Source organism: Oryza sativa, chromosome 8, assembly GCF_034140825.1.
Source record: "Oryza sativa Japonica Group chromosome 8, ASM3414082v1".
Lineage (NCBI taxonomy): Eukaryota > Viridiplantae > Streptophyta > Magnoliopsida > Poales > Poaceae > Oryza > Oryza sativa.
In genome coordinates, this window is record NC_089042.1 from 2,938,191 (window position 1) to 3,077,262 (window position 139,072).

Below are 139,072 nucleotides of genomic sequence, written 5' to 3' on the forward strand. Positions count from 1 at the left end.
CTCTCCTGCCTCTTGAATCGATCTACTTTCCCTAGGTTTCGAGATAACTGAGGTCGGGTTAAGTAGATTGTACAAGGACATAGAATTTCCTTGTTGGCTAGAACTCGATTAATCATGGAGGACATTAGAAACGTCACACTACTTTTTTTTTAATTTTTTTTGCTCCCAAAGTTTCTGAGTGCAATCTCCTGAAATTTGAAGGGATGTGCTCTTTTCTACCTGGTAGGGTACTAGCATTATTAGCAAATCATGCTAATATGTGATTTAAGTTATGTGTTGCGTCGATGTTAATTTAGTAATCGCATGGACATTCAAGATGGATCACCATGATTTTACCTAGCAGGGTAGTGGGGATTCGCACTAATATGCTCACTTCACTTTAAGCTGTCGATGTAAATAAATTTGGGTTGGATATAGATATAAGGTTTGTTTTATCCATTGACCTTTATGAACCACATGGGTGAAATGAAGTGTGGTGTCTATGTTAATCTGGTATGTGTTAAATGGTGGTGTGTGCTGGTTTGGATAGTAACCAGCCATGATGATGATAGTTTTCTCTAGAACTATGAAACATATAATCTAGTTCATTATTCCTATGTTTCGAGGTTTATTCTTGTTCTAGAAAATGAAAACAAACTAGCATAATCATTCCTTTGGTGTTACCATTACCTGATCTTTGGTTACAATATTCACTAGTATATCTTTTTTTATTGTGTGCTTCCTCTTCTGTCATGACTCGTTGCGGGCAGTGACGCGTGAAGTTTACACGTGCAAAAGTTTTGGACTGTAGGATTTGAACAGATGAATTGGTCTTGATCGATCTTTCTGTCTATTGTCAGGGCATTGTGAAGACAATCAATGTTAACAAGATGGTCAGAGCTGGATGCAAAGTGAAAATTTGGATAGCAGACTGGTTTGCTCAGCTAAACAACAAGATGGGGGGTGATATAAAAAAAATACAGACTGTGGGACGCTACATGATTGAGATTTGGAGAGCGGCTGGTATGAATCTTGATGGTGTGGAATTCTTGTGGTCCTCAGAGGAAATCAATAAGCGTGCAAATGAATATTGGCCACTTGTAATGGACATTGCTCGTAAAAATAATGTCAAAAGAATAATGAGGTAACCATCTTTTGTTTGCTTATATACATCTATGGCTTCTTCGTTCCCAAAGCTTGAAAGTGTTATTGCCATTCCTAACATGCAAGTGAGTATATTTTTCTTTGGTTTGCAGATGTTGTCAGATTATGGGTCGGAATGATTCGGATGAGTTGACTGCTGCCCAGATCTTCTATCCTTGCATGCAGTGTGCTGATATATTTTTCTTAAAGGTTAGTACATTTACACTATTGCACAAGTGCTTTGTGAAAAGGAAGTATACTGAGTTACAATGTAAAGACAGCTGTGTGCATGAACCTGTGGCATGAGTTTGCTCTAATTATCCCTTTCCCTTTGTAGGCAGACATTTGCCAGTTGGGCATGGACCAAAGGAAGGTCAATATGCTAGCCAGGGAGTACTGTGATGACATCAAAAGGAGAAACAAACCAATTATTCTGTCACATCGTATCCTTATCTGCCCTTCCAAGTTGGTTAAACCTTTATATGCAGTAAATAAACATGGGACACTGTTCAAGCTGAGTCATAATTGGGGGTTCTTAACCAGTTTTTAGAACACTGTATTACTTCCTTAACCTGAATTACAGATATGCTCCCTGGTTTTAAGGAGGGCCAAGAAAAGATGTCAAAGAGTGATCCATCCTCAGCCATTTTTATGGAAGATGACGAGGTTTTCCCCATTACTACCAGTTATCCATCTTTATATACTTCTGAACCCAATATTGCAATATAAAATAATTGCTTTTGTCATGCACTATGCCTCTCATAACTATGCTCATGCACCAACAGTTATTGAAGAGTGGCATGACCTTCTAGTTTGCACTGGTGAATAGAGATAGTGGAATATGTTTTAAGGATATTTGCCTAGGATGTTTAGGATTTGGTCATCATCTACCATAAAAGATAAAGGAATGTTTAAGCGCTATACTTTCATGTTTTACTTGGCGATTTTAATTTTGTTATAGTTCCTAGTTTTGAGTTGACAGATATATTATTTTGAATGGCTACTGTGTAGCCTTTTATGCTGATTTGCAGTTTATTCATTTTGCATAATCCAGTGGATAAATGGAATCATTTATGTTTGTACCATTTGCTTGGAGCATTGTCTTCTATAGTGACTTCTGCTTTGTCCCTATTGTGCCTGGCTACCTATTTTCTGTTAAGTTGGCTTCTCGCAGCTCATCATTGCTCTACCTGGGTTTCTAAGTTTATTTGCTTCATAACTTCATTGCAGGCTCAGGTAAATTTGAAGATAAAACAAGCATTTTGCCCTCCCAACATTGTTGATGGCAATCCATGCTTGGAGTACATCAAGTACATTGTTTTCCCTTGGTTTGAAACGTTTGAGGTGGTTCGGAAGGAAGAAAATGGCGGTAACAAGTAATATTTTATTCTGAGCTACCAAACTTTGAATTATCCTATTTACTATCAATCATGTTAAAGGATAATCATACGATAATAACTGTACCACCAGTTTATCTGCAAACTGAGCACAACCATTTATGTTTTCAGTTGTAACAACTGTTTGCCATTTGCTGTTAAACAGGACATTTGCCAACATGAATGAACTCATCGCTGATTATGAGAGTGGTGCTTTGCATCCTGCTGATGTTAAACCAGCTCTTGCAAAAGCGATAAACCAAATATTGCAGGTATGAATCCTGGCAAAACGAATTGATGGATTCTTTTAATTGTTGCGGGATCAATCTTGCATCAGTACATTTTTGTATTGACCTGTTTTTTCATTGGATACGATGTAGTATGATCAATAGTCCATTGCTCTTAGATTATCGTCTTAATAATGTTATCCTTTCCCATTTTCAGCCTATCCGTGACCACTTCAAAAACAACAGTGAAGCAAAAGTTCTGCTCAACACTGTTAAGGTATATTTTTTTTTGAGCAATGCTACACGTACTAAATTTTTCTTACTAAACTTTTACTAACAATCATCTCAACCGTTTGATTTAAGTAGATGCAAGTTACAAAAATTCTAGGTGCACTCATAGCATGACACATCAGTGTTAGTAAGAATTTAGTAAGAAAAAGTTAGTACGTATAGCCTTTTCCTTTTTTTTTATCCATCTGTTAACTGTACGGTTACCTTTCTATGTTCTTTCTACGTTCTATCTTCGAACTGTAACTGCAACTCTGCAAGATAGTAACCACTTTGATGCCTTTTAACTGCACCTGTGCACTATCTCAGATTGAGTTTTGTAGAAGTGATTTATGATCCGGTTCATTGTCAATAGCTTGAATCATGCCTTTTTCTTGATATATCTGCTTGATTGGGATTTTTTGTCGGTGGCATTTGAGACCTGACTCAGCCGGCATAACCATGCAAAACCTCATTTACCAGGAAATAATGGAAAAAAATAATTGTTTACTTTAATTTGCAGTTTTATTTTAGGGCTCTTAATAATCTGGCTGAACTTTGAGTTACTCTATTGACAGCGATTAGTGCCAATACGGGTCAATTACTAGGAAGTTAATTTGAACTTTTCTGATTTGCAGAATTACAAAGTAAAAACGGAGGATACTAGTTCAAGCCCTCAAGCATCTTAAGAGTTCATGATGGTCTACATGGATATCTTTTAACTTTGTTTACATTATGCAGTTGTGTGATACACATTCTCTTTTGGTTAGTGTTATGTACTTTAAATGTTCATGATCACCTTATACCGTTATAGTATGAGAAAAAAGGCAAAAGTTTTGAGTGCAGACAGTGGAAATGCCTTGTTGATACCAAACATTTGTTCTGCTCTGCATCTGCACAACCACTAAGGTCTTACCTTTGTGGAAAGAAATATTAACTGGTGAAGCCCTGTTTGGAATCATTTTCATTTTCTCAACTCCTGTGGCCCTGTGGGAGTAGGAATATGGCCCTGTTTAGTTCCAACGCATAAACTTTTCACCTTCTTACATCGAATATTTGGACACATGCATGGAGTACTAAATATAAAAAAAACTAATTACACAGATTGCGTGTAAATTGTGAGACGAATCTTTTAAGCCTAATTGCCTCCATGTTTTGATAATGTGGTGCTACAATTAACATTTGCTAATGATGGATTAATTAGGCTTAATAAATTCGTCTCGCAGTTTACAGGCGGAATCTGTAATCATTTGCTAATGATGGATTAATTAGGCTTAATAAATTCGTCTCGCAGTTTACAGGCGGAATCTGTAATTTGTTTTGTTATTAGTATACGTTTAATACTTCAAATGTGTGTCCGTATATCCGATGTGACATGTTAAAACTTTTCACCCCTGGAACTTTGTTGCGAGCTTCACTTTTGAGGGATTATCTTTTCTCAGACTTTCGTGTTTCTCCTATGATGTATCTAAGTTTATGCGCTTTTCCTATCTTTTGTGATCATTTGCGTTACACTTGTAATTCAGTCAAAATCATAAAATCATATGAGTTTTTTATCCTTGTGTTTTACAAGTCGTATGTTTCAGGGAGAAATGGGTCTTTGGATATGTTTATGATTATGACCATGTTGAAAAGGTTTGTCAATCGTGTGTGCTTGTAGTTGACTCATGATAAGAAAGGATTCATCTACCCCGCCCCTACAAGCTTGGCCTGAAATGTCACTGTACAAACGTGTACGCAAGCCAGCAAAAGCATGAAGTAAACGAATCCGATATCCAAAATACAAACGACAGTGATGGGTGGCAGGTACCAACTACCAAAAATTCCTTTCTACAGTACGCTACTACGCTAAAACAGAGGCTTTACATGAAAATAGATAATTAAGGATGTAATTAGTGAGGTTAGCGATGTGTTTTGCCACACCTTCAGTTTAGTGTAAGATTTGTTAGGAAGACAAATAATTGAAACCAAGGGAAGTTTAGTGTAAGATTTGTTAGGAAGACAAATAATTGAAACCAAGGGAGTATATAGTTTGGCGTAGTTTGTCAGCAGCTATAACATGCGTATGAGCAAGAACTAATTACATGATCTAGGAAATTAATTGGTGGCACCATAGTGCCATCATTGTTAAATCGTGGTTAAGTTTAAAATGAAATGGCACGAAAATACAAACCTCAGTCGCGTGGTTGGCAACATGTATGCAAAATTGCAAATGGAATATCGCGGAGAGATGACGTTGGTCATCATCTACGAGGTTTATGGTAAAATGATGTGATCCATTAGATCAAGTCATCAAGATAAGAAAACAAACCACATTAATACGAGGTAGTACTATAACAAAAGCCCTTCATTCTTAAGGAAATTCTTGTACTACTAGAAAAATAAATACGGTGGCGTTTTCAATAAAGTGCTTTACATACCATGCCACCTTTTTTTTTTGCATAAAGGTGCCAAATAAGACTTCATTTATTTGGCAAAGACATTCAAGAAGTCATTCAAGGTTCCAAAACGTGCTAGGTGGTATTTGGATACATCATGTTACATCGGATGTTTAGACGTTAATTCGGAGTATTAAACATTGATTAATTATAAAACAAATTGCATAAATGAGAGCTAATTCGCGAGACAAATTTTTTAAGTCTAATTAATCCATAATTAGCACATGTCTACTGTAGCATCACATGGGCTAATCATGAATTAATTAGGTTCAGTAGATTCATCTCGCGAATTAGTCTAAGGTTATGGAATGGTTTTTATCATTAGTCTATGTTTAATATTTCTAATTAGTGTCAAACATCCGATGTGGCATCCAAACAGGGTGTAAATAGGAGCACCAGCTTGATATAAAACACTGTGTTTTTAAGGGCATCCAGCAAAAATGGTGATGTCGACATGTTTAAAGTGGGGAATGTGCATTTTAATATTTATACTCGAATGATATCTATTATCAGCAATGTGAACCAACTTCAGTTTAATGCATCATCTAAAAAAACTACTACCTCCTTTGGTTAGTTTTGAGCTAACCAACCTCAAACATAAAAGGATAGATGGAGTATAAGTTAATATAACTTTTTAGCAACTATGGACATATATATTGTGGTAAGTTGGCGATAAGAAAATATTACCATTTTCATCGTAATAGTTGTTATTTGCATTCAGAAGCATTTGGAGCCTTGACATAAAAAATGCAAACATGTTGACATTTATACATGAAATATGACTAAGATTATCTGTAAAATAACCTGATTATTAAATAGAATATTATGGTACTATATGAAAATAAAATAAATCTAAAGTAATGCTGCCAAAAAGGAAAAATGGAGGAAAAATAGGCATCCTGCTAGAAAATTATTTGACAGGTAAACAAAAATATACAACTCGCAAGTCTCGCCAAAATCAACGGTTCGTCCACAGTTGTAAAGATACATAGGACAACTTCATAAAATAAATGTGCTATGAAACAGGTGATGGAAGGATATGCCACTACAATGAATGAAAATGATGAACATATTTTTAGATAATGGAAATGGATTACATCTCCGGCTTCTGTCATAAAACACACAGCTATAAGTTTAATAGTAATAAAAAGGTAAGATAAAAGTAAATCAAAATGAGAAATAAGGTGATGGGACAAATCCCCAACTCCCCTTTATTATTGACTAGCGTTAAACCACATAAAATATTTTAGCTAGCAATTCTTATGGAACTACGCCACCCATAGTGGAATAAGAGACCCTTGGCTACCGATTCCAAGAGTGTAGCACCATTGCGCATAGTATCCTGCTCCTCCTGTGGTAGCATTGTAGACCAAAAGTGGAGCCAGTAGGAAGACATGAAGATAACCTGCATAGGGTTAGATAATTGTTTACCATTAAAAACTTTATCATTGCGACAACGCCAATTTAACCAACATACAACACTAGCTCCAATTAGAATCATCTTCTTAATGGACCTAGATACCCCTCTAAGCCAATTACTGAAAATATTTTTGGCGTTACGGGGTGGGGGGATATTAAAGGCAAAAAACACACATCTCCAAACAAATTGAGCGACATGACACTCAAAGAAAAGATGTTGGATTGTCTCTTGTGCATAGCAGAAAGAACAATGTTTGTCTCCCCCCCATTTTCTTTTAGCCAGGTTATCTTTCGTTAGAATTACTTTCTTGTGAAGAAACCACATAAAGACCTTGATCTTTAGTGGAATTTCCAAGTCCCACAGAATTCTCTTTTTGATCCGAACATTACAGTTCATGATCGCGGCATACATATATTTGACGGAAAATTGACCATTCTTATGGAGCGACCATACAAAGTCGTCCTTTTCATTTGACAGAGTTATATTAGCTAGCCTGAGGATCAAATCGTTCCACTCGATTAGCTTTTGGCCAACAATAGCTCTTCTAAAAGAGATATTTAGCGGTGTTGTGCTCATGACCTCTGCCATAGTAGACTGCTTCTTTCGAGCCACATTATATAATATAGGGTATTGATCTTTGAAAGCACGCGATCCCAACCACGTGTCTTCCCAAAATCTTATGTTTGTCCCATTGCCACATCTAAAAGAACCAAACCTAAGAAATTGGTCTTTGACTTTCATTAAACCGGCCCAGAACTGAGAAATACCTATCTTGCTGGACATACCAGAAAGAGGTTTACCCTTTAAGTATTTATTTTGCAAAAGGTCTTGCCATAGGTCTTCACCATTAAACAACTGGAAAAGCCATTTGCTTAATAAGCAGCTATTTTTTATATCAAGGTTATGGACACCTAGTCCACCTTGATCTTTTAGTCGACATATGTTTTCTCACTTAGTTAGTCTATATTTTCTTTTTCGGTCATCATTACTCAAAAAAAAACGTGACCTAAAGTAATCCAGTCTTTGAAGCACACCTCGTGGAATTTCGAAGAAGGATAACATAAACAACGGAAGGCTTGAAAGAACTGAGTTTAGAAGGGCCAATCTCCCACCATATGACATGTTTTTGCCTTTCCATGTGCTGAGTTTCCTCTCAAATCTATCTTCAACTCCTTTCCAATCAACATTCCGGAGTTTCCGATAATGAATAGGAATACCAAGATATCTAAACGGGAAAGATCCATAATTACAACCAAATAGTTGTCTATATTGATCCTCCACTTCCTTGGCTTTCCCAAAGCAAAAAAATCTCACTTTTATGAAAGTTTATTTTCAGCCTTGAGAGCTATTCGAACACACATAGGATGGCTTTCATATTTTTGGCCTGTTCAAGGTCATGATCTAAAAAAATTACTGTATCATCAGCATATTGTAGAATGGACAAACCATCGTCCACTAAATGTGGAATGACTCCTCTAATTTGACCATCGCCTTTAGCTCTCTCAATGAGAACCGCTAACATATCAACCACAATATTGAAAAGTATAGGCGACATTGGATCCCCTTGTCGCAGGCCTTTGTGCGTTTGAAAATTATTACCCAAGTCATCATTGACTTTTATACGGACACTTCCTCCTTCAACCATTTTAGAAATCCAATGACACCACTGCTGAGAAAAAAAATGATGAACATATATTTAGATATTCATTGCTCAGTAAGTTTGAAGCAGTGTTGCTAAAAGGAATAATGGGCATCCTATTATAATTTTATACGCAAAATAACCTGGCTGTTAATCACTAACATAATAATGGTAGTGATGTGAAAACTAGAACATCATTTTTAGTACTTCAACTTGCGATTTTGGTGAAATCAACTGTCTTTCTACAGACGTAAAGATCTTAAGCACATCTTTCGTATAATTAATATACTACGGAATATGTGATATGAGGATGCCACTACAATGAATAACAATGATTAACAAAGATGTAGACATTCATTGATCAATAAATTTGAAGTAGTGTTGTTACTATAGATTTATATGCAAAATAATTTGGCTATCAAATACTAATATTATGGTACTGATATGAACAATAGAACATGCCAATTTTTCTTAGCTGATAGGAAAAAAATCGCTGGTCTATCTACAAATGTAAAGATGTCGAGTACAACTTTGTAAAATGAATATACTAAGAAGCATGTTATGCCAGGATGACACTATAATGAATAACAATGACCAAGAAAGATTTACATATTCATTGTTCAACAAATTTGAAACAGTGTTGATAAAAAAAATGGAAGAAAAATATGCATCCTATTATAAAATCATACACAAAATAATATTGTTAAATACTAGCATTATGTGGTAATGATATGAAATTAAAAATAGAATACGACAACATTTTCTTAGCTAGTACTCCCTCCGGGCTGATAATACTTGTCGTTTTGGACAAGGGTGAGGTCAAACTTTAGAATCTTTGATTATGAATCATTTTTAAAATATTTGTCTTTCAAATATAATGATTACATGTATAGATTAGTCTTGAAAAGTACTTTAATAAGATCATATATCTGTTAACACTTTTATACATATTATAATGAAAAATAATGGTCAAAGTTGTTTTTTGGAGACCGTGTCCTTGTCCAAGACGATAAGTATTATTAATCCGGAGGGAGTAGTTCATCAACCCGCAATCTCGATAAAATCAACAGCCTGTTTACACCGTAAAGATTTTGAGCATAACTTCGTAAAATAAATGTACTACAAAACACATAAAGCGAGGTTGCCACTACAATGAATAACAGTAATCGAGAAAGATTTAGATATTAATTGTTCAATAAATTTCGAAGCAGTGTTGGTAAGAGGAACAATAGAGAGAAGAAAAAGTCTATACCTAGTAAAATTTTCTTACAAAATGCTTACAAACTTTGATGTGGTAAGTTGTAACTAAATCTAGAATTCTTGTAACTTTCATCTAGTTAAATCAAACGGTCGAGAAATTTGTTAGTGAGAGTTTTGTAAGAAAATTTTAGTACATACTCCCTCCGTGCCCAAAAAAATCAAGTCCTAACATCCCAAGGTAGAATTTATGGAGGGTGAGAATGACTAAAATGCCTTTAATCATTAAAAAAAATAATAAGAGTGATAGATAGGTAAAGAGTATTGTAGGAATAAAACTTCTCATTTTACGTGCTAATGGTAGGTAGGATGGTAGGAGTTGATTTTTTTTTATAAAATTCAACTCTAGAATTTGATTTTTTTTAAACAAAGGAGTATAGCAATACTCAGAAAAAAAAAGCAGCAGCATATGATGGTAGAAAAAAAAATGGTGTGATGACAGATAAATAGGAGGGGTGTCCAATGGTTGGTCCCCTCCGACACCCCGCCTTCTCCCCAATAAAAACGCCACCGCCCAACCCCGTCGGAGCGGCGGCCGTCGGGATATGCCTCAAGATTCGCGCCCCGCCGCGATGCGCCTCTTCGGCGTCACCATCTCGCCGCCGCCGCCGCCGCCGGAGCCGGAGCCGGAGCCGGATCCGTCCGACCCCCGGGATCCGAGCCCGCGGCCGGCGAGGGAGGACGCGATGCGCAAGTGCAAGAGCATGGGCAACCTCGCCGCCGCCGCCGCCGCCTCCTCCGCCGCAGCCGGCGGCGGCGGCGCCGGGGACGCCGGGGGATCGGGCGACGGGTACCTCTCCGACGGTGGGCTGCTGCTGTCCTCCGGCAAGCGGCGGCGCGCGCAGGAGAGGAAGAAAGGTGTGCCTCTTTTTTTTCTTTTTTTTTTAATCTCCATTTCGTTTAGCTTAAATTTTTTCTCCTTTGGTTAATAGAAATGTAGAAATAAGGAAAGATCTGGTGATGAATGGTCTCTTTGCTCGCTACAAAAAAAAATGCTTGGATTGGAGAGGACAAAGCCATGGCCTTTTTAGCTATTTTTTTTAGTTTTACCTGAGTTGTCTGGACGCAGAAATGTTGTTACTTTAATATGGAGGGTTATTAAAGATTGCATTCGTCTGTAGCAGAATCCAATGATTTAGGTAATGAGATGATTAGGTTTCTGATGCCACGAATGCGTTGCACATCGAATGAGGAAAGTCTAATATCCTTTTGTTTGTGCTTGTGCTGTAGCTTAGCTTGTATGTAAATGTTTGCATTCATTTCACTGTTATTTGCACATTAGTTCATTGGATATGTAATGCTTGAACCTTCTTTGCTATGTGCAAGAGTTTTACAAGCTATTAGTTTAGGTCGATTGAGGTTGTAGAGTTGTGGTACAAATGTACGATAGATGCGTTTGTTCGTTGAATGTATCAGGCTTTCTTGCTTTGTTTTGTGCTAGTGCTGGCATATAGCCTACAAGTGCTTTTCTTTGCATGTTAGTTGATTGAAGATCCTATTTTTGCTACAGTTGTACTTATAGATTGGTAAATAGTATCCACTAGTCAGTTGTTTGAACTTTGAATAGTGATTCTTTTGGACTTGATCCATGATGCATGCTGGTGGGTTTGTTTTCTTCCATATCAGATTTTGCGTTGGCAGTATAGTCTGATGGGTGACTGGGAAATATATAACTGACCGGATAATCCCTGGTTGGAATTTGTGTTTGTATTGGTGTTGCCTGGTTTACATTAATTTACTCATAAGGATCAGGTGAGTTTACTCTTTAGTCATGCAAGGAGGAGCTTGATTAAGACAGTTATCACTTATTACACTGTGTTTGATATACATCAGGGTGCATTAAGGCAGTTGAAGGCCTCCTAGTATTTGCATTGTCACATCCCTAACGAAGGACAAGCTGTTGATATGTTGGACTTTGTTCTGAATATTGTAAAAGTATAGGATGGATTCTATTCATATTGTGCTTGGAAAAGACAAGCTCTTTGTCTTTTTTAGGGAAAGCAAATGATGTGTAATGCGTTCCTGCTGAAGTGTAAGTGCCTTTCAGTGCCTGGTGGCTGGTTGGTTCATATACAGCTAGCCAGACAAATTAATCAAATTTCCATGGATGCTGTTCCATTTGTCTTCATGCACATAACTGTTCTGTTAGTTGGATCCTGTGTTCTTATATCGCACACACAAGCAGCCCTATTTCGTTCCATCCTGAGTAATGCTGCTTTCTAACTTTATCATAATGCATCCTAGGTTTAGGTTACAGGAATTCTTTTAGGACTTTATTTTTCTCATAATTGCACCCGCTGGTGAAAATTATTGACTTCCTGCAGTTGTTACATTTGATCAATTATATTAATCTGTTAGTCTGATTCATCATAGATGTTTGTTTTGGAGTAATGATGCTATATGCATTCCAATGGCTTCTGGCTTCCACTAAATATGGTGCCTAATGTTTGTTAAAATGGGGAAAAAAATAGCCTACCCGTTCTTTGTTTATGATATGTGAACATGATTTTTATTTTAGTTGGTTATCATTTTAGAGTATTGCTCCATGCTTCAGAGTTTTTTTTTGGGTTGGGGGGGGGGGGAGTTGGGCCTTTGCTCAGTAAACTTAAACAAATGACAAAGTAACTCATGCGACCTATATTAACTGTATAAAAATTTTATTAAGTCAAAGGTAACTTCTATGTAGATGCTACAGTTTGTCAAAAAATGGTCTAGAGTTGTTTGACCACCTTTTGTATTCTAATAAAAGTTACATAGTAGATGATTTCAGATATAGTTTAAACAAACTTGCAATGATGCTTTGGAAGTGTTGGTTGTTCTAAGTAGTTAGGTAGTACTAGTCAGTGCCTTGTCGATTACCCAGGCAGTCACTGCATAGGGGGCTATAAAGTGATCAGGCACTAGGCTGGACACACCCTAGCCTATATACACTTAGACATATCCCTGCACTGAAACCGGTTTAATTGTAGAACTGTGGAAGTACTTAAAGACCTGGATGATGAGAAATTGCTCTCTGCAAGTACTACTTTACATATTGATACATTTGGATTTGGTAAGGCTATAAGCACACGGAGAGGATGTCCCAGTTCCCACTATGGCTTGGTTACTGAAATTTATTTGTAGAAGCATTGATATCTCCCTTACTGCATTGGTTTCTCTTGATATTTTCACTGGCTATTATGCTAACTTCCACCTTATAAGTTTTTTTTTTTGGAAAAAGTCCACATTTGATCCTTCATTCCTCAACTACAAAACCATTTATTGTTGGTTCTTCAATTTTCAAAACTGTGCAGATATCATCCCTGGGCCCAAATTTTCCATGAAATCCCTCTCATCTTATATTTAAAGCATGTCAACCTGATAATGTCTTACACTTCTTTTTGGACAATACTAGCATTACTTTCTAAAGCATTTGCAAAGCTACCTCAAGAAAGTTTTTATGATAGTAAGATGAAAAGAAATAGGATGTGCATCCATTTTCTTGCTACAGTTATTAAGCGCATATCACCTTTCTGTATCTATTGCAATTCAGTCGGTGAGTTAATAGATTTATTTCCACTGTGCAGCTGTCCCTTGGACTGAAGAAGAGCACCGAACATTTCTTGCTGGTCTTGAAAAGCTAGGAAAGGGGGACTGGAGGGGTATATCTAAGAACTTTGTTACTACCAGGACTCCAACTCAAGTGGCTAGTCATGCTCAGAAATATTTTCTTAGACAAACTAATCCAAACAAGAAGAAGCGCAGATCAAGCCTTTTTGATATGATGGCAACTGATATGGTATTGTACCTTCTGCTAACATACAGTACTCTGCATTGGCATCTGAACATTATTATGTTTCTAATCAATCCTTGGTACACCTGTGAACTGCAGTCACCAGCACCAAACTGCCCTGTCTTGCCACCATCAATGGGAAAATTACATGATATGGTAGCTATGACTAAACAACTCCAGAACAGCAGTTTGGTAAGTTCATTTGATATCCATTTTAACGTGCTAGTTTCAGTGCTGAGATATATGGCAACCTATTTTCAGGAAGGAGTCTCATCTTCAAGCACAGTTAATCTAGCACCACAAGTTGCAAGAGATCTTCCTCCCCCAATTCCATCTTTTAAAGCAACAAATGTAGATTCAAGTCTCAGCAAAATGAACCACATGGTAATGCTACTGGTTTTCATTTTTGACATATTAGATATCAGATATCTCATACTTTAAGAGGTGGTGATTTCTCATAAAGAGTTTGGATGTTTTTCATTTGAACCATTTTCTATTGGTCTAGGCATTGCTCCGCATTGATGATCGCCAACTTTTAAATACCATATTGCAACTATAATGTGGGCATATTTACCAACCAAAAGCCACACACATCAGGGAAATGAAAATAGGCACAGCTATTTCATAGCTGGTAAAATGATGAGTTGTGGGAAATTGAAATTGCATGGGCATATTTGCTTTCAGTGCTTCCAATCTCCTTCCTATGAAGGACCATCCAGATCATCAAAGATAGTTCAAAGACTGATAATATTGGGTTCAAAATTGTTAATCAACATACTGAATTTCAGTCCAAACTGGAATTTGTCATGAGGGAAAAAATATTCTTTTGAAAAATAATACTCGGTGAAGGTAAATAAAGAAGTAAAAGCGATTGTTGAGTGAACTTCTCTGTTCTGCTATGTGTAGTAAAACCTGCAATTTTATGGGCACTAGATCACTCTGATCCTTACCTTCTTAATTTTGTTTTTGTAGAATCTTTTGCGATAATTTGGATGGTTCCTTATCAGAGTGTCGGAGCATCTAATAGGTAGGCTGCACTGGATAAACACACCTTTCTGCACTTTTAATGTAAACCCAACAAGTAACAACTGCATATCCAAAATTATGTTCTTAAACTGTTTCTATGCACTATTGGTACTGTTCCAAAAACGACGGTACAATTGTTTCCATAATAGTGGTCCCAAGCACCAACACAAATATTCTGTGGATTTGGGAGTTGGTACTTGGTAGTTACTATTCATGTTGAAGCATATGTGCAAAAATGAAAATTATGAAAAGACACCGTAACTTGTAATGTCAAAGTTATTTGGTGCCCTGAGTTCCAGCAATATTAGGGAATTAGTTTTGATCAGAACAACTATCTTGTTGGTAACCGCCTGAGAACATCATGTTATATTAGATTATTAGTTGATGTACTTTACTTGGTAGTTGCCTAGTTGGTAGTGGTACTGTATTGATTACAAGTACTGTTGTTTAGGGTGCCAACGATCAGTATGAGAGCCTGAGCATTTGTTCCTTGAACTCATTATGAAACACACAGATTTGTTCATTTTCTACATTTTAGGAGCTACATTTGTAATACAATGAGCCATTACTATCTATACTTATGGATTAATTAACCTTCATTCCTTTCCAGGACGGTTTCTTGAGGGCGCCCATGCTGTTCAGACCAATTCCAAGAATCGCTGAAGGGGCATCTTCATCGACTCCTGCAACTGCAAGCATAGCTGATCTGGAATTTCAAGCTAACCTGACTGCATGTTCTAATGCATTATTCGCGAGTCCGAGAAGAAAGCCAAAGAAGGCAGATCCTCCAGCAGAGAAGGATCTGGATCTGACAGTTGCCCCACCCTCCCAACAAACCAGGGCCAGTATTTCTTCCCAGAACGCAGTAGGCGTAATTCAAGTCGTATAGACTGATAATTTTTTTTGGGGAGTTTTAACTATGTTGTTGAATGTTTACAAAAATAAACATTAACATTATATTAGCGATACACCAATAAAAGAAGGAATTAAAGATTATGTGCTCCGAATCGTTGTATGCTCCCTTCATTTCATTTCTGCCTCCTTTTTTCTGGCCACACAATCAAGTTCATGTGGAGCCTATATATTTTTGCAGCTTTCATGTCCCTTCTATATATGTTTTAGGCAATGGCATGTGCCTAGCTGATCATTCATGTGTTGGTGTATACCGGCCTGAATTGAGTGCAGTTCTGGTGCATGTACATTTGATTCTCTTCATTTGGTCCAGGCAGAGGGTAGAGCATATTATCAATGGAGAAAGTGACTGAAAAAAGGTGGTGATAAAACAGAATGTTGTGGGTGGTGTAGCATAATTGACTCTGCACCTGATCAGTGATCATCCCCTCAATTCCATGGTTTGGTAAGCACTGGTACTTCCAGCCAGTACTTGGTACCATGGCAGGAGAACAGCTTGCCATCTGATTGGTGTACAACCTTTTGTGAATGATGATAGGTGTAACTGGATTTGTATACTGGAGGCAAAATGCTGTGTCCAACAGTCCAAGTAAAAAGATTAAGCACTTGTCTTGATCTACAATTCCTTTGGACAATCTTGGATCATCCTTTGGATGAAAAAGCCGGTTGGATGGATAATTTTACCAGTCTAAAAGAGATCGGGAGTGCTCTCAGTACGATATAATTGGCTAAGTCTAATAAAGTTTTCATTATATCTAAAAAGAAGCAATTTCAACTACTCCCTCCGTCCCGTAATATAGCAAACTAGAACCGACGAGACATTTCACAGGATGTCCAGATTCATTGTCCTATGAAATGTCTCGTTCGGTCCTATATTGCTATATTATGGGACGGATTGAGTATTGAATATTGCATCCTAAAGCCTTTTTTTCTTTCTTTCTTTGGAGTTGAATTCCAAATGTTTGGGAATCCATCATAAGCACCCTTTAAACTGTGCAGTTTATTTTCCTTCTGCAAATTTAGGAAGTTATTTTGAAAATCATTTGGATGGTCCATTGCAAAACAAGAAATCCTATATCCTCTTTTGGAATGCATGAATTTTCTCCGAATAATACGGGGATTGAACTATCATATTAAAATTCTATAAATTCCTGTATTTGAAGGAGACCCAAAAGCTCATGCAATCTCTCATTGTCGCAGTCGAATCACCCCCTTTCCACCTCCATAGACCGACTACTCATCCGAAAACAAACACAAAAAGGAAAAATAAAGAAAAAGGGGAAAATTTTTTCAAAGAGTGAGTGCCATTGACTCTACTCTTCTCCATCCATGGTCTTATCATCAAACTGTCGGTTCTCAAACCTCAAATATTATTTTTTCTTGAAAACAAAAAAAACCCTAGTACAGTTCATTGTCGGCTTGCATTGCCATGGCCACTACATTTCAAAGCCTAACAAACTCTTGATGTTGGAAGGAAGAGAGAAAGAAGCTAAGAAAAGCAAGTGATATTTATAATACAGCCATGCATGTCACATATATATGAACTCAACTTTGCTAGCAGCTGATAATATTCCCCATATCCAATTCATGCCTGCATTCTGAAGGAATCCTCTACAAAAATCATGACAACACTAGCCACTAGATTAGAAAAGACAAGAGCTCCAAGGTGAAAAAAGAGGAATCAAATTAATGAAAAACAAAATCAATTAATTACTCTCTGCACAAACACACACTTTCCATGGAAGCAAGCATTGAACGAAATTAATTAAATTAAGTTGAATCAAATTAAAGATAGATACAAAGATATGCATACTTTAAAATCGTCGGTTCATAGCGACCCGGGCGAGATGGATGGATCGATCGAGCTGCATGTGACACTCGAACTAATCCTTTGCTAAAGTCCAACCCCACCTAATTAATCCATCACATACAAGCTAGACTGCAAGTTAAGTTAATTTCATGATAACAATGTTTATAGACGATTAATTAATTAATTAGAGAGCATGAAGGCGTAACGTACATTTGCTTGCATCATGTATACATGGAGTCAAACTTGCATGCAAGTTATTGTCATCAATTAGTGGTTAATTTATTGGTGCAGGGTGTCACTTGGTTAATTTCGTCCTTATTAATTACGGATAGTACGTGCTGTGGTGTTTCATGCTGTCACGTGTAACAACATTGTCGTTTGGTTTCTGAGTCATAAATATTACAGCTTAAATTATGGTAAGTACTCCCTCTGTTCTCAATTAATTATCATATTACAGGATCAAATAAAGCCAATAAATATCATATACTACCTCTATTTCACAATAATTGTAATTCTAGATTGTTTAGCATATAGTATATATTAAGGTTTGAGAAGAAAGACTAAATGATATATAGGTAAGAGTGAGATGGTGATTGAGGGTAGAATAGGAAGATATTTGAATCATAAGTGATTAATGTGACAACTATAATACTCTATTGTGATAACTATTTTGGAATAAATTTGAATCCTGGAAATATAATATTATGGGACGAATGGAGTTCTCTGTGTTTACTCTGGTGATAAACTCAATACATGCACCATTCTTACTATTTTCTAGCAATAACAAATCAAAATATTGCATATTGATTGTAAAGAGTCATGTGTATGGATGTATCCATTAATGTCCATCTACTTTCATGCATAACGAATATACTTAGAAAGTATAGTAATATAATGATCGTTTGGGAGTAACTCAAACAATAATAAGATGATCAATTGAAAATAAAGGGAGTGGTTAGTAAGGTTAAGCTATCTTTACGATTAAACAAGAAAATTAAGCAAAAGAGAGCATACTAATAAAAAACATAAAATTAATCAGGTTATATGCTTCTGATCAATGATCTGTTTGACGATATACTCCATATATATAATATGGATAACATTAATTCTGGTGATACTATATTATCTGTGACAATCTAATAAATTGAGGTTAATTGATACCGAAAATCTGATGACACAAGATACTGATAGCTATGCTGAATATTTAGTGAATACATATGTTCTTGTGCCAATCAGCTATAATTAATCTTAATTTCCCTGCCTGTTCTTGATACTGAAAGGTCGATTAATATGCACACAAAATATAATCAATCACTTAAATTTGCATGTATCTTTCGATCGTGTGCCTTTTGAACAAAAGGGCAGACGACGTCGTTCATGCAAACAGAGAATCAGCTGGTATGTAGACACATATATAGGACCACTTCAGGCATATATTTTATCCTAAAAATGCATTTCTTTTGATGCAGTTTTGTACATATTTTATTGAAAAGTGATGCATTTCTTCCATGTCGTTTTCCCTCTTGGACGAACATTGTTTTCAACGTGGACCTATATCTACATTCATGAACAAGTATGTCTCCAATTTAAAATAATTAACTTTAACCTAGCTTTGTTAATTATTGTCAATGCATGGCCACAGCCAGCCTTATGAACCTTAATTATGTATGAACTAATTAATCAAAACTTGTTAATTATGTCATTGTGCCCAGATGGCTATAACGTAGCACCTAACATTCATTCGAGAAAGTCACAACACACATGCATCGATCCTCTTGTGTGTGTACGTACTACCTGTGTGTGTGCACTGTATAGGTGATGTGACAATATATGGAGTTGTAGGGACGAACATTCTTGGATGGCGATTACACGATGCAACAAGTCACCAATTAATCCATCAACATTTGACAAATTTCATGCTTGGTTTCTAAGTAACCTAGCTAGCTATAGCCTATATAGTTAGCACACATACATGTGTGTGTATCAGTGTATGGTACTCACATTCTTAGTTTGATTTATTGTGTCATTCATATGTTGTACCATGCATATAACATTAATTTGAACATGTAAAAGTGAGTAGTAATGTAGTGTAGTTTGTGGTTTTTGGAGTTGGAGGTGTCAATAGTTAATTAAGGGTACGTATTGATTAGTAGCAGAGTAGTACTATCTAGCTTGATTAATTGACACGGCAATCCATTAATTAACAAAGAGTTTTATTGACACTAGCTATGTTTGATGCTTTGTTGCCTTTTTGTTAAGCCATCTCTTTCCAGTAATATTAATGTAACATACCCAAAACTAACCATTTTCTAATCCTGCATCATGCCGCTTTTTATGTTTATAATAACTTCCTAAACCTAGGAAAATACAATTAGAGGGACCTTCTAAAACTAACTTGCATAAAATCTCTTTCTGGTATTTAACTTCTTTTGTGTTTTTCATTTAAAAATATAGTTGGTTAAATTAAGGTGTTTCTTGATTTGGTTTTAATTTAAAACCTTCCTTTGACTAAAATTCTTTTATTCAAATTTAGTTTGAAACCCTTTTTACTTTTATGAATTATGATCCAAGAAACCTTCCCATACTGTCCTAGAACCTAAAACAAAGCAATTCCAATTTTATTAGAATTAATTTTTAACCCATCTTTTGATCTTAAACCTATTATTTGATTCTTGATCCAAATTCTTCCTTTTGATCTAGCCACTGATTTAATTCATGTGGCTTGATTTCCTCTTCGGCACGAGAATAGTATTATTGCAAATATTGTGAATAATTGCTCTTGTGCTAAGAAAATACCAATTTATATTCTTCACTCAACTTTCCCTATTAGCCACAAATAATTCTTCAAATACTTCTACTATCAAATTTAGGATTCAAATCCTATTTATTTTACCTCCAACCATTCTCCTCCAAACATATATATACATTGAGGAATTATATTGTTAATTCCCCTCTCATTTGAGTGCATTAAATTCCACCATATTCCACTTCCAAAAATATTGCACTCAAATTAGAAAATATCTCTTTTGGAAATTAGATCCAAATATAATTTCCTTTCAACCTTCCCTATTCAAGTTATCTCCAAATATATTTTCCTTTCAAAATCTTCTATTCAAATTCCTTCCAAATACAAATTCTCCTCTAAATCAAATTATTCAGCCCAGGAAAAATTAGACTTTCTTCCTTCTATGTTTGGGCCAAATTCTCCTTTTCCTCCTTTTCCTTTCCTTAGTACAAGTCGGCCCAATTAGCCCAGCCGGCCCCACCGCACAGAAGCAGCCGCTCCATCCTTCTCTGTGGACGCCGCCGCCATGCGCCATCGGTGCGCCGTCGCCCACAATCCTACCGCCACCGCCGCTAGCTTGCCGTCGACACTAAGAAATCGTTGCCGACGTCATCCGCCACCTCATACCGTCGACGTCAGTCCCTGGAACGAATCACCGTCGTCCACCAATCCAGAGACGAAGCGGCGCCGTCTTTTCTTCCTTCACGACAGCGTCACCGTGGCCGAGTCGACGACCGCCTCTACAACCGCCTCCGGAAACCGCCTCTCCACGACCTATAAATAGCCAGCAACCCCTCCCTTTTTCTCCACACAAGCCGAGCTCCTCGAGCTCTCTCTCTCTTAGCCATGTCCGACCATTGCCGCCCCCACCCGATCTCCCTTTCCATAGCTCCACAACCCAAACCCTCGCACCATCGGCCTTGCCTCGGCGAGGTGAATCCATTTTTCCCCTTTCCTCTCTCCTTTAGCCACCGCCACCACCCATCACCGCCACCCACCATTGCCGGCCGAAGAGAGCTCTTGTTGTCGCCGTTCCGGCATCCTCCCTCTCCCTCTCTGCCAGCTACCGCCTTCCCTGGATACGCGGTACTCGGGAACATCACCCGACACCGGCGTCGCCGTCTTCCAACTATCGAAGAGCCGGCGCCCCTCCTCCCTCTCTCCCCTCGGTTACCCGGATGGAAGGAGGAGAAAGAAAGAAACAGGAGGAAGAAGAAGGAAAAGAAAAAGAAAAAGAAAGGCTGACAGTAGAGTCTATTTTATTTTGGATGGCAACCTGTGGTATCTCAAGGATCGGATAATCAGGTTGCCTATCTCGGATTTATTTGCGTTGGAGCAAGGCAAGTTATTATTCCTCCCCTTGTGCATAATTACCCTATATTCTATATTTCTATTCTATGCATTAGCCATTCATGATTTTGAATGCATAACCTGAACATATAGCAAACCAGATATGCTAGCTTTTGCTTAGCCCTGCCTAGTTAGACTGCATAAAAATATAATGAACTTAGATTGGGACAGTACGTAAGATTTGGTTGATTTCCGGGTGGCTAGTACTGTCCCGGTCGATATAATTGCCACCAAATACTTATGTCAAACGAACGAGTATGACCGCAGCTTCTAGAATGGGGACAGACCTAGATATTATGTTAATTAACAATGTGGTACCTCTGTACAGTGGTTCCTTTTGTAAGTCCTCGCGCAGGAGGCAATCTTATGCCGAGCAGGGCATCTTATGATATTTACCGAGGTGCAGGTAAATATACTGATTTTCACTCATGAGCTGTGTGTGTGATTTTATGGAAACCTGGTTGAGATGACGTGGGGTCTCTCATCCAGTTCTCTCTAAAAACCCCAGGAACGCCAGAACTCCTCTCGCTGCTGATAACGTTACGTTCAGAGCGCATGGGGACTAGAGTTCATGGAATAGGTGCCACTATTGTTAATAACCTAATACTGGGCCATGACTAAGCTAATGAATATTGGCAAGTCGTGGAATGCGGGTAAAGCGTACATCTACTGCAGTAGAATATTCATGAAACTATTCGAATAGCCGTGCTCATGGAATTGAGTATCGAGACTCATATGGTATTTGGTTAGAAACTTAATTCTAGATTTTATTAAATACTGTTGCATCAAACACATTGCAGGATTTCTCCTTCTATATTCTCTGCTTTCTGCAAGTAATCATAGCCCTACTCAAATACTACTAATTCATACATTAATATTGAATATAATAGCTTGCTGAGTACGTTGTACTCACCCTTGCTTCAATCCCCACCTTTTTCAGAGTCCATTTGGAGTTCTTATCGAAGCCGGAAGTTCAATCACATAAGTTAGTTCCCTTTAAACCTAGTCTTGAAGTCTAGTATTGTTATATGGTTTAATTCTATAGCAAAACGGCAGAGTTGAGTCATCATATAGCTTCTGTTGTATTAGTTAGCCACAAGTTTGTAAATACCCATATATTTTGTAATAACATCTCCTCTGGAGTCTTGATCAAACGTATGCAATGAAGATCCAGATTGTTGAACCTGTATCAATCTACTGATCCAGGGCTTGATACAGTCTATACATGTCGGTTACCGAATCATTAGTTTTGGGACCTGACAATTAATTGGTCTGATCAAAACATATGTGATATCCAAATTAAGTGCCTCATGCAAAAGTGCACTAAGATTTTTTGCAATTCAAGTTGTTAATTTACTAGGAGTGTGCACATCTTCGACAAACATGGTTGGAGGTTTAGCAATAGGATAACTTATTAATGTTGTTAACTCTGTCTTTATGTTGATGATCTTTTAATTTTCTTGCCATCCTATGTTGATGATCTTTTAATTTTCTTGCCATCCTATGGATTGTGAATGTAGTTTTTAACTGTGAACATTGTAATAAATTAGCTATAGCTTTTTAAAGCAAATAAAAGGCTGGGATGTTTTAAATTCCATTACCTAAATAAAAAATGAGTGTGCATATGTAATATATGGTCAAAGCAAAAAAAGTTTAATGTTGTTCCTGTGTGGGAAGTTTATGAAAAACATATATATGAAATTAAGCATGGGGGATTTTTGAAAATATATGAAATTTCAGGTGCACAACAATCGATTTTGTTGATTAATTATCACCATAATCGAGAGGTTATTGGTGAAAACCAATGAATTTTCAACAATATTTACCAAAAGTTCAAACTATAGGTTGATTTTTTTAACTAGGTCAAATTATAGAGTGGTTTCTAAATATGATGCAGCTCAAGATGATAGGTTAATTTATCATAATAACCAAGTGATTTGTCTCTATTGTAAAACCTCTTACAAGTTACAATCTAGGAAATATTAAGTGTTATACTATAATTGTTTTTGAGTTGTTGCCTTTTTTTAACTTAGCTTTTTTTTGTTATTGTTTAAGATTTAATTTGGTTTAAAACCTTCCAACATTTGACTCTCTATGAATCATGCACACACATTTTCTCATATGCACATGTGTGCACATAAACACACACTTCTCATATATATGTTCCTTTCAGTATAATTTCTACGTGCCTTACGCATCTAGTTAAGACTTTTACGTGCATGAAATGGATGACGTAATTAGCTACCATCACAAGTGAGAAAGGAGCTTAATTCCCCAAGTGTATCATATTAAAATTAAATGCGCCCATATATGCATGATGACAGCATCCCACATTGACGTCTATATACACATGCGCACACAGGCGCATCGTGTTCTTATGAAATAAAACAACGACATATTTTTTTAGATAGCGATGATTATATAAACAAAGAATTGAAGTAGTTGCTAACTACAGAGATTGTCCATTATTCATGCATGCATGTATCCAACTATACAAACAAACACAATACACAATACAAACAAACAAATAGAAGAATCCAAAAGAGCAAAGAGAGGGGAAGACAATTCTGGCCTTTTTTCTCATTTTGTTGTCATCCTCCTGTGTTTATTATAAATTCACTTAGATACATCAATCAAATTACACACTCCAAAGTGCCATGCCATGCACTCATACAAGGTGGTCTCTTTACAAAAAACCCAATTGACACACACTATTCAGTCTTCACACTCCAATCCAAAAAAAAAAGTAAAAAAACCAAAATAAAAGCTCTTGGAGAGAGATAGAAAAAAAATCCAAAACACAATAAATTACGCGCGCCTTTAATTTGCAAAACCTCATTATTTCATGTATAGACAGATCAGATGGGGTAGTAGTGAGAGCTAGATTGATCAAAGGGAGATCAAGATCAGATCAGAGATGGGATCAGATGTTGTGAGATGCAAAATATGCACATGCAAGTTTTTTTTTCCCAAAAAGAAAAAAAATTGGGGGGGGGGTAGACATAGGTTATTATTACCAACTTAATCATGGTCATTTGGTCCCATAAAAAGGAGGGAATGAGCACCACTTTGCATGGCCTCCAAGTTGGATGATGTTAGTACTTCTTGATCCCACATCAGCAGATGCTGTGCTTCTTCTTCATCCCACTGATGATTTTCATGCTCATGCTCATGGTGATGCTGATGATGATGATGCCCTAGCTGCCTCTGCTCCTCCTCCTCCAGCTCAATCTCCAGCTGCTGATGCTTCTGATGATGCTGGTAGTAGCCATTGGTGGCGGCCATGGCGGCGGCTGTTTGGCCATCTTCTAAGCTGCAATCCATGGCCGCTCCCATGGCTGCCATGCCGTCGACCAGCGGGGGCAGGTAGCTCGGCGTGTCGGCGGCCATCGCCGCCGTGAAGCTGGCGATGAACGGGTGGTGGTGGTGGTGGAGGTGGGTTGGGATCAGTGATGACGGCGGCGGCGGGCTGATGGCGCCGCCGGCGCCGGTGGTGGTGGTGTCGAACATGAAGAGCGGGCAGTGGTGCGGCAGCCCGGGCACCGCCGGCGGCGAGTCGTCGCCGGTGGCGAGCTTCGGCGGCAGGGATGATATCAGGTTCTGGTTGATGATGGCGTCGAGCTGCAGGTGGTGATCAGCGCCGCCGAACGCCGGCGGCGGCAGGTGGTGGTGGTCCGACGTCGCCGTGCTGCACGGCGGCGGGTTGTTCGGGCTCGTCGTGGTCGCCGCGGCGGCGGCCGCCGCCGGCTTGCGAATCTTCTTCTTGATCCATGAATTCCAGTAGTTCTTGATCTCGTTGTCGGTCCGGCCAGGCAGGTGGCTGGCAATGTGGGCCCACCTGTCAGAGAGACAACAACATTAATTATAATTAGTTAATTATTCTCTCTATGGTTTATATACTGATACTACACACCATCATATCTTGGTCAAATTAATCATGCGACTAATGATCAATCAAGTTGGTACTATAGATATATATACTATGTATATATATTGAATTCAAGAATATAATATAGTTGTGTGATGCTGTATGTACACTTAATTTGGAACCCTTTGTTTAGAAGTAATGCTACTCTCATGTACGGCTTGATTTGTTATAATCGTCGTGTTCAAGCTAAACAAGTAGAAAACGACGGCTAATACGATTTGTCATGCTTGACGTCAACATGATGACTTGCTCCTTTCAACTTAATTTTAACGGAGAAAAATCGAAAAATCTTGGGAAAATTAGCATAATCAAGCTCTGAGGGCCATATATAAGTACCATACTAGGACACTTCAGAATCACCTTTAATTATCTTTTGAGGAAATTTCATATCACTTTTGTCATGTGATGTGTCACTGACGGGATTATCGATTGTTAAATCGATATTACAGTGAACTGAAAATGAAGCAAAAGGAGGAAAAAAATTCAGAAGAATAGGAGCATCGACAGCAATTGTTGATGACAGGGCAGCAATGGAGATAGATAGTCGTCATTGCCGAAGAACAGTAACACATCATTCAAACAGATTTTTCTAGATAATATCAGTCAATTAGCTGAGCCTAGGATGTAATGCAATCATCAAATTGCAAGAAAAACAGCAAAATTTGATCAAATGCCATGCATATCTCTACTTTGGGGGAATTGGGGAATCTTCGAAATTAATCAAGAATTTAGAGAAGAATAATTATAGCTCGATTAGGTAGTACTTGGTAGGTACTAATAATAAGGTCACCATGAACTAACTGATCATCGTGTTGCTGCTGCTGCATGCAAGAACCTACCTGTTGCCAACAATGGCGTGCAGGCTGATGATGAGCTTCTCCTCCTCCGCCGTGAACCGCCCTCGCCGGATGTCCGGTCTCAGGTAGTTGATCCACCGGAGCCGGCAGCTCTTCCCACATCGCTGCAAACCTTCACAAACCACCACATTGCACACAATTCAGCAATTGACAGATCAGTTCCTCAAGAAAATGTTCATCAATCAAGCAATGATAGTTCATCCATCTCATTGAATGTTCATCAATCAATCAAGATATTGGGGGATTAATCGATCGATCGACGATATGCGGCGTACCGGCTTTCTCCGGGACCTCGCTCCAGCAGCCATAGCCATGGGTGGTGATGTATCTGATGAGCTTCTCATCTTCCTCAGGAGACCAGAGGCCCCTCTTCACCTTCTGCTGGTTGCAGCAAGAGTGATGCCCCATGCATGCACTCTAGATATCACTGGAATCCAAGATATGAACAGCTAGTGTAACAACAATATAGCTGCAAGTTCTGCAACTTGCAAAACCTATATGCAGCAATTAACTATCTTGAATATATTCTTGATCTAGCTGCTAGCAACATGACATTGTTGTCATGGAGGAGCAAAGGGTTTGGTTGGTGTTTAGCCCTTTTAATATGCATGAGCTACCTTCTCTTAGCTATAGCCTCTTGGGGGGTGTCCCTTCCTCTCTTCTACCTCCAGCTTCTGTCTCCTTCACTCCTCCTCCTCCTCCTCCTCCTCAAGATTAATTAATTAATTAATTAATTGTCGGCTATGTATAATTACAATTTTATTTAATTAATTTGCTTCTTGAGGGTCCCTCTCCCAAGCAAAACTAGCATGCAAAGGCATGAGCATTACACTTCCATTGCATTTTTCCCTGGTGAGGGGCCTACTCCCTGTTCCACTTTAATTGGTGCTTTCTATCTAACACTACAGCGACATGGCATCAAACACAGAGAATTAATCAATGGTTGCTTCACTATTAGTATTTCTAACTTTGGCTAGCTATTATATACATAATCTTGAGCATAGGCACACATGACATGGTAATTAATTAAATTAATGTCTTGATCAATGTAGAACCGTTAGTGGCAGACGCAGGGAATTTTCCATAGCCTAGACAGTGGAAACTCACTACACAAACCACAATTCTCTTAACTCGTTGATACCCCGCACGTTATTACAATGTTAGTAGGTAAGAATTAAAAGGAATCGTACTAGGCTCATATATATATCTTGACGATAGGGCCTCACGCATGTGCTCCTTTATAGAAGTAATTACCGTTAGTGGGTTGTAACTATACAGAAAGAGATTATCCTTTTTATATATATTATACATGTGTGTATATATAAGCTATTTAATCATACATGGGAGAAGTATGCATGTTGTGATAGCACCATTTATATAACTAACACGTAGAAATGTACAGGATACTGATGTCAAGCATGCATATATATACTTCAACCTGATGCATACACATGCATATGTGATGTATATATATATGGACGAACGATGATGTTGTTGTCAAGAGGAAAAGCGTATAAATGGCTGTGTGGCTTTGGGCTGTGTTGGTAGTTAGCAAGCAAATGTGAAGTTTGGTAGTCTGGAGACGACGATATGCGTGTGATTTTGATGTTTGGATTCGAATCTGTCGTCTGTCGAAACCTAACCTTTTGCTCTCTGAAATGAACATTGATGTACGCACTACTGACTGGGAAAATTTGGCTGGGTTTTCAGAGTTTTGTATGTCACTCATGCAGTGTCACAATCGTATAGTGCTTTCAGAGTTTCAGAGTATTTGTATATATACATTATAAATACATGCAACATCAGAATCACACTAGTACGTAGCATCAAATACGTATCAGAGCCTCGCAGGAGTGAATAAGAAGTTTCAGAGTAGAGTAATTTTATCATTCCTGAGAAAGTATAGGAATGTTCCAAATTTTCTAGTGTGACATTTGATCAGATACTAGGTGATATGTTTGCATACCTGAATTTCACAGGAACTAGTAACTAGTAAAAAATACACTTTGAAAACTGAAATTCAAATGAGATCCATCCAATGCCAAATTAGTGCCATAGTTGGACTATATATGAATTAATCTCCAAGGTTTTCTTAACCACAAAAATGGTTTGTCAGTATCCATATAGTTGTACTGATGGTTTAATATAAGGACTAATGTGGTCCTTTTCTAGCAATAACATGAAAAATACTCTAAATAAATGCACACTGCAGATTTTTTCTCTCTAGCTAGCTTGTTTTTCCCTAAAGGCATTTTTTGCTTTTTGACCTTTTTTACCATAAAAGAAAGGGAGAAAGAAACAAAACAAGTGTGTACAGTTCCCTTCAATACACTTCCAGTCTTTCTGATAGATATGTAATTATTGTAAAGCTAAATAGAATCGTCTCACTCACATACAAAGATTAAGTGATCTAGGGCTTGTTTGGTTTGAAACCCTACCAAAATATTGGTAGCACCAAGCCTTAGACAAATTTTGGCACTACCAAATTTTGGATAGTATAGATTTGGCTCCACTCTATTGATTTGGCAAAAATTGGCTCCAATCCAAAATGCTAATATGCACTATTTAAAACTACCAAAGAATTGTTATGGCAAGAATTGGTAACAAACCAAAATACCCCCTTATCACATGTGTGAAAGCGGGCCCCACATGTCATCGACAGAAGGTTTCGATGCCGAATACACTGTACACCAGGGCGGCCCGCATCACACCGGAGGGCCCACGCTGGGCCCATTGGCAGCTGCGGCGAAAACGGCGTGTCGACGAGATGGACCACCGGAGGAGAAGAGAGGGGGAGAGCTTGATGGAGAGTGAACTCTCTACAGTTGCAGTGGACACTGGACAGCAAGGAGTACTGCTGTAGCAGACGTCCCCTTCAAATCTTGGCAACCATAAACATCTCATCGCCCTCTGTACGATCGACTGATCAATCGAATCGAATCGATCTGGCTCATTTTTTGAGCATGATCAACAAGCTGATCAGCTGGGGGGAGGGGGGGGGGGGGTTGGGTTGCAGCCAAAAGCAAGATTCTCTTTGATGATCTCATTAATTGTCACAGCGATCTTACAGGGGCTCATCCAATCAGTGATCACCTCTGTCGTCTATTATCAGTTGCTGCTGAATTATTTATTTTGTTTCCTGCTCTTGAGTTTTCTTGAGCTGTAGTAGTAGTTGGCACTGTGTTCACAATAGTTCATTAAGATTGTTTCATGTATTTGTCGATGATGTCTCTGTATTCAATAAATGAAGCAGAGGGGTTCAGATTTTATTTTCTTTATTTCCTTTTTTGCAATGCTAGATACTACAGTAATAAATACCTGAATGAATCTTGTACTGTCTATTACTGATACATCACTCTCTGATGGACTTGATGACCTAACGTACAGTTTGATTTTATAGAGAAATTTTGTTCTTTTGGCATTCTGTGAATTTTGGGTTTCTCTGAATATTGGCCTGTATACAGAATGGAACTGAATTTACATTCAGATTATGGTATTAACATTCTTTACCCAAAAAGAAGAAAACATAATAGATCACCAATTTCTGAGACTTGACATCAGGGAAAGAGGTGTGAAATTAATTGCAAGGCTTCAACTAGAATTCGGTGAAAACAACTTTGTTCAAATCGGAAATCTCTATTTGAGCTAACTGAAAGAATATAAAAACTTCACTCGATTCTAAGCAACTCCCAAGAACTTAATCTATCTCTGTCTGATAAGAAACATAAGACGTCCCCAAAGTCCTAATTGCCATTGTGCAAAGCAAAACAAGTTTCTCTGGCAAACTAACTAATTAAGCCAGCCATCATGTACATCACAAATCACTCATCAAACTCAAATATTTAATGCACCATACTGCCCAATATGTAGTTATCTGTTCTTTGAAAAGTATGTAGTTATGTACTGCTCTGAAACCTGAATCTATTCAAGTCAGAGCTAGATGTTCAGAAATTCAGACCAGTTCCATTCATCAAACAAACTGTTATACTGGTGTTTATAAACCTGCAGTTTTATGACAAAATTGGCCCTAAATATTTTTTGTGATACTCCACATTAAATTCGTAGTATCAGATAATTTCGTTGCTAAATCATAGTTTAATTTGTTATTTTGTTAGAACTTGTTGAAGTTGAATTTGACACTGAATGGTGCTGCGAAGTGACGTATCATGTACCAATTTATCTTGTTAAACTTATTCACATTATTCTATAACTATTTGAGTAACATGCAAGAAGCGAGTGTATGGCTCTTCGAGGGACACAAATCCATCTCCCGACAATTCGATCAAAATATAGTTTGCGAAGTAAGCATAGCTCAACTGATTAAGATTCTTGTTGTGGTGGAACCAACCCAGTAACTTGATACGGGTATTCACATTTACGGCCAATAATTATTCTTTCAGTGGTAGGTGATGTACCCGTCGACAGTCAGATGCTCATGGCGACTTCGTCAATCTCAAAATATATCGGCTCAATCTTTCGAAGATGCTCACAAGAATAAGGCATGTGTGCTCCTTCATAGGAATGAATATGCGTACTTTGTATGCGCCTACGTTAATTTGTACCACGTTTATAAAAAATATATCGTAGTTTTGAGAAATTTACTCCGGTTTCACTAACCATACGCGCAAGAGAACATATTCAGGCACATGTTTTGATTAGCATCGTCACCGAAATGCAACTAACAAGCCAAAGGGATGATCTGCCGGGGCCAAAAAAAGCAACTCGATCCCAATCATGCATGCCCCCCGTCGTCGTCGTCGCCGTCGCCGCCGTGGCGCCACCGGACGCCGCCGGCCGTGTCGCCGTCGCCGTCAACCGATATCGATCCATCCATCCATCCATCCATCGTTGGAGATCATTGCACACCAAGCTTCCTCCTCTCTGATCATCCTCTCGATTGATCCACCGATCGATCGATTCCTTGGCCTTCACTGTATTCGTTAGCTCCGCGGTGACGCTGATCGCATTCAATCGAAAATCGTACTACTGAATTTGCTGCATTTGAGTACTGAAATTTCATCCTCTCAACTTGCAGACGACAATATAATTCCTGCATGATGACAGTAGTACCAAGAACGTAGGTCGATGATGTAGATATCCATAACTAATCAGCAGGAACCAATCAGGGTCTCTGAGAGAGAGAGAGACTAAATGTACTCTCCTTGGGGAATTAATTGGGATGGAGAAAATTTTTGCAGGTAGATACATCACCACTAACTGAACAGCAATTAGCAATTAAGTACAGTCATTTCAGGTAATTAATGTATACCGAATGTGTGTCTCTGAATCCATGTTGGTTTTGTAGTACTGTATTGATTAATTTCTTGGTAACTGATTCAGTTGTATGGTTCAGTACATGTTCCTGAAATACTAGTAATGAAGTGATGAACAGTTAACAAATACTCTCTTTGTCAAATAAGTGTAGTTTAGAGTTTAGCCTCAGTAAATTTAGTTTTGGAGTGGTCCAATAGATCTCTTTAGTAGTACTCTTTCTGTTTCATATTATAAGTCGTCTGGCGTTTTTCCTAGAAAAATTTCTTTAAGTTTGACCAAGTTTATAGGAAATTATAGTAGTGTTTTTAACACAAAACAAACATATTATCAATATATATTCAATGTTAGATTTAATAAAACTAATTTGGCATTTTAGATGTTGCTAAATTTTTCTATAAACTTGATCAATCTTAATAAATTTTGACTAGAAAAAAAAGTCAAACGATTTATAATATGAAATGGAGAGATTACTTCATCTTTTTTCTTCTCATTTTTAGCCATTGAATTAATCCTAATCTCTCCTCCACCTCGTCTTCTCCCTTAACTTGTTTTATTAATGAGGGGCATAGTAGTATTTTAATCTCTTGCTTAATACCATTATTTTTTTTCGATGTTTCATAATTTAAGACGTGATGTGTTGTTAACTAGCAAATCCCTCTCCTCTTTAATTCGTTTTTTAAATTTATAATCTCATTAGGTGCATGCATTGCATTTATTGGAGCGATTCAAACTAGAATGTGCTAATAATTCTTTATGTGTATTAATGGTAGTTTGCGTCTTATATTCAATTTAGGCTGGAGGGATTATACCATTAACTAGCTAAAACTAAAACTATACTTATGGAAGGAGTATTGACAAGTATTTATGAAGACATGGAAATAGAGATGTGCATGTAACCATATATGCTGCTAATTTTTAGAATTTGGCTAGCTAAAATTGCTGGTGCATATGGTGAATGTTAATTAATGGTCAGCTAGAATGTTGTTTTAAATTAAAAGTTGAGGGAAACAAAACGTTGTTTTCTTGATCGTTGTTTGCGCAATTAGTTACCCCGGATGGATTTGCCCCATCCTCTTCAAATTTGTCCAATATGTGACAAAACTTCTATCTCTGACCAGTTGGGTGAAGCATCATTGCCAAGAACGGTTTTAGTTTAACTAGGTTGTTCTTTAACAATAAAATTGTAAAATAATATCATCTTTGAAGTAGAAACAAAGCGATTTTGTTGTCCAATCTAATGGTTATGTAGGCAAATAATTATAATGAGAAGGGCCCTTGAACAGCTGCAAGCTAAGGCTGAAAGTTAGGCAATGGCAGCATGTGGTCAGAAAATCGTTTTAAATTTGTGGTTTCCACACGTGACAGATAAGCTATACGTTATCATGTTGCTCAATATGTGCATGGATTTTTAGGGAAAAAAGCAGCTGGCAAACATGTGCATGTAGTCACATTATATTTTGATTTCAATAATTGTAGGATGATCAATATTATTTGCTTTTAAATGCTTCATACTACATATTGTTCTTGTTTTGCAATTAGCCCAACCACAAAAATTGATAATATAATATATCGTATATTCATGTAATTAAAAGAAATATCCTTAGTATACGCTGATATAATTAAAAATCACTCGCGAAAAAAGAGAAGAGAAATATACAGACATTTTACTAAAGCTGCAGGATGGCAACTTGGCATGCCCAGTGGCTAGTGGTTCAATCTTCTATAAAGAAAAGAAAATATCAATGGTATGGGGAGCTAATATAATATAATGTTCATGGATATGTGGGTTAATAGGTCATTGTCACAGAGTACTAGCGTGTAATTATTATTGCTTATGTTAGTTATGGTTGTGTAAATAACGTTTTTATACTACACTGGACTATAGGATCGATGAGAGATTGATTGAAGAAAATTACTCACCATTTGTGATGTGAGTTACTCAAGCTTTCAATTCTTAGTTTCTTCTGTTGCTAAATAAACTTCTTGCTTGTTTGGAGTAGCTGTCTGAAGAAGAGAGGTTCTGAAATCAACCCTTTTTGCTTATTTTCTTTCGATTTTGATGTGCATCGCTTTGTGTAAACAAGCTCATCATGATCATATATAATACTTATAAAAAAATATAGAAATTAGTGTCTCCATCATAATTTCCATTGTACTTCATGAGCTCTAGCCAGAGACAGCTAGCCATGCAATCAGTGAAGTACACCATGTTGTTCAACTTCAGGTTGAAGGTTGTGGATAGCTAGCTTTCAAAAGGGAAGGTTGAACTTCATTAAAAATTGAAACCTAGCTTGGAATTAACAAGAATCTTGCTTGATCAAGTTGCCTAGTTTCAAAACATGCCAAATTCAAGCAATGGTTGCTCAGGCCCATCATATCAGATTGTTTGAAATTAGGGGAGGTCACTGTAGCAGCCAAGGGACCTTCTTGTAAAAAGCAAGATTTGTGAGACTAATGATTAGCACATAGCTTGAGTAAGGAGCAACACCAACAGGAAGAGAGCTATATATGCATGTAATGTAAAAGCATTGCAAATTAAACTAATTCTGTGCCCTTGATGAGTGCAATATACTACTAAGCTAAGTGTGATCTCTCTCACTCAGTCCCTCGAGTTAGTTAGGCTAAGGCAGTCCGAGATGGTTAAGACGTCACCCTTTCTTGCAATGCAGTCCTCTTCCCGCTACCTCGTTTGATTCTCTCCTCCTCTTCTCTGTGCTGTCTCTTTTCCCCAATTTGAGGCTTGTTTGGATTGCCAGGGATTCATTCATTTTCAGCACAAGAATTAATACAGATACACAACACACTATAATTAGTTCCGAGATTTGGTTTTGTCGGTGCTCTTCTTTTACATCTCCGGCCTCTGCCGTCAGGCACACAACCAGTGAGATCTGATGTTGAAATAAGGTTTTGTCGTTACTTGTTTACATAACTAGATGAATACCCTGCCGTATTGCTGCGGAAAATTAAGTTGTATAATATGTAAAAATAAGATGCAATATGATTATTAGAACTAAAACAAATTGATATTTATGAATTTTGAGACCTAAATAATTGAAATTACATGGTGTTATGAGAGAAGAAAGAGGAGACACAATTTGAACCATAAATCTATCGTCCAAAGGCTAAAAATAATTGGAGTGATGTGGCTTAATGAGAGAAAAGAGAAATAGCATTAACTACACTTAATTAGTGGGGATGAACTATATAAATATAAAGGATTACATTTATTTTGATATTGTAATTTTATCCAGTCTCCACATCACGCATGTATCAGACCAGCTGCTTGTTTACATAACTAAAACATGTGTTATAATTAAGCCACTTGCATTTGCTTTGAGTACACACCTTAACTCAGGGTCAGGGACCTCCCCTGTAGCATAGCTAGGGCACTGCCAATCAATCAACTGTTCAATTATTTGATCAATCAATTAAACGGATGGTCCTGATTTCATCTCACCACCTCATGGCCGTCATCCAATGGTCCTGCAGGTGTGCTTGCATGCTATCCCTGTGCAATGCTTTTGTATGCATGTGTGTGTCCTCTTTCCAGATGGCTCCATGCATTATGTAAATTAACAAAATTATTTAATTGCAAAAACACACACACACACACAAACACATGCATATATAATTTGCAATGTACATCACCACTGTTTATTGACAGCAGATAGTTGCAAGTGCAGGGGCCAATGTGGTACTGCAGAGCACTGTAGAAGAACAGCTAATAGCCTGATGCATTGATTCCCTAATCTGCAAGCAAGGATTTTGTTAAGTGGGGCTTCACATCACTCACACTGCAAGATTAAGCTATATATAGATATAGATATATATATATATATATATATAGAGATATATATATATATATATATAGCTACATCTATAAGGTAATATATGCTGTCCATGTTGATTATATTGCTGGATGCTGCTTAATTTTGACCATGACACAAGCTTGCCCTACTGACCTTTTCAATTGTACTTTTAAGGTAAGGGTCAAGCTAGCGACAATATCGTTAAATAGTTGAGCTTACTGTGATGAACCAAATATTTGGGCCAAAAAATAGACAAGAGTAATTACCACAAAATTCTAGGTTTTGGGGCACATGTAATTCAAAATCCCAAAACGCTAGTTGTCAGTTTTCTTTTAAAGGAAACCCCTGTTTCTATAGTAAATTTATGCAATATACCCGGTCCGGTCAAAATATTGGTTATGTAGGATAATTAGGAAGGAAGCCCGCGCTGATGCGCGGGCATTTTGCTTATTGATGATAAAAAGAATGCTAGCATATATAACGTAAAAGTTGCAGTTTTGTGATAATTTCCCACGCTATTGTTGCAGCAAACTGAAACATGTCGCTAATGTTGCAGCAAACTGATAGTTTTGTCACTAAAATTGTAGTTTTCTTAAATTTACTCCTTTTTTTCTTTTTTTTTTGCAAATAAAAGGTAATATACTATTTGTTCTCCATTATATTGAATATGGTGACATAGTAGATATAAACGATAAGAATCTCTCTCAAATTAAAACAAAAACCACTTAGTCCCGCTTAGATGTAAACTCGTCTATCACCACTATAGATTATCATTGTCTTGAAAGGAATTGTATTTGTACCATCAAAATAAGCCTAACATATCATTAATACAATAAAAAAATCATGCACACTTCACACATAAGTGTTCATGTCTTACTTATGTTTAAATTTATGTATAAATACACTAAAAATACCGTTTCTAGCAATTAAAAGAATAACACCATTAAAATTATATATGAATGCCCCGCTAACGGAGAAACTGACTATATCAGCTTGGGATTTCTTCTCTGATGTCTTTAAATATGCATCCCACATTGATGTTGTGCCCCTCATGACCGACATGGAACGCGAATACTTTATGCCTACTTTAGAATTAACATGTACACTCATAGAGGATTGCATAGATAAGTAGGCCAGATGAGCCATATTGCCAACGGTTGACTTCCACTTGGGCCACCTCAACTCAGTCATATGCATATCCCTGTACACTTATGGCAGCATAGCAATTTTTATTTGTTCACTCTTGGTGTCCTCGAGGGAAGGAAAGAAAGAAGATGGAGATGATGAAAATATTTTTTTTAGTTTTGAGTCCATTTGTGATATAGAGTAGACAAAATTTTGTTTATACTAAATTTTAGTGGTATAGCTCGAATATTTTCTTTTGAAAATGAGCATGGTTGGAGTGCGTTTATACTCGCGTCAGTGGAGTGTATGATATAGATCAATCACTTATATCCGACATACTGAAATTTCTATCAACTATAATAAAATATGAGATAAGTAGTTTATGCGGTTATCGCCAGATTGTTCAATCGTTGAATAAATATTTGGCAAAGAAAAAACTTACATGTACGACCATAATTCTCCCGATGTAAATATTATTTTTGAACGTTTTCACATCTATGTACCATGTATGCTTATTGCTCCTCAAATACCATCCAAATACTTTTGAATCATCCAAACAAACTTTAAGAATATACATGAAATTAAAATTAAAATTTGATAAGCATGAAAAACATAGCTAAATTTTGTTGTTTTCATTTTTGCATATATATAGATTCAAATTAGCGTTGAACATTTGTCTACTGATATTTGAAACCATACAAATATACTAATATGACATGAAATTATTTAAAAATATCATAACACCAATTACTACATATCGATGCATATGTCATGATGTATTTAGCCCTATATTATAGCCATTATGAGTCATTGATGATTTGCTTAATTAAAGGAATACAACATGATGGTAAATTGCATGTATAATTTAAAAGTTATGGACGTTTAAAGACCGGTGATATATGATGGTATATTGGTATAATATGTTGTTAAGTTTTCTACTTTTCCTAGACTATTTGCATAACATATAAAATGTTACAACATAGTTTCATGTGCATTTTTTTTAATAAAAACATAGTGCTTAACATATTTTCTTAAGAAAAAGCTGGCACTCTATTCAATCATATTGAACAAATTAAGTACAATATGCCTAAAAAAATAATAAACTCAGTGGTAGCGAGAAACACATGGAAAAAAAATATTCGATCGAGTAATAATCTCACTAACTTGAGTTAGCGGGTTTTGATATTATTATAGATCTAATATTTCTTTATACTTTTCTATGTTTTCCTTAATACTTATATCATAACCCCGCACTATATTGAAGAATGTGTAAAGATAAGCTATATCTAAGAATACTCGTGTGTTACGCAGTTATTATAGATCTAAGTTAGCTATGCATGTTGGTGAGCTAATGGTTGTCAAATTTATTTGTATTAATTGTTACAACTATTTGGATGAGAAGGACGTGCAAAGGGAAAAAATGTCAATATATTTATCAGAAAATGTTAGGGTCAAAATTCGTAAATGAATATAGTGTGCACTATTAGTTATTCAACTATAGACTATTGTCGATAAGAAAGGCTATAATAAAATATTTCGACAATGAATATTATGCATATGCAGGTGGGCTTTCAATAGGATTAGTGAGATCAAATATATGATGCTGTGTTCCGTCTATATAAACATGTGTTAGAAGGCGCATTCACATGATGTGAGTGTGGAGTTGCGCATGTAGTGGTGTGTATGCGTGTTCGTCTACTGTCTAAAATAAATAAATAAAATATTCCATGTGTGAACAATTTTTTAATTAACTTTTAGTTCAGATAAAAATTTAGTTTATATTGTAGATAGATCCTATTTTAAATAATGAACTATGGTTTAAATAGTCAACTATGGTAAAAAAAGAGAGTAAAAGGAACCGTATAGTAAGGTGCGGACCATAAACGGCCATGTATACAAACATAACAACTTCCAATCTGAGAATTAACAATCCGAGAATTAAGAGGGAATGATGGATTTTCTTTTTCTTGATTATATCTACGTGTTTTATTTTCTACTTTTTTCAGCGAATAGCGAGTACCATATGTACTTATATTTGGGTGGACGGATAGTAGATACATATACAAAAATAACAACTTTTGGCTGCGTTCACAAGTCTAGGTTCCCATCCTCGTTTCGCACACATACACTTCCCGCTACTACTAAACGGTGTATTTTTTTGCAAAAAATATTTTATAGAAAAGTAGCTGTAAAAAATTATTTGAATCCATTTTTATGTTTTTAAACTAATACTTAATTAATTAATCATGTGCTCGTTTTCTTATTAGGATGGAAAGACGATTATTGTTTTCCCAATCTTACATACGTGCGTAGGTAGTATATGTATATATGTTTATGAACTGCGTACGTATTTTTCTTGACGTACGTACATGGATACATATTGCCTTTGATCTACTGATAAAATCTTTGACAGGCACGTTAGTACAGTTTTGTGCTGTGATTATAGATGAATGATTTTTGATAGGTGCACAAATTATTGTGCAGATTATGTATCGTGCTGAGTTGTTGTATATAAGATATATATTCAAATGATGGCAATATGTCAGATTTGTTCTTCCTCTTCCTGAGAGCTACGTTTCTCGTGCACAAACATTATTAGAAAAAAAGGAAAAGTCCCAACACACAGAAGTTGTCTCGTAATTACATATACTGTAGATTAGGAAGGAGGGTTTCTATCGTGTCGTTTAGAAGGGTGGATTACTTTTTTTTAACATCTAATCTAATGGTCCAAAATAACGGGTCCACCAATTTAAATGAAAATTAAGGGTTAGATGTGTTTCTGCCATGTGGCGGTTTAGGAGCGTTTTTAGAGTGCCACGTGGCGGTTTAGGAGCGTTTGTATGAAGTTTAATGAACTTTTAGTATATAATAGAAGATAGATATTTGTCGAGCTTTTAAAATTCTCACTTTTTTTTGTGAAATACGGTGCAAAATTAGGCACTTATAAACATGTGAATGACATACTTTGAGATTGGTGAAGTCATCGTAAACGTCTCGTCAAGCCATAAGACTTTAGCATAGATGGGCATGTTCTTGAATACATGTTGGTTCCCTCCGACAATCAATTTTGTATAAAGTAAATGATCTATATATCTCAATTCCTTTTTTTTAAAACTAAGCATCTAAAGAAATGGATCATATCCTAAACATCAAATATTTATTGGAGGGAATATTTGTAAAAGGAAAAACAAAATGGTATTTTTAGGTATGTGCAACATCTTGAGGAGCTCAGGTTCAATTGATAGAACCGTCGATCAATCGCATTAATTGTAGTCTTATAGTTACCTGAGATCATCACCACATGGAGGAGAAGAGGGGTGGCTGTGTTTACAACCCCATGTTCCCAACCCCTCTCCCTCGTTTTCCACGCGCACACTTTTTAAACTACTAAATGATGTTTTTTTTTCAAAAAGTTTATATACGAAAGTCGCTTAAAAAAATCAAATTAATCTATTTTTTTTAAAAAATAGCTAATACTTAATTAATCACACGCTAATGGACCGTTCCGTTTTCCGTGTGGAGGCACTATCTTCCGAGCCTGAACATGCGAACACAGCCTAAAGAAGAGAAGGGAGAAGCCGGGAGAGAGAGCTCAACCTAATGCAAGGGGTAAATGAATAAATAAACAATTATTTTATGTTGGGGCTATTGTATTAGAGATAGCTATTGCATATGTTAACTTTTAATTGATGAGTTGACAGTGTGGAAAAAATTGAGTTGATAATGTGGAAAAAGTTAAAGGTAGCAATTAGCTTTGCTATAAAACTTATCCTTCAAATGGCATTAATTACAAAGGGAACGTAACTCATCTGGTTAGGTTTCTTCTGATGAAACCAACTTACTGTTGACAGAGATGATTGTATTTACGACTAATTATTTTTTCGGTGTAGGCGATGTATTCGTCGATAGCGAGGCGTCCGTGGTGACTCGTCAACTCAACATATGCCGTTCCAGTCGTTTGAAGTTTCTCTTTTGAAGTTGCTTATAGAGTAAGACGTGCATGTGTACGTTCAATAGAGTGAGGATGTGTACGCTGTGAACACCTGCGATGCATTGTACTGTGTTTCTTAAAAAAAATGTTATTACTTGGACGACAGGTAATGTAAAAACGAAGCCAGGCCTACTGATACTAACGATCACGGCCCATCAACGCACGTCGATGCCCATTCGAGGCCATCAACACGGCCCACCCAGAAACGGCCGCATCAATCCGGGCACGAATCTCGAGGCAGAGCCCCACCGCCTTCCGCTTCGCTTCGAGAGCCGCGTAGCGAGAGACAAAAACCCCTCTCGTCCTCCTCCCGCCGCCGCCGTCTCGACCTCGCAGCCTAGGGTTTGCCCCCCTCTCCTCCTTCCAGAAGCTTCTAGACGCTCGTGGGGGGAGCATCCGCCGCCGCAGCAGCCATGGCGTCCACCAAGGTCCAGCGTATCATGACCCAGCCCATCGTACGCTCCTCTCTTTCTCCCCTCTTCCTCTTCTTCCCCCTTTGGTCTCAGAAGCCATGGATTGTTTCAGCTGTATTTTTCCTAATATGTTTGCTAATCTTTTTTTTGGTGTTTTTCTCCTTGTGATTTTGGCGGGCGTCGTCGGTGGCGGCAGAACCTCATCTTCCGGTTCCTCCAGAGCGTAAGTGAATTGGGAAATTTCGGTGTTTTTTTTCTTCTTTTTTTTGACTGTCGACGTGTGGTTGGTTTGAAATTAACCAAATTTGATTTGGTGGTGCAGAAAGCGCGCATCCAGATCTGGCTGTTCGAGCAGAAGGATCTCCGGATTGAGGGCCGGATCATTGTGAGTTCCTAAGCTGATCTCTTATTCAGAATTTTAGATTTTAGTGCTATTCCTCTAGTTGAACACACAATAAGCAATGGAAGTGCGTGTAGTATGAAGATTATGAATGGGGAATTCTTGTAGGGGATGAGTTACATAGATATATATATTTTTGAGGTTAATGTTGGCAACTTAAATCCTAAAGAGCCTAACCAGTAGAGAACAAATAAGAGAACCCTATAGTAAGTGCGGAGCACATCTTTTGGTCTGTTTTGTTGAAACCAAACATGCAAATGCATCTCCGCAAATTGTGATTCCTTGGGAATCCATATGAGCATTATCGAATCTTCTGCTGATGTTATCAGTCGGAGGCTACTAGTAAGCTCTTAATTTGATCGCTAACTGATGGCATGAGCTCAGTACACTAGAAGGGTCTCAACTTAAGCTAGATAGATGTTATTAGACAGGCCAATTTCAAAAGCTGAAACATATCGAGATTCAGATTTTGAAAATTAACAAACAACTATGCTTATATGAGTTATTGTCCTTCCACTTGAACCCCGGAAAAACACACCTTTTTCCATATAAAAGCTAACTTTTGTCTCATCAGATAATGATTGAATTTCCGCAAGATGTCATCAGATAATGATTGAATTTCCGCAAGATGTTTTCTATAATGTGTCCATGTAGGGTCATAGGCATTATCTGAGTTTGGAAGAGCTAGGTTTATATTTACTTTGATTGCCATTCAGACTAGAAGGAAAGGTTTTACAGTGAATGCCAATCATATTGTTTATACTTATTTGGTGTTTCAGTGTTTGCAATAGAATTAGAAATGCAGTAATGACCAGTAGCTGTATTATGTCATTGCTGAATTTTCTATTGTCCTAGATGAAATAGTCCTATGGGCAAACGGTTATCCCAAATCTGGCGCCACTTGCAGGACCTACTTTGTAGCTTCTAGTGTTGGCTAAATATTTGTTCTTCAGTGCAGTACTCGCTGATTAATCTATCATTTGACGCTTAAGCTCATGAGTAACTTGGATCAACCTGAACCATTGGGCCACTATTACATAGGATTATCTAACAATACTATGTACAGCTCCAGGAACCTTAAAAAGCTCATTTGTTTTACTACTTGTTACATTCTTACCCTTCACCTTTTTATATAACCATTTTAGATGACAGTATAATGCTTATGCTATGTGCTTGGTTGCCTTCCTGTTGTTTCATGGTTTGCTGATGTGGCGTATACATATTTTTTCAATTTCTTTCGTGGTTTGCTGATCATTTCTTTCCATGTCTGAATTGCATTGAAATACCATTCTGCGAATAAATTTAAATTTAGAATTCGAGCTAAAGATGTGGCTTGTTCTTTGTGAGTGTTACTGTACGTTCAAGAGCCATATTCAGTTTGAATGCTTTCTCAGTATGTGCTGTGCTGGTTTGCATGCATATATGGAGTATTTACGCTAGCTGTATATGTTTGGCAGGGCTTTGATGAGTACATGAATTTGGTCCTTGATGATGCTGAGGAAATCAACGTTAAGAAGGATACTAGGAAATCATTGGGTCAGTTAATTTGCAACAATATTTGTTACTATTTTTAATTAATTAGATGGAACATTCTGACTATAATATTGTTGGAAATGATTTGCAGGTAGGATACTATTGAAAGGCGATAACATAACTCTGATGATGAACACGTAAGGATTATCATTAAACTCAATATCTGAACTCCTGTAATTGCATGTGACGTGTTCTCTAACATCTGCAATTTCAACTTCTGCAGTGGGAAGTGAATTTTCTCCCCAAGGTTGGCGTTTGTGACTTTGTGTCGATTAGTCCCGTGATACTTTGTACTCCATCTAGATAATCAGAGAATGAAATGCATGTAGCATGTCATCGTCATCGTCCTCAATTGAGGATATGTAACGGCTGTTAGCAACCTATGAACTCTGTGAACTCTAGGCAAGGTTGTTGAGATAATGAGTTGCTCACTTGTGTGTTTAAGATTCCTGATCCCGTGAATCAATCCTGCTCACTTATAACACGGACAATTGGAGCAATTCTTGTTGTACCTCGTCTTCTTCCCGTATCTATGTTATAGATAGTCTTGAGCATGAATGCATGATCGTGAATTACTAAAATGCAGGATGAACACATGATAAACATATGTTATGCACAGTTCTATTAGGGACATGGCATTACTGCCATATTGCTTGAAAAGGAAATCTCATGGAGATCTTGTTGATGTCTTCTGTTTATATACTGTGTTGCTAGAGATATGGTGAGTTGTTAAGGGAATAATCCATATCGTTTACCCCCTAAAGCTCAATAAAAACCAATAAAAACCTTATGGTGTGGGTTGATATTTCGGATCTGTGAAATAATCAAAGTTTTTCTCTCACACTCTCTACATGACTACACAAATTAGTGAATTACCGTGGATCTACCATTGTGAACTTGAACTGTGTTAGATAAACATCACGATCATCATCTATTATTGAATATAAATCTAAATTCGCACGAATTTTGAAATCAGAGCTCAAAAACGTACCCTAAACATGTGTACAAAATCACAATTGTATATCACATGGTAAAAAACATTCAGAACGCCAGAGTACAAACAAGCTAGGATCAAAAGAGGGAGAACCACTTGGTTTTAGACTTGTTCTTGCTCATCATCTCCTTCCTCTTCCTCTCCCTCTCCTTCTCAAGTTTTTCTTCTTCTTCCTCCTCCTCGTCCTCGCTACTGACGCTGCTGCTCGTCTGATCCTTCTCTTCCTCCTCCTCGTCGTCATCCTTCTTGGTGGATTTCGCCTTGCCGGCGCCGGCCGTGGCGACGTCGAGCCGCGCGGCGTCCATCGCCCACCGCATCACCTTGTCCACCTCGTCGTCCTCGTCCTCGTCCGACTCCCCGCCCAGATCCTCCAGCCTCACCCTCGTCTCCTTCTCCGGCCCCGCCGCCCCCTTCAGCGCTGCGAAACGCGCCTCCAGCTCGTCCATCCCGCCGGCGGCTGCGGCGGAGGGAGCATCGGGTTGCTTCGGCTTCGGATCCGGCGGGCGGTGAGACCTGAGCGCGTCGAAGCGGCGGGCGAGGTCGGCGTCGAGGGGATCTGCGGCGGCGGCGGCGGCGGGGTGGTCGAGCGAGGGAGGAAGATTCGGAGCGGTGGCCGAGGACGACGAGGAGACGAGGTGGGAGTTCGCCTGCAGCTTGAGCATCACCGCGTCCTGCGCCGCGCGGAGGAGCGCTTCCACCTCCGCCTCTTCGCCGCCGGTGACGGCCGCCTTCCGGCCGCCGCCGCCGCCGCTCATCGTGGTGGACTCGTGGGTGGGGGACTTTTTTCTAATTTTTCTCCACTTTGTTTGCTGCTTTAATGACAGTATGGTGGGCCCAAAAATTGTACTAGGCCAACATGAGTAGAGCCCAATTTAGTGATCAATGGGCCGGGCCGATTTTACGGCCCACGATGCCAAGCTATTATTAATCCCAGCCTAATTCTAATCCCTACCTTAATTAAACCATTTTTCCCCACAGAAAAAAAATATTATTAACTAAACAAAAACCATCCTGCTCCACTGTGCCTTTCAATCCACGCGTCCGTCGCCGTCGCCGCCTCGCGCGCATGGACCACCACCCGCCGCCGCCGTCGCCGCCGCGGGACTCCGGCGGCAGCCTCGAGGTGCGCCTCTTCTACGTCCGCCTCTCGCCGCGGGGGCCCACCCCACCGCCCCGCCTCGCGCTCGCGCTGCGCAGCAGCCGCGGCGGCGACGAGGAGGAGGCCCCGACGCCCCTTTCCCTCCCGCTCCGCCTCGATCGCCGGGACCCGGCCTCCGGCGAGGCCACCTACGTGTCCACCGCGTCCGCCCGCCTCCCCCCACCCTCCGCGGCCTTCGAGGTCGCCGACCACCGCGGCGCCGCGCTGCTCCGCGGCTCTCTTCGGCGGTGCCCTGATGCCAAGCCCGATTCCTCCCCCGCCTGGGCAATCGACTGCATCCCCGCCGCGGGGGCGGAGGCGGAGACCTCCGCGTTCGAGGTCTACGTCGCCGGATGCTGCGCCGGCGAGCCCGCCGTCCTCACGTGCGCTCTTCGGCTAGCCACCCCCGAAGAACAGAAAGCTGCCGGCGGGTTGGTCCGCCGCCGATCGCCGACTTCGAACGTGAGTATATTTTAATTAAGGTTATGATGCTTGATTTTATCCATTAGTATGACTTGTTAACGAAATATCTGTGATGGACAAACAATTATAGCAACAGAATTGGGTTTCTAATATGTTTATAATTGTGTAGACTTCAGAATGTGGCTGTGTGGCGTGAGGTCACAAGCAAAGCTTATCATAACACAAATTGGTGGACTTTTGTCCTAATTCTTGGCTGTGTGAAAATGTTTGTTTCAATCCTGCTTATGTATTTTGCTTGTAGGTTCAAAGTTACTCTTAATTAGCAGGGGAACCTTGTTGTTATCTATACTGTTGCTGTCAGCAGAGGAGTTAGGAAATTTTTCAAGCCCGGGCAAACTCAAATATACCTAATATTTGCTACAATATTTCTAACTTTAATCCTTTGAAAAAAAAATAAAAATTCAATGGTGTATTTGACGGCGAGCCTGGGCGGCTGCCTGTGCAGGCCGGGTGGTGGCTCCGCCACTGGTTGCTGTGTATAGTATGGTGGTTATGGTTGGTAATAGTAGAGCTATCTAATGTTAACATGCTTTTCCATATTATTAAAAGAATTATCTTGACTATTTGTGTACTACAACTATAGCTTTCTTGTGTTAAAGACTTAAAATACATAATCGAACTGTTGAACAAGACCTGATTCATACTTCTAAGTTTGACATTCATACTGTAGAATATACAATGCTTACAACAAGCTTCAACTCAGCCTTTGGTTGTCTGTGCTGATTTTTAAATTGTGTTAAAAAGGTTGTGAAAAAACTATCATTCTATTTGGTAAATCAGCGTAAGATAGATAATTGTTTTTCCTAGAAAAGTATAACAAGTGGCATATATTATGTATGAACGGTATAATTGTGGTTTTGAAGTGCTTGTCTGGAAGTTGAAATAGGTATTGTTATACGAGGTTTCGACATTTCACATTTGCTGATAACACACCAGTTACAGTTAGTACCTTAGGTTTGTAAAATCAGTCTCTTAGTTCAAATGCCACAATAGGTAATGCTGGTTTTGGTTGATCCTTGTTGGTTCTTCATGAATTATATGTGGATTGTGGAGTTTTCTTTTGACAATGCTTGCCAAGTTATGGTCAAGCTAGACAGAGGTCATTATCATAGCCTCATATGCATGCTAATGTCAGGGATGTTTGGTTTTATCTTCTATGACTGGATGCTCAGTGACATTTGAAATGACAAGACATTGGAAAGTTAGGGTGTAATTAGACTTTCTTATAGCAAATGCGATAATGTTTGCTTTGATCCTTTGCTTGTTGGATGACCGAAACAAGATGGTTTACGAATAAACATGTGCTGTTTAGAGCTTATAATTCAGAACGTTATGCTCAAATTCCTATTAATTAGTATAAACTGCTTTGGCAGGCTGCTGGTGATGAAGATGTCAATGGAAGTATACAGCATCCAGAAGGTTGGTACTCCGACGATGATGACGGGCAACTCACATGGTTCAATGCTGGTGTTAGAGTTGGTGTTGGGATTGGCCTGGGAGTTTGTGTGGGTGTTGGTATAGGTGTTGGCCTCCTCATGAGCTCATACCAAGCAACAGCCAGAAGCCTGAAGAGGCGATTCTTCTAACGCCGTTGCGTTGAATACACAAACTTTTGATGGCCGGTAGCAGTATAGAGTTGGTTTGGTTCTGTTTCAAAGGGCAGAAATATCATTGTATAGTTGGTGGATGTGTTGTTTATGTGTGAGGTGTTGTGTTGCTTTTGCTTGTGCAGTTTTTGAGCCCCTGTGCATCCCTCTCAGTTCTATGTGAACTGTGAATGTCCTCTGACATGTGAAAATGTTCTCAACTTTCAACAAGGAGAAACTGATGAATGGGAATGATGGATTGCCAATTCAGTCATCTACGTTTGCATAAGGCTGGAAACTACTGGAGGTATTATTTCTCTCTCTCTTTGTAATATAATGATCAGATATTGTGAACGAAATGGAAGTACTTTAGTGAACAACTTTCTACTAGTACTTACTAGTATTTGCCAGCACCATATAATTATTAACACTTCTTTTTTTTTTTGCGCATTTCTTGTGTTTTTTTAATCTGTGCAGTTAAACACTGTTTAGCAATGGCAGAATGTCAGGATTATATATATATATATATATATATATATATATATATATATATATATATATATATATATATATATATATATATATATATATATATATATATATATATATTATATAAACTGAAACAACCACTCACTGAATATTTTGGTTTTCCGTAGGAAATTTTGTGGCAATCGTGTATCACGCTGAAATATAATAGAAAATGGAACAACAAACTTTCAAACTTCGAGTGTGTTTAGTTCACGTTAAAATTGAAAGTTTGATTGAAATTGGAACGAAAGTTTGTGTGAGTAGAAAAGTTTTGATGTGATGAAAAGTTGGAAGTTTGAAGAAAAAGTTAGAAACTAAACCGGGCCTTCATGGACGTTGTAATCTCAATTTTTTTTTTCATACGGAGCCATAGCTTTTAAATTTATAGAAGTTTTTAACATTCGAAAACCATTGGGAGAGAATCGGAAATCCTCGCCAAAAAAAACATAAAAAACACGGGGGATTTTCCTTCACATAGTAAAAGTATTCTGATTGAATTTGGAAAGTAATTACGCTAATTTCTAAACCATAATAAACAACACCAGTAAACGAAAAATAATCGTCGTCCCGCCACGAAAAATTTTGAAACTCGCGAACTCGCGGGAAACCAAACGCGCTCAGCCGCTCAGGCGCGAGCGGCTTCTTTTCCCCTCCTCTCCCAAATCCAACCACAAGAAGAGGAGGAGGAGGCCACCGTTCGCATCCGCCGGATGCCACCGCCGCCGACGACGACGACGCCGCCATGACCGGCGCCGCCGCATGGCCGGTCTGCACCATCTGCTACGAGGACCTCCGCCCGCTCTCCGACCAGCACCTCCACTGCCTCCCCGCCTGCGGCCACGTCTTCCACGCCCTCTGGTTCGTCCTCCACCTCGCTCCTCCTCCTCTTCGAATCGATCCGGCAATGGCGGTCTGGATGATTCTTCTTGAATCTTGAGCAGTTTGGAGCAATGGCTGGAGTACTGCCCGGGCGGGAAGAAGAAGCTCACCTGCCCCATCTGCAAGCAGCCATGCGGCGCCGCCCACCCACCGACCCGCCTCTTCTTCCAATCCACCGGCGCGTGCCCCACGCAGACCGCCTCCTCCTCCCCCTCGCGGCACGAGCCCACCGATGGCGGCGCCGACCGGGATGAGCTCGCCGCCGAGGTCGCGCGGCTGGAGCAGAAGGCCGCCTCCCTCGGCAGGGTGCTCGACGAGCAGCGCGACGGGATCCAGAAGCTCAACGCCGAGGCGAGCGCTGCTGCTGGCCCCCCGAATTTGGGTGGATCTTGTGTTGGGTTTGCGTCTCGCTTTGGATTTCTAATGGTTTCTTGGTGATTTTTGGTTCAGGTTGCTATGTGGAGGGAGAAGGCGGCCGAGGCGGAGGTGATGAAGGAATCGGTCAGGAGGGAGAAAGAATGTGTTCAGCATCTGCTCAATGCGAAAACAGAGGTAAAATCGATCGATTCAGCACCTGATGTTTGATGGATTAGTGGATTGATGAAATTGCATTTGTACTTCATGACAGGAATTGTCAAGGAAGTCATCAGAATGTGGCAGGTTGCAGGAGAAGGGCCTCTCATTGGCGAAGGAACTTGCAGCATTGAAGCTGTATGTTTGTTCATTTCCACCTGAAAGATGCAAATGTTTGTGTTTGATAAGTGGAATGTATTTAGTTTTTAGAGTATAATTTGTTTTGTCCATTAGGTCGACAGATATGAACCTTCAGGAGGAAGAGATCCTTAAGTTGGCATCACTTGGTAACCATGGAAATGCTGCGAATGCGGTTGATGTTTTGACGAGATCTCTTGCTCTTCGGAACAAGTAAAATTTCCTCTTTATTATACTTATCTTGAAGCGGTGTGTTTATGGTTAATTGCATGCCTTTAAGCATAATTAACTGATGATAGGGTTTATTAACCACTTATGTACTTGTTATGCTGGTAATAGTTGACCAATAACTGAAAGCATGCTATCTGCTTTAGCTTTCTGTGTCGAATAGTATATGCAAATGGATGCAGAGCTTTGTACTTTATCGAAGTGTGAGGTTATCAAACATAAATTGTAGTGAGTGCTTGTGTTACAAGATTTATGGGGGTTTTATGGTCAATTTTGAGAATGAAATAAACATTCTTGATAAGCGAAATAGTTTGGATTGTATATTGATTAGTGATGGTAATAGGCTAATAGCACTTACAGAATGTACTGAGGGATGCAGATGATTTTTTTCCTAGTACAATTAGATGCACATACTCAACACACAATACAATGCGCACACATAGGCATGCAGGTTATATACAGGCCAAAGAACATACTTAACTTCATTGATTGTTCAACCAAGCTGTTCTCTATGCCAATTGGATGTGTTTAACACTAGTGAAAATTTTACTGAACATGATGAAGCTTAATAAGGCTACTGCTCCATGATTGGAATGCTTCAGTAACACGTTATTTTCCCTCTAAAAAAAGTAACACGGTCTTTTTAGGAGCTACAAAGAATTGATGATCCAATGCAATGTTCTGGGAAGATCAGAATCTCGTTCCCAGCAGAGGTTTGAGAAGGCAAAAGAACTCATTAAGAAGTTAAAGGTAAGTCCATACGGGGGGTATCTTTTTGCTGGATGTGTATTTTCAGTGCAGATAACCCTTTTTAACTACAGGCAAGAGTACAAGACCTTGAGAAGGAACAAGAAGAAAAAGAAAATGGTGTGATTAGGGACCTGAGGTCTGCAAAGAAATTTAAAGCTGACCAGACAAATTCAGGAAATACCACAGTTAATAATGGTTTCTCGGGTCTTGCTGCTGGATGTGGAGATTATCCGATGAAGCTCGATGAAGTGGTGCAGGATCCATGCGACAAGCCTGGGCCATCACCTGAAGCTAAAAATGACCTGAATATAAAAGACAAAATGGACGACAAGCATGCGGATGTGATTGACTTAGATGCTGATGATTCTGTCTTCCAACATGAACACAAGAAAGGACTTTCTGCCAAACCATTTGGGAACGATGGTAACGATTTGGATTTCAAAAGTCGGTCTAGTCTTCAAGAACATTATAGGAAGGAATCCATAACATGCAAGACATATGTAGCAGAGGAAAATTCCTTTCTAAAACCTTCCATGGTAACTGAAAGATCAGCACTTCAGGAGAGCTTTACCACAAACAAACTTCAAAGCTTTCAAGAAACTCCTGTTCTAAGAAGTATGAAAGCTACAACTTCGACATGGGAGAAAGAAACACTGACGATTGATGGCATCTCTAAACAAGCTACTAGAATGGCTCCTGGCACTGGACCCCAGCAGGTTCACAATTTCAATTCTCTTTCAGGTAAGTTATTGTATGGTCCATCAAGCAGAGATAACTTCTGAATTTAAGTTGCATAATAATATGCATATTCAAGTTCACAGGGCTATTTTTCTTTTCAACATTCTAATTTTCAGGGGGAAGAGGCATAGAACATAAATTTGACCAATATTTCTAATGAATGAGTACTTGATTCTGAAAAAATGCTTAACAAACTTTCTGTTTAATGACCTCCTTTTCTTATTACCAATTCTTTGAATATACTGATGTTCCTTTTTCAGCACATGTACTTAACAACATTGTTTGAAGCAAATTGTGTTTTGTTTACAACCAGATGACTTCCAAATACCAATTAGAAATCTTGGTGGAGAGGGAACAGGAAAAAGCGTCGGCAAATGGTGCAAGGGCGTAGCTACCCCTGGATCTCTCAACACAAATGCAAATAAAAGGAATCTGATCGCCGTAGGGCCAGACGGACGTGGGGGAAAGGTCAAAATTTTGAGAGATCTTGGCAAATTCCAAGTCAGTTTGATAAGTTTTCCTCATCTCCTTCCTTGTCAGACAGTAAAGTAGTTTTGTCTCATAACTAACCACCTGCATCAATCTCTGCAATGTTTGCTGCAGGATAGCAAGACTCAAGCACTATGGCCTAAGGCACAGAAGGTTGGAAGCAGAGGTGGGCAATCTCAGATAGATCATTTCTTTGGGAAGAGATGATCCTGCTGCGCAAGCTATGCTAATATATACCACTTTCAAACTCTTGCCTCTGTTGCTGCGGTCAAATTCTGTTTGGAGAACTATTTGATGTCCTGCATCTGTACTTGTGTAGAATCCATTGCACTTAAGGTGAAAGCTGAATCCAAATTTCGCAGTGTCATCACTATTGGGCCTGAGGGGATAGATAGAGCTTGTAAACAATGAGCTGTGTAGGAAACCTGAATTCCTCTGTTCCTCAGAGGCTCAGGTGGTCATGTGTACCACATTGCTAAACATTGTGTATTGATAGAGCTGAGGAGATAACAGGTGGCTTAGCTCACTTGATCCACATGCAAATACATTGCAAGCTGCCCTTTGGCTAAGTCTGAAACCTATTTGGGTTTCATTGTACTGCCAACTACTCCAGCAAAGCAAAGCTGGGAATCACAAGAAAGTTGGACACTGGGTTGAAGAAAATGACTGCAAGTTTTCCATCTGCCAAATGCCAAATGTTCTTTCATGGTAGGCACTAGAGTAGTATATATGTTCTGGTGTTATCTGGAGTCTGGAGACTGCAGAGGCTACACAACAGCTGAGCAAAATCCAATCATGGTGAGACACCAAACATGATACCTCAGTCCCTCTATTTAATTTGTGTTTGCTACTGCTAGTGTTCAACCTCTAGATTCATTGGAAATGATGTTTAGTGGTCAGTGGATAGATGGACTACTAGCTGCTTTGTCTCTCTCCCCCCTCTCAAAAGTACAAGCCAATTTTTCTTTCTCAAATTCAAAATAGCATGAAACTGTTACTCACTCACCATACAAATATATATCAGCAAACAAGTGACGAATCTTCGAATGCTGATCTTACCCTCATATGAAACATAGAAAACTTTTCCAAATCTTAAAGAAAAGAAATCTCTCTTTTCGAATATAGGCATCTCACCAAAAACTCCTCTGTTCCAAAGATCAATTTTTTTTAAAAAAAAATCATAACTACATTCAAACCATTTACACTCTTCTCTGTAAGAAAAAGTTAAGAGTAGCACGCTTCCTAAACTTCTAAATAGTATGATTTATTATATAAGAGTTTAGACATAAAAGATCACCTTAGAGAGGTGCCACAGGAAGAAAACCAAATGAATTACAGCATTTTGAGGCCGGCGTACAATCATTAAACAGTTTGGGCATCTTCATACGCTTTGCACATGTTAATAATGGAATCGATCACCTGCAATGCAACACCGTGCCATAATCACCATTGAAGATTCTAGCATTTCTTTGAAGCAATACCGTATGATTTTCTTTTAAAAAATATTTTTTATATATCAATTATTTATCACAAAATCATCCATCCATTCTTTAGTTCGGCATGAAGCAAAATACAATTTCCTAGTAGAGCATATATATGCAAAAGATCCAAAGAGGAGAGAAAAAAAAAACAATTCAATTCTCTTCTCAACTCGACGGCCATCTTCTTCTTTCTCTCTCCACTCCGTCGCCGCCCCTTGGCCTCCCTCAACGGCCACCGCGCCCCTCCTCCGCCGCCAAATCGCACCCAACCCCTTCCCCTTTAAACTATTCCACCTATAAGGCCGCGCCGCCGCCGCCGACGAGAGAGACGGCCATGACCTCAGGTTCTCCCTCCTCTCTCCGCCCCCCCGCAACTTCCTGAAATTGCATCTAGGTCCCCCTGACGCAGCGATTGTTCCCTCCCTTGGAGAGGTGGCCGTAGCTCTCCGGCGGAAGGCGGCGGAGATGGCTTCCACGGCCGCGGCGGCGTCGTCGCAGGGGTGCATCTCGTGGGCGCTGCGGCAGCGTGGGCTTGGTGGTGGTGGTGCGCGGGCTGTCCCGGTGCTTCCCCGCCGGAGATTCTGCGTCTCCGCGGCGGCGGGTGCGGGGTTCGACAACGAGAATCGCGAGTGGGTGTTTTGCTCTCTGGTTCTTTGATCCGAGCCTGATTTAGTGTTTTTTTTTCTCTGGTTCTTTGGAGTGGGTGGGTGGGTGGGTGGTGTGTCCAAGCCCAAGAAGAAATGGGATGCTCATCAGGTGTTTGATGAATTGCCGAACCCGAGTCGCAGGTATGTGATCGTGGGTGGAGGCAACGCGGCCGGTTACGCGGCGAGGACGTTCGTCGAGCACGGCATGGCTGATGGCCGCCTTTGCATCGTCTCCAAGGAGGTTAGTGCCCAATCTGGTTCAGAGTTTCGGAACACGAATTTTTGCTACTATGTTGATTAGAGAACCGGGTTAAAAGGTTTCTGTGTTCATGATATGAAAATGAATGCGTTGTTTGGTCATTGTTCTCATGTAACTGCAATGTATTGATTGGCTGATTTTTTTTTTTGAGATTTATGATGGGGTTTGCTTACTGTAATGCAGGCGTATCCGCCATATGAGCGACCAGCACTGACAAAGGGCTATCTTTTCCCTCCAGACAAGAAGCCTGCTCGTCTACCTGTAAGTAATCAGGACAACTTAATGATGATAAGTAGCATTTGTTCATGCTATGCTAGTAGGTGATGGTGTGGGTGTGCGCTACCTAAGGCCTTGCCTACTGTAAATTTCTGTATGATGGCTTATTTGGACTTCAGTGAAGTCTGCTCCAGTTTGTTGGCATTACACTTTCTGTAGTGTTCTTTTAGCTGATATGAGAGATTTGTACGCTTCACACTGAACCATTAAGGGTACAGCCCAAAGCCACCCATTTAGGCATATAGACTCAAATTCTTGAGATTCGTCTTGTTGCAGGGCTTTCATACCTGTGTTGGATCAGGTGGGCAGAGGCAGACTGCTGAATGGTACAAGGAGAACGGCATAGAGGTAGTCTTGACACTATTGTTAAACATTATTCAATGTGTTTGAAAATACAGTATGACCTCTATCTGAAGCCATTGAACTCTTATTAAGGTATTGTATGAGGATCCAGTTGTAGCGTTTGATGGCAAAACACATACCTTAAAAACTTCATCAGGGAAAATTCTGAAGTATGGGTCACTTATTATTTCTACTGGCTGTGAAGCTTCAAGGTAACCTTCAAACAGTTGAAAATTTATCTTTTGCAAGGCCCTTATATGAATTCATGATTAGAGGTTTCATGATTTTTTTCACTCAGAATTCTTAAGATAAACTTGTATGCTATAGTAATCAAATGAAAATTTCTTCACTGAGATTGTATGCATGGAATGGATACAGGCTTTATATTAAACCCAGAAGTTGTTTGTTGCCATCTGTAATGTTGATGCTTCCTTTCAGGTTACCTGCTAAGATTGGAGGAAATTTGCCTGGAGTTCACTATATACGTGATGTTGCTGATGCGGATTCTCTAGTATCTTCATTGGTATGTCCTGTCAACAAATAGTGCTAGATGTTTCATGTACACCAGAACTGGATTCTCTCATTTGACTTTGAAGAAATAATCTCAATTTTTTCCCTGCATATTCTCACCTTTTAACATTTATTGCTGAAATCATAGTTTGTTTTATCTTTATAGGGAAAAGCAAAGAAAATTGTTGTTATTGGTGGGGGCTATATTGGCATGGAGGTAGCAGCAGCAGCTTGTGGCTGGAATCTCGACACAACTGTAAGCCACAGTGTTTCCTTGTTCAGTTTTTTATGAAGACTCTTATTTGTACAAGCAATTTTCTAATTAAAGCTGCTTATAGATTATATTCCCAGAGGACCACATTATGCCAAGACTCTTTACACCTTCCCTTGCTAAGAAGTATGAGGAACTGTATCAGCAAAATGGTGTCAAATTCATTAAGGTAATAGCTTCGTCAAGTTCATTTGTTTAATTTATTTTGTCAACATATTTGAGCTCATGTATATTTTGTTCCAACCAGGGAGCTCTTATTGATAAACTTGAAGCTGGCTCTGATGGTAGGGTGTCATCTGCAGTACTTGAAGATGGATCTGTAGTTGAAGCTGATACAGTTACGACCTTCTTCTTCTTCTTCTTCTTCTTCTTTTGTGCAAATATCTTGTTTCATCATCTTAATTATTTGTTGCTCAGGATGAAAGTATGTTATCAAAAATTGCCTTGAATATTTGCATATGCTGTGGATTATCAAATATTGCCTTAATCATGAGTCACATATGTTGAGGAGTGGTCAAATACTTGGCGAGCTGATGTAAACTAAGTGAAGATCAGCTCATTCCAAGCAGCATCACTGAGACATTTAAACTAGTTTTTTTTTTGTTATATTTGATCATCCGTGCAGTCACTGACACTTCTAAAATTATTTTAACAAGAACATTTGTCAATTCAGGTTATTGTTGGTATAGGAGCAAGACCAGTTATTGGCCCATTTGAAGCTGTTGGGGTCAACACTAAAGTTGGTGGAATAGAGGTTTGTTTTCAATTATTGATGATAAAGTTAATGAATCTTGTTTTATTCTCATATTAGTCTGTAGTTGTTTTACTTTTGTACTAGTAGTCTGCATTCTGCAATGTGATCTATGGCAGTTATTCCTGGAACAAAAAATAAAAAACCACTACATTCCCCATGAAATTTCCGAGCATCTGTGCTTGTTTTGATCTTCATGTGCGAAACTTGAGTAGGATCGATTTTACAGCGCACCAACTGACTCATATTAGATGATTTTTTCAGTTAAAGCCTTGGTATTGTATTCTTTTTTTGCTTTGGACATGTTAATATGTTATCCTACACGTGTTTCATAGATGTTTGGCATCCTGATAATCAATTGCTATATCTTACTTTCTCCGTTTCATATTATAAGACTTTCTAGCATTACCCACATTCATATATATGCTAATGAATCTAGACATATATGTGTGCCTAGATTCATTAACATCTATATGAATGTGAGCAATGCTAGAAAGTCTTATAACCTGAAACGGAGGTAGTATTTCTTAATAGAGCTAATTAAGTACTTCTTTTACAGGTTGATTCCTTGTTTAGAACTAGTATACCTGGTATCTTTGCTATTGGAGATGTAGCAGCTTTTCCCCTCAAGGTAGGAGCTCACTGCGTTTATCTTATAATCATGAAGAATTGGATTCCAGAATATGATGTTCTGTCAAATTCTTTGGCAGATGTATGATAGAATGACTCGAGTTGAGCATGTGGATCATGCTCGGAAGTCTGCACACCACTGTGTTGAAGCACTCCTAACATCACACACAAAGCCGTAAGTTAATGGGTAGAAAGTGTACTGCATTAGTTCATCTGCTAGTGCTGCTTTAATTTGCCATTACGATGCAGGTATGACTACCTTCCATATTTCTATTCAAGAGTTTTTGAGTACGAAGGAAGTTCAAGGAAAATTTGGTGGCAATTTTACGGTGATAATGGTACAGTATATAACATAAGTAATTCCTACTACATAACGCATGTCCTGTTAGACTTCAAAATCACAAACTCAATACCCTCTCTGTTGTGCTGAGCAGTTGGCGAAACAATTGAAGTGGGAAGCTTTGAACCAAAGATTGCTACCTTCTGGATTGACTCTGGTAATCAGTTGTCTTTCACTCTAGAGTATCTTTGTACTCTCATTTGCACATCTTATTACCTTTGCCTTCTTGTACTGTGCAGATAGTCGACTGAAGGGTGTTTTCCTTGAGAGTGGTAGCTCAGAGGTAATAAACTACTGGCATAACTTCTGTCATAACAAAATACTACCTCCGTGCCCAACGTTTGACCGTCCGTCTTATTTAAAAATTTTGAAAATATTTAGTCACACATAAAGTATTATTCATGTTTTATCATCTAATAGCAATAAAAATACTAATCATAAAAAAATTTCTAATAAGACGAACGGTCAAACGTTGAACGTGAATAGTGCAAAACTGCACTTATTTTGGGACGGAGGGAGTATTTGCTTATTTGGATCTTTCTTTTCTGTTCCTTTGAACTTAATTCTGAACTGCAAGTTATTTGACTATAAGCAGCATACCTAGTTCTGATGAAACCTCCACCATATTTCAGGAATTTTCGCTTCTTCCTCAACTCGCTAAGTCTCAGCCCGTTGTAGACAAAGCTAAGCTCAAAAGTGCAACCTCTGTCGAGGATGCCTTAGAGATCGCAAGAAGCTCTCTCCACTCTGGTTCTTCTGTTTAGCTCTCAAGCATCTAGAAAAATTCAGTTTGTGTCCTGTTACATCTTTTAAAACACCGAGACTTCAACAATAATTCTCCACAATCCCACGGCATTCGTTTATGCGGGATTGTAAAATTCTTAGATGTACCTACGTTCGCATTTCCAATTTGAAATAAACTTGGTTGCCCTTTGAGGGGTTTGATAAAGATATGATAATGAAACCCATGGAATGTTACTTTCTCTCATTCTCTCCAAACTGTTGTTACCGGTTAAAGAAGGGGTCACTGTAAGTGGGGTCAGCATCCTGGTAGAAGTTTAATAACGGGTCTGCATACCATGGCTTGTACGAAAGGACGATTTCGTTTTCTGAGCAGTGCTTCACTGATATTCTTGTTTATGCAGTTTATATATATATCTAACCTACACAAAACCAGGAATTGTTTGTCCTAGTAGTATTCTCTGTACTAGTTTATGACAAGGCCAAGCCCAAATGATCACCATGACAACGTGGTGGAATTATTCTTGTGTCATTTATTTAATCATGGCTCATGTATCTGATAAATACTTGACTTCTCTTATTCTGAATCATACTACTGCATTTTTTTTTGTTCTATGAAATGGTCATGTACTGCATGTGAGCAGAGTTGCAAATGGAATAAATCGTATTCATGCGAACAGAGTTTCAAATGGAAGTCAGGCAGCCAATAATAAATCGCATTCAAATGGACTTCGTTGGGTTCATACATCCAACGGCTTCATAGTTTAAAGACCACAATTAATCAGTTTGCTTGTTCTGCAGCCTAGCTTTGTTTTCTGCTGATTATTGTAAATTAAGAATTATTAATCACCTGATTCTGTTAGTACAGGCACAAATAACGCTGTCACCCGCAGGACTTGAACTGAAATTGGGATTCAAGTTTTTAAGTTACAAAACATAGTAAACTCGTATTTTCTTCCTTTATTATAAGGTTATATAATCACACGTGCTTGATATATTTTTATTCTGGTGTTTTCACAAATATTGTTTCTGCTGGATAGGTTATGGGTTGGATGCTGATATACTAGTAAAAGAGTTGATTTAGATAAGAAAGAAATTACAGTACTCTACAAACAGGCAATTCTTGCAAGTTAAAACATGTTGATCAGTTCATATGCATATGATCCATAATTCAATATACCATTCAATATCTATGGCTTGGTTCAAGAGAAAGTGTTGTGAAATTTACACTCCAATACCTCCATACATGCAAAAATATGATGTGCCATGAATCTTCCTTACATTACTATCATTTTTTAAAAAAAAAATCCTTGGAATATGCACAAGAATATAATCTATTTGAATATATGCCTTCGTCACATCCAATCAAACTCTTCCTGGCAGGAGGCCACAAGACAATGCAGGTAAAACACTGACTCACCATTAATCTCCTTGTTGATACACTATCTGATTAGCTTTTCATCCAGATATTCCTCATCATATTCTCCTAGGCTCTAGGCTCAGACAAATGCTTCCAATGCAGCACTGGACTTTGGTGACTCCTTGTTTGGACTATATATATTCAACCAATCTCTAATTAATAATTTTATCCTCTCATTAAACACCTTATAAATACCTGTTTTGTAACATGAATGAATCTTCTTAATCACCACCATGAGAAGATCATTGTCAGTGTAGCATTTCAGGAGAAAGTAAAGTGCATTATTAACATTGCTGAGAGATTAACCGAGAGATATGGCTGAGAACATGGTGATGGTGAGTAGTAGTGATGAAAATCACAATCAAGTGGCCATCGACTTGTGCTCGGCGTCGCCGGTTGACCGGAGCCTCTCCGCCGCCGCCGGCGGCAGCACCACCCCGAGATCACCGGGCTTCTCCATGGTGGTGGTGCCGGTCGAGTCGCCGGAGAAGACGACTGGCAAACCTCAGACTGACGATCATGATCAGCAGCAAGGGCGTGCCAAAGAGGTGCCACTTGTCAAGAAGGTATTAAGAAAATGTACTCTACTAAGTGTTCGATGCTAACTCCGTCCCGTAATAATTGTATTTTTAGGATTTAAGTGTATTCCAAAATAGTTGTCACAATAGAGTATTAATTGTCTCATCAATCAATTCTCATTCAAATTTTTTTCTATTCTACCCTTAACCACTCTTACCTATATTTCATTTAATGAGTGGCATCGTAATCTTTTTTTAAAACCTTAATATATGATAGTAACCTAAAATTACAATTATTTTAGTATGGAGGTAGTATTTATTTTTTTCTTTGAGAAACACAGTACAAACGTAAACACTCACAACGTGCGTAAATGCACGCATGCACGCCGTATCCCTATTAGCACCTTTTCGGAAATTTCGGTCTCCTGATGGGAACTAAAAACACAATTTTTTTAATTAAGAAAAAATATTCATATGTTTTTACCGGAAAATATACTTTTGAGTCCAAAAATATTAATATGTGGCCAAAATCAGTTCAATTGAACCTTTTCCGTCCAAAATTCCGAGTTTTGTTTCCATTGTTGCCTGGAGATATATATATTTTTAGTGGAGTGCCGGAAATATTTTGGATTTCCCACATAGAGCCCTCACTACATGGGTCCAATAGGTTGTTAAAAATTCCTAATTTGTTCGAATTCGGTAAACATAATTGTTCAAATTCAGCCAAAACATGCTCAAGTTCAAAAACTGCAGCAAAACATCATTCAAAATTTCCGAAATTTACCAAAATTTCATCTTTTTTTTTCTTGCAATAGGCTGCGGCGGAGTTCATCGGCACGTTCATCCTGGTCTTCACGGTGCTGTCCACCGTCGTGATGGACGCGCGGCACGGCGGCGCCGAGACCCTCGTCGGCGTGGCGGCGTCGGCGGGGCTGGCCGTCGTCGCCGTCGTCCTCTCCGTGGTGCACATCTCGGGCTCCCACCTCAACCCGGCGGTGAGCCTCGCCATGGCCGCGCTCGGCCACCTCCCGCCGGCCCACCTCCTCCCCTACGCGGCGGTGCAGACGGCGGCCTCCCTCGCCGCCGCGTTCCTCGCCAAGGGCGTGTACCGGCCGGCGCGGCCGGCCGTCATGGCGACCGTGCCGGCCGCCGGCGTCGGCGCCGGCGAGGCGTTCGTCGTCGAGGTGGCGCTCACCTTCGTGCTCGTGTTCGTCATCACCGCCGTCGCCACTGACCCGAGCTCGGCAAGTGCTCAATCTTTAATATTTTTCATCTTTTACCGTGCAATTGAAGAGAATTTTGGTCGGATAATTTCAAATTTGGAGATATTTGGAATTTACTCTATTTGAGTAAATTGCGCTTTGCACCAGGTAAAGTGCATCTAGTTTCACTGTATGAAACAAATCGAAATTTTATCAAATTTTATAAAATATGGATGAAACTGTATGAAACGCGGTCTAAATTAAAAAAAATCACAAGTTTCTCTCATGGTTTATAAGATTTTTCAATAGTTATATGACACAATCTTGTGCAAAATGGAAATTATTTTGATATACTTGGTGCAAAGTGAAAATCTATATTACTAAAGCTAAACGGGTGATTGAATCGTACTCACATTGGGAGGGAGAACCGGAGATGTTCTAGAGAATACGGGAAAAAAAAAACTTCAGGTGGGCACACACCTAGCCCTGACACCCCATTCGCGTGCGCCTGTCCATGGCATCGCTAACCACAAGCGGGTCCAGCTGAAGCCCAGGAGCCCCGATAGCCACCTGGGCCTTTTGACCATAGCTAGGTTTGCTAGCAACCTAGCTTACGCACACGCATGCATATATGCAATATATGAGAAAGAAATAATGAACTGAAAAACAGAAATCTTAAGTGGGAGTTAAAAAATTAGCACACGCCCCAGTTAACACCCTTCCAAATTTTGTGCTTTACAAGGAATGTCTTTTATTCCCTTTGAGAGCAATATTTGACATCTCCTATTCTAATAGAGAACTGCTACATATACCATGAAACCTCTTACGATCAACGTATGATGCATGTGGCAAATGTGGGGCCCAGCATGTTTCCATAGCCCAATCATACGCATGCAAGACATGATCGTAAAAAAATCGTACCTATTCTATCGTATGCATAGCAATTTCCATTCTAATATTATTGTCATCCATTCATTATTGTTTTCTCCGTATTTAAATATATGACATTGCTAAGATATGGGCATAATATTAAACAATCCGGCACTAAAGAAAAACTATAAATACTTTATTCTTAAATATTCTATATGCGACCACACATAAAAGACTATTAAGTACTTCTTCCGTTTCACGATGTAAGTCATTACATTGTGAAACGGAGGGAGTAGTATATACAGGCTATAAAATAGAAAGCGTGTCAGGCACGCTAACTTTCTAGTATATATTAAACCTGGTGCAAAATGAAACAAGAATACATTCTACCCGGTGTAAAGTGGAATTTACTCAATTTTGTTTGAATTTGTGCAGAGCAAGGAGCTGGTGGCCATTGCGATTGCTGCAGCGATCATGATGAACGCTCTCGTCGGAGGGTACGTACGTGAGAATGACAAATTAATCATAATTTTAAGCTCATTACATTTGCTTTATTTGGATCAAGAAGAAATGCTAATAATATTTGGGAATTATTCAGGCCGTCGACGGGGCCGTCGATGAACCCGGCGAGGACGATCGGGGCGGCGGTGGCGACGGGCGAGTACAGGCAAATGTGGATCTACCTCGTCGCGCCGCCGCTCGGCGCCATCGCCGGAGCAGCCACTTACACTCTCATCAAGCCCTAATCTCATCTTAATTTCTTCTCATTTCTTCTTGTAGATGGTGGTGAATGTGTTCTTGTGTAGTATTAATATTAAATTAGTTGTATTTTTTCGATTGATTCTAGTATTATGAATGGTTGGATTCTTACATTTCAGCATAACATTGATGAGCTAGTTAGTGGTGATATGATAATTACATGCATAACCAATCTCATAATGCATGCATTTATAATCTTGTGGTTGTTATTTCTGGAGATTGGGAACTACCAGATGGTGATTTGTCAGTGTGAGAGACAGACAAACTGATCTTTCAAAACCAGGAAACAAAACATTATCGCAACATGAGAACATGAGAGTGTTAATAACAACACTTTGAATCGCATAGATTCAGTGAGTTGCAGTTGTACGTTTAAAAGAAGCAGAAGGATAGATGTATTAAACACATCAAGTTGCTAGTTGATGGACAACGCAAATATTTCCTTAAAAAATAGAGTAAATTTCACAAAACTACATGTTTTATAGTCCAAATTATAGAAAACTATATACATATTGACACGTGGCACTCAAGTACATATATTTTGGTAGTGTAGTTTCACAAAACCACACTATCAATGAACAGATTCACATGTAAGATGACATAGTTGTTTCACTTAGGATGAGGACGTGGCATCCTATTAATTTCGTGCGATGGCTGGTAATAGGATGCCACGTTCTTGTCCTAAGTGGAACACCCACGTCATATCACGGCTGAATCCATTAATTGATAGTGTGGTTTTGTGAAACTATACTACCAAAATATACGTACTTAAGCGCCAAGTGTCAAAGTGTGTGTGGTTTTCTACAATTTGGACCACAAAACATATAGTTTTGTGAAATTTACTCTAAAAAAATGAATGTACAAATATCAGACCAACCCAAAATTAAAATTACATTGGTGGCATCTGCACTACAGCATTTCCTAACATGCCACTTGGTCATGAATAAAAAGAATTTGATGTATTTACATTTGGCTGAAATTCATCGATCGGTAAGTTCCAAGAACCATGGAACTCCTGCTGCAAAAGTACTCCCTCCGTCCCAGAATATAAGAAGTTTTAGGGTTGGGTATGATTATTAAGAAAGTAGGCTTCTTATAGGGTTGGATACGATTATTAAGAAAGTAAGTAGAAATGAGTGGTAGAGGGTTATGATTGGATGAGTAGTGGAGGTAGGTGTAAAAAGTGAATGATGGAGGATGGTGATGGATGGTGATTGATTAGAAAGAGAATGTTGATGGACAATTTGTTATATTTTGGGACAAATCCTGAGGGCTAAAAGTTATTATATTTTGAGACAGAGGGAGTACATCGTTTCGGTTAGTCACAAGTATATATATATACAGACATATATGTACCTAGAAGAAATAAATTTAGTAATTTGCATGAATCTCTCCATAATTTTTGTTCTACGTGTTTGTAACTAAAGTTTATTCCAACATATGCCCCAGTGCCAGCAATTGATTTGATGGCAACCCTGTTGCTCTCGCTTGGCTCCATTGTCGGCACACCAACTGCTGCAACACTACCATTGCTTTCCTTCTCTTCCCTACTCATCTCAAAGGCCATGAGCAATGTCTGAATTTCCGAACTTGGATCAGTGGTGTGGTTGATGTTTGGATGAACAGCACGGTGCAGTGAACTGTACTATATACTGTTATATGACACTGTTGATTTTCGCACAAACGTTTGACCCATTCGTATTATTAAAAAATTTAGTACAAATATGTTAAAGTATAAGTTAGGATTATACTCTATTTAATGATAAAATAAGTCACTACAAAATAAATTATATTTATATAATTTTATTAATAAGACCAATGATTAAACGTTATGTAAAAAGTTAACGGCATCATACATTTTAAAATGCACGGAGTATATTTGTGCCTTGACTTCCGCGCACTAAGAGCGAGCCGTGTGTGGCATGCATGGTGCTAACTGTTAATAGTTGATACCATCAAAGATCAGAATTTGCAGCGGCAGGCAGACACCGGCTCCGGATCATCGTCTGTCTGCAATTCTGCATCCATGGTTTTTGGAAAGGCAGGATTTGGCAAGGTCAACGCATGCATCCTCTTGGCCTTGAGTTCTTGCATAGAAGCTTCAAGCTGCTGCTGGAAAATTATCCCTCTAACAGCAAGGTTTAACTAATAATTATGGTTGTATCAACTCTCTAATCCAGCTTTGGTTTGCAGGGATTGATCAATTAATATAACAAGATCAAAAGAGAAAAATTAACACGTTTTTTCTGCTAAACCAACAGGTCAAACAATCTCATCTACAGCTAACTGCAGAATATTAATTCAAACGTTAATCAATTAATTCTGTCTTAACCAGAGATCAATTCAGAGCTGACGACAACACACAAGAAGAAATACTATAATTATTTGACAGATATACTACAACAACTGGTGCTTCTCATTTGGTGCTCGAATACTCGAGAAGAGGGTAAGTTGACATTTTAATTTGAACAATTAATTAATTAATTAATTATATACTTAACTAATCACATTGCTCTTCTTCCCCGCGGCATCCCAATTCCATTTCCGCTTTTCCGAAATCCATGGATAGATTGATTCAGCAGGTGCTTCGGCGGCCACAGCCTCCGCCGCTGCAAAATTTTCAGAGTTCATTGGTTTCAAAGATTCAAATCTTTTTTTTGCGCATGCGTAAACCGAGCTGAATTTCAGAGGCCTATATATACAGCATCCCTCATGCAGCATGCCATGCTCATCTCATCCAAGATTCAGACAAAAACATTCCTTTGTCTACAACAAGATCAAGAAACCCAAAAGCTAAGCATTAGCTCATCCATCTTAATCCATCAGAGTTGATTAGCTAGTAGTTGAGAGTTGATTAGTAGCTTGCCTTTGAACATGGAAGGGGGCAAGATGAGCAGCATGGGCATGGATGCTGCTTCAGCTTCTGTTACTGTCCCTCCCATGCAGATGCAGGCAGGTGATCAGAGCAACAGGATCGCCATCATCATCTCTCCAAGAGCCGGGAGCTCCAAGATCCTGCCATTCGAGCTTGTCAATGGTGCCGCCAATGCCGGCTCGCAACGGCACGCTGATCCAGCAGAATCCACTCCTGAAGCTCATCATCATCTATGGCATCCAGTAGACCTCCCAAAGATAAAACCACCAGTTCCTCTTGTCAAGAAGGTACTGAAACTTTGACAGAAAACATTTCTTCAGTTCAGAGTATTTATGTTCTTCAGATGAAGAAGCTCTGAATTTGTGACAATATTGTTGCTTCAACTTTCAGGTGGGTGCAGAGTTCTTTGGCACATTCACACTGATCTTCACAGTGCTGTCCACCATCATCATGGATGAACAACACAAAGGTGTAGAGTCCCTCCTCGGCATCGCGACATCGGCAGGATTAGCAGTGACAGTACTGGTTCTGTCACTCATCCACATTTCAGGCTGCCACCTGAACCCGGCTGTCAGCATTGCCATGACTGTCTTTGGTCATCTTCCTCCTGCTCATCTTCTTCCTTACATTGCTGCACAAATCCTCGGCTCGATCACCGCATCGTTCGCCGTCAAAGGGATGTATCATCCGGTGAACCCCGGGATTGTGACGGTGCCAAAGGTTGGGACAGTGGAAGCATTCTTCCTGGAGTTTGTTACAACGTTTGTCCTACTGTTCATCATCACTGCTCTTGCCACTGACCCCAATGCAGTAAGTAAATTTCCTAGCTACTTTTATCACATTTTATTCCTTTTTCTTGTATCTCTTTGTCTGAATTTATGTTGTGCTCGTGTGCTGATGATGTTCAAATAATGTTTGTTCAGGTTAAAGAGCTGATAGCAGTGGCAGTCGGAGCAACAATCATGATGAACGCTCTTGTCGCAGGGTATGTACACATAGATCGATTATTATTCAGAAATGATCCGCATACTAAACATGCAGTTGTTTTCTAAAAAAATATTAAACATGCAGTTGAACACTTGTTAAACTTTTTTTTTAAAATTAATAAAAACACTTGTTAAAGTAGCCGTGCTAATTAATTAGGTTGGCTCATTTTTCTCTTTTTGTATAGTTAATTCCTAAGCTTAATTGTTTCTGTTTTGAATATTTTTGGAACAGGCCATCGACAGGAGCATCAATGAATCCAGCAAGAACACTTGGCCCGGCCATTGCAACAGGGAGATACACACAGATTTGGGTTTATTTGGTTGCTACCCCACTTGGTGCTGTAGCTGGAGAAGGGTTTTATTTTGCAATCAAGCTGTAGTTACCTTCAGGCAAGAACAATATTCAATCGTAGAACTAGTGTAAAATCGGTGTGTGTGTATTTGTATGTGCAGTTATAACATAAAAAAATGTTTTCCTTTTTGCAGGGAAAAAAAAGTGATCATTGGAGCATGTTAAACTACCTGAACTTAAATACAGCACATTCTTTACAAATTCATGATATTGATCAAGCAGCATGTTAGGACTGCCTAAGATGTAGATGTATACACAAAGTAGTAGTGATGATGAATTGGTGGTCTCTCTTGTACTGAAATTGTACAGTTCATTTTTTTTCATTTTAATGTATAAATAATAAAATATATACAGTTCAATTTGAATTGCTAGTATTCATATTCCTCCAGTGGTGGGCAGTTTATGTTTTGAAATGTACTCCCTTTCTCTAAAAATATAATGTGTGTATGCTTTTATTAAAAATCAGCATCTGCAACTTTTGATTAGTGATCGAACTAACAAAATGTTTGGTGCCGCGCATACTATTGGATTTTTGTACGACATTAATTCCGCAATTGTCAATGATCCAAGAATTACAATGTTACAGGCCCTACTAAAAGCTAATACGTCTTATATTTGGAGAAGGAGGAAGCATCGAATGGGGTGGGCCCACTTCAATTCATGGGTATTCAAATGAATACCCAAGATTTTTGCACAAAAAATACATATATGAAGTATATATTCCATATGCATATATGAAAAAAAGGGAAAAAGGCCTACCTATTCAAAAGAAGCCCAACTAAAAACGATTTCTATCCCTCCCACCATCTTTCTCCCCACTATTTCAGGCCCATTGGCCAAATAAAGAAAAGCCCAAACATCTAACCCTATCTCTCCACCTCACCACCATCCAACTCTCCCCTCCCCCGTGACAGCCGCCAGGCTGAGGCGTCAGCCGCCCGACTGCCCGGAGGAGACGACGCGCCGGCGCGCCGCCACTCGCTGGTCCGCGCTCCGCCGCCGGCCCGCCCGAGGAGACGACGTGCCGGCTGCCTCTGCCCTCCAGCCTCCAGCAGTCCAGCCGTCGGCCGCCGCGTAGGCGCGCACGGCGCCGTCGGCGCCTTGGCGGCTCGGGCGCTCGGCGCATCCGGCATCCCCCTGCGGCGCCCGTCTCCATGCTCCAGCCGCCGCCGCCCGCCGGTGCGGCGCCGCGGCGACGAGTTGCCGCCTGGCGCCTGCCTGCCTGCCTACGCTCCACCGAGGCACCGACCACGGCAGCCTGCCAGCCCGCAATCGCAGGGGCGCAGGGCGCCGCGCCGCGTCGCCGCCACCGGCCACCGACCTGCCGTTGCCGTCGACGACGAGGTGACGAAGTCGGTACCTCACTGAGACAATGACTCACTAACTCTTCCCTAGTTGGCTAAGTAGGAACTTTGGATTAGAAATTTATGATTTAATTCATACTTGAATGACTGAATGTCTGAATCTAGCATGGATATTGTTCATACATTTTTGATTTAAAATTTGAATCTAGGAATGATTTATGGTTATCAACTGAACCGCTATATTAGTGATGTGAGTAAGGATGAGAATTTCACAAATTTGATATGTTTTGTCAATTAATAGTTTAGTATTATACTCTAATATGCTTAACACATTCAATTTATGATCAATTATATCCATGCATCTATGACTTTATGAAATCATGTTCATACCGTTATATATTATACAACTATTAGACTTTGGGTTGAAAATTTTTTTCTTCCTCTTCTAATTTCGAATACCCAAGTTGAAAATCCTGGGCCCGCCCCTGGCATCGATGAGCTAGGCCTGAACTTACTTGCATGACCTACATGGAATTTATATTTACCATTGGGAGATTTATGGCACGGGCTATGTTCAGCTGTTGAGGTTGGGAGCTAATCCCTCGCACACGAAAAATAAACGACTCACTCATTAGTGTACGATTAATTAAATATTAACTATTTTTAAAAAAGATTAATGTGTTTTTTAAACCAACTTTTATGTAGAAAATTTTTATAAAAATCACATCGTTTAGCAGTTTGGAATGAGCTAGAGGTGGATTCGGAACTATGGCAGTCGAACACAGCCTGCATTCTTCGTCGTATTCTATAGATGGGCCAGCGGAACTCAAGGCCAGCATAACTTGGTCTGAAATTCTGAATTGTTGGGCTCATGGGTAAATAAGTCTATTTTTATAGGATATGTTACGTTGATAGTTGGTCCAAATCCCCTTAGAGCTACAGTCAGTTACTAGCTACAAATCTTCTATAATCAATTTAATAGTCTATTCATATAATAGTTACCTATAAATTTATACTACGCCATAAATATCTGGTCCTATCTCTTATACACACATAACATCTTGGAGTCTGTGTTGCAGCTGGCTACAAATTTATACTCCCTCCGTCCTAAAAAAAACTCAACTTCTAGAGTTTGAATTTTGTTCCATTAAAAATCAACTTCTATCATCCTACCTATCCTTAGCATATAAAACGAGAAGTTTTATACCTTCAATACCCTTTACCTACTCTTACTATTTTTTTTAATGATTAAGGGCAGTTTAGTCATTCTCCATCTCCACTAATTCTACCTCAGGACGCTAGGAATGCATTTTTTGTGGGACGGAGAGAGTAGCTCACTTTCCTTCTCTCCTCTCTTATCTTCTCCATATGTGTTTGTAGCTGGCTTATAGCATGCTATTCTACTTGCTCGTGATGATTCCATCTGTGTGTTTGTCATAAGTGTTGAAATGGTCCTATTGTTTATAGTTGGAAGGGTGTGGTCCACATTTAATGAGAGAGAGGAGGTGGGTTGGATTGCTTCGCTATTTTCAGAACGAAGCTAACCCAGATTCAGAGAGAATATTCATTTTCAAAAATCATCCCATGTCACATGTCCCTTAAACCAAACACCCTGAAAAGGGATTCACTTTAATCCGACTCATCCCGTTGCTCCAACCAGACACATGCTTAGTTGTGTGAACAATAACTTTTGATCTTGTAGATGTGTCAAATTAATGGCAAAACCAACTGGTAACGTCCTATTCTATTAGCTAGTTCCATTTTATGAGAAATGGGCAACTTAGATCCTTCTTGTTTTCCTCTACGACAAGAGAGGAAATTCAAAGGATTTCAATCCTTGCGAAATATTTTCAATGAGGTCCTTGCAATAAAGGAATAAAATCATATGGATTGGTTTTCTAGGCCTTCATTCCATAGGAAACAAATATGAGATTCGTGCTCATGTTTTCATTCCCTTATATAGAAACGCAATGCACTTTCTCTCTCTCTCTCTCTATGCTCAGTGTAAATCCTCTAAGATTCTTTGTGTTCTATTTTAGTACGAACTATTCAAATTAAGACATTGCTTACAAAAATTCATGTGTTTTAGAATCCGGTAGGACTCTACTGTGTATGACATCTTATCTCTACGGTTTTTTTCATGTGTTCCAAAGGAGCAGCATTTATCTAAAGCTAGCTTGCAGGTACTTCCTCTATCCACATTAGTTTTCCATATGATTCCAGGTACACGTGCGTAATTGAAGGTGTGTTCAAGTTAAAATATTTGAGTTCAATTGTGAGTTTTGAGGTTATTTTTGTCTAGATTAACCCCACGGCAACAAAAGTCGACAACTGTGGTATTTTGTCAAAGAAATGAACACACATCTTAATCTTGTGATATACTCCAGTTCCAGCTAAACCAATGGTTTTTTCCTTCAAACTTAGCCGGAGAGAGAGAGAGAGAGAGAATATTTGTAATATTTCTTCAAACTTATGCAGAATTTCAGCGGCTGCCGGAGCTAAACCATGGCTTTTTTCTGCGAATTGATGAAAAATTGCGACCAATTCACGCGATGACATAAAGGGGAGGAAAAGATTAGCGCTGACCACTGAGCTATTAATGCATGCCTTGCAAAGACGAGTAATTAATTAACACGGCTAAATTATTTATTACCGCGCGTTGTAAATCAATTAATATATATACTTGCTTCTCGTACACATCTAGTAGTACCAAGCCACAGAATTCGATTGGTTTAACTAAATTAATTAATAGTAGAAATTGAATTGTATGTGTCATACATTTACTATCAAGTAACTACTCCCTCCATACTCGTAAAAGAAGTTGTTTAGGACAATATTTAAGTCAAACCTTAGAAATATAAATCATAAATAACTCTAAGTTGTTGAGTTTGAAAATATAAAAATCATATGAATAGATTTGTCTTGAAAAATACTTTCACAAGAAGTATACATATATCACTTTTCAATAAATATTTTTATAGAAACAAAAAGTCAAAGTTATATTTTGGAGACTGTGTCGCTGTCCAAAACGACTTCCTTTACCAGTACGAAGGGTGTACTACAAATTAAGTAAAAGAGCTTATTTTCATATATCTGCTGAGAACATCAGCTAATCCACTCATTAATTCTGATCGTACAGTTTTGAGAGACATGCATTGCATGTAATCAAGCATGCATTAAGTCAAATGCCCGTGCGCTACAGTAGATTCAGAAGAAATATATATCATTGGTTTTAAACTTAAAAGGGCAGGAAAGTCGCACATAGTATAAAATAAAATACTAGCTCCATCTATTTTATATTATAAGTCGTTTTGATTTTTTTCTAATTAATTTTTTAAGTGATCAAATAAATAAAAATATATAGCAATATATTTGACACAAAACAAACATATTATCAAAATATGAACAGAGGAAGTAATATATTGATAGGCAAGCTCCTTGTTGTAACCAAGGTTAGGGGATGGTCACTACATAGTACAAAATAGATTTTCGTGGACACTTCGCTCTGAACTACACCGGCGGCCTAAAAGCACAATAGCATGTATAATACACGGGGGATGTGCACGGTTAAAAGAAGATCTATTACAGGCAGTTACATATAAAAATAAACATATTTACACATACGGCTATCATAGTGCGCCCGTGTATATAGTGTAAGTAAAATCTTGGCATTAATTTCAATTGGCATTTTAGACTTTCTATAGCATTTGAAAAACCCTTGGAGCGATCAGGATCGGACAATGTGAGTATGACACCCCCACTTCATACTACTTGTGTTAGGTACGTTCATGGTTGATTGCTGATCTCTCAAGTGGCATGTATATGTCATCTGCATTTGACATGCCGCAGCTCAGATCAAACTTAAAAACAGCTATTGTACCCATTGTATACATGACTGGAGTAGCTGTTGCTTTGACAGAAGAGAGGTACATGGTTGACATGGCTGCTAGCAATATACATTGCTCTTCTTCCCCTGCCACATCATCCGGTTTCCGCTTTTCAAAAATCCGTGAAAATATACATGTATTATCTAAAAAATAGATAAAATGATTACATTTAATTCGATCGGCAGCAGCAGCTTCGGTGGCTATCACCTCCGTCGCTGCAAATTAGTCCACTGGTTTTAAATCAAATATATACAATTTAACGCACATGTGAAAACCGGGCCGCATTGGAGATGCATGCCTATACGCCTTTTTTAATAATAATAATAATAATAATAATAATAGAAATAGGTTATATCTTCGGTCTTGCCATTATAGAGGTACATGGTTGACATGGCTGCTAGTAAAAATATACATTGGTCTTCTTCCCCAGCGGCATCATCCCGTTTCCGCTTTTCAAAAATCCATAAAAATATACATATATTATCTAAAAATTAGATAAAATAATTATGTTTAATTCGATAGGTGGTAGCAGCTTCAGCGCCATCACCTTCGCTGCTGCAAATTAGTCCACTGGTTTCAAATCAAATATATACAATTTAACACGCATGTGAAAATCAGGCTGTATTGGAGATGCCTGTACGCCTTTTTTAATAATAATAAAATGAGTTATATCTTCGGTCTTTACCCGTTAGACACACTGTCATCCAGAGGCCTATATATACAGAGCACCTATCACACTGCATGCCATGCTCCTCATCCAAAGTTCAGACAACCAGAAAATTAACCAAGAATTGCTCTGCCTATAGCAAGATCTAGTAGCAAAGCTTGACTCTGAGCTCAGGAGGAAGAAGATGGAAGGGCACAAGAGTGGCATGGAAGCTGTAGCAGTTGCCATCCCTCCCTTGCACACTGGTGAGAGCAACCACAGGATTGACAGCAATGTCAGCTCGCAATGCCATGCTGATCCTGCAGAGCTCTCTGATGAAACTCAGCAGCAATCTCTGTGGCATCTAGGCCTAAGAAAGATAATACCATCATCTGTTCCTCTCCTCAAGAAGGTACACACTTTTTTTACCCCATATTTTCACCTCTCATCGTCTGTTTTTTGTCTTATCAGTTGTGACCAAAATTTGAATTTTAAAATATAATTTTAGAGTAAATTTTGAGGTTTATTTTTCAGTACTGACTTTTAAACTGCTAAAAACATAGGTATTATAAAAGTTTTGCCCATAAATAATGTTTGGTTAAACGTTGTTATAAAAGTTTATTTTTCCACACTTTATTGGCCATAGATTAAACAATAAGAGCAAAATTCTTGAACTTCCTCATCCTCTTTCTCTTCTTCTTCAGAAAATGTACAGATATCTGACAGACAACAACCTTTTTCCCCCGTAATCTTTTTCTTCAGATGAATCTCTGAAATGTTTCAGGTCAGTGCTGAGTTCTTTGGCACATTCATACTGATCTTCACCGTGCTATCAACCATCATCATGGATGAACAACACAAAAGTATCGAGACGCTCCTCGGAATCGCAACATCTGCAGGCTTAGCAGTCACTGTTCTAGTTCTGTCCCTCATCCACATATCAGGATGCCATCTGAACCCTGCAATCAGCATCGCCATGGCCGTCTTTGGTCACCTCCCTTCTGCTCATCTTCTACCTTACATTTCTTCACAAATTCTCGGGGCCGTCGCCGCCTCCTTCGCCGTCAAAGGTCTGTATCATCCGGTGAACCCCGGGATTGTCACCGTGCCAAATGTCGGCACGGTTGAGGCGTTTTTCGTCGAGTTCATAATAACATTTTTTCTACTGTTCATCATCACTGCTCTTGCCACTGATCCTAATGCAGTAAGTGTGGTTTTCTGATGTATTTTGATCAGTTTGGTTTTCTTTTCTTTGAAATGTTTGATTCAAATTTTGTCCTTTTGATCAAAATCTTCATCAGGTGAAAGAACTGATAGCAGTGGCAGTTGGGGCAACAGTCATGATGAACATTCTTGTGGCAGGGTATGTGCGTATGGATTGATTAGGAACAATACATAGCTTTCCTGGGTATTTTAAACTGTCATGTAATACTATTTGTGTTGTATTTTACAAAATATAATTTAGATTTGAATAATTTGAACAGGCCATCAACAGGAGCATCGATGAATCCGGCGCGTACAATTGGCGCGGCTATTGCCACAGGGAGATATACTCAGATTTGGGTTTACTTGGTGGCAACTCCACTGGGTGCTATAGCTGGAACTGGGGCTTATGTTGCAATTAAGCTGTAGTTTACACCAGGTAAAGTAAAACAATATTGTAAAGGAAATCAAAACATTTATCATATTGTGATATATGACCATTACATTTTAAATAAGTAATAACTCTGTCTTTTTACAGGTAACTTGTGACTCTTTGAGCATGCTGATATAACCATTTCGCCAGAATGTAAATAAACAAAATTCTACTAGCTCCATGATCAAGTATAGACACTGTAATTACTTCTAATAGCTGTTTTTTTACTATCTCCGTGACCAAAATGTCAATAATTACTTGTAATAGCTGTTTTTACTAGCTCCAAGACCAAAATGTCAATAATTACTTGTAATAGCTGTTTTTAGCTATGGTAAGAAGAACACTTCAGTGTAGATACCCAATAAAGTGTGATTTCTCCAAGTCCATCAATTCTACAAACTAAATCACTTCTATGAAAAGAACAATTGAATCACTCCGAGGTCTCTGAGCAAAACAACCCTCATTAAGATATACATTTTTTTCCTGACAGCATCAAGTTACAGCGGCAAATTGGATCTCACAACTACTTTTCTATATGAACAATTATGAAATTAAGCAGAACAAGGTACAAGATTACTTTTATTAATAAAGACAGAGTTCAAGGGGAATGAATCCCAGTACATCGCCGAACAGATGTTATGTGGCACTAAACCATCCTTAGATAGGAAACTGAGGATAGGAACCAGACTTCCTAAGGAAACCAAGCAGCAAGGGAGAAGCAGATCCACAGGGAGCCCGCGACGACTACATCCTTGAGCCTCTTTTAACGTGCACACCGCTTGACAAACCGGTAATACCCTTCGGCTGCCTCTACGGGAACGGAATTGCTAATTAGTAGCATGATCAGCAAGAGAAGCCAATGACCGTTCGGGTGCCATCGCCATCGTTGAGGTCCTAGCTCGTTCAAGCTGAACCCGTGACGGCGGCGGCGGCTGATCGCAGCGATCGCCTTGGACGGCCGCTTCATGGCAACGGTGAGACGGCCGTCTCGCAGAAGGAGCGCAACCTTGTCTCGCTCTCCTTGGTTTGCTCGGTGGGAGACGGGAACTCGGTGTTGTTCTGGGAAGATTGTTGGCTGCAGGGCGCTTCAATTCGGTCGCTGGCACTGGCTGTTTGGGCGGCTGTCCCAGGGCGGTTGCGGGGCAAACGCACGGTGTCTGAGGCGCTACACGACAGGAGATAGATTCGTGATATCTCCTCGGCGTTAGGGATGCAAGCGATCCTTGAATACTTCAAGCTCTGGGAGCTCCTCCGATCGGTGCAGCTGTCTAACGAGCCGGACAAGCTTTCTTGGTGTTGGGAGAACTCGGGGTAGTACTCCTCCCGCTCGGCTTATCGGGTTCTCTTCTTGGGGAGAACTCAATTCCAACACAAGCCAATCTGGAAGTCTTTCGCCCCTCCTCGATGCCGTTACTTCCTCTGGCTGGTCGCTCTCAACCGATGCTGGACGGCGGACCGCCTTCGAAGCCGAGGTCTGTCGCACCCGGATCGTTGCCCCCACTGCGATCAATGCGACGAAACGATTGATCATCTCCTGGTCGCATGCCCGGACTCTCGGCAGCTTTGGTGGATTGCTCTTACTGCTATCGGTCATTCTGAATGTCTACCTCTCAATGAGCAGTTCTTTCATGCCTGTTGTGTGACAGTCGCAAAAGGATGATTAAAGACCATCGCCGAGGGTTCGACACAATTGCGGCACTGGTAGCATGGACAATCTGGAAGGAAAGGAACAACCGGGTCTTCAACCAGAAGATCAGACCTTGGATGGAGATAGCTAGGGCTATGAGGGGGAAGCGGACCTCTGGCGGATGGCTAGATCAGCCATACCGACCATGACAGTCCCTTCGCTTGTTCTTTGGTCGCCAAATCATTCGAGAGATTAGGCTTCTACTTTTCTCTTCCCCTCTCCTGTACCCTGTCCCTTTCTTTTTATTTTTCAGTCCCGTTCTGTAAATACATTTATTCCTCTTAATACAAAAATACGCGTCTCGCGACGGTGAACTCGAGCATCTTCTCGGTGAGGTCGACCTCGTCGCCGGCGACCTCGCGCCAGTCGAACTCCCAGACGAGGTTGGCGACGAAGTACTCGAGGTGGAGCAGCGCCAGCGCCATGCCGGGGCACACCCTCCGCCCGGCGCCGAACGGCATCATCTTTATCTCCTTGCTGCCGGTGAGGTCCACGTCCTCGCCCTCGCCGCCGGCGAGGAACCGCTCCGGCCGGAACACCTCCGGCGAGGTCCACACCTCGCTGTCGAGCCCGATCTCCCTCACCGCGAAGTTCACCGGCGTGTTCGCCGGCACGCGGTACCCGTCCAGCGTCGTCTCGTCTTCCACGGCGCGCGGGAGCGCGTAGAGGCCGGGCGAATGTCGCCGGAGACCTTCCAGCACCACCGCCTTGAGGTACGGCATCGCCTGGAGATCCTCCTCTCGCACCTCGCCGTCGCCGGCCACGGCGGCGGCGATCTCTTCCATGAGCCTGTCCTGCATCGCCGGGTTCTTGACGAGGTTGGCTAGTATCCACTGCAGCACGGTGGCCGTGGTGTCGGTGCCGGCGCTCATGAACTCGGAGCAGAGGCTGACGATCTCGCCGTCGTTGAGCCCCCGCCCGCCGTCCTCCGGGATGGTGAGCTTCACGAGGGAGTCCACATAGCAGTCGCCGCCGGCGCCGGCCTCCCTCCTGGCGCGCATGAGCGGGACGAACAGCTCCTCCTGCCGCCGCCGCAGCGACACCATCTTGTTCCACCGCTTCCGGAACACGAGCTTGGTGATCGGCGGGAGGAAGGCGAAGACCTCGAAGCCGGGGAAGTTTGCGAGAGGTCGCGCTGCATCGCCTCGATCGCCCTCACCCGCGCGTCGCCGGGGCGGTCGCCGAAGCACATGTGCAACAGGAGGCAGAGCATCGCGTACCGGAAGGGCTCCATCACGGTCACCGGAGCACCGCCCTCGCCGCGGACGTGGGAGACGAGGGCATCGAGCACACAGCGTCGCGCGCCGGAGAACGCGCGGAGGCGGGCCGGCCGGAGGGCCGTCCAGGTGGGGCCATACGGACGCCGGGCTGACGGCGCGGGGGCGCGACGCGAACGCCGCCCCGCGCTGCACCAGCGCGCGGTACGCCGCGCCACGCGCCGCCACGAAGATCGTCGGCCCCAGCGGCGCGAACGTGAACACCGGGCCGTGCTCCGCCGCGATCCGCCGCAGCGTCGGCTCGACGTCGATGTCCCTCCGCGCGAGGAACAGCAGCGGGCCCAGCACCGGCACCGTCCTCGGCCCCGGCGGCAGCGGCGCCGCCGCCGCCGAGGCGCGGGCGCGCAGCAGCAGCGAGCACGCGAGGCAGAGCAGCGAGGTGAGGGAGTAGAAGAGCCAGTCCTCCATGGCTAAACCTCTCGGATTATTTTTTTCCACTCCCGCTGCTCACAGTGGAGGGATATTTATACGGGAGGGGGAAAAAAGTTCGGCGGGAAATCTAAATCGAGAGAGCTATCTCGGTTTTGTGTTATTGCACGACGCGTCTGGTAGCCGTACGTCTTCGTGCTATCGGAGAGACAGACTTGCTTTCACTGCAATGGCAACACACCACCGACCACATATTATATTTCACTTTCATTTATATCATCATGTTCTACTCAAAATATACTATAGACGAGTCCAATATTGAATATATGCAAACACTTAAAGAGTTTACTTAATTTAAAAGTAATTTATTTAAATTGTAGAAATAATTTAGCTTTGCAATAGAAGTAACTACCTATAGCATCGGAAATAGTTATCCTAACCAATCAGTTAATAATGACTGAGATACGAACACATGGATGTTGTACTGACAAAGAAACATGGAAACGAGACCACTTGTCAGAAAAAGAGGACAACATGCTAATTGTTAGTTGTCGTGTCGATTCACGTGTATGCTACCAAGGCTAACAACACTAATATATTTTCTTTTTTTATAGAACCTTTGATGGTCTATATTTTTTTAAGACCGTATGTTATTTTTATGATCTGTTTGAACCATCATACTATACTTGAAACATGTGATAAATGAGTCCAATATTGAATATATTTAATTTTTTTTTCTTAATTCCTCTATAAGTGTAGTTACTTCTAATAATATGAAAAGTTACATCCTTATAGCAGTGTAGTTATTTCTAACGACGTGAAGAACTAATTCTCTCTAGCAGTACAGTTACTTCTAATATCTTAAAGAGTTATTTTAATTTTATTTTTTATAGTTACTTCTCTCTAGAAGTGTGTTTACTTCTAATATTATGAAGAGTTACTTCTATTACTTTAAAAGTTGCTTCCCTCTAATAGTGTAGTTAGTTTTAATATCATGAAGAGTTACCTTCTATATGACGCAAGATTTTATTTTTTAAATAATATAGTGATTAGTTTAAATAAAGAATATATATATTTACTTGAAAATATCTTCTCTACATTGTGCTTGTGGATTTACTCCACATAGTTTCTTATTTCAACTCATCATGATGTAATTACTTCTAATGCTCTAAATAGTTACTCCTATTGCATAGCTAAGTTACTTTTGCAATTTTAATGAACTACTTTTAGATCAATAAAATGTTTGAATATATTCAACATTGAACTTGTTTTATCACATATTTTAAGCAGAGTACAATGGTAAAAAAATATCTTAAATATAATATAAGGTTTAAAAGATACACTAGTGACCGATCTATATTAGTGGCAAAGAAGTATTTATACATCACATGGGATAAAGTGGTCGATGGTTTAACCAAACCAGCGACCGTGCACTGGGTAGTCGTATCTAAAAAAGTCTATTCCTTTTTTATAGGCCCAAAAGAATATATTTATCCATGCTGACATTACCACTACCAGAAATTCGGAGTGTAAAATACACCAAAATTCTACTACCTCCATGATCAAGTTTAGATACCCAATAATGTGTCAATAATTACTTTTAATGCTACCTTCCATCTCAAAATATAAGTAATTTTTAGCTATAAATTTAGACACACTTTTATTTAGATAAATAATTAAAAATTATTTTATTTTATTTGTATAGCTGTTTTTAGTTATGGTAACAAGAATTCTTCATTGTGCATACCTAATAAAGTGCATTTTCTCTTCTTTTATTGTGATACAAAGATATGTTAATGTAAATGCAATTTTTCCATGTCTCATCACATATCTATTTTCAGTAATTATATCGGTGGCATCAGCAAATGTTTAACATTAACTAGATGAATACCCCGCGGCGTTGCTGCGAAAAATTAATTTGCATAATATGTACAAATAAAAAGTAATTTGATTATTAAAACTAAAACAAATTTGAAACAATTTTGGGCCCAAAAATAATTGATATTGCATGTTTTTATGAGAGAAGAAAGAAGAGACAATTAAGACCATAGATCTATCATCTAAAGGCTAGAAATAATTGAGGTGATGTGGCTTAATGATAGAAGAGAAAAATAACATTAACTATATTTAGTGAGGATGAACTATATATACTTATATAGATACACCCATTATCTTGTACCCACGTCTGAATATGGACAGCTGTCAGGTTCAAAAAAAATTTTAGTACACGTGAATCAGAAAATACAGAAATAGAAAAAACATATAAATAGAATATTATGCATTGTTGAATCCTAAAAAAATATTAAGATGATCCAAAATACAACAAAATATAAAGTTATATGGCCGAAAGTAAAAAAAAAATAATCGATAGGTGGTCAAAGAAAAATTTTACAACAAAATATGGCCCAAAGTGTAATTCACTAAAAACAATCATACAGTATATACTTCTTCCGTTCTAAAATATAATCATCTCTAATATTCGAAATTCATCTAAGAACTTCTCTACTCATTCAACTTAGTCAATTATAATCATCTCTCAGTTGCTTCTCCAGTTAATTGCTCATCTCAGCTAATCAAAACCATTTTTGATTTAATTTCAACTATCTCCTTATTCTCTGTTTCTATGAAAAATACATATGCTTTGGGACCGATTAAAGGAGTAGTTAGCAGGTAAAACATATAAATTTCTTGCATGACTCGTGATGTTGTTTCTTGCCTTGTTAAACAGTCAAATAATAAGGGTGGTTGCCGGGCAAAAGCCCAGTCTTGGCTCTTTTGAAACCCTGACGGACGGCAGCGGCAGTTTTCCTGTCGCTTCTCTCCTTGGAGACGTTGTTTAAGCATCCCCTTGCCGAAACCTCTCGAACGATTGATGCAAGCACGCTCTAGGATAGAGTTGGGCTTTGTGTTGGTTGTAAGGGTGTTTTTTTGGCGATCTCGTCTATGTTCCTTTGTTGCCCTAGCGGTGGTAGGTCACACTTAGCGGCGGCTGGTCCGGTGCTAGCCTTCTCCCGGACCTGTGTATTGGCGCTGTTTGTGTGTGGGTGGTGGTATTTTTTTCCTTTTTCCTGGTTACGATCTTCCAGGGTTGTAATCTTGTAATTTTTTTTAGCTCTATCAATAGAACATCGTTAAAAAGAAAGTCAAATAATGGAAAACAGTAGTGCAATATCTGCAAAATATCTCTTATTGGGTCGGATTTTCCAAAGACATTGTCTATTTTTTGCGAATAAAGTCAAGTATTTCCCCAATGCATTCATGCGATAGATAGATAACTGGTCTGTGGTCACACCACTCACCACATCAAACGTGACCGTGATATACAACCGAAGTATATAAATTACGCAAAATTCTCAGGAGGGTCCAATATTTCCCAGGATAATCTCACTGTCAGAAAATCAAAACATTGGTGAATTTTATCTTAATTTTTTTTTGCGGGGAGAATTTTAGCTTAATTTTAAACAACAAATTTCAACCATTTTTTTAAAATATAAATTAATCCTTTTTTTGTCCGTTTCCACAATTTCTCGGTGGGGGCATAAAAAAAGATGGCAGATATCCTCGGAATCCTAATGACAAACATATGACATATGACATGAGAAAGGTTGTCGTAGGCTCGTCCTCCCTCCGTCGTGATTGTGAGTTTTTCAAAGTTTGACTGGCCGTTTTATTAAAAGAAAAATTGTCATTAGTATTTGTATTGTTACTAAATGATAAAACATAAATAGTACTTTAGTACTTTATATGTGACTTATTTTTAAATTGTTTCATAAACTTTTCAAATAATACGGACGATCAAACGTTAGACACGAAAACTTACTATCAAACTTAAAACGCAACGGAGGGAGTAGCTTTCTTTTCTTTCTTCTTTTTTCTTTTGACATGAATGTTCATTTGTTGTTAATTTCCCTTTCAACACTGTTGATTCCAACGTCAAATCACCATCATTTTTGGAGTCCTCTACTCTACCCGTCATCAAACATGTCACCACATTCATTAATCATAATCATCAGTACAAATGCTAATTAGCTATGCTCATTATTCATTGAGAGGTGCAGTACAGTCCATACTGACAAACGCGTTAACTACGTAAGGTTGTGGGGTAGTCAGCCTGGGTACGAAACATTACCCTTTTTATTTATTTGATATTAGATTATTCTCTAATATTTATGTTTTTTTTTCAGTCAGTCCATAACCATACCATGCAAGTGCAACAAATATTTCCCCATGTATTTTTTAATTCGTGTTTTTTTTCAGTCAGTACATAACCATTTTTTAGTCAGTCCATAACCATACTCCTTCCATCCCATTTTAAATGCAGCCATGAATTTTTTTTATCCAACGTTGATCATATGTCTTATTTGAAAACTTTTTGAAAATATTAAAAAAACATAAGTCACACAAAATATTATTTATCTTTTATCATCTAATAACAATATAAATACTAATCATAAAAAAATTTCAAATAAGACGGACGATCAAAGTTTGACATGGAAACTCATGACTGCACTTAAAATCGGACGGAGGGAGTCCCATGCAAATGCAACAATATTTTCTGCATGCATTTTTTAATGGTTTTTTACGGTGATATTTACGAAGACAACAGCTATTCCATCCTTCACGTTCTTATTATCAGCACCATGGAATTCTTTTTGGCTCATTGTTCACAAATTTTAAAACTTAATTTAGAATTGATTTAAGGTATTTTGTCGTAGTTTATTTTTCAGCATTCGTAGTTTTTAGATAGCTAAAAAATTTACCAATAACTTATTTCGTGAGTTCTATAAGCCGTTTTTATGGCCTACCAGATTTACGTGAAACGATTTAACTAAGAAGCTATGCACTCTTTCTATTTTCTTTTACATTATATCGGTTCAATTTTTAACTAACCAGCAACAGAAAAAAAAACAGAGAACCCCTCTTCTGTTTTTCTCCGGGCATACTTATGTGATGTTGCGGCATTAATCGAATTTGATTTTTCTTGTTCTATTTTAGAGCATTACTTATTATTTTTGAACAAAAATGCTCAGTACTTATTATTGTGTCATCTGATCACTTATTGCCTTTTTTTTTCTTTCACCAATCTGGTGACTTTCTTGGCAGGTGACTAATACCCAGGTAATTAAAGTTATAATAAAAGTAAATTATCCGGTTAAAAAATTAACAGCCACATAATCCAACCTTACCTACGTGTTCATGACTCCAACACTCACTACCGGCCACTAGCTACACACCAAAAAAAAAAAAATCCCCGTGAAATTATTCACCCCCAAAAATATCCCAGCCACCCACTTCCTACCAGCATCCAAACATTCTAGCCAGGAACAAAATGGATAAACAAATTATTTTCCCAATAAAAAAAGGAATAAAACTTTTTTTCCCTCCCGTATAAATATCCCTCCACTGTGAGCAGTGGGAATGGGAAAAAAATCCGAGAGGTTTAGCCATGGAGGATTGGCTCTTCTACTCCCTCACCTCGCTGCTCTGCCTCGCGTGCTCGCTGCTGCTGCGCGCCCGCGCCTCGGCGGCGAGCCCCAAGGCGGCGGCGGCGGAGGCGGCGCCGCTGCCGCCGGGGCCGAGGACGGTGCCTGTGCTGGGCCCGCTGCTGTTCCTCGCGCGGAGGGACTTCGACGTCGAGCCGACGCTGCGGCGGATCGCGGCGGAGCACGGGCCGGTGTTCACGTTCGCGCCGCTGGGGCCGTCGCGGCCGACGATCTTCGTGGCGGCGCGCGGCGCGGCGCACCGCGCGCTGGTGCAGCGCGGGGCGGCGTTCGCGTCGCGCCCCCGCGGCGGCGGCGGCCCGGCGTCCGCGCTGCTCTCCAGCGGCGGCCGGAACGTGAGCTCGGCGCCGTATGGCCCCACGTGGAGGGCCCTCCGGCGATGCATCTCCTCCGGCGTGCTCAACCCGGCCCGCCTCCGCGCGTTCTCCGACGCGCGGCGCTGGGTGCTCGACGTGCTCATCTCCCACGTCCGCGGCGAGGGCGGTGCGCCGGTGACCGTGATGGAGCCGTTCCAGTACGCGATGTTCTGCCTCCTGGTGTACATGTGCTTCGGCGACCGCCCCGGCGACGCGCGGGTGAGGGAGATCGAGGCGCTGCAGCGCGACCTCCTCGGCAACTTCCTCAGCTTCCAGGTCTTCGCCTTCCTCCCGCCGATCACCAAGCTCGTGTTCCGGGAGCGGTGGAACAAGCTGGTGTCGCTGCGGCGGCGGCAGGAGGAGCTCTTCGTCCCGCTCATACGCGCCAGGAGGGAGGCCGGCGCCGGCGGCGACTGCTACGTGGACTCCCTCGTGAACCTCACCATCCCGGAGGACGGCGGGCGGGGGCTCACCGACGGCGAGATTGTCAGCCTCTGCTCCGAGTTCATGAGCGCCGGCACCGACACCACGGCCACCGCGTTGCAGTGGATACTGGCCAACCTCGTCAAGAACCCGGCGATGCAGGACAGGCTCAGGGAGGAGATCGCCGCCGCCGTGGGCAGCGACGGCGAGGTGCGGGAGGAGGATCTCCAGGCGATGCCGTACCTCAAGGCGGTGGTGCTGGAAGGTCTCCGGCGACATCCACCCGGCCACTACGTGCTCCCGCACGCCGTGGAAGACGAGACGACGCTGGACGGGTACCGCGTGCCGGCGAACACGCCGATGAACTTCGCGGTGGGCGAGATCGGGCTCGACGGCGAGGTGTGGGCCTCGCCGGAGGTGTTCCGGCCGGAGCGGTTCCTCCCCGGCGGCGAGGGCGAGGACGTGGACCTCACCGGCAGCAAGGAGATCAAGATGATGCCGTTCGGCGCCGGGCGGAGGGTGTGCCCCGGCATGGCGCTGGCGCTGCTCCACCTCGAGTACTTCGTCGCCAACCTCGTCTGGGAGTTCGACTGGCGCGAGGTCGCCGGCGATGAGGTCGACCTCACCGAGAAGCTCGAGTTCACCGTCGTCATGAAGCGGCCGCTCAAGGCGACCGCCGTGCCGCTGCGCGGCGACCGATCGGCCGCCGTCGAGTGAACAAAGGCCTCAACGACGGCGACGGCGGCCGGCGTTTTCTCTGAATGTTGTAGCATGGCAATTAGGAAGAGAACAAGAGTAGGTCATGGCTTCTCTTTGCTAATCATGCTACTAATTACTTCCTCCGTTTTACAATGTAAGTCATTCTGGCATTTCTCATATTCATATTGATGCTAACGAATCTAGACATATATATCTATCTAGATTCATTAACATTAATATGAATATGGGAAATGTTAGAATGACTTACATTGTGAAACTGGAGGAAGTAGCAATTAAAAATGGTGATTAGATTTAAGTTCCTCTTGTTCTTTTGGGGTATTAGTAGACTGAACTAATGCTGTGCTAGTGCCTATATGTACAAATTACTATGGGGAGAACAGTTTGGTACTTCTTTCTCATAATCTTGTACTTTGTTGAGCTTAATTACTTAATTGCTAATAGCAATCTGGTTGTGTTGTTGAGCTTAGTTACTTAATTGGTAATAGCAATCTGGTTGTGAGATCCCATTCGCCACTATTAACATGATGCCGTCAAGAAAATCTAAAAGAAACATCGTGCCTTTCATAGCACAGTCTGCAAATGAGTGAATAGTGATTAGCTATTGCAGGTTTGTAATTATCAGGTAAATAAATCTGCAGGAACCTTCAGACATGCAGATTTGTTCATCTGCAGAAAGATATAACCAACCTGCAGTAGTTAATCACAAAATTGATCTGGAGGGATTGGTTGTAGACGAACACCACATCAATGTGATGTGTTCTGAAGATTGCTGCAAACAAAGGTTACTGTCCCTGAACTTGACAACTATTCATACTCAGATACTGGTACTGCAAAATTAAGGATATTCATTTGCTGATGCCACCGACATGATTACCGAAAATAGATGTGAAGAGACATGGAAAAAAAATGCATGATCAATAGTTCAGGCTATTCTACAGTACATTGATGATCTCTGTGCCTTGGCAATAAATAAATCAACGGCAAACAGAGTATGGCAATTTACAGCGTTCCCTAATAGGCAGATAAATTATGTACCTCATCATGATTACAAGCTCTGCTTCATAAACAGTTACCATCTGAAGTTCTGGAAGTGCATCAAGTAAGCATGTATAGGATACAACATGGCATGGTATGTGCTCTAGCAAATGTACTAGGTTGCACCAGCTAGAACCACCTCACTCTTTATTATCATCAGCTTCTTCAGACTGTCTAAGCCATTCTTGTAGTTTGAGTTCTTGTTCTTCCTTGAACTTGTTATAATTCTCCACCGATTTGGAGATATCAGTCGAAGAGCTCTCCTTCATAGTAGCTGTATTGTTATCTAAAAGCTGGCTTGAAACAGGAAGATCATCCTTCTCTGTATCTGAGGGTGTCGATGCACCATGTCCACCAGCTTGTGATGATTCAGGAGCTGCAGATGACTCTGACTCCTCAGTGGTGTCATCTTTTGTTCCGAAATCAGGCTGTGGCCATCTGAGAGTGGATGCCTTCTGCTTCGCAGTGTTGAACATGGAAGAGAAATAATTACGGCTGCTTCCTCCGTCGGTTGTGCCCAAATCTTCTTCCCATGTTCCTGAGCTTTTCCCTGATTGGAACCCCCAAGTGGGGTTCTGGATTAACCTGAGTGTAGTGATTTTTTCTCAGAACCAATGACGGAAGATGAACTATATGCATAGAAATTATACTTTACGGGAAGGGCCTGGGATGATCAAGCCAGAGCTGTAGAGTGGTCTGTTAGTTACTAAGTTTAGAAGCTATAAAAAAACTTGAACGTTAGTGGAAAGAACAGGCACTATCAGAGAGGCTTGAACAACTTTATCTTTATCTTACTAATTATATATAACATGTTCTGCTGTCATGCTTCATACTTCATGAAAAAAAGGAAAACCAAAAGGTCATTGTTCTATAAAGGATGGTATGAATGAAGCTATTTGGGTATAGCACTGTATTAAACAAACAAAAAAGTTAGAAAACATGTAATGCAAAGGAGGTTGTCAAGATAGGTAGAATACGAACCCCCTCTTTGGTTGGGTCTTTGACATTATCTTGAGAGATTTATTTATGTCCTTGATCATATCATCAGCAATTGGAAGTCCAAACTCTGCCATGGACCTCACTGCACAGATAGAGTCCTCTATATCTTCAGTATGCAATGTTACCTCATGAATCTTTTCTGCAACCTTTCCCTGATGAGGGAACAGGGCTCATGTTAGAATACCACAAAATCATATCGTTAGGCAGATAACTTTGATATTTCCTAATAAGTGGTGACCACTGGCAGGAACAAATGAAATTGTCAAACAGCTGAGAAATTACTAATTATTAGTAGGTATCAGCTTATTTTCAAACTTAAAACTGCTTGAAGGAATGCAATATTGTACAGGACCAGAAAAAATCTGAATGGTAAATAACGAGCATTGTCAGTTGAGAACAAAGTTTCAGCCTTTCAGGTATACCGTGTTCATCTGTTCTTCCATGTTTTTGTAAGAGCTTCCCTTTAATTGTTGTACAATGTATTGGTAAAAAACCTGTTTCACACAAATAATATGACCTGCGATCCCAACCTGACCCTTGACTGAAAACAAATAAAAATCAAATTTTAGATGCTTAACTGGTTTACACCGCATCAGCTTCTGCCAATGCTAATCAGAATATTTATTAGCTCTGGACTTGTTATCATGTTGGAAGGTGTAGGAGGTGGTCTGTCAAAATCTGAAAGAAGCCACTATAACTTGATAATACAAGATGCACGCACAGAAGTTGATAAATGAAATTCCCTGAAGTTCCCTTGGGTGATGGATTATATGGTGACATGTTCAAAAAAAAAAAATTCTGACTCTGAAGACTCAAAATTGGGTATATAACAAATCAGCTGGATCCCTTTAATAATGCAACTAACACACTGTAACAATAGTTATGCCCCCTAACCAAGTGTTTAATGTGTTGTTGCTCTACTTTTCTCTTAATCAAGCATCTCTGAATTTCATACCAATCACAATTCTGAGATAAGGCCGCGCTGATGATAGATCAGTATAACATTTCAATCCCAACGCGCAACGCAGCATGTGCAAAAGAATCAAATGCCCTATACCGGTAGAACATTAAGGACAAGGAGGAGATAGAGATAGGAAGGCCATGGACCTTGACGTCGAGGAGGAGGGGCATGGACGCCTGCGCGTGCTGCTGGACGAAGTAGAGCCCGACGGAGGGCTCGTTGGCCACGTACTTGATCATCTCGTCCACCCCGTCCTTCACTGCAAATCCCCCCAAGATAATAAACACCGGAATCAGATCGCTACGCAACTGCAGGCGAGGTGTTCGACGGAATTCCTCCAAAGAATCAGGAGCAAGAACAGCAAGAAAGAAACAAGCAGGCCGGCCCGCCCGGGATCGTTACCGCAGAGGAAGCCGTCGGCCGGTGAGAGCGGCGAAGGCGACGCGGCGGAGGAGGAGATGGAGGAGAGGTTGCGCTGCATGTCCGTGTCCGCCGCAGAGCGCGGCGGGCGACCATCACGGAATCACCCCGCCCCCCACGACACCACCAGGAGCTCGGATTCGCCGCCGCCGCCACCGCTCACCGGAGGGAGAGGAGGAGGAGGAGGAGAATTCAAGCAAGGGAATCTCTCGCAGTAGAGGGGATCGAGAGAGAGGAGGAGGAGAAATCGAGCGAGCGCGATGACGAACAAGGACGAGGCGAGAGGCGAGAGCTGGAGAAGGAAGAAGGGTGGGTGGGTTCAGAAAATTCAGATGAAGGGTGGAGATTTATTTATTTGGTAAAAGAAAATAGTAGGATTAGAGCGAGTAAAATAATATAATATATGATGTAAGCGGTTTATATATATTGCCACATCATATTTATGCTTATGTGGATAAGATAGAAGAGGAGAGAGAAAAAAGCGGACTACAAGTTCGTAGCCGGCTACAACACGAAATCCAATAACCTATGTGAGAGAAATGTGAGGAAAACATTAATGATGCAGTATGTATTTATAATTAAATATTATATTAGTAGGCTATTAAGTTAGCTAGTATACATGATGTGTTAATTTTAAGAGCTAATAATTAGCTATATTATTAAACTCGCTCTTAGGAAACAACAATGTATGGATTGGAAGTACTTCGTCGTCCATGAATACTCGTTGGTTTTGACAAATGGTGTATGAACTTTGCTCGTTCAATTTTAAACGATATTAGAGCAGGTCGTTTTAAATAACATATGGAACATTGTAGATATAATGTACATATATGGCATGAGGATATATGTAGATGTTATTTTTAAAAGTTGGACACCAAGAAAAGACTTGGTATCAATGGTTTTAAGAAGATAAGCAAATATTCCTAGTGAGCATGTTCGAGGAGAATTGAACCCGGACGAATGGGGTGCATGACAGCAACCCCTGTCACTACGCTATGAGCGTATCTGTAGATGTTATTTTTTAAGTTTCAACTAGCATTGTTTGCATAGTTTTAATAGTCGAAGCAAGAGTTCTATCTAGTAATAAAGTTGATGGACGAAAATTAAAACCTCATGAAAAGTTGAGAGAAGAAATATAAACTTTTTCGTTAGTTGAAAATAGTGTCTTTTGCGTTTTTCCCCCTCAGAAACGTATAGGAGAGAGCTGTCTATTTTGCGTTCACATAGAGAGAAAATCATGTACTATACGTAACAGCATGACGTGCCAGGTAATCCATGTAAACTTTTTTATGCCTAATCACAGAAATTTCTGGACTAAAACAGATGCCCAATTTTGTCTGGACCGATCAGAAGCTCTCATCATCAGGTATTCAGGTCCCTGATGTGCCGTCAGTTTACACCATGATCAACTTTAGCATTATATTGCCGCCAAGTAAACGCTAGCATGATGTAGTTTTCATCTTGTAATCAGCATCAAGTGCATCTCTCTATACACAGCCATGCATATACCCCCATTTGATTCCATAAAACATTCCCATTCAGTTTCATGTAATTCAGATTTATGTACAATTTGATTGCATTCAATGTACAATTTTCTGAATACCCCCATCTTCTCTGCATTTGATTCCATTCAGTTTACATTTTTTTCCAGACGAGAATGGGACACACATAACAATTTCTGCATTTGAATGTAATATGTACAGGGTAATGGAGTATGCATAATTTTTACAACAGATGTGGGGGCACACAAGAAAGCCCCAGTCAGGGTCATGATAACATGGAGAATAGCTACCTGAGCCTGATCATCGTTTCAACGAATTGCAACACAATGGTGGACTAATATATTAACCCCAACTAATGAAGATATCCTTTTTGGAGTTTCGACGACAGTGCAGCTGCATCAAGTTCCACTGGTAGGAGATTCAAGAAAATCTGCAGAGGATTATAATCATATTTCATTATATCCCTAAGCACGAGAAAACGTTATCTACAACCTCTCTAAAATGTAACTCTGATAATGGCAACATATAGGGATATTATTGATCATTGGGTAACCTAACATCATTAGCATAGATAATGGTAGTGGAATAAACTGTTCATAACTAGTAAGTAGTCAATAAATCTCCTTCTGTTGTGACTGTTCTGCTAGCAATCATATTGCAGTTGTTTTTCTATAGAAACATTGTTTATCTATGAAAGTTACGACAAAAAGCAATTTGCAGGACATTAGCTAATTGCACAACTGAACACCATTGTACTTACCATTTAGTGTTTTCATCAGCATCTCCATTGTGCAAACTCCCGTTAGAGTCCTCTTCTGTATCTTCTTTGTCAAAACTCCCGGTAGCACTCTCGTACCCATCTTCTTTGAGCAAGCTCCCAGCAGTATTGTCATCCACATCTTCTTTGTGCAAACTTTCTCTAGTATTCTCATCCGCATCTTCTTTGTGTAAACTCCCATTAGTGCTTTGTGAAGTAGAGGATGGCTCCCTGGAATTTCCAGGGTTATGTAACATGTTTGAAAAACCCTGCCACAATCTTGCCGGCAGAAAAGGCGCACTTTCTTGTTGCTCCTCAGATGGCACTTCATACACACCAGCCGAACCCGGATTCAACTCAGAGAACCTCACAGCTCCAAGAAGTCTCTCGGGGAGCTCTGATTCGGTCTGACCCTCAATAAGGAATGCTAGATCTACTGTTAGCGTCTGCACGTAACCAAACGCCAAATGAACAATTGCGTTTGCGACAATAGAAGATCCAACATCCACATCGATTTCAATGAAGTTTGATCCCTGAGTATACTTGCACGTAAGAGCCCTACCCAATATGCAAATAGCTTGTTCTCCCACAGCTGTTCGAACAATCCAAGGCCCTCTAACTATGTTCGCGATTAGCTTAAGCCTAGATTTCCGGAAAGCCTCATCTCCTTTCAAGAACTGATCCATAAGTGAGCCTTCCGGTACCGGCTCCAGCGACACAAAGTAGAATATAGCACTGTAATTATCCTTGCTGGGCAGTTGCAGGTTGAAAGCCCAGACGAAAGGCTGATTACCACGCAAAACCTCGCCGTCGATGGCTTTCCTCACACGATGACTCTTGTTATTCAGAATCTCGCATATCTTCGCGGGGCTTTTCATCCAATCAAACCCGAGAGGCTTTAGAAGATACTCCCCACCTGGTATCTTCACCTTGGTTGCAAGATAATCAGGGCCTCTGACCATGAATGTGTCCCCTGGGGGAGTAGCCCAGCCATTGGGGCAGTTGTCAGGGTCAAGAAATGGGACTGCTCCTCCTGACTTGACATCCTCCATCCACTGATGCTGAACCTCACCATTGGAACAATCCATCTATACATACAAAAAGTGCTAACTCTAGTTAGTTATTACTACTCAAAGAAACCAAACTGACAGCAATGTAAATGGACAGAAAATAGATGCTCAGAAGATTCAGAGTTGTAGATTGCAGATGTAAGCAAGAGCAGAACACACACAAAAAAAAAGAACCAATTTTGCCCCCCAAATCGGGTCCGCCTCTTCAATTGCACAAACTACATAATCAAATTAGCCACACAGGCAGGTTCGATCTAGCTAGAGTGATCGAATCGAATCAAGAACAGCTCACGCACACTCTGATCTCTAAAGTCTGAACTAAAAAACAAAAAAACAAGAGAGAACAATACAGCGAGCAGCCGGAGAATCAAGCAATCAAGTTAGTAGCTTTCTCGATTGAACACCGTGATTTCAGCAACATATCCTCTCCGGATTGCACCCGGAAACGCATCTAATCAAGAACCCGGACACCCTCCAAGCAGAAGCAAGTCAAGCATCGGCAAACAAGACAGAGCTCACCTCACCTGTGGATCTTGGTTGGGCCTTCGGGGTGGTTGCGGATGAGGAGGACGAACAGAGGCGAGCGTTGTGGAAGGGAGGGAGAGAGAGAGAGAGAGAGAGAGAGAGAGAGAGAGAGAGATCTTGGATGCTTTCTTGGTGTTGCCTTTGCTTGCTCGCCTCAGCTGCTCTTTGTTCTTCTTCCGGGGAAGGAGAGAAGGGGATTGTGTTGCGTAGGGGGATTAGCAGAGCAGGCAGGCTTAGCGTGTGATGTTTGGCATTATTGGGGAAAACAAAACGGGTTTATTACTATTACCCCGTTAAAATATAGCAACATTTAAACGGACGCCAAATACTATAAATCTGAACGAGCAGTAATCTCTCTGTCCCATAAAAAACCAACCAGAATTCATAGTACACATGAACTATCCAGATTTATTATACAACAAAACGTTATCTGTGTTCATCATATCATATTTTAAGTTGTGTTTATTGGATGAAGCGAATATTTTTTTTCCTTTTAGTGTTACCCATTACTTATAATTTACTGCTTAACGTTTTTGGCACGAAGTTAAAATGTAGTGCTGTTTTTTTTTTATTTTTCTTTGCATGTCCACGTTGTTTTGTGCTACATATGGCTGAGTAGCTGAATAATTTATGATTATTGTTAACAGTTATAAATGAATGATTAAATTATAAAGTGAAATGGATTTAAACAATATTGTAAGAAATTCACATGTATATATATATTTTTAAAATAATTATACCATTTATGAGTTCAAAAAACATGTGGTTTAACATGTTATTCATACTATAAAAAACATGTTATGTCTACTTATTTATCACGTTTTGTATTATCCAACCCGTCAAAATCCTAAAACTCGGTTTTTTCTTCTTCTCTTTCCATGTCCTCTTTCTCTGCTTTTTAAAGCTTGGTTTTGCGATGACTCACCTCTAGTTGGAGAAGAAAACGAAATAGATAACATAGAAGGAAAAAAAAGATTGATGAGAGGAGAGCATATATACCAATAAAAAAAATCTTTGATATAAAATTTGATATTTAATATTTAGGATAATCTTTAGGATAAAGTTCTCGTAGAAATTTAATATTCAGGACAATATTTGGTATACAATTTAAAACTTTGACCATAATCTCACATGCTTAAGTTCATATAAAAAATGTGATTTGCCACAATGTCATACCCTTCTTAAAATTTTACAAAATATTTTTACAAATATTGATGACTATCAAATCTTTAGGAAAGCCAGCAAAGTACAGCAAACTACAGGCAAATATAGCCGTTCATTTTCCATTTTCCATTGGCCATCGCATTTGTGAAGAAAAAAAAATAAAAAAAAAATAAAAATCCCCTTGCCCTATTCCCCACCCACCACCAGCTCGCCGCTCCTCGCCGCCGCCGCCGCGGGGCGTCATTCTCTCCGGTGCGCCGCCGCCGCGTCGGGCCCCGAAATCCGCCTCCCCCCACCACTGTTCTTCGAGAGAGGCCTCCCGTTAACTCGACGGCTGCGCCCGCCCAGTCGGAGATGAAGCAGGTGAGTTTCAACCAAACCTCGAGCCGTTCGGAGATGGGCGGATTGGAGATCCGTTCGGGATTTGACGATCGGTTTCATTCCCTCCAACTAACCCGTCCAATTTCGTCTTGATTTTGCTCCTCTTCGGTGGAAATTTCGTCTCCCCAGTTTAGGTGCCCCCTGCTGTGTAGTGGCTACAAATGTTCCTCTCGCAATTTCGTAGTGCTTAGAGTACTTTTTGGTATATTATGCAAGTGATTTCAGCATGCAGCTAACTGTATCTCTTTTTAAAAGGAAACGGATTATGTTTGGTTAAGAGTTTGAGTTTGTAACCATGCCAAATCTCCGCTGTATCAGACATAGCATCAGAATATGGTTGAATGTGCCTTTTAGGATTGTATGCATCAAAGTTGTCTTTAATATATATATACTGACTTAATCATACTTATTAACAAGTCTGAAGTATAATCTGTTCATCGAAGTCCCTGCCTTGCGTATTCCTGAGCTTCATTGTTACTATACTACTCAAAGAGGTGGACTGCGCGTTTTTTGTTTCGTGCTCGTGTTATGTAACCAGCTAATCATTTTTTTTTTGCAGGTGTCCTGTAGTGTTGTAAATAAATGTTTGGCCTACAATCCATGCCTCTCAAGAAACTACTATCAACGGTCTCATACCGTGAAGTTGCAAAGATCACAAGCTGGCCAGATAATTTTGCCTCGCAAATTGAGGAAATCTACGCTATGGCAGACCAACTTCACTCAGAGGCAGATTGCAACGCATTGTTCCTCTGACCTGAGTACCTCCTGCAGAGAAGAATTGCCCAGCTATTTAACAGTTAATGTTTTGAAAGATCAGTCATGTGCAAGACAAGGAATCTTTCGTAAAGTGATTGTCATCTTGAATCCTAATTCTGGATTTCGCAGCTCTCGTGAAGTTTTCTACCAGAAAGTACAACCAACATTGGAGGTAAATGTTCCTGTTTTTCATTTCCAGAAAGTTCTTTCAGTTGAACTCGCAAGAAAAGGGTTTTATTTCAAGTGCAACCTGAAAATTTTAATTTCCTTGAAATCCAGTGGAAAGCATTGAAGTTTGTAATACGTGTGATTTTAGATGGAGGGGAAGACATTTTAGAACCTTTAATGTGTTATTTATATATTTTTGCATTTGAATTTTGATTTGGTGCAGCTTTCAGGCTTTATGATGCAAGTTGTTGAAACAGCGTATGCTGGTCATGCACATGCTCTTGCTTCTACTGTTGATCTCAGCACATGTCCTGATGGTAATATCAATTTTGTATCTGTATTTGCAGTTACGTATTGTACCCTTCTATTTCACTATTTGATTTATTATTATTTTATTGTTTACAGGTATCATATGTGTTGGAGGTGATGGAATTGTGAATGAGGTTATCCTCTTTCCTATGCTTCTTTCTTTCCACAATCTGATCTGCTGCTCTGGTAGCTTATTTTGCGTTATTGCTCCTAGGTGTACCTTGTACTTGTTATTTGCAGTCAATACATATAAATTCATATTTGTTAAATGGGCCTGTTGCCACTGCTCTTACAAAATTTAGCACTTTTAGCTCATAATTGCATTTCCATACTGCTAATTAGATATTCTTTATAATTAGTACAGGTTTTGAATGGTCTACTTGGTAGAGATGATTTGGAAGAGGCTATTCAACTGCCAATTGGGATAATTCCGGCTGGTTCTGAGAACTCGTTAGTGTGGACTGTTCTTGGTATCAGAGATCCTGTTTCCGCTGCAACTACTTTAGCCAAGGTAATTTGGTAATGTTATATTCAAATTTGTGCGACATATTAATATGTAAGGCTATTATTGGAATAAAGTTTCACACAGGCACCGTTCGAATCCACTGAAAAGAGTGGATTAAATTTTGGATTAAAGTGGCATGCTTTTCAAACTGATAAACGGTGCGTTTCGTGCGAAAACTTTTTATATGAAAGTTGTTCTAAAATATCAGATTAATCCATTTTTCAAGTTTGTAATGATTAAAACTCAATTAATCACACGTTATTACCACCTTCTTTTGCGTGAAACACTTAATCTTCATCTTCAGGAGATTCAAACACCACCACAATGTGCAAATTAGAGAGGGTATACTTAAATTATGTACTCCAAGAAAACTCGTTTTAAGGCAGAGATAAATATAGTGCATCATTACCATATGCTTTTAATTTGGATTTGTTTTGGACAGTCCAGTTTATGTCATCACATATTTTGGCAGTAGAAGGTCCTGCATGATACTTACCATATTTTCTCTTTATTTCTTTCCGCTCCCATCGGATGGCCCAATAAGCCAAAGAATAAGCCAAATTTTGAATTTTCAAACTTAATTTTGAGATTGATTTTGAGATATTTTTAACGTAGTTTTTTTTCAGCATTGGCTTTTAAGTTACAAAGAACACATATATAAAAGTTTTACCTACAAATTTATTTTTATTCCCTAATAAGCCGTTTTGGCTTATTAGAAAAAAAGCCAACCGATGGGGGCCTTCATTTATTATATATCTGTATTCTTCTGAGCATGTGCACCATTGATTTTCAAGCTAGAAAGTTTACGACCTAAACAATAGTATAAAAAATATTTTATATTTTTAAAGTTCACTACTGGGATAAGGATTTTCGTTTGGTCTCACATAGGAAATGAATCTCATTCTGTAGGGTGGTATCACTCCAATAGACGTGTTCTCTGTCAAACGGACCCAAGCTGGAATTACTCATTTCGGTTTGACAGCTTCCTACTATGGTTTTGTGGCTGATGGTAAGTCTTCATTCTTCTGCACAACTGCACATGTAATTCTTGAAGTGATACATTTGAATTTGATACCTTCATTCTATTTTAGATAATTCAATCATTAGATGATGTTACTCTATGTAAGAAATGAGCTAGACAATCGTATGCAAGCTAGGGCCTACATGAATTCACTGTAGATTATGTTAGTAAGAAAGGAAGAAAGGTGAAAATAGCGAATACTTATAATCATGCAATCTATTTAGGATTACAGCAAGAGATAAAAGGTTATTCTTGTCTGAGGAATTGAAATACTCCTCGAAGCACTTCTTGTCTAGGGACCTATCACTTTATAGTTTTGATGAGGCGTCTAAACATAACGATTCATTGCTAAAATAAATTATTGCTTTAAAATATCAGAATGATACCACACATATCATTTATGCCACTGTTTGTTACTATATGTGGTTTTTGCTTAATTACTATATGATTTGGAAATATAGTCCACAATTTCATATTTTCATGTTGGCTCTTATTTTACTGCTAACTACTAATGTTTTCTTCTATATACCGTCGTCGCATACATTTTTGAACTAACTTATAGCTTCATTCAAATGTCTCTTTTCTTCCCAGTTCTGCAACTATCTGAAAAATTCCGTCTGCACTTTGGCCCCTTCCGTTATGTCATCGCTGGTGTTCTTAAATTTCTATCATTACCTCAATACAGATTTGAGGTCAACTATCTCCCTTTGTCACCCAGGAGAAATCACAAATTACTACCTGTGACTGAAAAGTGTAATGATCATCTTGCTGCTGATAGCAGTGCTGAAGATAACTGGGTTACTAGGAAAGGAGAATTTCTTGGCATTTTTGTGTGCAATCATTTCTGCAAGCCTGCACAGGGATTACTCTCACCGGTTATCGCGCCAAAAGCTCAGCATAATGACGGCAGTCTAGACTTGATTCTTGTCCATGGAAGTGGAAGACTCAGATTATTCTGCTTCTTTATCGCCTATCAGTTTTGCTGGCATCTTCTTCTGCCTTATGTGGAATATGTCAAGGTATTGGATATTCCCCCATCTTTTTGATTAATCTATTACGAGCCTGTTCTAGGCAGCCAAGATTTCCCTTAGTCTTGAGCCTCGTTAGTTGTATCCACCACAACAATCAATCTATCATCAGACTATCGTGTTAAACCACTAACTCTAGCAATCTTTCATACCCAAATATTTGCAAATATTGCTTCTTGCAGGTAAAACATGTTAAGGTCAGGCCAATTGGCAAAACCCACAATGGGTGCGGTGTTGACGGAGAGCTTATTCTTGGAGAGGGCCAAACAGAATGGCAGTGCTCACTGCTCCCAGCACAAGGCAGATTGCTTGGCCGGCATCGCAGCGCATCTGAGTAGATTTCTAACCACCAAAGGTCCAAATTCAAGTGTCAAACTGAGGAACCACTTCAATGTATGAATTAAATTAAATCGGAGAAATTATGCATCAGAGAATGCTTCTTTCTACCATTATATTTCACTATTTTTTGAGAGGTTGTAAATGAGGGGAAATTATGGGTTTTGGGGAGCTTCTAACCCCCACCATTGGCCAATTGTATATTCTGAAATGAAAAAAAAAAGAAGAAAAATCTCTACTTCTGACTTTACATGGAAACACAGAAGCAAATGTAATTTTAAGCTTACACCAAGTCATTGTTCTGATCGTTGATCTGAAGTATGGTTTGCATACCATGTTTTATTTTGCAAATGCATGCAAGAAATTTTGATTGTTCATGCTATATCTAGTTTCGATTAGAGTTCATCGGCACGACAATGTTGTAGCCTTTGCACGCTAACCTGTGTAAACTTGAATATCTGGTTCATTCAAATGTTGGAGCAAAACAAATCATCGCAAAGTAACTTATCAATTATCAGATAATGGGGACCACGCATTACTAACTTCTGGACACCTTGTTTTTTTTTTTACCAAGTTAGGCTAGTGTTTGGTTCACTGCCACACTTTTCTAGCTCATGTCCCTACACGTCATACTTACAAACTTTTGCCACACTTGTGGCCGACAAATTTGGTGCCACAAAAACTATGGCATGCCATAAAATGTTTAGCAAAATAGAGCATCCAACCAAGCATGCCCTTTGTGACTAAAATTCCTTGTCAGTAATTCCAGGGTGTGCATCCAAAAATATTTTCGCAGATTGATCGTTCTGATGATTACCAGATGATAATTGACAATGCATAAAATAAATTTGGGCCAAACATGGGGTGACATTGACCAATGATCCAATTAAATAGGCACACATACCTGTACAGACTGTAGTCACAGCTAAAGAATCTCATGAGAAGAGAACAGGATAGGCCACATGCTAATGCACAACTTCACATGTTTGGTTCTGACATTGCAAATCTCACAATAACTATACTGGGAAAATTTTGCTACATGTTACAGTCCTAAGTTCATCTAGTCCACCTGATGGCTGATGTTCAGAACAAAAGAAAAAAAATACACAAAACATGAGCAGTTTATTCTTGATTACCTCAACCTGAGACCATCAGCAACCTAATCATCAGCTGATTACATGAGTATGATCTTTGACAGAGACAGTCAGGACTAGGAGCTGGTGGCCAAGAAACTAATGCTTTACAATGGTAGTAACAAGCCCTGCTTGAACATGGGAAATGTTCATAGAATGGAGAATTTTTTTCCCCGGATCCATATCAAGCTCTGGCAGTTGAGTTTGTTGGTGATAGGCCAGTCGGTGAGTTGCATGTGTCAGGATCCCGTTTGCCCCTGGATCTCTTCTTTGCTTTGAACCTGGACTTGGCCATCAGCGTGTCCACTGTATTTGCAAAATTACCTATCGCCATTGCGATCAGTAGGACTCCACAGACCACAACCTGTGAGAGCATGCATAGGTTATGACACGGGTTAAGTATGATAGAATCTTGGTTGTATTAAGAGCCAAAAGTTCTTACCTGCCACTCAGGGACGATGCCTGTATGAGCAGTACGAAGAAGTAAAAATCCAACGTAACCCTCAAAACCCTATACAAGTATGTGCGAAATCAGATAATTGACTTGAGTGTCTACACATTTATCAGAAGATTATAATTTAGTGTTACATAAAGTCAGCATGTGCTAAGTAGATCGCATTACCATTTAGATAATAGACCTGGATACTACCCTTCATAGGAATTTTCAGCACAGCATTGTGTATTTACCAAAAAAAACTAGAAGTATCACAGGATAAAAAAAAAAGAGAACCGATCTGTCCTTGATGAGGTTAACTAGGTATTGGTATGCTCAACACCTGCTATCATTAAAAAAAAAAGTACCTGCAACAGAAAGAGGACAGGGCATAGTAGCAACAATTGACCTTCAACACCAGCAGTCTCTCCCCACACAACGTCCATTCTTCTAGCCTACCAAAAAAGAAAATTCAGTTATGCAAAATTACTTGGACTAAAATGAAGGAAATGACATGATCTCACAGGTAAGTGCATATAGCCACATGATGCTTGAAATGCCATAAAAAAGCAAATAGATACCAGAAAGTTCTTTGGAACAGCAGGAACATAGAGTATCAGTTTGTTTTTTGATCAGAAAAATATGTTACCTTTCCTAAAGCAATCCGAGTATATAGTCTTTGGCGTTGATATCTGTTCTGCAACATCATGGCGAAACCTTGCATTATGGCCCAGCACAGAAACAGCTCGACGCCTCTCTGTGAATAAGTATACAGGTTATGCACATTCATTATGTACAGTATATAGTGGAAAGAAAAAAAATTGCATACCTGTTTTCGAGAACAATCAGGTTGTCCCTTTATCTCCCATGTTAGACTAATAAGAGACATCAGCATGGCACAATAGTGATGGCACATCCACCTTAAGAACAAAAGCAATTTCCATAAGTTCCACATGTATCAGAGTATCCAGTGGTATTGGTGCTTACATGTATAGACATATAGTGACTAGAAAAGAGCAGACAAAATCTTAACAAGCAAAGAAAGGCTGGCCACCTGCATGTTATAAGTGGATAGACAGTTTTTGAAATTTGAACAACACAAAATATTTAGCATCATTTACAGTCTATATAAGATAACTTAAGGCTTCAGAACATTGAAATGTTCCCTTGAAATAAGAGGTGAAAATATTGGTAACTACTGACATGCAAAAATTAGAGAACAAGAATGGCTACACCCTCTTCATTTTTGTATATGGGCAATTCCAAATTTTGTTTTTTTTTCCCCTTACCAAGGACGGATATCACTTCCATTAACTCGTAATATGTTCTCTCGCAGAGCTAAAGTTGTATACAGAAACAACAACCAAGCCTGTAAAATATAAGGTATGCTCACTGTCAGTTTAGTCTTTTGGCATGGCATAAAACATAAGATAGGTTAAACTGTTTGCAATGTCCATGAATAAGCATCAGTCTACCTGGTATAGCTGAACTGGCAATACTGGGAAGCATCCATTCCATAACCATGACCGGAGTACCAACAGAATCATTGGGAAACCAAGAAAAAGCAATGCAGTCCTATCCTGGAAGAAAGGGGGAGGTTTATTTATGAACAGGACAAAGAGTTATTGCTGTTTATGGTTATCTATCAGTATACTCTAAGGTGATCACTCACTGAATCGTTCAAACAATATTGTAGGAAATATTCTCATTTAAAATTCTTGTAACAATCTTGGCCTCAGTTTGCACAGAAAGGCTGCTAATTTTGGTGTCATCACCATTGCAAGCTTGAAAAGGCATTTGAGGCAAGAGTTTTTTTTTTCTACAGGGATAGAACATCAACAAGATGGATGATAGAAAAGTTTGGAGGTACAGGATTTCTATGAAAAATTAAAAGTTACACTGCTGAAATCGCCAGGTGTTTCACTTCCACTAGGAAGAGTGAAGAAGTCATGGGTGCAATTCCTTGATTGTTATGTTTGTCATTTATGTAAATTTAGATAAGCTATGATGTTATAGTTACATAGACAAATAATAGTAGATTAGTTTGACTTGTTTATTAACTTGAAATTAATTAATTGATCACAATTTGCACAAGTTAGGCTTATGTATTGACTTGACAAAACAGTTTCAAAGAAAACATAACGAATTAAAGTAGTATGTGAATTCAATCGATTTGTATATGAATTCTCTAACACCTCAGTACATCTCAAGCTAACTTAAAATTATTTGAGGCTCATGGTAAAAAAAAACTTGAACACTAAAATGTGTGCAGAATTATTATTATTTTTTTTGTCTAGCAGTGCAGAATTTACAATTGTAAAAGCTTTGGACAACACAAAGACACTCTTTTCTTCTAAGGTACTTGGATCAATGTGCAAATTAAATTCCTGAACTCTTTATCAAATGGAAGCTCAAAGACACCAGAATGCCACACCCAAAATTTTCATTTCAAAACACAACTTGATGGCTATAGATTATCATCAATAGTACAATTGTAACATACCCTGTAGCTATTATACTCTTCCTTCACCTTGAGCTGCACCTCCTTCCTCGGTGCCCGCAGATTTACTGGTCCCAGGAACATCTTCAGGAAAGTACCTTCCAAGCCCAAAAACCAAAGCAAAAATATCAGAATCCCACATCGCCAAAAAAAAAAGCAAAGCAAAATATCAGAATCCCACATCAAAAAAAAAAGGAATAAGGACAGAAACCAAGAACAAGTTCAAACTTTTTTTTCCATAAAAGGGAACAATTACCATGTGTCTTGCTCGGGAGCAGCGCCGCAATGTCTCCATCGCTTATGAGGCACGTCGCTCGATCCAAGTCCTCCTCAACCTGCTCTCAAGCACACACCCACCCAATTCCACATCCACAGTCACATCAGCAACCACCAAATGCATACGCACATGCACATTGTCATGATCAATCAGCAGCAGATACACATATAGCTGACAGAATGATGATTCAGAGAGGCATGAATTCCCATGTTCCCACACATCTCCACACTCCACAGCCGCATCTAGAAACTCACAAAAACTCGAGATTGTTTTTTTTAAAAAAAAATTACAGCATACCAAACAACCCAAACAGCACGCAGATCTCTCCCCAGTGATCCGGCGCCCACGAAGCATCCGCCCACGAAGCCCGAGGCGCACCCACCCACCCCGGCGATCCACTCCGCCACCGACGCACCCCACGCACCCGCGCGCGAGCGCGCGCGCGCACCAACGAGGCGAAGCAGCAGCAGCGGTAGAGAGTACCTTGTCGCTGTCGGCGTGGGCGGCGGCCTTGCGGAGCCTGGCGAGCTCGGCGCCGAGCGCGGCGGCGCGGCGGCGGAGCGCCTCCTCCTCCGCCGACGACCTCGACAGGAGGCCCGCCGCCGCGTCCTGCAGCTCCCTCGCCTGCTCCGCCACCCTCGCCGCCGCCGCCGCCGCCTCCTCCTCCCCCATCTCGCCGCCTCTCTCTCTCTCTCTCTACACTGCTCGCGCGCCTCGCTTTCTCTCTCTCTCCTCTATAGAGAGAGAGGAGGTGGTGGTGGAGGCGGGGGCCAGAGGCTGACAGGTGGGGCCCACGCCGACGAAGGGAGGAGGAGAGGAAGATAGAAGATGGTTTGGTGGTTTGATTTGGAAGGAATCAATCCCCCTGATGGAGGTTAGTTTAATGGGGTGTTTGTGATGTGATTTGGGAGCTTAATTGTTTAGTGTAAAGGGGGAGGAAGAAAAAAGGAGTGCTGGGCATGTTTGTAGATTTGGATGGGATGGATGATTAGGATTTGATTTGTTGTTTCTTGCTTTTTTTTCCTTTTCTTTTTGACATGTTTAGTTGTTTTTTGCTCTCTTTTATTAAGGTGAGTTTGCCTTTTTTTTTTTTAGGGATGAGATTTTTTTTTCTTTTCTTGTGGGGGTTTATTTGGGGGCACAAATGGATAGCATGACGCATTGGGTGTGATTTTCTTTTGTTGATGTGGGTATGTACCCTAGCACGGTGTTATATGGCTTTATGTTTTTAAAGGTTGGTGTGCTTACGTTGGATATTAGGCATATGTCATCCAAATTTGTATATGCGTCTGAGTTGTAAATGTGCATGAAGCGATAGCTATGGTGGATAAGATGGTCGTTTTTGTGCTTTTTTTAGTCGTATACATAACAACCTTATAAAAGATGGATAGTATCGTGTGAAAGAAAGTTTTATAACTTGTCTAATATTACACAGCTTTTTACATGAGTACGTAACAAATTGCTATAATATGGTTAGTGTCATGATGAGAAAAGTTTCATGGCTTGAGTACACCATTTATCGTATTTGCACACGACAACACGTTAAGATGGTGCAAATGGTTGGAGTGATATTAGGACGAGGGAGAAGGTGAAGCAATTGAAGATGGCATTTATCTTGTTTTGCTTGGATTGTCACATTAATTTTGCGTAGTGGTTATACTAAATAACCACTACAAAATGAATGTACAAATTTACATAGAGATTGTCAGTGGAGAGCAATAATTTGAAGCATGCCAACCCTGGGGACACACTATGGCCAAAGTTATGACAAAAATAAGTTTAGAATGTATTTGAATAATCCATAATAATTTCAGCAAGTTATCTGAACTTTGGAAAGCCACTCCAATATTACATTTTTTATCAACTAAAAATATTTGTTAGGGATGACATGTTCATCACGAGCTAATAAAAATTTATTTCCCTAGCAATTTTTTTTAAATTTTAGTCAACTGACTATTTGGGAGTACTATAGAAGTACTTGGTTAATTGCCCTCCTACAAATTTACCTGTTCAAAACAAGAACTAGGTTGGTCATATTGATTTGACACCTAATCATCTAGATCTACCTAACAAACTTTCAAGGACTAATAGTAAAAAAAAAGGAGAGAGACTGACACATCACAAATCAATGCTCACTAAACACCATAAGATACTAGAATGAATTATGTCATGGCTAGGGCACATATAGATGGCATATACACAACATCGACTCTTTAGAACAAGCCCATAAAGAATGACACTCAAATAGTCCCAATGTTCGTACCAAATGTTCTTTTCTCTTGTTTTCCTTTGCAGAAGACGACATCTCATCTGTTGATCCATGTTTGGACGGTGACAGATGCAAAGGACCGCAGACAATGTGTTTGTTAGCTAGCTGTTCAATTATCAGCATCAACAGGGTAGTAGGCGATAACCATCAGTGGTACGATGATGATTAATTGGCAGGAAAATTAAAAACAACGAAATTAAAATGGAGAGGATAAGGCAGGGTAAAATCCACAGGAGTGGAGGCGGATTAATGGAGCTGCTAATCTTTCGGCCATGGGTTCATGTATTAATAATGTCTGTTGTTGCTATCTACTGCATAATGTATTTTGTGTTTCATGTATTAATATTTAATAATAACCGTAATGTATATTATATTTTGCTAGCTGATGCATGCCTTATCCGTTCGCCGTTTGCTACTGGTTGCTACTATTTTCTCAAGTACAAAAGTAGAAAAAAATAATAAGAAAGAACTATAAAATTTATACTAAATGCTATTTTAATTAGATGGTATAAGATTAAATGTACTGGTTATAGGACAGAACCAAAGTTAATATCCAGAATAATTGACTTAACTTGTTCCTATTGTTCTAGGCGCACAAGAATAAAGTGGCATCAAATTTGGACTTGAGTTAGTGTCAGTCAATTGGTCTTACCCTAGTATATGAAAAATAATCCCTGGTTTTCTTGAAAAGGTTACTGACTTGGTAGGTTAGATTTATTTTTTCTATTCTAAAACAGCAGGTGATTAACAGGAACCTGGAGGTAATGGTCATTGGTCAACACTCCGTGGAGTGACTTTCACTCCATCAGTATGAAAAAACACACAATTTGTCCCCCAGGTTATTGAATCTAATAGTGTTTAATTATTTAATTAACACAAGAGCACTGCCTACTGGCACACTCCTACAAAAGAACTTGAAAGGAATTGAATACCTGTTGTGTTAATTTCAGAAACGGCATCAATCACTTGTTTACCATGATGTCACCTGCATGCATACATGTCAACCTGTTTACCAAAAAGAAGAAAAACAAGGTTGCCTGGAAAGTACAAACAGACCGTTCCAAGACGCCCATGCTGAGGCTTATATGCTTGATATGAATGAATTTTTCATTGGACAAACTGATTTGGAGAGCTTGGAGAAGATTTTGATTTGGAGAGACATCAAATTTAACTATAGAGTTATATCTATAGAAGTTGTAGCTAGACGGTTAACAAGTAGTACTCTGTACAGTAAAAAAATATATTTGTCATTTAGAATAAGATTTGATAAAACATTTAAAATTGGATCATCAATAATAATGTTGCTAGTTTAAAAACAAAGGAAATAATGTACGCAGATTTGTCTCGAAAATACTGCCGTAATATCACAAATCTATTAGATTTTATAAACTTACTTTAATATAAGATTGAGTATCGAAACTTCAAATTTTGACCAAATCTTGTCTCAAACATCAATATAACCAGAGGAAGTAACTTTTTATGGCGTCAAAAAGGAATACTATGGCAATAGAGGCTTCAGGAGTGGATATCCTGTTATCCTGTAGCTGGGTTTGGTTGTATCCATTCATTGGATGTTTGCCCATTTTTATGGCATGAAGTGTACATGCTCTTCAAAATATGTTCATATCGTCTACGGATTAAGTAGTAAATGTTTGCCCATTTTGTGGTAGCACACGTGGTGTGCCGTCCTGTGGTATCTGCAAATGGTCTTTTTATAAAGATGTAGGACCACCATCTTGTGTATTTATACTGATCAACATTCATGGATGCAAGTGGTGGTAGAATGTATGCTGTTTGCTCAAAATATATGAAAGTCTGTTCTTGTTGATTACACTATTGACTTATTGCAATGATGTACTCCAATATGCAAGTACAAAGACTTTACACGGGGGGTTGCAACTTGCAATTGTGTGTTGAAACATACCCAAGGAAAAAGGTTGCCAGTACTTGTAGGCTGTGTTTAGTTCCTTCCAAAGTTGGAAGTTTGGGTTGAAATTGGTACGATGTGACTGAAAAGTTGTGTGTGTATGACATGTTGATGTGATAGAAAAAGTTGGAAGTTTGGATCTAAACACAGCCATATTCAAAAAACAAAAGGACCATATGCAAACTTCTAGGGAACCAAGTCCATGCAATTTTGTACCAACTTATTTTTCTTTGGTATAAAAATCAGCATAAAAGATTAAGGAAAAAAAAAGGGAAGAAGAAAGCCTATCCACTTCCCCAGGAAAAAAGTATTCCATTTTAAATTACTCGTCATTCTAGCTTTGTTATAAGTCAAACTTTTGTATCTTGGTTATTATTTTCTAAAAAAAAAACTCGTATAGTTTGACTTAGGAAAAAAAAATCATGTACTCCCTCCGTTCCACAATGTAAGTCATTCTAGCATTTCCCACATTCATATTGATGTTAATGAATCTAGACATATATATGTCTACATTCATTAACATCAATATGAATGTAGAAAATGCTAGAATGACTTACATTGTGGAACGGAGGAAGTATATACCAAATGGAGCCTAACCAACCCAGTCCCAGTGAGACAGAAGAGTAGAGCTCAGAAGTAAAAATGAATGGGCCATATGCAGTTACTCAAGCCTGAAACAAGTCCAGCAAAAGCAGAGTTCACAGGCACAAGTTGCATGAACAGCTCTCCTGCATCTTGCAATAACGGGTGTCAGCTTGCCATCTGTTCATCATTTACATCCAATTCTGAATTTTCTGATCGGCTAATCAAGACGGCTACGGCTACAGAGCAAGATGCAGGAACCATTTATCAGATAATTAAAGCTGGGAAAAAGTTGAATGTAGCACTTGATTGGATCATCCCTGCTCAGCAATGCCATGAGTTCAAACATTGGAGCAATGGAACAGTGCACAGCCATTTATGGCGGTTGTTAGATGAACACTTCTAGAGTGTGACACCAAAGCAAACGACAGCGCCAACTGAAATGGCTGGCATTCATTTTCTGTTGCATTAAGACATTGACAACTGATCAGTTTTTCAGTACTAACAGATAGGAGTAATAGATAGTGAGGAACAATCATCAAGCTAGTGGTCTAATCAAGCTAACCAGGCATTCAAGCCCAGGACAAATCTTAAGTAGCATGAAGCTATCTGGTCTACCAGAAATGTACATACAAAATTTGTGGAAGATTTCCTCACTAAAATGCTGAGACATATATGGTACACTCACAATGATATGATCATGCAAATCTTTGTACAAAGCTCAAAATTTACACATAAGGTGCAGAACATGGCCACACCTGGAAAAAACAGGTAAAGCTATTTTACAATATAAATAAGATACGCAGATGCAGTTTTGAATCCCCCCCCCCCTTCCCATTAGAAGCTGCCAGGAGCTTGTTCATGAACATAATGTCCAACGTCTGGTATCATCGAAATTCAGAAGCTTCATTGAGTTCATGGAATACTTGCAATAGGGCATGTTGCCTCTCTTTATGAAGGAGATTGAAAATGAATAGATGATGAGTTGGCTTTTCCGGGAGGAAGACGGCCACTGTCATGCTGCTTGTTAATGGGGATCGAGACCACCATCTATGTTTGTCATTCACACTATAATTCTAGGCTTCTTGCCAATTGCTCAAATCTCTGAGCAACAGTGTGCTGATTTTCACTTGTATATATGTCGAGCAAGGACTTCACAGCAGAAGACAACATAGCTTTTTGTGCCACGTTTGGGCTGAAACCATCCTCGTCATTTATGGCCTCATTTGCCAAAGGCTGGTCCTCAACATTATTGAACAATGAGAACAATGACTTCAGCCAGTCTTCTAGAAAGGATGCTTTCTGCTCAAAATAACACACAAATTAGCTAGAAAAGCAATTAAACATAGAGACAGAAGAATCAAAAAGAAGATTGCCAGCACACCCAGGGCCAAGCAGCATTTTAAGTAATTTCTTTTCATTTTCTGCATACGGTTTAGGATTTTTCTCTTAGTGCATTGGTATGTTAACACCAAACGGACTACATCAGATACATGCACCAGTACAAGCAATGTTACCAAGCAAAAATAGACGGTACAATCACAGAACGTAACAAACATTAGCTGACAATAATCCCCAAGTCCACTGAATAGTGTGAACTAACAATCACCAAACCAAATATAAATGCAGAATAATAACCATTTACATTTAGTAAGTACTGAAATAAAATTAGCAAAGAGGGATATGATTTCTTTTGCAGGACTGAAAAATAAACTCAAAATTTGACCACAAAGGGCTTGCAAATTCGATGTTCTATATATGATATAGCCAACTAAGCATCCACATTTTCGTACAATAACAAACTGATGGGCGTAATATTTTTCATTGGACAACATTTTTACAGATGCCAACTACGGAACTACCATATAAGTAACCACTAAATACATAGGCCATTTCCATAGGCTAAAATAGTTCCTTACCTTGATAAGAAAATCTCTCAGGCTTTGATCATCTTTTGGTGAAACAAAACTAAACAAATGAAGAGCAGTAAATGTAACCTGTAAAATAAAGGGGCAAAAGCTTCAACAGTGCTGCCAAATATAGATGCTCTGAGCTGGTACAAAAATAAAGCTGCTTTGATGCAAAAAGAAAAGTCTATATAAGCACTACAGAAACACTAACCTGTTTCTCAAGGTTGCCTTTATGTTTGAAATTTGAAGGTGATGATAAACTGTTGGAACTCAATGACTCAAGAACATGCTCGATTCCTCGAACAACATCTGGAAATGAGCTACCATAATCTATACAGAAGAGGGAAAATATAAGAAATTGGAATACATTTTATTCTATTAGAAAAATCAATTCGCAGATTAGAGAAAGAAATAAAGCAGCATCATGACAGAACGAGTGCATAGCCACTACATAAATATCGCCACGACGAACTATGCAGCAACTGAGCAGCATCACAAATTAAATTTTGGAATGAGTAGATGTGTCTAGACTACACATACAACAATGGAAAAAAAAGCATGTGATATGGGAAAATAAAATCTAAATTTACTCAATAGATAATACTCCAACAGAACAAAGCTCTATTACTTCAGTGTGATATGGTGTGGTATTTGTAGAATGTGGAAGGACAACAGTTGACCAAAGGTGGGAAACAAAAGCAATCAAGGAACCAACCAAGCCGTGAGACTGGAACTGCTAAGGCAACAGCTGCATGCATCCTTATCTTGTAATTGTTTGAGTCACGGAGTAGTAGCAGAAGTATGCTATAAACACTTGATGCCCTGCTCAAAGAAGAAAACATCATACAAATGCAAACATGTGCATCTTAGATGCACAACGTACAACGCATTACAACCTAAACCTTAGGTGGTATTACCACGTCACATGCAAATGCACATGAACAGTACCCACAAGTACTGAAGTAGTCGGTTGGGTGTTTTTTTTTTTGTTTTTTTTTTGTTTTAGAGATAACTTAGGTTGAGTTTTAGCCTATTTCCTTAATTTTAGATAAGATTTCTTAGGGGTCGAGTCATCCCATCTTTATAAGGATGGGGTTGCGTCTCTTTTAATAGAAACAAACAAGTCATTAGCTTCCCACTGTTTCACCTGGCCTTGTGGCAGCCGCCTCCATCGTGTTGTCATGGCATGTCACTTGGGTATAGGGACATTCAACTAGGCCTACGGGCCTTTATTCCAAGCACACTTACATATCATAATGGCACTTCGGAGTTAAATATGTCAATGATGACATATTATCTCTGGTTGTTTACTTCCGATGCTTAATAAAAGTTCTAAAACAAATAGATGAAGAACAGAATATGTGAGTGATCATAGGTACAACATACCATTTGCTCATTAGCCTATTCACCACCCCCCCCCCCCCTCCTCTAGGCCTAATTGACACTTTCAGGGAGCATATGGCTTACAGAAGATGAACAAAGCATATAGTAATGCTTGTACACGGAAAAGTTCAGAGCATAAATGAATGCATGAAACTTCTAAAGGATGTTTGAGAGAAATATACAGCACGAGTTGTTTGAAGAACAAGGTTATTTGCTGTGAGCAAATACATACCAAGGCATATCTGGAAGTCTCAAGGTGTCGTTCATGAATAAGTTGCTAAGAGCATGGCAAACATTCCATTGAACCTGAATGAAAGGGGGAAACATGTCAAGAGTAGTTATTTATCTAAAGAATCTTCACATTTAACAATCTATTTAATTACTCCTTCCGTCCCAAAATAAGTTCATTTTTCACTCACCCCACACATACCAATACAAAACCAAAAAAGACTAGAATACCCTCACTTCATCAAATCCCAATGCAATTATTCCCCATTTTATCTACTCCCAATACATTGTTCCTTACTTTCTCAAACTCCAATGCAATGATTACTCAAAAATGAACTTATTTCGAGACAAACAGGAGGAGCCAAAAACTTATTATGGGACAGAGGGAGTAGAAGTTTAGCACAGATGTCAGACAAATATTTTCACCGTTAACTGACAAGTTAAGATGGAGTAAGAAACTAGGATACTGAAAGCATTCAGCAGGTTAGCACTCATTCCTTGCCTACCTTTACATTTCCTGTTGTCACACAGGACATCAAAGCATGTACCATCCTTTCAAGCCAGACAGGATCTCCACAGAGAACGGAATTACTGCCATGGAAATCCGGAACATTGTTAGTTGGATTAATTGACCAAGAGAAATAGTAACTGATGTACACAGAACAGTAAGCTACCTTGGGTCATCAACTGTGTCAGAATGATTATTGAATCTGATAAATCTTAAAAGGTATCCAAGAGCCCTAACAGCGTTTGACTTTACCTGAATGCAAATAAAATGAGAAAAAAAAAACATCAGTTAGTCATTTTACAGACATAGAAGCAGCTTTCACCCCTTTCTTTTAAAATTAAATGCAGTCTCCAACTGCAAGCACCCCTAAAATATACATGGCCAGTGAACAATTGAAACAAAAGCATCACAACTAGATTCAGAAAACCACCTTTTCACCATCTTTAGCAAGGCGCAAAGCAATTTCAACCAGCAATGATATGGCTGATTTATCTAGTACACCTACAATAGAAAAAGCAATGGACGGGTAAGCATATTATGTTGGAATAAGATGCTGTAAGTCTGCAACCAAAAACATGACATACATACCTGCAGAGGGATTGGTATCTAATGCTCTAAAACGAATAGAAGAGCAAAGATTTGCCAAGGCCCATGATGCAGTGATACGAACCTAACAAGTTAGGTTATAGTAACATGTTATATTATGTAGAGCATGTATGGAAATTTTTTGTACAAATGATAAGATAAATGATTTGTGTGTGCGTGAGAGAGAGAGAGAGAGATCATACTGGAGTTGATGAATTCCGTGTGTTAAACTCAATGGCATCTATGAACTTGCCAGGTAGGCTAGGACTGTACAAGGAAACCTGGGTTATGTGCTATCAACTATCTTCATTTAAGTATCTTATCATCAGCATTTGAAGCTGAGGGAAACAACAGTTTGGAAAATTACCTTGACAGTATGCTGGGGAAACATGCAACAATACCAATGGCTCTACATGCAGCAGACCTTACAGCAGGAGCTGTATCACTCAATGCAGCATGAATCTACAAAAGGACGATACCAAAATGACATTTCTGAACAGGCCAGATGATGAAGTCACGAAACCCATAAATAAGGCATTCGCTTTTGTAATAAAAAAAATAAGGCAATAAACTTACCGATGAGGACGTCACATAATCCCTCTTGTTTTCTGGCAGGGAGAAGAAAACATCATAAGTCATGCCCGCGAAACATGTCAGTGATGCTGTCCTGACCTAGAAATTGGAATACTTTCAGCTATACAGAGAAAATATTTTTTACCAATTCTGTCCAGTTACTAGAAAATGCCAAAAAAAAAAACAGTTTTCTTTGATAATGCACATAAAGCAGTCTATGATCATAACCAGTTAACCACATGCTTTACGGAAGATAAGAAAGTGTAAATTAAAAGTAAAACATAGTAGCTCTGATTCAAGTATGGATTGGTTGGCTGCTTTCACTAATTGTTATAGTAGCATTTTGTTGTTAATCCGCTTCAGTTTGTTAGCATCTATGTCATGAAATGAGTCTAAATGGTGTTTGTTTTTTGTAGATGATATGAATAATATAAAAAATAAATGTTTTAGTTCTATCAGCAAATTACCGTAGCAGAGCCATGTGATAATCCTTGAGGGAGAAGCCTTTCTATCACCTCAATCCAACGATTAGTTCCGAGAGTTATGTCCAAAGTAAAATTTTGTGATGGTCCAGGAACATCAGTCTCAAAGTGAGGCGCAGATTTGATAGTTTTGTTTATGGTACAATCAGAAATTTGCTGAATATCTTGCAATCTATATTCTTTGAGGTCATCTGTTCCCTTGAATCCAGATGAAACACGCAGACACTCATCTATTACCTGAAAAATGGAGCCATAATTTTTGGATAGAGGCATTAATAAATGATTGAACAAATAGATTACAAGCCTAAGAATGATGATAGTTAAAAGTGAATCGGGCCATGGAATCCAGGATAGCCTAATATGTTGAATCCGTAACAAAGTAAAAGAAGCGAAAGATGCTGCAAGTCAAACACTGCATCTTATGTTGGGAGAAAAGATTATGTATGTATCCAACTTTTGCATTTAGGTGCTATATCTTATATGGAGTATGATATGATAATACAATTAACAGTGATGTTTTTCTCAAACAATTAATAGTGAAATTCAAGCATTGTTAACTATAGAAATTCATATTCTAGCAAGTCAATATACAGAAGGGGAAAAAAAGATTGAATGCAAGGTTGGAAGTGACTCAGCATCAAGAATTTAACCAGCTTCTTTCAATGAGAAAATTTTAACTTCAAAATACAAAACATACTCCAAATGTGAATGACATAGAACAAGCTAGTGAACAATAACATACACATTCAAATGCCATCCATAAGGTTTCCAAACATTTAAAGTAAAAATTACCTTAATGGCAGCCACAAGACATCTTCCTTTAATTGATGATTCTTCTTTAGGAAGCCCAAAATTAGCATCTCTTTGGTCTTCCAAGCTTTGCATTTGCAATAAATCAAGAACAATGTATTGAACTTTTGCCCAAATGATATTTGCACAGCTTGGATAATTATGAACTGCTGATCTCAACACCTGATTACATATAAATAAAAGTAAATCTGCTTAGCACCATCACGTAGATTGAGATGTTGGAAAATATCACTGGAAAAAACATAAGCTGTTAAATGCCATCGTAAAGAGAATTTAAGTTGAAAATACCCTTGCCTTGACTTTTTTTTGCCCCCACCCTCTCTTGTTCTTTTCTTGTATTATTATTTCTGTTTATTAAGGACGCCCCCACATGCCATGATACAAAGCTCAAACCAGAAGCTCACTAGGATATCAAATCACTGTCTAACCAGAGAGGCAGGACGGACATGATTACAAAAAGGTGAGAAGAGACAGGGGTAGTGTTGCCATTTATAGAATCCTATATCCCCAAAAAGGCTCAGCATATTTGGACAAAAAACATGATGGTGATAAACTCGAAATTATGCGATAGTATTTTCCAAGGTGCATTTCTTTGTATGATACCAAGCAATGAATGTCAACTTATGGAGCGACTGTGAGGTCATTCAATAGACAATAACTTGTTCAGAACATGTAAGTATGAAAAGTGTATGTAAGTGATGATGTTGGATTAGGTGACCCACATGTTTTCTTGTTTATTGTCCAAACTTCTATTTTCTGTCAGTGCAAATGACCTTGTCCAATAAAATAACAGCATTTGCATTGTATAAACTTGGAACGCCAAGGAAAATTGCATCGCTGAGAGATAGACCAGACCAGGGAGCTTAGCCTTTTTTATGAAAGTAATCTTAGCTTAGGTGTCCTTGTAGCTTGTTAGAAATTGAGTAAGATATCCAGTATACAGTACAAGTTACAACCTAAAAGGAAGACAACTGGTAACATTTGTGTTGCTTACAAAGCAAATTATAAAGGGAAATAGACATTGACTAATGTAATTGCATAGTGCAAGTTTCCAAACAGATATGGAGAAGCATAACAGAACAATGCCATACCTGGAGAGCTCCAAATCTCACACTGACATGTATTTCCTGTTCTATATAATGTAGAAGAATAGATATCACACTTGACTCTTGCTGAGCATGTGATGGCCCTGGGAAGCTCGCATTGGTACAAAAATGTAAAGCTCAGTATTTACTCAAACTCAATTTTCATATGAACTATTAGGTAATAAGTACAAAAATGTAGAAGTTCAAAAAACTAAGACAGTATAAAACCAAAATATTGTTTGAATTTGGAATTATGAGGAGGTCTAACCTGCACATCCATCTTGAGTGAGAACTTCAAAAACATTTGAAGAAGGTGGTTCTTTTGAAAATGCTGCTTCCAAGCAATTCAGGACATTAACCTGTTCATACTCGTGTAAAGTAAAAGGACCATCCGTTTCCTGAACATATAAATAAAGTGTTAAAAAGCTCACCAGCAAAGCATAGTGCTCATTCTTATTTGAGTGTCTGTCCAACAATCTCCTGCGCATATCTGTGATTACAGTTGGCAACAACTGCTTCGGCATGCGGGCATACCTGTTCATTTAACATATTTACATAGTAAGTCAAGAACAGGGAAGAGATACACATAGGAGTTCAGGGATCTAGATCATACGGTGTAACAGATATCAAAAGGATGAGAACTTTGAACAATGCTGAAAGCAAAGTAGTTTGAGTTTCACGCTGTATCAAATACAACATTCCTGCCAATCAGAAAACAAAATATGTCATATAAAACTTTAAAAATACTACCCCCGTCCCTAATAAGTGCATTTATAGCACTTGAAGGACGAAATTACTATTGAGAGAAAATGACTTAGATGCCCCCAATTAAATGAGGGGTGGTTGGAGCTGGGAGGGTGGTTGGAGACTTGGGGGTAAGATGGATGAATGAGCGGTGGTTGGACAGAAAAGTGGTAATCTAGAAGTGCGCTTATTTTGGGATAAAATTTGAAAGCTAGAAGTGCACTTATTTAGGGTTGGAGGTAATATATCTCTTTGCTGATAGCAGAAGGTTCTGAACATCTAGTGAAAGGAAGTGTCCAGATATTGGAAATTGAGAAGTCACCGAGCCTCCTACCTGTATGCAGCTGCATAAGAATTTGACCAAGTGAAGAAGATAGCGTAGTGAAAGATCCCCGTCTTGATGACTCCTTGTACTCGGCAACTTGTGTCAAAACTAATGCTTGTCCTTCCAGCATGGAAGCAATGGTTGATGCTGCCTCAATACGCACCTGCACATAGACATCCAGGTAAATCAAGAGAATTATCAAATATAAACACACTAATTTGATAGAAGTATGGGCTATAAAGAGTCTGCACACATTAAATACTTTTATTTTAACTTTTCAAGTGTCTACATCGACTTTTTGCAAACATTTAATATATGTTCAACTAGCAACGGTGTCAAGACAATTGAACACCCTCAGTCAACAGCTAAAACACAAGCTAGCATGTAATGGATAAGCACAATGTTGTTTGAAGGTAGAATTACCAGAAAATATAAACACTAAAAAAAGATTATATAAATCCCAATTAGGTCATAGGTAGCCTATAGTTGAGAAACTTCACACTGAAACATGAAAATAAATGTAGATAGATAATTACAGACTTGTACCTTTATTATAGGATCGAAAATCAAGCATGTCATCAGAGTAGCTTGATATTTTCTGTCCCAACCAACAAAAAAAAAATATTACATGGGTGTGAGAAATACCATACATACTGCGCATGGAAGAGTTTACCTTTGTTGGAGAACATCACTCTCGGGCAAAAGTAATGGCCATAGTGAAGTAAGTAATTTTGGGTCAGCACGACAAATATCCTTAAAGAATCAGAACAGCAGTGTTAGGTTTCTTGAAGACTATGGCTACAAGGAAATAATAATTCAATGTTATCTTTGGGTATTAGATAATTCAATGTTATCTTTGGGTATTAGATACCCGATGACTCATGATGATTATTCAATGTTACCTTCGACAAAACAATGACAGTTAGTCCTAAGAATTATATGGACTCAAATTGCAATTTTAAAACATGGTGAGCACAGATTACAAATTTTTAGTATAACAACAATTTACTTCAGTTTTGAAACTTGAATGGCCATAAAAAAAATTCTTCAAATTAAGATATGGCAGTGAAATCACACAGTTTATCTTATTAATCTGTTATTTGCCTTCTTTTAGCAGTTGTTTATTAAAGCAAGCCTTATTCATCCACCATTCTACGAAGAAAAGGAACAAATCTACATATTAACCAAGAAAGATATCTATCTCATGATAATTCATTACGAAACCAAACATAAGATGTTGGACAATTTAGGAAAACAAAAGTTGATCCAAACATATGTATGAGAATAAGAATGGAAAATGCAATTGAGAGTTCGAACATATTATGTAGCAGCATACCTGTATGCAAAGGATGGCAGCTAATCTAGCCTTTGAACTTCGGAAACGATCTCCAGTTTTTGCATATCCATCGCTATCACTCATATCTGAATCTGATGAGCTTAAATCATATCGAGAGGATTCACTATCAGAATTTCGACCATCGAACGAATCATTTCCCTTTCCACCCCTTTTACGTAAATGAGGGGGTTTATATCGTCCGGCATTGGATTTTGTATCCATTTTATATTCCATTGGAGTTATCACAGGTGGTGAAGATGACCTTAGCCCGTACATGAAAAATATTTGCAAGTTCGCAACGAAACCTGGTACCTTAAAGTTTCAGGCACAATGTTACAAGTTACAACATAAGGAAAAAAATAACCTGTTTTCCGTAATGAAATAAATACACTTCCCTTTTATACTTACATGTGCTGAAAGTGGGCCTTTGGGGTCTGAAAGAACAGAATGCAGACAACGAAGAAATGAGGTATAAAATCTGAAAGATAGTGAATTTAGCTTGAGATTAGCATTCATTCATTTCACTATATTCAATGACAAAACCAGAGTACTAACCTTGACATAGTGCTACTCTCTATGATAAAGTTCCTTGCTGTCAAAAAATCCATCACCTTCCTCAAAACCTACAAAGTGCAAGAGAGGAGATTTGACAAAGAGAAAATGAATACTAACACCGTAAACTTCTAGCAACAAAACAAATGCATAAAATGCATCAGCCAGTGGTTGTGTAGTAAGTATTGGTAAAGTGTATCATCAAATGACAACAGTACAGCACAAATCTTGGACCAATGGTGGAAGAACCAATAATGCTGTTTGCATCCCAGATACTAAACAGCTACAAATTTCCTTGCTACGGTACTTGCTATGGTTACATCGCTCAATGATATGTGACAACCAACCAGAGCGAAGGAAACACAAAATACTGACCTCAACAATGGACTGCCACAAATCTTCTGATAAACTTGAGGCTATCTTAGATAGTGCATCTTCAATCATGGAAAATGCAGAGATTTCCATATCCCAGATATTTGGATTCTTATTATTTATTGGTCCAAATGTGTGGGAAGAAAAACCAGCACCATTAGGTTTATCTGTGAGGTTCAGCTCAGATTGCAAGCATGATACAATTGAGATGAGCACTCGAAGCAAATGTGCATTCTCAGGTAAAGAAGTACTTCCGCCAAAATCTTTGCTCAAAAACCTGGCCATTGAGAAGAAGACTACAATGAGAAGCACAAAAAAGATTGTACATGCCTGATGAAATTTCATTAATAGTGGTGAATTCCTAAAGGGTACTAGAATAGAGGTGTCACATCAAATTATTAAATTACCAATTCATTCGGTAAAGCTAAAAGCAGTATCTTTTCATGAAATAATACAAAATAATATATAAATTTGGGAAGATCGTACTTCTACTATGGCAATTCAACACCTGTACCCTTGAAATGATGGGTTTATAGATATTACCATATTTACTTTGGTTATGGCAATTTGCCTACGTAATTTAGTGTAGTTTACCGCATGTGCAGGTAGCAATTCTCTTATTCGCACCAGTATAGGTGAGGAATTGCCAATTTCAAAAGTACTGGAGGGATTCTGAAAACTTGGAAAAGAACATTTGGTGCTGTGAATTAACAAAAGACTCCAATTAAAGGATTGAGCTAGTATATATGTACAGAAAAAAGATGATAATTTATCGAGTCCTTTCAATAAATGTCGGTTAAGCCTAAAAGACTGAAGTAAATAAATGTAGAAGCCATTCTCTTGAGGCGAGCAAATAAGAACTAAAAAGATTATTATTACAAAAGTTTAGCTAAAACCATGGGAACACACTCTACATTGTTGATGTACTAGGTCATTAGTACTTAGCACAACAAAAACAAGCAGAGAAAGAAGATTTTTAAGCATTTTACACTAATCTTAAGCTCACCTGAGGATCTGTAAACATTCAGATACAGTGTCCAATGCGGTTTTCCTAACAGAGAGGCCCTTACCACATGAACCCTCCAATGAACATTGCATAAGAACATCAAGAAACTTCAGCATTGCCAGTAAACAAGACGAGTCGATCTCCATATTTGTTTTGTACATGATATCATGAATCTGCATGAGTAGATTTTCAGAAAAATCAGAGCATAAGTATTCAGCAAACAAATTGACACGGAGGAACAAAAACCAAATCCGACGGTTTTAATTCGTCAGTCACATTGATCAACAAATATTAGAATTCCATATCGCAGCACGATATCTCACCAACCATTAGAGCTTAGAGTAATGAGAACTAAAAATGCCATACATTTTGTGCTAATGGTCTCCCATCTGAATTCTTTTTTTAGATAACATCAAAGTGATACAACCGTACTGAGAACACTCCCAGCCTCTGCACAGCAAAGATGAACACAGCCAAAACACCCACCCACGTACTAGTTTGAAACGAAGGAAAAATTAAACAGGGACAATTAAGGGACATCAATCCGTAGACAATCTGAATGTTCTACACTATCATTGTCAGTCCACATTAAAGCAAGATCTCGAGCGAGTGGAATCAGAATCATCACCAGATGGCAAACGCCACGCAGCACATCATCGGCGCCGTCGCAGGGGGACACCGCCGCGGCCGTCTCCGCGAGGAACGCCACATCCGAGCCCACCTGCACACGGTCACAGCAGCAGACGAGAGTGTGAGAGAGACCGAAACCAGAGCACACGCAGAGCAGAGACCAAGCTGCGCGGGAGCGGGGGGGGGGGACCTCGTGGGCGGAGACCGCGGCGGCGGACGCGGCGAGGGAGTGCGGCGGGGCGGCGGCGGCGGCGGAGAGGAGGAGGACGCGGCGGAGGAGCGCGAGGAGCGCCGGTGGGGAGGGCGAGACCACCGACTCGTCGCGGAGGGTGAGGAGCGCCGTGCGCCACTCCCGCGCGCCGCCGCGGGATGGGGCGGCGGATGTGGCGGCGGAGGTGGAGGCCATCGCCGGCGACCACCGTGGCGGGCGGTTGCTGGTGAAACTCCTTCGCCGATCTACTCCAGTGAAGAGAAGAGAAAAATCCTTCAGACCCAAAGGAGGGACTAAGGGAGGCCTGCTTAGTTCGCGAAAACAAAATTTCTAGGTGTCATGTCGGACGTTTGACCGGATATTAGAAGGAGTTTTGGATACGAATAAAAAAACTAATTTTATAACTCGCCTGGAAACCGCGAGACGAATCTTTTGAGCCTAATTAATTCGTCATTAGTATATGTGGGTTATTGTAGCACGTATGGCTAATCATGGACTAATTAGACTCAAAAGATTCGTCTCGCAATTTTCCCCCTAACTGTGGAATTAGTTTTTTAATTTATCTATATTTAATACTATATGTATGTGTCCAAAGATTCAATGTGATGTTTTTGGGAAAAAGTTTTTGGAACTAAACAGGGCCTAATTTGCATAAAACTAGGATCGCAAACATTAATAGAGCTCAAATGAAGGGCCTTACTGAAAAATACCAGAACCACTGGTGATGTGAAACATTAATAAAGATAAAGATCAAGTGTTTCACGTAAAATGATGTGGTAATAACGTGTGATTAATTGAGTTTTCATTATTACAAAATCTCTACTACTTAAAAAATAAGAGGTGCTTCCATCGTCCGTCAAAAAAACCGAACGAAAAAAAACCAAGTTTGTCCGATAAAAAAACCGGGCTAAAAAAGTGCGAAAAAAAGAAAAACCAAATATGTTCGATCCAGAAAAAAGGAAAAAAACCGGGCGAAAAAACCAAAATTGACCGATCAAAAAACCGGGCGAACAAAAAGTGCGAAAAAAAAGAAAAAAACAAAATAGCGGTAAAAAAAACTCCGACTCGGTCCCTAAAGAAAATAGCGATAAAAATAAAAAAAAGTCCGACTCCTCGTTGCTATTCCCTCTCAGAAAAAAAAAGTCCGACTCTAGATCCGAGTCCCACTCCTCTCGGTTTGAGTCCGAGATACTACGCACCGCTTCTCTCGGTTTTAATCTCTACCGTGATATTCCATACATCTTGGTGAAAAAAATTGATGTGTCGGATTGAAGATCTGTTTGCAAAAACGGAACCTACATGTCAAGAGCATTCCATTTTTATATGATTTTAATTTTTGGATTTGTACATTTGCATTTGAGTCCCTATAATTTTTATATTTATATTTGAGTCCCTGTAATCTTGCAATAAGGTGCTTTTGGTCTTTTTTTTAAAAAAACAATAAATAAAAGGGATAGAACAAAGGCAGAAAGCTGCATAAAAAGAAAAAGCCACACAAAAAAAAATAAACAAAAAACAACAACAACAAAAGTCTATTTCCCCTAAGTGGCAAAAAAAAACTGTAGATGCAAACGGAAAAAAAATCCGATTCCTATAAAAGGCAAAAAAAAAAGTGGTGAAAAAAAACGCTAGATCCGATTCCATTAAAAATGAAAAAAAAGTCTAATTCCTGTAAAGGCGAAAAAAATCCGAAAAAACATCTAAAAAGGTTCGTCCGATTCACTAAGAAAGTGGCAAAAAAATGGTTCGTAAAAAATAAAAAGCTGGTTCGTATAAAATAAATAATGCACGCGAGAAAAAAAAGAAAATGGCAAAACAAAGTCCAATTTCTAATCAGTATAAATCTCTTCTCTATCTCTAATCTAATCTAACTATTTAAAAATAAAAAATGCACGAGAAAATAAAAACGATAAAAAAAAACGTGTGAGAAAAAAAGTCAGAAAAAAGCGTAAAACACGCTAAAAAGGTTTTTCCATCTTCTTAAAAAAAATAAAAAAACAAGTGAGAAAAATTATTTCCATTGTCGGCAAAAACTTTTTAAAAAAACATGCGAGGAAAAGACTGTCAGAAAAAATGCACCATTTCTAAAAAAAATGGTATGAAAAAACCACGCAAGAAAAAAAACACTATCTATATAAAAAAATCGCTCTGAAAAAACTATTAGAAAAAAGTTGATGGACGCTTGAGTCGGATAGGATCCATCAATTTTTTACCATGTACTACACGGCTTTTATTTCGTCATATATTCTCATGTATGGGAAAAAAGCAAAAAATAACATTCAGAAAAAACAGGCAAAAAAAACCACGTGAGAAAGTAATTGTAAAAAAAAGGCAAAACACACGCGAGAAAAGCAAAACAAAAAAGGGGAGAAAAATATGGTTTTCTGCATCCACTGTGGTTTGAAAGAAGAGCTTGTTCATTTCCTTACTGTTCTCAACCATTCCATACCTAAATTTGATAATGAACCAAACTAAACATATCACTACCAACACAACCTTGTCAAATTTTGTATTTTTATAACTTTATACTCACAAGACTACTCTCAATATTTAGTTAGGAATCAAACTAAATACTACCCATCTTCATCTTATCTTACCAAAATTTGATAATGCCAAAATTTGGCAATGCCAAAGATTGATAAGGATTTTTCTTTTTCTTTTTCTTTTTTTGGTAATGAAGTGAACAAGCCCGAAGTTTATGTGATAAACAAGATACAGACTACATGCTAGAGTTATACATTCATGATAGCTGATTTCGAATTAGCTCTATTCATTGTAGCTAAAGTCTTATCATCTACATCACACCATGCCTTTCATGCCATTGGCTTCCATTTCAATTAGTCTCTTGTTCATCAATATTGAGGACTTAGTGACAATTTTTTTTCGTACCAACGATGCAGTGACAATGTGATAGACATGGATATGAGGACAAAATGTAAGTATTTTACCAATTCAGTTTTCAAGTAGACAATTTGACAAAACTAATATAGAGATGAACATGGAACATTTTACATCTAAAATATATATTTAACAGGGCTATCTAAGGATGTAAGTGGGTTGACCTAGCCCAAAAGGTGGATAGCCCATGGGTCCTATAAGTGTATTTGTGGGTCGATTTACTTACCCTTAATCTATGCTGTATTGCTGTCTAACCGGGTAATTCCATTGTTGGCTAGGACCTAATGAAAATGAGTGGCATATGTTATGCTCCTTTCACCAGCTCTTGTCCAAAAAGAAAAAGGTTGATTTGGGGAGAGTTCTAAGCTTCTTGGATTACAAGGAATACTCCATTTCTGTTCTAAGAAAGTTAGACACTCTACCCTTGTACATGTACAATAATATATAAAGGTGTATCTAAATTATGTTTCCTTAGTGTGTTTATTTGGTTAGATTTGCCTGTGTGCATCCTTATTAGTGTAGAAGTCGGGTTTTAATCCATTATCTAAAAAAGATATTTGGTTAGATGAGCTGAATTTGATTATTCCTACGCAAGCAGATGATTCAATCAGAACAGTTGACATCAGCACAAATTCTTTTATGAGTCGTAGTTTTGCTCTTCTTTTTTTTTTTAATTTCCCAGTGCATAGCTACCTTAGGTTGTGTTCGGAACCGGGAGTTCCCAACTCTACCATCTCGTTTTCCACGCGCACGTTTTTCAAACTGCTAAACGGTGTGTTTTTTGCAAAAAGTTTCTATACGAAAGTTGCTTAAAAAATCATATTGATCCATTTTTGAGAAAAATAGCTATTACTTAATTAATCACGTGCTAATGAACCGCTCCGTTTTCCATGCAGGAAGGATATGTTCCCATCCTCCAATACCGAACACAGCCTTAGTATTCAAATAGGTAATCGTACCGATATGTCATTATAAAACAAGCAAATTTTATACTACCTCTGTCTTAAAATATAGAACTGGAAAGGTAGATATATTTTGAGACAAAGGGAGCGCCATTCATCCCATGTATGATGGCACAGATACAAATTCACAACAAATATGTCGGTTCAAACATAGCATTCTGTCATCTCCAAAAAGTTCAATCAGGCAAGTCAACCGTGCAAAATGCAAGAGTGAACAATGGAGATGTTACATAAGATTCATTTTTTTTTTAAAAAAAAAGGAATTTGAACGAGTCATCCTTGCATTCCCACAAGACATCATCCGAAAATCCGGATATTCTCTCCTGATCCCATCAGTGAAAATGACATGGATGGTGCGATCAGAACTTACATTTATGTATCTTCATACTCGTGCCTAATGAGAACAACAACAAAAAAACAAAACTGAAGTAGCATATCCTGCTTTGGACGTCTGAGAATGATCTGATTAGTAGAGCGAAGGATGGAACAAAATCCCTCTCGGTCAAGAAATGTTTTTTGTAGCTTCAAATCTGGGAGGTTTTTGCGCAAAATTCTGAGAAGAAACCAAATTGGCCCTTTTCTTGGAGACCATTTTCGCAGCGTCGACAAAGATTGTCGAAAATCGCCTGGAGAACCGACCAGGTGTCAGTGTGCCTCCCAATTGCAGATGGAAACCTGCACAATGCGATCAGATGCAACGTTAGTTTCTGTCAGTTTTTTACGAGCACCAAGCAACATGTTCAGTTTGCATGAGACAGGGTTAAGACTTAAGACTATCGAATGATTCTCTGGCAATGATCAGAAGTAATGCAGCATTTTCCCTTGTATGCTCTCCCTCTTGGACAAGTAGCATCAGCAAACTTCTTCAGGTGCAAACAAGCATCCGGAGATGGCTGCAAATTTCGGAGCTTTTCATGAAAATTTCTGATAAGAAAACAAATAGGCTCCCTTCTTGAAAATGTTCAGACATGATGCATCATTTTGTTTGGCCTTCCAACCATGTGGCAAATTAAGGAGAAATTTCTTCTTCTTCTTTGTCATTTGAAGATTCCAATTGACTGGCCAGCCTACTGAGCCTAAAAAAAGCCAGGCAATGCAAATTCGGCAACTTTTTGCGCAAAATTCAGAGAACAAACACAGATCTGAGCTCTTATTGGAACCGGATTTTGTAGGAGCAACCAGCAAAATGTTAAGAAATGATGTGTCGGTAAACTTATTCAAGAAATAGGTACAACTACTCTCATCTGCATGGATACAAAGTCAGGACAAACATGCACTATGAGGAGAGTACTCTGGCAGACAATATAATCCTCAAAAACTTCCAAAATGTAAGACTGAACTCAAAATTTTTAAACAGTAGTTTGAACCAGTCATCCCTGTGTCCCACAAGACATCTGAAATTCCGGATATTCCCTCCTGATCCCATCAGTGAAAATGACATGGATGATGCGGTCATAACTTGCATTTCTCTAACAGCATGAATGTTGCTAATGAGCACAACAGCAGAAAGACGAAAACTGAAGTAGCATATGCATACGCTGGTGCTTCAATCAAGAAAACGTTTTCTTTGTAGCTTCCAGTTGACTGGCCTCCCGAGCCTGGATAATAATCCAAATTTCTTCCAAACTGCAAATATAGGAGCTTTTTGCACAAAATTCTGGGAATAAACCAAATTGGCTCTTCTTTTGGAGACTACCTTTGCAGCATCAACGAAGATTGTCAAAAACCACCTGGAGAACCAACCAGCTACCCGTGTGCCTCCCAATTGCAAACGGCAACATGCACAATGTGATCGATGCAGCTGTTATTTTTCATCAGGTTGTATGACTAACAGGCAAAATGTTCAGTATGCTGGCAATGATCAGAAATGATACACTATTTCCCCTTGGATACTCCCTCCTGGACAACATACATAAACAAACTTCCTCAGGTGCAAACAAGCATTCCGGGTTGGTTGCAATGGCATGCGACATGACGACATCGACAGCCTTGTGTATGATATGCAGTATTGCAGTCTAAAACAGAATATGCTCAGATTATGCCACAGTTATTCCCAGAAACCCACCTTGGTCATGTAAGCACAGCTTAACATAATCTGCAGATCAAATCTTTTTTATCTTAATTAACAAGTCATCATCCAAGGAGGTGAGAAATGCATTTGATTGGTCAAGGTTAAGGATCATTAAAGTGAGATCCCCAGACATTGATTTGGCTTCCAGATGAATTTTTTAGATCAAGATAAAAGGAACAAATCAAGTGGCATCATGTGATAATCCAGTTTCTTGATGGTCCACACAAAAAAAATGTAAAATATAATGTGAAGTGTGCAGACTCTCCTATCATTTCTCAGTTTTCTCTTAGCTTCACTGATTCAGTCAAGCAGCTAGGCAGCTTTCACATGTTTTGTTTAATCAAACAGCTAAGTTTGTCAAAGACAACTAACAGTGTCAAAGCTTAGGCAAACACCACCACTAATATTGACAATTTGACATAATATGCTGATCCCTTTACCAGTTCAGAAATATTTTGTTTCCAACCTTGAGAGTACCTATTGTGTTTGTCTCACTCCATTTTGGAAGACATGTTTGTCAGTATCTACACGTAAACATGCACCAGTATGAAATGTGCATACCTCTAATACTAATGCCATCTATGAATCTCCTTTCAGTGCCACTCTACTGCAAAAGGGGTCACCAAGATCATCACTGAAAAAAGATGTCTACAGTCCATGATGAAGACCACTCTATTTCATCATCTCAATTTGATGAAATGGATGAAAGTAATAGCACAATCCCAGTTCCGTCAGAATCCAGCACCGACGAGAAGCCATTTCCATTCCTCGGGCTGCTTTGCTACGCCGATGCGGTAGACTGGCTCCTCATGGCCCTGGGAACTGTTGGATCTATAATTCATGGCATGGCATTCCCCGTCGGATATCTCCTTCTTGGGAAAGCACTTGATGCTTATGGAACCAACATAAATGATCAGGAGGGCATGGTCCATGCATTGTATAAGGTGGTTTTCTCAATTCTAAAAGCATGATATCCATGTACATCATTAGCCTTTTCTCTCATTTTAGTCCTTTGAATATCAATATGTTGATCTGTGATCGTTTTTTATTTTTACACCTTTTTTCACTTCTTGCTTGAAGGTGGTTCCGTTTGTGTGGTACATGGCAGCAGCTACTCTTCCTGCTGGAATGGTCGGTAAGTCAGAAACAATCTGTCCTTTTATCTTCCATGATAGATGTGGCTTTTCATTTGGTTAAATAAATACCCTGGCATAGAATTCTAAATTTAGTTATTTAAACAGAATAAGCATAGACATAGGAATAGAAAACAGGGCCGTAAATTATGTTGAACTGCAATATTGCTCATGAATTACCTCATTAAGTATAAAATTAGGGCATAAAACTCATAAATGTTTTTACAGCCTCACAAGCACGCTTGTCCAGCTATTAGGGATTTAGTGCCAAACTCGTATTTTTGTTTCATCTGCAATGGCATAAAAGGCACTTATAAACTAGTGAAACATAATAGCATGTCAGAGATGAATGGTATTGTTAGAGAATATGTTTTTTTTACGGTTGGAGCCTAATTTTACCCTATTTTTTTATAAGTAGTCATATATGTTCAGAAATGATAATTATAGGAGATCTTACAAAAACATGCTTACCTTATCCTCTTATCATCTGCATGCAGAGATCTCATGCTGGATATACTCAAGTGAAAGACAATTAGCACGCATGCGGCTAGCATTTCTGAGATCAGTACTTAATCAAGAGGTTGGGGCCTTCGACACTGACTTGACCACTGCAAAAATCATCACCGGAGTAACCAACCACATGAGTGTCATACAAGATGCAATTGGTGAGAAGGTAATGGATTTCGTGATTTATGGAACATTGCACATAATATTTGTGAAACTGTGGTCCAATGTGCACCACTACTGCACCTGACCCCAATTTTCTGCAGCTCGGTCATTTCGTTGCGAGCTTCTCCACTTTCTTTGCTGGTATCATAATTGCATTTGCCAGCTGCTGGGAAGTCGCATTGCTCTCCTTTCTGGTCATTCCTCTGATCCTCGTCATTGGAGCAACATACACGAAACAGATGAATGGCATATCGTTATCTCGTAATGCTATAGTCTCAGAAGCAACATCTATTGTAGAACAGGTAAATCATTTACATCAGCTCAAGCCAAGTTAATTGGAAGTATAAACGATTGCCTACAAGATTTAAATTCTTAATCCTACTACACCTTTTTCTGAGCAGACTTTGTCGCATATTAAGACTGTTTTCTCCTTTGTTGGGGAGAAACGGGCCATGAGATCCTTTGTCCGGTGCATGGATAATCAGTACAAACTAAGTAAGAAGGAGGCAGTGATAAAAGGGATAGGACTGGGATTGTTCCAAGCTGTGACCTTCTGTTCATGGGCACTGATGGTTTGGATTGGGGCAGTCGCAGTAACCAGCCGAAAGGCAACAGGAGGTGGCACGATAGCTGCCATCATGAGCATCCTCTTCGGAGCAATGTAATGATACAGTAACATCCTGACTGATTCTCTTACACCAAAATTTCTATTCAAAAATTAACTTTCCGATGTTAAAAGCAGTCAATTTGAAAAGAAAGCAAAGTTTCAGGTGAGACTCTTAGTTCAAGATATCACTGAAATACTTTCCGACTAAAATGAGTATAATACACGTGTGTGATAATGTAATTCTGAAGGTCCAATGCATTATTTATTTCTTGAAAATTTCATGAAAAGATACTCACATGATTTCCACCACATGGATTCAGATCAATTACTTATGCTGCACCAGACCTTCAGACCTTTAATCAAGCAAAAGCTGCAGGAAAAGAAGTATTCAAGGTTATCAAAAGAAAGCCATCCATTAGTTATGAGAAACATGGATCAGTGCTAGGAAAGGTTCATGGGGAGATAAAATTCCGTAGGGTGCATTTCGCCTATCCATCCAGGCAGGATAAGCCAATTCTCCAAGGATTCTCATTATCCATCCCCGCAGGCAAAGTCGTTGCACTTGTAGGAAGCAGTGGCTGTGGGAAGAGCACTGTGATCTCACTACTCCAAAGGTTCTATGATCCAACCTCAGGTATGCTTCTCTGAAACTACATGCATGAGCTAAGTAAATATTATATTTTTTACTTATGTAAACCTCCACATTAGAATTAAGGTTGGTCAGATGCTAGTTTGCCTGAGTATATTGTTTACAAAGAGTAAATATTAGTTTAAAAATGTTTCAGTCAGTAATAAAGCCTAATACTGCAGGTAGCATTTTAATTGATGGTCACAGTATCAAGAAACTTGATCTGGAATCCCTCCGAAGAAACATTGCTTCAGTCTCCCAGGAGCCATCGCTATTTTCAGGCACTATCAAGGACAACTTGAGGATTGGTAAAATGGATGCAAATGACGACGAGATAACCAAAGCAGCAAGAACAGCTAATGTCCATTCATTTATATCCAAACTTCCAAATGAATACTTAACAGAGGTGTGTATGCTTTCAGTAGAAATGCAAAAAACAAGGGGGAATTCATATATTCGCCGGAGGCTTATCCAGTATCTAGAAAAAAAACCTCTACCTACGATTTTAATTAGGACAGGCAAGGGCAGATGACCTTTTAAAGTTAAAAACAAAACCATAAATGTGGGTATTGTTCTGATGATGAAAAACTGATTTGTTTTTTTCAAAATTGATGACTGACGACATGCAAATTACATAACAGAAAAATAAATAAACAATTGCTAAAGAGAGAATAACAAGTATTTTAGTATGCAAGTGACAATATCATGTAAATTCTGTGTTCCTATTGGAAAATCATTCATGTTTCCATCTTTCATTATATACATGACCATTTCTTTTTTGGTTCAAACATACTTTCCTAGTGCCTCACAAAAATCTTTGTTGATTCAGGTAGGAGAAAGGGGAGTGCAGTTGTCGGGAGGTCAGAAACAACGAATAGCTATTGCAAGGGCAATGCTCAAGGATCCACCAATCCTGCTTCTGGATGAAGCAACAAGTGCCCTTGATTCAGAGTCAGAAAAGCTAGTTCAGGATGCGCTTGAGAAGGCCATGAGTGGGAGGACTGTCATATTGATAGCACACAGAATGTCTACAATTGTAAATGCCGACACAATTGTTGTCGTGGAGAATGGAAAGGTAGCTCAAACTGGAACTCATCAAGAGTTGATTGAGAAAAGCACATTCTACTCAAATGTATGCAGCATGCAAAATATTGAGAAGGAAGCTGGAACGAGGGTCGCAAGGTAAAGTAAAACGTAGCAAAATGGAAAGCTTCATTTCACCAATAGTTTATGCTTACCATTGATAAAAATAGCGCATGCATGTTGGGTACCGAAAGGATCCTTTCCTGCAGATTGTGCAAGCTGAAAGTGAATGGTTTGAAATCATCAGCTAAGTCTCACTATTAAAAAGATCTAGAATTACAAAACTTAATGAAAACATATAAAATCAATGGCACAAAGTTTAGTGAATATAATAATACTATATGCCAGTAGGATTACTTCGCTCAAAAAAGAATTAGTACTAATTTTTACATTTCGGTTGATTAAACAGCTCTTCTGATAATGTCATAGAAGATGAAATTGATGAAGTGTACGACAGGCAGCTCTCTCCAAAGCAGGGACAACAGAACAAATTGGAACAACTAAACTCTAAGCAACCAAAGCAAGAGGTCAGAAAGGAAATACATCCTTTCTTTAGACTTTGGTATGGGCTGCAGAAAGACGACATTGCAAAGATACTATTAGGGTCATCATCAGCAGCTATATCTGGGATCTCAAAGCCCTTGTTTGGTTACTTCATCATGACAATTGGTGTGGCATATTATGATCTAGATGCAAAAAGGAAAGTCAGCAAGTATTCTTTGATTTTCTTCACAGCTGGGGTGATCACGCTTGCCAGTAACATCTTCCAACACTATATTTATGGTGTTGTTGGAGAAAAGGCAATGAAAATCCTCAGGGAGGCCATCTTTTCATGTATGTTCTATGAAAGTTTTCTTTCTTGTACTTCTCAATACCTTGAAAGAGCCAATGTTGCATTTCAGTTTTCACAATATGACAAGTTTTTTTTTTGTTTTGTTTCAATATAATGCAGCTGTTCTCCGAAATGAGCTTGGCTGGTTTGAAAAGCCAAAAAATGGTGTAGGCTTTCTTACCTCACGCATCGTGAGCGACACATCGACAGTCAAGACCATTATATCTGATAGAATGGCAGTCATTGTGCAATGCATCTCTTCAATTCTGATAGCAACAGTAGTAAGCATGTATGTCAATTGGAGGATGGGTTTAGTATCATGGGCAGTCATGCCATGCCATTTCATCGGTGGCCTTATTCAGGCCAAGGCAGCCAAAGGGTTCTATGGTGACTCTGCTATTGCTCACCAGGAACTTGTCTCCCTTGCTTCAGAGGCAGCTAGCAACATCAGAACTGTGGCATCCTTTGTATATGAGGATGAAATAATCAAGAAAGCAGAATTGTCGCTGCAAGAACCCATGCGAGTTACCAAGATCGAGAGCATGAAGTACGGCGTAGTCCAAGGGATCTCACTCTGCCTTTGGAATATTGCACATGCAGTGGCGCTTTGGTACACCACAGTTCTGGTTCAGAGGAAGCAGGCTTCATTTGAGAACAGCATAAGATCATACCAGATATTCTCACTCACAGTGCCTTCCATAACAGAGCTATGGACTCTGATCCCCATGGTCATGTCAGCCATTGCAGTACTCAATCCTGCATTTGAAATGCTTGATAGGGACACACAGATTGTGCCAGACAGACCAGAAAATCCAAGTGATGGCTGGCTCATGGGAAGAACTGAGTTTCAAGATGTGAGCTTCAACTATCCATCTAGACCAGAGGTGACCATTCTTGATGGCTTCAGTCTAGTCATTGAGCCTGGCCAAAGAGTAGCATTGGTTGGTCCAAGCGGCGCGGGAAAATCCTCTGTCCTGGCACTACTATTGAGATTCTATGATCCTCAGAGAGGGAGAGTACTAATTGACAACAAGAACATAAAAGACTACAATCTCAGGTGGCTCAGGAAACAGATTGGGCTAGTCCAACAAGAACCAATCTTGTTCAATTCATCCATCAGAGATAACATTAGCTACGGAAGCGAAGAGACTTCAGAGACTGAAATAATTCAGGCTGCAATGGAGGCGAACATTCACGAATTCATCAGCAGCCTACCAAAAGGGTATGACACGGTTGTTGGGGAGAAAGGAAGCCAGCTTTCAGGAGGGCAGAAACAGCGGATAGCTATTGCAAGAACTCTTCTTAAGCGTCCAGTCATTCTTCTTCTTGATGAGGCAACCAGCGCACTTGATGGTGAATCTGAGAGAGTGGTGATGAGTTCTTTAGGGGCCAAGGACTGGAAGGACAGAAATGAGGGATCAAGCAAGATTACAAGTATCACAGTGGCGCATAGATTGTCCACGGTCATAAATTCAGACACGATTGTCGTGATGGAGAGAGGCAAAGTGGTTGAACTTGGTAATCACCACACACTGATCACTGCAGATGATGGTGTCTACTCAAGACTGTTCCATTTGCAAAGCAACATGAAAGATTGATCATTGATGACACCATCTGATCAAGTCCCATTGTGGGCAAGCTACTTAATGAAATAGAATAGGTGCTTTCCAAGATTAGTGGCATTGCTTAAATGCATTTACTATCAGTTGACAGATTGCAACATCATGGCTATCTCTTAAAAAAATGAAAATGTGATGGTCCATGAGCTAAAAGACTGAGGTCCTATTATCCTCCAACTTAACATTAGGCCTGTGGGCAATATCATGCTAAAATAGTTCCCCAAACAATTGGGTGATTCACATGTCAATTGCATACTAGTTGTTCTAAAGAAAAACATACTAGAGCACCAAACTTAATGAGCAAAATGAGATAGGGTCGTGCTGTTTCCATGTGTCCAGGGCCATCAAGTAGGTGAATCATCTTGAGGGGTTGAGTGTAAAATCAAAGTGTGTTTAACTATTGTTTTACAATGAACAATTGGCATGTAAGATAATTGGTTTTGATATTTGGAGACATTCGACAAAGTGGTTTTGGAGATGTGTGGTTTTTAGATGATGGACAAGATGTTGCTAACTGTGTGGTCTGGCTAGACCGGGCAGGTGCAGCCGGTCAGACCGGCTGGCCCGACGGTTTGACTGACCAACACTGTGTCGGTTTCGGTTTCTGGTTGTTTCTTTGGATATTTGTGATTAATTCATATTTATGGCTTCTCGTAATACTGTTGTGTGCTAATGTTGAGTCAAGTTGGAGAGAACTTTTGCTCGGATATAATTTCTTGGTTGATTCATGTGTATGTGAGTCTTGATGTCTCGGGAGAGTGTTGCCGGTGATGGATTGGGAGTCAACTTAGGAGAAGATGACGTTTGGACGATCAGGATATCATGCGGGATGCTTATGCTAAAGATCAATGCAGTGTTGGTGAAGATTCCATATGCCATACAATGGAGATGTCGTGTGTATGAGATACGGAGTCGAATTTGAAAGGAGTCCAAATTTTTTATGATTGAAGTTTGTAAAGTTTATTTCTTGTACGGGAAGGTTTCCTAGGGGATTAGAACTTTTTGTACAAGTTGGGTTCATGGATTTAGACTCCCTACCTCGGGTATAAATAGAGAGGGTGAGGCCTCCCGGTATCGATTGTGTGAGAGTTGAGTTTAGAGAAAAGTTAGGGCTTCGAGTTTAGTCGAGATTTTCGAGTGGAGTGTTGTACTTTGTAAACATGAATAGAAGTAATAAAGTTCGATCTACTTTGAGAGATCTTCAATTTGTGCTTGCTCGGGGTTTTGGCGGTCACATCGGCGAGTGCACGGCAGTCACACCAGCGGCAACGCACCGGTCAGACCAACGGCACAACTGCGGTTGGACCGGCAGCGGTGACGACAGGAGGAGGAGACGCGACTCGGTCAGACCGACCGATCTACACCGGTCAGACCAACGGCACAGGCGCGGTCAGACCGGTGCAAGATATGCGGTCAGACCGATCTCCATCGATTTGAGGGTAACTTTTAATTGCGTTAAAAGTTTTTGGTTTTGGGGCACTACAACCATTCACACCCCCTCCCGCCTGGTTGGCTTAGTTCTTGCTGTGCAATCCTACAAGTGGTATCAGAGTCTTATTTTCTTCTTCGGATTTTTACAACTAAGCCACATGTTTTCGATGGACTTGATTTTCCTTATTGATGTCAAAAGATGTAATCTTATATTATGGCTGAGGATTATGATATTTGGAAAAAGGTTGCTAATGTTTACGAAATTCCTGATCAGATAAATACTGCTGCTTTAAAAACTGTTTGAAGATAATTGTAAAGCTCGTAATATTTCGCTTAATGGAATTCCTCGTTTTGATTTTGATCGTGTTTCACATCTTGAAACTGCACATGAGATTTGGATTGCTTTAGAAAACTTTCATCAAGGAACTTCAAATATCAAGGAACTACGCAAAGATGTTTTCAAAAAGGATTACATAAAATTTGAGAAGAAACATGGAGAGGCTTTGGATGATTACCTTGCATGCTTTGACAAAGTTTTGAGTAATCTTAGATTTGTTGATACATCTTATGATACTTCTACTCACAATCTAAGATTGTCACTTTTTGAATGGTCTTGGTATGTCTGTTTGTGAGATGAAAATTACGTGTGTTCAGGAATCTGTTGACATGCCCACTTTGACTTTAGATTCACTTTACACTAGACTCAAAACTTATGAGATAAATATTCTTTCTCGTAAAGTTGATTCTAAATCTAGTGCATTGGTTTCTCCTTCGACTTCTTTGGATATTGGTGCTTCTTAGTCAACTCCTACTGCTCTTTCTACTATTAACGTCATGTCCGATGATCAACTCGAGCAATTCGAGGAGGAGTTGGCTTTGACTATAAACAAGTTGTCTCGAACTATGAATGATGTCAAGTTCAAGAAAATAGGAGGTCGAGTTCTTTGCTTTGAGTGTGGAGAGCTTGATCACATCCGTTTGCACTGCCCCAAGCTTGGGAGAGCCAAGAAAAAAGACAATGGAGACAAAGTTCAAGGACAATAAGCTAAAAGGAATGTTCAATGGAAGGAAGTCCAAGCAAGCTCAAGAAGGTATTGAATCAAGTAGTGCAGATCTTGAGAGTGGTGAAGACAATGACAAGGGAAAGAACATCTTCGGCGTATGCTTCATGGCTCATGGTGAATCAGATTCCTGAGTATAAAGACAATGAGGTAAATTCCCCAAGAGAATTCCTCGAAGAAGTTATTTTGACTTTTAGCTCCAAAAATAAAAGATGTGAGAAGATGATCAAAAAACATAAGTTTTCCATTGAGGAGGAAGAGAGATAATTTACTAAGGGATGTGAACTGAATTAATACCCTAGTCCATTTTTTTGAGGAAATACCCTAGTCTATTTGCCCATCGAGATCATCTCTAAATGGGAAAGTTTCATCTATAGCATAAATATTTTACATTTTATCAGTACCAATAAATACCTTAAGACCCTTCCACCTTTCAAAAATACCACAAACATTAGGTACCATCGATCGGAATAGATTTTGTGACTTACCGAGACAAAGTTGCCCCTGCATCTCCTTCTTCAACCTCTCATCATGCATCCTCGCTCACCAGTTGTTCCCTAACCGTAACAATCGATCAAGTATACATGGCGGCACCATAAATCCATCCCCAAGCCCTAAAAATTGACTGAAGCATCCATGGCGGCGCTAGAAACCCATCCCCAAGCATCACCTTGCAGAAGAAACTAGTTTAGGAGTCACCGAAAGAACAAGAACCACTGCACAGGAGTAAGAAGAGGGAGAGCCACTGTTTTTTTTTTCTTTTTATGCAGCTCAAGCTCTAGAGTTTGGGAGAAAAAATTGAGGCCTCTAGGTGGATTTGTGCCTGCTTTTCCCTGCGTCATTGCCATAGATGTGGACTTAAGGCTCGAAGAGAAAATTGGTGAAGTATGAGAAGAAAGGGGGAAGATACGACAGGTTGAACAAAAGGGCTGAGGGGCAACTTGGTCTTTGGAAAGTAGCGTTGTCTCCCTCGCGTCAATTTTGTTAAGATTTGTGCTTTTTTCTGGAAGGAATAGGGTTTCATTGTGGTATTTTGGAAGGTGGGAGAATTTTGTGGTATTTATTTGTAAAATAAGGTTTAAAAAGGGTTAAAATGTAAAAATTCTAGGTAGGGTATGTATGACTTGTTGCATATATACCACCACTACACAAACCAAAGTTACCAAATGGTAATCATGGCAGTAAATTACTCCTTCCATTCCAAAATATAAGGCATAACCACCTCTAACCCAAAGACCAAGAAATAATTATTATTATCTTGTAGTTTGGATCATCCTAATAAATACTCCCTCCATCTACTTTTGATAGTCATATTTCCAAATCTGAAAAATTTATTTTTGATAGGCATATTTCAATCCAATAGATTATCATCTTAATGGCTTTCTTGGATTTAATGCGTGACTCTTCATTCTTCCACACAACATTGGTCATATGGGCATCGAGAAATGTAAATATTAATGAATCGCTTGTTTACGAAGAATGACTAGTAGCATATTTAAATAGATGATAAGTAGAATTACTTATCCTTGATCTGTGTGCCAAGATGAAATATAACAATCAAAAGTAGATGGAGGGAGTATAATGAATGCATCCAATAGAATTAGAGAACATAAGAGTAGAGGATTTAAAAAAGTAATAATTTAATGGAGAAGAGGTCATAGTTAATTGCTTGCATGCATGCATGCCTCATATTATGGAACTTCTAAAAAACGTGGTTATGCCTTATATTATGGAATAGAGGGAGTAATGTCTTCCACTTCATAATCCTTCAGTTACGCAACTAACAAAAAACCGTCATGTACCTTTAGATCTAACAGTGGAGAACAAAATTGTATTGGCAGAGTTTATGTACAGCTGACAACCACCAAACAGTGGTTGCAGATTACAACAAATTGATGCATCTCACAGTTTGCCCATTAACAAAATGCATATTTTCAATATAAATTTTGTTTGTGTAATATGTATGTCTGGTAAGATAACAATTGGCGCCTACTCCCAATAGAAAATAGTATGGACACTCAAACTCAAGCAGTTAAGTTTGCATCAATATACATTTTTTAGCACTTGTAGCTTTGTTGGAGATTTCTTAAAGCCAAATCTCTTTTATGTGGAACGTTCTGCTCAAAGAACACAATCAACCTGACAGAGCAACGCAATGGAGACATTAGACTTGACAATATTGTCATTGGGGGGGGGGGGGATCTGATAAACTAGGAAAAACAAAAAATTGTTTACTTTCACAGAAAGAAAATAAGAATTTGTGACAATTATTGTTGAACATTCCTGCCTCAAACCTGCATCCATATTACCAGTAGGAAGGAATACAAAGTTTGATACATGGCAGTAAGAAAGTATGTGAAGAGCAGATTCAGATGGTGCATGTAGCAGCACCAAATCAAAACAATTAAAAAATATTAAACAACAGCAAGTGAAGTTCTGCGATCAAACACCCAGCATAAGATTTACAACAAGGTTTCATAAAAACAATATTTTTAAGCACGAAACTATGCCATGGAGAACAAGGTTGTATTGTAATCATACATGATAACTTCGCGGACGTGTCACCTCAGAAAGTGGACTACGATTTTGTAGCCTTTGACTATTATTACTCCAGATACCTTGATCTTGTAGGTCTAATAATTTATTCCAACATAAACTTCAATAGACACATGGCAAAACATCATATTTATACAAGGAAGCTGTAGACTTTATTTAACTAGAATTTGGAAGGAAATTGGAATATGTAAAGTACTAAAGTAGGATCCCATTCCAAAGAGTATCTTTAGTGAAAAAATGGCTTTGCCAATTTAGGTTATTAAACTTGCAGGTGGGCTTCAGTAGTGTTAGATGAAAACAAAGCTGCTTCTTGTCACTAAAATTTGGTTACGACAACGAAAGAACGGTGCTTAGTATTTCACTATGATGTGACTTGAATGCATAATTAAAGTTTCACACTCCAGTGAAAAAATATGTTTACTTCTAATGGGTTCAAATTCAAAACCATTTGTCACATCATGCACGATGTCAGCAACATAGTTTTAGGCTGAGAATAGCAACTGCTAAGATCAGTCCAATAAATAAATTCAAAATATCCAATTCCCATGTTGATTAGTTATCCATATGAACATTGAGAGTATCAATGGAACGTCTACCATTTTTGTACTTATATGATTTTTCTGCTTCTATATACATTTTTTGTACCATTTTCTGCTTCTATATACATAGCCCAATGCTGCTGCTGCTGCTCTTCTGCAAACCATCAGAAGGCTCACAAAAACAATGGCACTCATCCAAGAAAAAGATCACCCTGTTGAACCCTCTAAACACATCAGTGTGGATGATGAGGAAATCACTTCTCCGCCGGTGGAAGAAAAGGCAGCTGCTGCGGCGGACAAAAAGTTCCCATTCTTTGGGCTGCTTCGCTATGCTGATGGACTAGATTGGCTGCTCATGGTAGCAGGAACAATGGGGTCCTTCCTGCATGGTATGGGGCCTTCGATGTCATATTACTTGGTCGGCAAAGGCATCGATGTGGTCGGGAACAACATAGGCAATCGGGAGGCCACAGTCCATGAACTCTCTAAGGTAATCTGTCCAAAATACTTGGAAACCGCCATGTAGAATGCAAGCTGGTATCACTGAATGTTCTTCTTTGACTTATATATTGAAGGCAAAATGTTGGTTATACCCTTAACATAGTCTAATTGTGTTATTCTTGTTTGTAGTTAATTCCTTATATGTGGGCATTGGCAATTATTACACTTCCTGGTGGAATGATTGGTGAGTGCATTCTTCTAAATTTTCTATATTTGGAACTGTACCTTGTAAGATACTGAAAGTAAGTTATTACCTATTAAATTATGCTTTAAAGTAAGAGCATAGTGGAAGCCTGAAGGAACCTATCAAAATCCAAAGATCATATAACCTGTTTGACAGCTATAAGTGCATACAGAACAGAATATAAGACAGAAGGTCGAGCAATTTCACTGTGGCTAAAGGTTGGTGAAGTGGCTTTTTGGTTGAGCTTAGGCCAACCTACTGAATCTAGTATGGCCCAACCTGGTTAGAATATTGTCAACATTTGTAGCATATACCTTAACAATATATTATCTACTAGGCACCTGAAGATAACTGTCTGGAAAATGTGAAAAAGAAAATTGGACCCTGAGTACAGAGCATCATGACACAGAAATGTGCAGAGAAAACGAAAGATTAAGACTTTAAAAGTGAGCAATTCATAGCAACACCATTCCCTATGTTACTACTTGTCTGTTTGTCTGCAGCAACAAGAGCATCACATGATTGGAACAAAAAAAAATGAAAATAATGTTAGAATGTTACTCCCTCCGTCCCATAATATAAGGGATATTGGAGGGATGTGCTGTTCAGATTCGTAGTACTAGGAATTGTCACATCCCTCCAAAAACCCTTATATTATGGGACGGAGGGAGTAGATTCAAAGAAACCATCTTACCTTTTTGCGACAATGATCCTTCCGCAGAAATTACATGTTGGATGTATACCAGTCAGAGACAAATGTCACGCATGCGGATGGCATACTTGAGATCAGTGCTGAGTCAAGATATCGGAGCTTTTGATACTGACCTAACCACAGCAAACGTCATGGCTGGAGCAACCAACCATATGAGTGCTATACAAGATGCAATTGGTGAAAAGGTATACGATTGTAGCATAAACATTCACTGCAAGTTTTAGTAAATCAAACTAAAGTGCTACAACGTTCATGTGGCAATCAAATATTGAACATGAGCTTACCTTTTTCCCTCAGCTTGGTCACTTTTTGTCAAACTTCTCCACATTCTTAGTTTCCATCATTGTTGCTTTCGTCTGCTGCTGGGAGGTGGGTATGCTCTCCATGCTGGTTGTTCCTATGCTCCTCATGGTTGGCGCAACATATGCAAAAATGATGATTGACGCATCGATGAAAAGAATAGCTTTGGTCTCTGCAGCAACCACAGTTGTAGAACA

General features: G+C 39.3%; 17 protein-coding genes and 1 pseudogene across 24 annotated transcripts in view; 11 read left to right on the plus strand and 7 right to left on the minus strand.

Moving 5' to 3' along the window:
• The window catches only part of LOC4344663 (tyrosine--tRNA ligase 1, cytoplasmic), a 4,266-nt gene extending 313 nt beyond the window's left edge, over window positions 1-3,953 (plus strand). Inside the window, exons 2-9 of the mRNA XM_015792955.3 lie at window positions 840-1,123; window positions 1,236-1,332; window positions 1,460-1,565; window positions 1,706-1,788; window positions 2,353-2,498; window positions 2,665-2,770; window positions 2,943-3,002; window positions 3,631-3,953. Coding sequence (XP_015648441.1) covers window positions 840-1,123; window positions 1,236-1,332; window positions 1,460-1,565; window positions 1,706-1,788; window positions 2,353-2,498; window positions 2,665-2,770; window positions 2,943-3,002; window positions 3,631-3,681 — 933 coding nt within the window. The 3' untranslated portion in view covers window positions 3,682-3,953. The remainder of the gene's footprint in view (window positions 1-839; window positions 1,124-1,235; window positions 1,333-1,459; window positions 1,566-1,705; window positions 1,789-2,352; window positions 2,499-2,664; window positions 2,771-2,942; window positions 3,003-3,630) is intronic.
• A 6,267-nt stretch (window positions 3,954-10,220) lies between these two features.
• On the plus strand, window positions 10,221-15,540 carry LOC4344664 (transcription factor MYBS3-like). Of its 2 annotated transcripts, XM_015792806.3 has the most exons (6): window positions 10,221-10,604; window positions 13,313-13,524; window positions 13,618-13,710; window positions 13,780-13,902; window positions 14,491-14,545; window positions 15,155-15,540. In XM_015792806.3, the coding sequence occupies exons 1-5, from the start codon at window positions 10,292-10,294 to the stop codon at window positions 14,503-14,505; spliced, it is 756 nt and encodes a 251-aa protein (XP_015648292.1). In that variant the 5' UTR covers window positions 10,221-10,291; the 3' UTR covers window positions 14,506-14,545; window positions 15,155-15,540. The 2 variants fall into 2 exon arrangements, with proteins under 2 accessions (XP_015648292.1, XP_015648291.1); XM_015792805.3 differs by lacking the exon at window positions 14,491-14,545.
• An 8,403-nt stretch (window positions 15,541-23,943) lies between these two features.
• LOC4344665 (transcription factor MYB61) lies at window positions 23,944-26,811 on the minus strand. The gene is made up of 3 exons (XM_015793504.3): window positions 26,462-26,811; window positions 26,169-26,298; window positions 23,944-25,239 (listed from the first exon to the last, which is right to left on the minus strand). The coding sequence occupies exons 1-3, from the start codon at window positions 26,592-26,594 to the stop codon at window positions 24,423-24,425; spliced, it is 1,080 nt and encodes a 359-aa protein (XP_015648990.1). The 5' UTR covers window positions 26,595-26,811; the 3' UTR covers window positions 23,944-24,422.
• Window positions 26,812-40,703: 13,892 nt separating this feature from the next.
• LOC4344666 (uncharacterized) lies at window positions 40,704-43,242 on the plus strand. Its single transcript, XM_015794471.3, has 6 exons — window positions 40,704-40,840; window positions 40,995-41,021; window positions 41,121-41,183; window positions 42,656-42,734; window positions 42,823-42,868; window positions 42,955-43,242. Exons 1-6 carry the CDS (start codon window positions 40,799-40,801, stop codon window positions 42,962-42,964), a joined length of 267 nt encoding a protein of 88 aa, XP_015649957.1. The 5' UTR covers window positions 40,704-40,798; the 3' UTR covers window positions 42,965-43,242.
• A 396-nt stretch (window positions 43,243-43,638) lies between these two features.
• Window positions 43,639-44,513, minus strand: LOC4344667 (uncharacterized). The gene has a single exon (XM_015794469.3). The coding sequence runs from the start codon at window positions 44,478-44,480 to the stop codon at window positions 43,803-43,805; it is 678 nt and encodes a 225-aa protein (XP_015649955.1). The 5' UTR covers window positions 44,481-44,513; the 3' UTR covers window positions 43,639-43,802.
• A 230-nt stretch (window positions 44,514-44,743) lies between these two features.
• LOC4344668 (uncharacterized protein At1g01500) lies at window positions 44,744-47,206 on the plus strand. Its single transcript, XM_015794468.3, has 2 exons — window positions 44,744-45,325; window positions 46,720-47,206. Exons 1-2 carry the CDS (start codon window positions 44,792-44,794, stop codon window positions 46,930-46,932), a joined length of 747 nt encoding a protein of 248 aa, XP_015649954.1. The 5' UTR covers window positions 44,744-44,791; the 3' UTR covers window positions 46,933-47,206.
• A 357-nt stretch (window positions 47,207-47,563) lies between these two features.
• Window positions 47,564-51,911, plus strand: LOC4344669 (uncharacterized). Its single transcript, NM_001422378.1, has 9 exons — window positions 47,564-48,318; window positions 48,402-48,690; window positions 48,790-48,891; window positions 48,968-49,050; window positions 49,147-49,263; window positions 49,926-50,028; window positions 50,100-50,769; window positions 51,080-51,267; window positions 51,370-51,911. Exons 1-9 carry the CDS (start codon window positions 48,203-48,205, stop codon window positions 51,460-51,462), a joined length of 1,761 nt encoding a protein of 586 aa, NP_001409307.1. The 5' UTR covers window positions 47,564-48,202; the 3' UTR covers window positions 51,463-51,911.
• A 975-nt stretch (window positions 51,912-52,886) lies between these two features.
• Window positions 52,887-58,197, plus strand: LOC4344670 (monodehydroascorbate reductase 5, chlorplastic-like). 3 transcript variants are annotated; one of them, NM_001422380.1, is made up of 17 exons: window positions 52,887-53,080; window positions 53,167-53,365; window positions 53,525-53,624; window positions 53,826-53,903; window positions 54,195-54,266; window positions 54,354-54,472; window positions 54,699-54,783; window positions 54,937-55,026; window positions 55,109-55,210; window positions 55,289-55,378; window positions 55,715-55,795; window positions 56,352-56,423; window positions 56,503-56,597; window positions 56,672-56,760; window positions 56,857-56,919; window positions 57,002-57,045; window positions 57,395-58,197. In NM_001422380.1, exons 1-17 carry the CDS (start codon window positions 53,071-53,073, stop codon window positions 57,524-57,526), a joined length of 1,521 nt encoding a protein of 506 aa, NP_001409309.1. In that variant the 5' UTR covers window positions 52,887-53,070; the 3' UTR covers window positions 57,527-58,197. The 3 variants fall into 3 exon arrangements, with proteins under 3 accessions (NP_001409309.1, NP_001409308.1, NP_001409310.1); NM_001422379.1 differs by having other exon boundaries at window positions 53,179-53,365; NM_001422381.1 differs by having other exon boundaries at window positions 52,887-53,365.
• A 163-nt stretch (window positions 58,198-58,360) lies between these two features.
• On the plus strand, window positions 58,361-60,873 carry LOC107278487 (aquaporin NIP3-2-like). The gene is made up of 2 exons (XM_015794467.3): window positions 58,361-59,489; window positions 60,257-60,873. Exons 1-2 carry the CDS (start codon window positions 59,238-59,240, stop codon window positions 60,788-60,790), a joined length of 786 nt encoding a protein of 261 aa, XP_015649953.1. The 5' UTR covers window positions 58,361-59,237; the 3' UTR covers window positions 60,791-60,873.
• A 3,948-nt stretch (window positions 60,874-64,821) lies between these two features.
• Window positions 64,822-66,869, plus strand: LOC107276042 (aquaporin NIP3-2-like). Its single transcript, XM_015794152.3, has 5 exons — window positions 64,822-65,434; window positions 65,538-65,957; window positions 66,071-66,132; window positions 66,366-66,523; window positions 66,620-66,869. Exons 1-4 carry the CDS (start codon window positions 65,147-65,149, stop codon window positions 66,511-66,513), a joined length of 918 nt encoding a protein of 305 aa, XP_015649638.1. The 5' UTR covers window positions 64,822-65,146; the 3' UTR covers window positions 66,514-66,523; window positions 66,620-66,869.
• A 3,861-nt stretch (window positions 66,870-70,730) lies between these two features.
• On the plus strand, window positions 70,731-74,322 carry LOC107276345 (aquaporin NIP3-3-like). The gene is made up of 5 exons (NM_001425693.1): window positions 70,731-72,734; window positions 73,107-73,526; window positions 73,624-73,685; window positions 73,807-73,964; window positions 74,064-74,322. Exons 1-4 carry the CDS (start codon window positions 72,528-72,530, stop codon window positions 73,952-73,954), a joined length of 837 nt encoding a protein of 278 aa, NP_001412622.1. The 5' UTR covers window positions 70,731-72,527; the 3' UTR covers window positions 73,955-73,964; window positions 74,064-74,322.
• A 1,358-nt stretch (window positions 74,323-75,680) lies between these two features.
• LOC107276102 (cytochrome P450 89A2-like) lies at window positions 75,681-77,347 on the minus strand (annotated as a pseudogene).
• A 5,072-nt stretch (window positions 77,348-82,419) lies between these two features.
• On the plus strand, window positions 82,420-84,757 carry LOC4344671 (cytochrome P450 89A2). The gene has a single exon (XM_015795314.3). The coding sequence runs from the start codon at window positions 82,738-82,740 to the stop codon at window positions 84,286-84,288; it is 1,551 nt and encodes a 516-aa protein (XP_015650800.1). The 5' UTR covers window positions 82,420-82,737; the 3' UTR covers window positions 84,289-84,757.
• Window positions 84,758-85,189: 432 nt separating this feature from the next.
• LOC4344672 (uncharacterized) lies at window positions 85,190-88,027 on the minus strand. 3 transcript variants are annotated; one of them, XM_015795315.3, is made up of 4 exons: window positions 87,689-88,027; window positions 87,433-87,545; window positions 86,308-86,477; window positions 85,190-85,911 (listed from the first exon to the last, which is right to left on the minus strand). In XM_015795315.3, the coding sequence occupies exons 1-4, from the start codon at window positions 87,765-87,767 to the stop codon at window positions 85,467-85,469; spliced, it is 807 nt and encodes a 268-aa protein (XP_015650801.1). In that variant the 5' UTR covers window positions 87,768-88,027; the 3' UTR covers window positions 85,190-85,466. The 3 variants fall into 3 exon arrangements, with proteins under 3 accessions (XP_015650801.1, XP_015650802.1, XP_066159631.1); XM_015795316.3 differs by lacking the exons at window positions 87,433-87,545; window positions 87,689-88,027 and adding exons at window positions 86,748-86,819; window positions 86,904-86,937; XM_066303534.1 differs by lacking the exons at window positions 87,433-87,545; window positions 87,689-88,027 and adding an exon at window positions 86,748-87,017.
• A 1,339-nt stretch (window positions 88,028-89,366) lies between these two features.
• On the minus strand, window positions 89,367-91,785 carry LOC4344673 (protein ENHANCED DISEASE RESISTANCE 2-like). 2 transcript variants are annotated; one of them, XM_015795043.3, is made up of 3 exons: window positions 91,560-91,785; window positions 89,969-91,053; window positions 89,367-89,638 (listed from the first exon to the last, which is right to left on the minus strand). In XM_015795043.3, coding segments are annotated over exons 2-3 (1,086 nt in total). In that variant the 5' UTR covers window positions 91,560-91,785; the 3' UTR covers window positions 89,367-89,637. The 2 variants fall into 2 exon arrangements, with proteins under 2 accessions (XP_015650529.1, XP_015650530.1); XM_015795044.3 differs by having other exon boundaries at window positions 91,555-91,785.
• A 1,070-nt stretch (window positions 91,786-92,855) lies between these two features.
• On the plus strand, window positions 92,856-97,520 carry LOC4344674 (sphingoid long-chain bases kinase 1). Its single transcript, XM_015795042.3, has 8 exons — window positions 92,856-93,087; window positions 93,665-94,033; window positions 94,253-94,346; window positions 94,435-94,472; window positions 94,703-94,849; window positions 95,753-95,852; window positions 96,456-96,883; window positions 97,075-97,520. The coding sequence occupies exons 1-8, from the start codon at window positions 93,079-93,081 to the stop codon at window positions 97,228-97,230; spliced, it is 1,341 nt and encodes a 446-aa protein (XP_015650528.1). The 5' UTR covers window positions 92,856-93,078; the 3' UTR covers window positions 97,231-97,520.
• A 674-nt stretch (window positions 97,521-98,194) lies between these two features.
• On the minus strand, window positions 98,195-102,493 carry LOC9266786 (uncharacterized). Its single transcript, XM_015792644.3, has 10 exons — window positions 102,055-102,493; window positions 101,551-101,629; window positions 101,298-101,392; window positions 100,270-100,374; window positions 100,084-100,163; window positions 99,624-99,714; window positions 99,444-99,551; window positions 99,163-99,249; window positions 98,804-98,872; window positions 98,195-98,725 (listed from the first exon to the last, which is right to left on the minus strand). Exons 1-10 carry the CDS (start codon window positions 102,241-102,243, stop codon window positions 98,546-98,548), a joined length of 1,083 nt encoding a protein of 360 aa, XP_015648130.1. The 5' UTR covers window positions 102,244-102,493; the 3' UTR covers window positions 98,195-98,545.
• A 4,266-nt stretch (window positions 102,494-106,759) lies between these two features.
• Window positions 106,760-119,344, minus strand: LOC4344676 (uncharacterized). Of its 2 annotated transcripts, XM_015795242.3 has the most exons (28): window positions 119,069-119,344; window positions 118,877-118,969; window positions 118,249-118,421; window positions 117,246-117,519; window positions 116,874-116,941; window positions 116,727-116,796; window positions 116,319-116,630; window positions 115,656-115,735; window positions 115,529-115,580; window positions 114,992-115,145; window positions 114,527-114,614; window positions 114,345-114,447; window positions 114,182-114,272; window positions 113,920-114,017; window positions 112,811-112,990; window positions 112,004-112,255; window positions 111,540-111,635; window positions 111,331-111,425; window positions 111,167-111,230; window positions 110,967-111,048; window positions 110,809-110,879; window positions 110,545-110,630; window positions 110,377-110,461; window positions 109,875-109,948; window positions 108,975-109,081; window positions 108,471-108,589; window positions 108,269-108,346; window positions 106,760-107,651 (listed from the first exon to the last, which is right to left on the minus strand). In XM_015795242.3, the coding sequence occupies exons 1-28, from the start codon at window positions 119,282-119,284 to the stop codon at window positions 107,418-107,420; spliced, it is 3,495 nt and encodes a 1,164-aa protein (XP_015650728.1). In that variant the 5' UTR covers window positions 119,285-119,344; the 3' UTR covers window positions 106,760-107,417. The 2 variants fall into 2 exon arrangements, 1 of the variants encoding a protein (XP_015650728.1); XR_001548406.3 differs by lacking the exons at window positions 106,760-107,651; window positions 108,975-109,081.
• Between the last annotated feature and the right edge of the window lie 19,728 nt (window positions 119,345-139,072).

What these genes read in the sequence shown, in the direction of transcription:
- LOC4344664 (XM_015792805.3), top strand. Translation starts at nt 10,292, where the DNA reads ATGCCTCAAGATTCGCGCCCCGCCGCGATGCGCCTCTTCGGCGTCACC. An exon ending in CGCGCAGGAGAGGAAGAAAG is followed by an intron (nt 10,605 to 13,312) that starts GTGTGCCTCTTT and finishes TCCACTGTGCAG; the next exon opens with CTGTCCCTTGGACTGAAGAA. An exon ending in ATATGATGGCAACTGATATG is followed by an intron (nt 13,525 to 13,617) that starts GTATTGTACCTT and finishes TGTGAACTGCAG; the next exon opens with TCACCAGCACCAAACTGCCC.
- LOC4344665 (XM_015793504.3), bottom strand. Translation starts at nt 26,594, where the DNA reads ATGGGGCATCACTCTTGCTGCAACCAGCAGAAGGTGAAGAGGGGCCTC. An exon ending in CGAGGTCCCGGAGAAAGCCG is followed by an intron (nt 26,299 to 26,461) that starts GTACGCCGCATA and finishes TGGTTTGTGAAG; the next exon opens with GTTTGCAGCGATGTGGGAAG. An exon ending in CACGCCATTGTTGGCAACAG is followed by an intron (nt 25,240 to 26,168) that starts GTAGGTTCTTGC and finishes TCTCTCTGACAG; the next exon opens with GTGGGCCCACATTGCCAGCC.
- LOC4344666 (XM_015794471.3), top strand. Translation starts at nt 40,799, where the DNA reads ATGGCGTCCACCAAGGTCCAGCGTATCATGACCCAGCCCATC. An exon ending in GGATTGAGGGCCGGATCATT is followed by an intron (nt 41,184 to 42,655) that starts GTGAGTTCCTAA and finishes TATGTTTGGCAG; the next exon opens with GGCTTTGATGAGTACATGAA. An exon ending in GGATACTAGGAAATCATTGG is followed by an intron (nt 42,735 to 42,822) that starts GTCAGTTAATTT and finishes AATGATTTGCAG; the next exon opens with GTAGGATACTATTGAAAGGC.
- LOC4344667 (XM_015794469.3), bottom strand. Translation starts at nt 44,480, where the DNA reads ATGAGCGGCGGCGGCGGCGGCCGGAAGGCGGCCGTCACCGGCGGCGAA.
- LOC4344668 (XM_015794468.3), top strand. Translation starts at nt 44,792, where the DNA reads ATGGACCACCACCCGCCGCCGCCGTCGCCGCCGCGGGACTCCGGCGGC. An exon ending in GCCGATCGCCGACTTCGAAC is followed by an intron (nt 45,326 to 46,719) that starts GTGAGTATATTT and finishes CTGCTTTGGCAG; the next exon opens with GCTGCTGGTGATGAAGATGT.
- LOC4344669 (NM_001422378.1), top strand. Translation starts at nt 48,203, where the DNA reads ATGACCGGCGCCGCCGCATGGCCGGTCTGCACCATCTGCTACGAGGAC. An exon ending in AACTCATTAAGAAGTTAAAG is followed by an intron (nt 50,029 to 50,099) that starts GTAAGTCCATAC and finishes TTTTAACTACAG; the next exon opens with GCAAGAGTACAAGACCTTGA. An exon ending in GAGATCTTGGCAAATTCCAA is followed by an intron (nt 51,268 to 51,369) that starts GTCAGTTTGATA and finishes TGTTTGCTGCAG; the next exon opens with GATAGCAAGACTCAAGCACT.
- LOC4344670 (NM_001422380.1), top strand. An exon ending in TTTGCATCGTCTCCAAGGAG is followed by an intron (nt 53,625 to 53,825) that starts GTTAGTGCCCAA and finishes ACTGTAATGCAG; the next exon opens with GCGTATCCGCCATATGAGCG. An exon ending in TAGCAGCTTTTCCCCTCAAG is followed by an intron (nt 56,424 to 56,502) that starts GTAGGAGCTCAC and finishes ATTCTTTGGCAG; the next exon opens with ATGTATGATAGAATGACTCG.
- LOC107278487 (XM_015794467.3), top strand. Translation starts at nt 59,238, where the DNA reads ATGGCTGAGAACATGGTGATGGTGAGTAGTAGTGATGAAAATCACAAT. An exon ending in AGGTGCCACTTGTCAAGAAG is followed by an intron (nt 59,490 to 60,256) that starts GTATTAAGAAAA and finishes TTCTTGCAATAG; the next exon opens with GCTGCGGCGGAGTTCATCGG.
- LOC107276042 (XM_015794152.3), top strand. Translation starts at nt 65,147, where the DNA reads ATGGAAGGGGGCAAGATGAGCAGCATGGGCATGGATGCTGCTTCAGCT. An exon ending in CAGTTCCTCTTGTCAAGAAG is followed by an intron (nt 65,435 to 65,537) that starts GTACTGAAACTT and finishes TTCAACTTTCAG; the next exon opens with GTGGGTGCAGAGTTCTTTGG. An exon ending in TTGCCACTGACCCCAATGCA is followed by an intron (nt 65,958 to 66,070) that starts GTAAGTAAATTT and finishes ATGTTTGTTCAG; the next exon opens with GTTAAAGAGCTGATAGCAGT.
- LOC107276345 (NM_001425693.1), top strand. Translation starts at nt 72,528, where the DNA reads ATGGAAGGGCACAAGAGTGGCATGGAAGCTGTAGCAGTTGCCATCCCT. An exon ending in CTGTTCCTCTCCTCAAGAAG is followed by an intron (nt 72,735 to 73,106) that starts GTACACACTTTT and finishes GAAATGTTTCAG; the next exon opens with GTCAGTGCTGAGTTCTTTGG. An exon ending in ATGAACATTCTTGTGGCAGG is followed by an intron (nt 73,686 to 73,806) that starts GTATGTGCGTAT and finishes TAATTTGAACAG; the next exon opens with GCCATCAACAGGAGCATCGA.
- LOC4344671 (XM_015795314.3), top strand. Translation starts at nt 82,738, where the DNA reads ATGGAGGATTGGCTCTTCTACTCCCTCACCTCGCTGCTCTGCCTCGCG.
- LOC4344672 (XM_015795315.3), bottom strand. Translation starts at nt 87,767, where the DNA reads ATGCAGCGCAACCTCTCCTCCATCTCCTCCTCCGCCGCGTCGCCTTCG. An exon ending in CCCTCCTCCTCGACGTCAAG is followed by an intron (nt 86,478 to 87,432) that starts GTCCATGGCCTT and finishes TTCCCTCATCAG; the next exon opens with GGAAAGGTTGCAGAAAAGAT. An exon ending in AAGACCCAACCAAAGAGGGG is followed by an intron (nt 85,912 to 86,307) that starts GTTCGTATTCTA and finishes CACTACACTCAG; the next exon opens with GTTAATCCAGAACCCCACTT.
- LOC4344673 (XM_015795043.3), bottom strand. Translation starts at nt 91,053, where the DNA reads ATGGATTGTTCCAATGGTGAGGTTCAGCATCAGTGGATGGAGGATGTC.
- LOC4344674 (XM_015795042.3), top strand. An exon ending in CTATGGTTTTGTGGCTGATG is followed by an intron (nt 95,853 to 96,455) that starts GTAAGTCTTCAT and finishes TTTTCTTCCCAG; the next exon opens with TTCTGCAACTATCTGAAAAA. An exon ending in CTTATGTGGAATATGTCAAG is followed by an intron (nt 96,884 to 97,074) that starts GTATTGGATATT and finishes TGCTTCTTGCAG; the next exon opens with GTAAAACATGTTAAGGTCAG.
- LOC9266786 (XM_015792644.3), bottom strand. Translation starts at nt 102,243, where the DNA reads ATGGGGGAGGAGGAGGCGGCGGCGGCGGCGGCGAGGGTGGCGGAGCAG. An exon ending in AAGAGTATAATAGCTACAGG is followed by an intron (nt 100,375 to 101,297) that starts GTATGTTACAAT and finishes CCTTTCTTCCAG; the next exon opens with GATAGGACTGCATTGCTTTT. An exon ending in CTCGGATTGCTTTAGGAAAG is followed by an intron (nt 99,250 to 99,443) that starts GTAACATATTTT and finishes CTTTTTTGGTAG; the next exon opens with GCTAGAAGAATGGACGTTGT.
- LOC4344676 (XM_015795242.3), bottom strand. Translation starts at nt 119,284, where the DNA reads ATGGCCTCCACCTCCGCCGCCACATCCGCCGCCCCATCCCGCGGCGGC. An exon ending in TTGCTAAAGATGGTGAAAAG is followed by an intron (nt 110,631 to 110,808) that starts GTGGTTTTCTGA and finishes ATTTGCATTCAG; the next exon opens with GTAAAGTCAAACGCTGTTAG. An exon ending in AGACTTCCAGATATGCCTTG is followed by an intron (nt 109,082 to 109,874) that starts GTATGTATTTGC and finishes TTCTTTGAGCAG; the next exon opens with GGCATCAAGTGTTTATAGCA.